General features: G+C 39.2%; 7 protein-coding genes across 9 annotated transcripts in view; 2 read left to right on the forward strand and 5 right to left on the reverse strand.

The window, feature by feature from the left end:
* Positions 1-5,881, reverse strand: part of LOC134215894 (uncharacterized) — a 14,242-nt gene extending 8,361 nt beyond the window's left edge. Inside the window, exon 1 of the mRNA XM_062694982.1 lies at positions 5,330-5,881. Coding sequence (XP_062550966.1) covers positions 5,330-5,399 — 70 coding nt within the window. The 5' untranslated portion in view covers positions 5,400-5,881. The remainder of the gene's footprint in view (positions 1-5,329) is intronic.
* Positions 5,882-34,024: 28,143 nt separating this feature from the next.
* LOC134211668 (uncharacterized) lies at positions 34,025-35,852 on the reverse strand. Its single transcript, XM_062688782.1, has 2 exons — positions 35,588-35,852; positions 34,025-35,514 (listed from the first exon to the last, which is right to left on the reverse strand). The coding sequence occupies exons 1-2, from the start codon at positions 35,670-35,672 to the stop codon at positions 34,610-34,612; spliced, it is 990 nt and encodes a 329-aa protein (XP_062544766.1). The 5' UTR covers positions 35,673-35,852; the 3' UTR covers positions 34,025-34,609.
* Positions 35,853-36,762: 910 nt separating this feature from the next.
* On the forward strand, positions 36,763-51,982 carry LOC134211669 (solute carrier family 25 member 35-like). Its single transcript, XM_062688783.1, has 3 exons — positions 36,763-37,012; positions 51,006-51,181; positions 51,233-51,982. The coding sequence occupies exons 1-3, from the start codon at positions 36,941-36,943 to the stop codon at positions 51,912-51,914; spliced, it is 930 nt and encodes a 309-aa protein (XP_062544767.1). The 5' UTR covers positions 36,763-36,940; the 3' UTR covers positions 51,915-51,982.
* On the reverse strand, positions 51,975-73,050 carry LOC134211667 (solute carrier family 2, facilitated glucose transporter member 1-like). 2 transcript variants are annotated; one of them, XM_062688780.1, is made up of 7 exons: positions 72,911-73,050; positions 72,736-72,840; positions 72,508-72,668; positions 54,015-54,543; positions 53,743-53,955; positions 52,285-52,387; positions 51,975-52,228 (listed from the first exon to the last, which is right to left on the reverse strand). In XM_062688780.1, exons 1-7 carry the CDS (start codon positions 72,926-72,928, stop codon positions 51,975-51,977), a joined length of 1,383 nt encoding a protein of 460 aa, XP_062544764.1. In that variant the 5' UTR covers positions 72,929-73,050. The 2 variants fall into 2 exon arrangements, with proteins under 2 accessions (XP_062544764.1, XP_062544763.1); XM_062688779.1 differs by having other exon boundaries at positions 54,015-54,609.
* LOC134211666 (solute carrier family 2, facilitated glucose transporter member 3-like) lies at positions 72,645-91,125 on the reverse strand. The gene is made up of 6 exons (XM_062688778.1): positions 90,977-91,125; positions 90,661-90,926; positions 89,972-90,608; positions 89,703-89,915; positions 89,392-89,494; positions 72,645-73,330 (listed from the first exon to the last, which is right to left on the reverse strand). The coding sequence occupies exons 1-6, from the start codon at positions 91,022-91,024 to the stop codon at positions 73,077-73,079; spliced, it is 1,521 nt and encodes a 506-aa protein (XP_062544762.1). The 5' UTR covers positions 91,025-91,125; the 3' UTR covers positions 72,645-73,076.
* A 137-nt stretch (positions 91,126-91,262) lies between these two features.
* On the reverse strand, positions 91,263-117,605 carry LOC134211670 (solute carrier family 2, facilitated glucose transporter member 3-like). Of its 2 annotated transcripts, XM_062688784.1 has the most exons (8): positions 117,464-117,605; positions 117,002-117,407; positions 106,289-106,393; positions 106,055-106,215; positions 105,360-105,993; positions 105,085-105,297; positions 91,772-91,874; positions 91,263-91,714 (listed from the first exon to the last, which is right to left on the reverse strand). In XM_062688784.1, the coding sequence occupies exons 2-8, from the start codon at positions 117,086-117,088 to the stop codon at positions 91,449-91,451; spliced, it is 1,569 nt and encodes a 522-aa protein (XP_062544768.1). In that variant the 5' UTR covers positions 117,089-117,407; positions 117,464-117,605; the 3' UTR covers positions 91,263-91,448. The 2 variants fall into 2 exon arrangements, with proteins under 2 accessions (XP_062544768.1, XP_062544769.1); XM_062688785.1 differs by lacking the exons at positions 117,002-117,407; positions 117,464-117,605 and adding an exon at positions 115,961-116,123.
* Positions 117,606-135,986: 18,381 nt separating this feature from the next.
* On the forward strand, positions 135,987-138,772 carry LOC134215896 (sugar transporter SWEET1). Its single transcript, XM_062694983.1, has 5 exons — positions 135,987-136,334; positions 136,400-136,477; positions 137,888-138,114; positions 138,172-138,347; positions 138,400-138,772. The coding sequence occupies exons 1-5, from the start codon at positions 136,249-136,251 to the stop codon at positions 138,529-138,531; spliced, it is 699 nt and encodes a 232-aa protein (XP_062550967.1). The 5' UTR covers positions 135,987-136,248; the 3' UTR covers positions 138,532-138,772.
* The last annotated feature ends 5,407 nt before the right edge of the window (positions 138,773-144,179 follow it).

The following is a 144,179-nucleotide window of genomic DNA, read 5'->3' on the forward strand; positions in this document are numbered from 1 at the left end:
CAAATGGACACAAGCGCAGCGAGCCTGCACCAGTTGCTTCCAAATGATATGGAAACTAATGAAATGTAATTCAAATCTGCTTAGGGGAAGAGGCCCCAGACAACCCCCGAGTCAAAATGACTTTCAGGTATTTACTTATATTTACCTTGTTTGAGATAGCATTAATAAAACTAGATGTGAAATTATGTAGGTTAGGCGAAAAAAGTGTCAAAATAATAGATAGGAATGTAGGAAAAACTGAAATTTTCCACATTTTGATGAAACATCTAACATTTCGGCGAGGCAAAACGCCGTAGTGGAACTATCCTACAATGTACTCGCGTCTCCACGCGCTCTCCATACCTGACTGCTGATGTGCCGACGCGTGGTACATTGTTCCCTAAGAGCTGCCGGCTGTAAGGCGTTTTGCCTCATGAGTTTTCCGGCAACGAAATATCACCACTTTTTTTAAATGTGAATATTATCAATATGATTGAGATTTTTCTAATTTTAATGTGTCATCAGCTAGCTATATTGTTTGACTGTTGCGTGAGGTAGAAAAACCATAGAAAATCGTTATAGCTAACGCATAAAGTGTTACGTAATAAGCTTTCATCGCACTGCCGAAACCGTGGTTTTCGATTATAGTATCGCAGGAACAACTTTACAACGTGTGGATCATGTTAAAGATCTAGGCGTCGTGTTGGATGACAGGCTAACTTTCAGACGCCATTTTTCAACTACGATCGACAAAGCGAATCGCCAGCTTGGTTTTATTTTTAAAATCTCAAATGAATTCCGCGATCCTTTATGCTACAAAGCCTTGTACTGCTCATTGGTACGCTCTCAACTCGAATTTGCTTCTGCTGTCTGGAATCCATATCAAGCTGTTTGGACTGCTCGGTTCGAAGCTGTGCAACGCAAGTTCGTACGATATGCCCTGCGCCATCTCCCATGGACGGACCCGCTGAATTTACCACCGTATGCTGATCGCTGTAGTCTGCTGGGGCTAGATGCTCTTGATAAGCGGAGAAACGTGGCGCAAGCCGTTTTCATCGCCAAACTTCTGTTATCCGAGTACGACGTGCCAGATTTGTTGGAAAAATTCCATTGTATGCACCCTCACGATCCCTTCGACCTCGAGATTTGCTCTTTGAAGAAAGGCATAACACTAATTATGCTGCCAATAGCTGCTTTGTCGCTATGATCCGCCATTTCAACGAGGTGTCGGACCAATTCGACTTCAACATCAGTTCATCCGCGTTTCGTCAACGGCTAAACAGATTTTTTATCAACTGACCTTTAGTTTTAAGTTTTCATGTAGACGACACAGTCAGATGAAATAAGCAAAATAAATAAATAAATAAATAAATAAATAAAAGCAGTCTATGCTTAGCTAGGGCATATTGCCCCTCCTTCCCCTAAATGGACTTATGTTGGTTTTTTCATGTCGAGCACATATAAGGATGTGTAACCTTTTTATTATGGGATTGATAAAATACTAAAGAAGGGCTATGAAACGTCATTGGTTAAGGTGGGGCGTATAGCCCTGGCACTTTTAAAAATCCATTTTTTTCACGAATTTTCAAAAAAAAACTTTATTACACGTTCTCTGTAATATTTTTTTTATATGACTACTCACTGGCAATACATTTGTGACACAAAGTTTGCATAAATTGCGTTGTTAAAAAGTTTTTATAAATATTGTCTTCGAGGGGGGGGGGGCATATTATACCGTCTTACCCTACTCCCCATTTCCTTTTGGCAGAATCAGGTCACCAGTTCCACACATTTTGAACAGAAAACAAATGTATGTATCATATAACACATTGTTAACAAAATGCGTCATACTCAATGTTTATAGTTGATGATAATAAACTAGCAAAAAAGCCGGCTTGGATACAATTGGATACCAGCTGATAAGAGCCGTTCCCTACGTGATAAATCCATTCCACTTGACCGTCTGGACCAAGCCTTCCGAGCAGTCTGCCTTTAACCGGTTAGCAGTTACACAATTTTACACCAAAGTGTATTTTCTTTTACATGAAAATGTATGCTTTTCAAATTGTGTAGAACGAAATTATTCTTATTAGCAGAGGAGTGTCTCCAGTTGTGGGCCACTATGAGTATGTTTTCACACTTGATAGATACGACGAATCTGAGCAATGTCAAACTTGTAGTTCGACAGCATATATAATCAGAGCCATTATCGAAGCGTGTACAAGTATGTATATGGTTTCTTGCCGCGAGCAAATAAAAAAATCGTTAAAATTAGTTTGGGTTTTTCAAAATTTTGTCATTTTTCAAGTGGGATAAATCCAACCAAAACATTGGAAATAGTTAAGTGACAAACTTTATCATTTAGTACATTAAGTGTACTTTGCGATGTGATATCAAATTCAGACATTTTTCTGGGTCTCAAATAACAACACGGTTCCTCAGTACGCTGTCACATTAAAGAGCGTCTCCTTAAAAAGTGCATTTATGACAAATGGGAGTATGCTTTCGCGAAAAAGCTATTCTCGGGCAATTGGAGGTTTAGTACAATTTCATTACAGTCAAACCTTCATGAGTCAATGTTCAATGACTCGATATCGCCTCATGGATGCAAATTATGCCATACTAAAAAATATTTTTTGGGTTGCTGTGATGGTCCCTTCAAACAGCTTTCCATGAATTTTTCATTCCACATCTGAATATTCCTATGAGTCGCTGGAGTTGATTCAAAAGTATTAGATTGCTATAGGGCACTGCACGGAAACATCTCTTTCTCTTTCGTTCCTCATAAATTTTGACGTTTACTGGCCTTGTTGTTTTCTAATTTCTTTGCAGCGAAAAAGAGACAAAACATCTCTTTCTCTTTCGTTCCTCATAAATTTTGACGTTTACTGGCCTTGTTGTTTTCTAATTTATTTGCAGCGAAAAAGCGACAAAGCAGTCCGTGCAGTGCCCTAAGAACGAAAGAGAAAGAGATTCTTCCGTGCAGTGCCCTATAGGGCACTGCACGGACTGCTTGTCTCTTTCTCGCTGCAAAGAAATTAGAAAACAACAAGGCCAGTAAACGTCAAAATTTATGAGGAACGAAAGAGCAAGAGATGTTTCCGTGCAGTGCCCTATTGTCGCTCCTGTTCACGTGACAAACATCTAGGTTACTTAGACCTGACAGCCAAAGTACCGGTACTACAAGTGTCAAACTCATGTTGGTGATGCAACCAAACATGCACTTCAATATGATGGATAAACTATGGCCAATTGAAGCTTGTTGAAGCATAATTTGACAAAATAATTAAAATGACTACAGCGCCACTAGCGTTCTAATACTTATGCTTTTACTGTCGCTGGTCCCTTCAATATCGACTCACGGAGGGTTGATTGTATTTTAAACCAATTAGCAAGTTATTAGTAATTAGGTTATCTGAAACAGCCGAATCCGAAGTTCACACTGTCCATCGTTGAGGTATAGCAGAAAGATAAGTGGTCCGAAGGGAATGCCCTGAGGACCCCTGATGTGGCTACGAAAATAGATCAATTTTAGAAAGCTGCCATTGAAGCCTAGGCGAGATAGTTTAGCTACTGCAAATTTATGGTTTATTTTATCAAAAACAGCTGGGAAGTCCGTGTAGACCGTGCCAGTTTGGATACCTTGCTTCATTCCCTGGATTATTTATTTATCTATTGTTCATCCTTGATTCCATACCACACAGACCAAAGTATCTTAATCCTATTTTTGAAGACTAGATTATTAACATTGAAATCAAACATGTCACATACATCATTAAACAATCTGCAGCAACCAGTCTTGTAAAATGTCATCTGCATGTCATTTGACTAATTTGTCCATAACTTTCTTCAGAAGCCAAATTTACTTCATAATTTTAGATGTACGCATAACGCTTGAGTAGTGCTATATTTTTGTCCAAGGGTACAGTGCTCTAAATATAACATTTGAAACTAGAGAGTGAAATCTCTACAAAATGTCACGTGTCATTTGACATAATGTCATTTGAATGACATTTTGCCTCCCACGCCCCAGAATACATATTTACAGCAATGTCTTGTTAGACAAAGTTGTAGCCACATTTAAGCGCTATAAGTTCGTCATACTTGATAGTTGATAGCTAACTACTGAAAAAAGTTCTGGGAAAATTATACAAACGAATGCAAATGACATTTTACAACACTGGCAGCAACTGTCAAGAGATTTGTTGTTACCGTAAGCAATGCGGTGTACTGGAGTTCATAGCATAGCAATTGGGGAATTGAGAAGCATTTTCGCCATACTATAAAGCATAAGTGGTATCCAGTTGTCACTTCCTCACAAGTAAATCTAGCCTCCATGAATGATATGAAGTAAGGTGATCGATTGATTTTGAAGCATCAACAAACCGCCATTACCGGACCTAAATAGCTTGATGCAGTCATGTGAGTCTTCCGTGATGATCTAATTAAAAATCAAATCAATCCTATCTACTTCATGCAGAAATGTAAACATCGCATCACATTTGATCATCATCTTTTTATAAGCATATTCCGTCAACGTATTTTCCAGAAGAAGACTTCCAGACCGAATGAAAACGTAAGTAGAAGCGGGTGGCACGAATCTTATTTCGTAAAGTTAAGACGAACAAAAACTAGCGTCTTCAAGAATTTTGAATACCATTCCGGGAATAGAATATCAAAAATTGAGCTGATTTTGGCATAACTCTCTAGATCGATTTTAGTGCGACCGCATTAGTTCTCTCGTTTCATCTTCCATTCAAAAATCTACATGTGTTCATATGAAATAGGGTTGAGGCAAGTATTTTTGTCTTTTCGTCATAGTCACGAAAACCATTAAAAAGGAAACATTTTTGCAAAACTCATCAGTACCCAATCATAAGTTCAGGAGACACGTTCTGTTATAGTGAAGTTTTAGCTAAGTTACTTTCGTAAATTTTAGTCCCTACTACGATGGACTGAAATACCTGCCGTATCCCTATGTGATTTTATAGCCTTTAGCATTATATTTTACGCATGCTGCACTGCAGATTTCATAAAAAATAGATATAGCTTGTGCCTTTCTTCTTTTTACGTGCTTCTGAAATAGATTTTCTTATCCAAAGATCTTTTTCGCAAGACTTTATTTTTTATATTAAGGATAAAATCCGAAGTTACTTACCTGATTTGTAAACAAAGATTCAAATGCCCATTTGAAAAATCTGATAGAAGATAGAAACTTAATTTTTTGCTACCTGTGCATGATATTGGTTTGCAGGGATGTGCTATCAGATTCATCTAATCCTAGTTTGAATCTCTGTTAAAAATCACATAAGTCTTGGAAACTTGATATTGATTTGTCATAAAATCTTACCCAATCGTATCAGCAACAGTACGATGATCAACCTGCGGTGGGCACCACAACGGTTTTGTCTGCCGTCCATCACTGATTATTCACCTGCCGACTGCCAGCCAAAACAGTTAGGACACCTTCCAAAGCAATGCGTTTCTACACTTCCTTATGACAAAAATCACTTCTGTCGTTATTAAACAGTACCACTTTTGCGATTTCATTAAAACTATTAGCAAAACCATTAGCATCGGATGAAATTCATCGTTTCGGAGTGAACAAAATTGCACAAATCGAACGTCGTCAAAATCTATCAACCACCTGATCCGATAATTTGCACAATCCAACAAACAACTGAGCCCCGGAGATGAACTAATATGGTGATAGTAATATGAATCGCCTTTATAATGAACAGAACGACGATCGGCGAGATGGGATATTGAATAGCAAGGCCAAAACACGTCCAATTCGCGAAACGACCGAATAGTAATAGACTGCAGTTGCTAGTGCCGGCTTTAGCACCTCTTCTCCGGACGACACAGCAACACTAGATAGGCAGTCCCACTCAGATAGCTCGAGCTTCCAGCTCCTCACGACGACCACGAGAAACACCTAAACGCGTCCGATTGGCGCCAATTGTTTCTCGTATCTGGGCGTTAATTACTCTCTTATCCGATGCTGGGCAAGCGAGAGGAAAAGCATGTCGTATCATTTTTATTAAGATACCAACAATCTGCTGCGTAGAGCGGCTGTTTTTCTGTGATGTTGAACGTCACCAGTTCAGAATACAAAATATCGGTTAGGACCAACAGACAAATAAGGCTATACGGGTATTTGTTGTAGAAGTTAGCTTAATTTAAGTAATCGGAAAAATAGACAATGACGATAAAATACAAAGAAGAAAACAAGTAGAAACAGGTGGAAATTTAATTCAGCACGATCTAATTTTGCCTCCCTTGTCATACAGAAATCTTAAATATTGTGATTGACGCATTTCACGCCAAATCGAATTCGGGGGACGGCAGCACTCTCTCAGATTTCAAGGACACTTTCTGGACATGTAGACCCAAATAAGCCACTTTGCATACCTACCTATAACTATGACGGTCGTACACTCCGTGTTGTCCAGAGCAAAACCGAATGTAATGTTATAATCCAGGTCGCTCGTTCGTGGGCTGCCAGCCGCCTGTCTCCCTGAACGCCGCACAGAAGGACCAATCTTCAAAAAGACGGTCAAAAACCATTTTTTCAAAATGATCCAAATTGATAACTTGAGTCATGGGGTGTTAGTAGAATACTTGACGATGATGTTAACATAGTTTTGAGTCATTTTATTCGGGTGGATCTTACCTTTACAGTCAATACAAGTTGAGCATGTTGTCGATTTTTAATTCTGTTGAATCTTGTAACATTTATCTTACTGCTTCATTATGTTGGCCACGACGTATACATCACCCAAACCTATTATATTTGGCACCATCACAAAGTGTAGTCCAAAAACTAATAAAGCCACGCATATACGTTCGTAAATTATTTTTGATCGCGCAGAAAATACTCGGTCTTTATTATGTATAAAATTATTATTGTATTATCTCCTTGCTATATTCATTGTGAAATTCAAAAAGGTACCCATCGGTACCCATCAATGAAATTCACACTGTAGTTTCATTTTTTTGTCAGGAATCCAATCCTGCAGAAATTAGGTTCCGCCACCCTCCGCCCGCTCAGTTATTTCGGTTTTACTGACAGTGGTCATTTCGGTCTTGCCAATCAATTTTGATAAAAAGCAACGCACAATATGTTTTCTCTTCTCCTTCTACTTCTCATTTGTCGCAATACAATGGTGCGACATCAGCTGAAAATTGTCTAGGGGTCGTACACTTATTACGTAGACGTTATTTCTGGTTTTTTCAACCCTTCATGTAAGATTTCTTACATACAAATGATTTTTTTTTATTTATATGTAGGTAAAACGACAGATCCCCCTCCCCCATCAGGGCATACGTAATATGTGTACGGCCCCCTAGTACCATTTGTTCTTGTCTCACGCATACTTTAATTAAGAAAATTCCACGTGATGATGAGTTTTTACAGGCCCTTGCGCTCTGAGATTTTGAAAATATTGTTAAAGGAAGTAGGACAACTACCAAGTCATGTCATGTTTAGTCGCAATGCAGGGAGAGTATTTTATTTGGCCCCTACTTCTAATTTTCCATACTTACTCTGTAAAAAAATCATGAGTTTTTCACATGAACCGTAATATCAAGAAATGATTTGCGCCTCTACAGCTTTACTTTGTGTAGGAACGAATTAAAATCCATTCTATATGTTTACAATTTCTAATGATGGAATACATTTTTCTGTTAGCACTGCAGTGAGGCGACGACAGAAATTGGTAATTAAAGGAATACCTGTGAAAGTGCTCATAGAAATAGAACTCTACACTGGCGGCGCTAGCCATTGATATTTGATGAGGCACCACTTGGTGCAAGCACGTTGACTTTGAGAACGTTGGCGTGCTTGCGACGACTGGTGCCCCACCTCTCGCTCCGGTAGTGGAACCATCCATTCAATGAAATATCATAATATGTGGCCTGCTAGACCATTTTATTCACTTCTAACATTTTTGACCGTCTTTTTTGGAATTGGTCCCACTGTGCGCCGGGACGGCCACCCGTCACAGCTGCTTGTCGACCACGCGGCGACTGACCAAAGCACTATTGGTGCCATCAATGAAGTTGGATGATCCGTAGCAATCAAAAGACGACCATCACGCTTCCATAGTGAAAAAAAAAAACAAAATCGAAAAAAGTGCTGAAATCTTACTTTGACTAATATTTGCCAGATTTTAGGGGAGCATCAGGCTTATTCTTCAGGCCAATCCGGAAATGGCGTGTTCTAAGCTCGGTCCAGCTTAGAATGGGTATTTTATATCCACAGACAAACAAACGTAACAGCTAGAATCATTTCCTGAAAAATCTATCGCTCAGTTAATTCATCACCATGTTGGACGAAACGCGCACCTCTAGGTGTGAAACGAGTAATCCATTGAATTTAAAATGACAGTTGAGTGCAAGGACGATAGGAATTTCTTAAAGGGTTACGTCTGCTTGTTCGTGGTATATCCATTCTACTTGCTTAATGAGAATAGATACTAAGATGAGGAGTAGAACAAATGCAAGCGTATTAGTGGATGGTGCAAAACGTAAACAATAGATGATGATGTACTTTATTGCACGGCTTCTTATGGGAGCTCGTTCGAATGTAGTAGTGAAAGCTTTTTCGCTGTACATGGATTTCCTCACCTTAGTATCTATGCTCGTTGGTACTTGCCATTCATTTCAGTTATTATGTTTACATCTAAACACATAACACTGAATCAACAATTTGACGCCACAATACACGGTTCGAGGCCGCATCTCTCCATCCTCGAATGTGCCCCATGCTCGCCAAGTTGTTTTGTACCTGGTCAGCACACCTCGCTCGCTGCGCTCCACGCCGTCTCGTACCTGCCGGATCGGAAGCGAACACCATCTTTGCAGGATTGTTGTCCGGCATTCTTGCAACGTTCCCTGCCCATCGTTACCTTCCGGCTTTAGTTACCTTCTGGATATTGGATACTTCTAGAGCAGGGCGAGCTCGTGGTTCATTCTTCGGCACCACATTTCATCTTCTTGCACAACGCCAAAGATGGTCCTAAATACCCGGCTCTCGAATAGTCCGAGTGCTTGCAAGTCCTCCTCGAGCATGGTTCATGTTTTATGTCCGTAGAGGACTACCGGTCTTATCAGCGTCTTGTATATGGCACATTTGGTGCGGTGGTGAACCTTTTTTGACCGCAGTTTCTTCTGGAGCCCGTAGTAGGCCCGACTTTCACAGATGATGCGTCTTCGTATTTCACAACTAACATCAGCTGTTAGCAAGGATCTAAGGTAGACGGATTCCTCGACCACCTCAAAGGTTTCCTCGTCTAGCGCGGGCCCTGTCGCGCTCGGTTCCACCCGTAAGCATTTATTTTGTTATCGATGCATTCACCATCAGTCCAAACTTTTGTTGCTTCACGTTTCAGGCGGGTGTACAGTTCTGCCACCTTTGCAAATGTTCGGCCGACAATGTCCATGTCATCCGCGAAACAAATAAATTGACTGGATCTGTTGAAAATCGTACCCTAGCTGTTACACCCTGCTCTCCGCATGACACCTTCTAGCACAATGTTGAACAACAGGCACGAAACTCCATCACCTTGTCTTAGTCCCCGGCGTGTTTCGAACGAACTGGAGTGTTCGCCCAAAATCTTCACACAGTTTTGCACATCATCCACCGTTGCTTTGATCAGTCTGGTAAGCTTCCCAGGGAAGCTGTTCTCGTCCATAATTTTCCATAGCTCTATGCGGTCTATACTGTCGTATGCCGCCTTGAAATCAATGAAAAGATGGTGCGTTGAGACCTGGCATTCGCGGCATTTTTGAAGGATTTGCCATACAGTAAAGATCTGGTCCGTTGTCGAGCGGCCGTCAACGAAGCCGGCTTGATAACACGGCACGAACACTAATGGTGACAGACGTCGGAAGATGATCTGAGATATCACTTTATAGGCGGCATTAAGGATGGTGATCGCTTGAAAGTTCTCACACTCCAGTTTGTCCCCTTTCTTGTAGATGGGGCATATAACCCCTTCCTTCCACTCCTCCGGTAGCTGTTCGGTTTCCCAGTTTCTGAATATCAGTCTGTGCTTTATTGGTCTTTAGCTCTTGGATGGCATCGTTAACTTCCCTCAAGATCGGAAGTGGTTGGCTTCCATCGTGCGCTGAATTGATGTAGTTATTTCCTCCGCTGCCTTGACATTCACTGCCTGTACTCTCAGCGCCATTTAGATGTTCCTCGCAGTGCTGCTTCCACCTTCCGATCACCACACGTTCATCCGTCAAGATGCTCCCATCCATATCCCTGCACATTTCGGCTCGCAGCACGAAACCTTTGCGGGATGCGTTGAGCTTCTGATAGAACTTGCGTGTTTCTTGAGAACGGCATACATGTCCCATCTCCTTGTACTCCGCTTCTTCCAGGCGGCGTTTATTCTCCTGAGGTCTACAACGTTCCACGTTTTGCCGGGTACCTTGCTGCAGTGTGACCGCCCGCGCTTCGTTTTTCTCCTCCAGAATCTGTCTGCAGTCTTCGTCGAACCAATCGTTATGTCGACTTTGTCACACATACCCGACGTTGTTATCCGCTGCGTCGTTAATGGCTGCTTCAACTGTATTCCAGCAGTCCTCAAGAGGGGCCCCATCGGATTCATCCTTTTCCGGAAATGCTGCCTCGAGATACAGCGCGTGTGCAATGACGACTTCAGGTTGCTTCAGTCGCAGTAGGTCGTACCACGGCGGTCGTCGGCACCGAACATTGTTGATGACGGATAGTTTTGGGCGCAGTTTAACCATCACCAGCTAGTGGTCAGAGTCGATGTTAACGCCACAATATGTGCTGGCGTAGATAATGTCGGAGAAGTGCCGTCCATCAGTCAGAACGTGGTCTATTTGTGATTCTGTCTGCAGTGGTGATCTCCAGGTATACCGATACAAAGGGCTGTGTTGAAAGTAGGTGCCGCGAATGACCATAATCGAAATCAATTAGTCGTAGGCCGTTTTCGTTAGTCAGCCGGTGAGCACTGAACTTTCCAATAGTTGGTCTAAACCAACAAACCTCCTGCAGCGCTACGATGCCGAATACATGGTCCTTCAGCACATCGGCGAGAATGCGTGTGTTGATGATGAAGTTGAGAGATTTTCAATTCCACTTACCGAATTTCCAAGCATTAGTCCCTTTTCGTCACAGTGGTTTTCGCCGTTTGTTGCAGTCCGTACTCTCTTGTTAGTTATTCCTTGTGTAAGTTTTTTTATTGCTGGCTTGCAGGACCTGACACCAAACCCCCATAATTTCCGGAGGACCATTCCTTCTTACTTCCGGTGGACCATGGTGCACAGTTTCACTTGGAGTACCTCCTAACAAGGAGAACAGATGCTCAGTAAAATTTGCACCTACGACTATAGTTCCCAACGAGGTTGGTTACCCAATCTTCCCTTGGGTTACTCGTATCCCAGCCAGCGCCACGAGGAGGTAGGGATAGTAGTTGCTGGGTAAGATGTATAACTCCTTTGTACGGTTCCTTAGCTCCAAACGTGAGTTAAGAAACTCCCAGGGTCGTTTCATGCGATTTACTCAATCAGCTATAGAAAACTTTCCAGCAAAACAAACAGCATAATCATGAATGAATGACGAAAGAGGTTCATCCACCAGGGGTGAAACCAATTAGCATTACCAACTTCACCTTTTCGAACCTCGGAAATATTTCAGCAAGTGAGGGTTGGGAAATTCTACCTTTTTCCGGGAATTTACACCGAAACGAGAATGATATGCAACGAAATGAAGAAAACTTCAGCAAAATCAAATAGTGAAAACAGTGTTATGAACTAGAATACAATTTTGTACACATATAGAATTTATTCACCTTTTAGTGCCTAATTTGATTGCTAGTTCCGTGACCACGACTCCTAACCTACTTTCTCTACGACCTCTTCTGACCTATTTAGCATGCTATTTATCAAAAACAAAACCAGCGCGACTTACGGTTGTTGATGGGGTGTGGGCTGACTCACGATGATGGGGAACCACTGCATGGAACGGGATGGTAATTGTACTTGCTCGTCAGCGGTTTGCGGGTTGGCGAATCTGTTACGGTTCCTGTAATGTCCGGAAGACCTCCGGTTAGCGACGGGCCAATGGATGGTTCAACAATGGCGATCGTGTGATGGGTTCGACGATGTCTGTACTCAGATGATGGGGTCCACAAAGTCGGCGATCGAATAATGGGTCCACGATGTCGGTACTTGGACAATGGGTTTCACAATGGCGGCGATCAGACACTGGTGTTCTCTCGTCTTCTATTAGATTCCTCCGTGGTTGGTATCAACGTCCCGGATACGACACTTCGTGCGAATTGGATCCCTCTGCTGCGAATAACTCCAACGGAGAAATCACGGGGCTGGTTTCTGGCTCAGGGATATACGATACACCCGAATTGGGCTATCGGAAGTTGGAAAACCTGACGTTCGAAGAGCCTCCGGTTTAGCTTAAAGGACGGAAAAAAGGCCCACTAGGCCTATTTAGGCTGGCATTAATCACTTGGCATCATTATTTTTCCCCTATTGTCCCGTTATCAATTCAGTAGTAACCGTAAATTACCTTTTTTCCACAAATTTGTTCCACGATCCACGTGGAATCTATTCCGTTCACCTGCCACACAGCACCCTACATTTAACATATTAATTTTGAGGTTATATTTTATTAACACAAATAACATCTCTTTTTACTTTCTATTAACTTTTACTAACACTTGACTTCTTTTATTTATTATCCTCTAACTTTTAAGGACTAACTATTAACACTAAAAGATAAGAAAAAAATTACTTAAGTTTCCAACATATTAGAATTGTAAAATCACTAGCACTCGAATTTTAACGCGCCGCGCACTTCCAAGTTGCTTGAGATATTAAGCCAGAAAGAACGAAACAACTATTTTAGTATCGCTTGAAGGCATCCGATCCCTGATTTTCTAATCTGACAAGCCCTCTTTACACCAATCTCATAACTATGGGAATCACCTTAAGAAAATTCTCTGGCACTGTTGACCTTAAAGATTGCCTCAAAAATAAACTATTTTTTTTAATAAAAATAAACTATCTGTTCTCAAAACTAGATGGCAACACTTGCTCACCAGAAGCCAGGTGCGTATAGAGAAATTAGCCCATTTTTGTGCATTTGGTGAAGAAAATGCTATTTCATTGAAACCATCGGTTACAGATGCTAAGGACCGCGAGAAGGGGTCTATTTTATTCCTTCAGGTACGCGAAGTACCAATGGTACGCTTTGCCCAGCATTTGCTGTGCCTTACAAGGTAATTATTCATGCAATCAACGGGCATAGGAGAAATTGAAAAGCAGAATAAGTTCCACTAGTAATGTGAGATTATTACTGTTGAAGGATAGAATAAATGCTGCATAATTGTGACTGATAATCGTCATAAGAACTTGGCTGAAAGTCTGTATTTCCGAGCAATTTGTTTTAAAAGCCATTACCACCACCTAACGTGCTTGTTGTACGAATTAAAGTTTAGCACGACAATGTCAACAGAAGGCGCTAATGTGAGATGTCGAATACAAGGGTATACGATGCGCGCGCCCCTGGATGTGAAACTCAAGCAGTTGAATTTAAAACGACCGTTGAGCTCATGGTCGATGGAAATTTCCTCAGTGTTACGTCTGTTTATCTGTGTCAATATCTTCCACATAACGTACATATTCACATATGAGTTTTCACAACATTGTAAATTAATGCCCAAGTCGGGTGGTTTAATCCCCGGAATTAGGAAATTAACTTTGATTGAACTAACTTTACTATTTACTATTTACTAACTTTACTACTTGAAACGACGCATTCTACACCAATTTAGATAGTTAGACAGTTAAGCGCGTGTGTTGCACAAAATAATTTGAAAAATAGCTTGAGTTCAACTAACATTATCGTGAGCAATATTCATAAAATCATGCACGATTACTGGATCATATAAAACTATGGGTGAGCTGAAAAATAACGAAAGCTGTGCTCGTGATGTCTGCAATTCAAATTAGCTCGTTCAAATGGAATTTGCGTGGAGCCACTAATGAAGCTTAAGAAATTTAAAGAATTTGGTTCGCTGCGCAAAGCTGATCATGGGTACTTCGTCATTCATTAAACTGATCCAGCTTTTTCACATGGATTCGCTGATTTTTTTCAACAGAAAATCTATCACTAGTTGATTAAGCTTTGTGGAATCTGTAATGTGAATCATCAGTCTTGCACGAAAGACAATAACACCATTTCTGTAACACATGTTTCAATATACAATCTGAACTTTTTATCAACCTGCCCCCGCACTGCGCATCAAATGGCCACACTGAAGACGTAAATCTCATGTGATGCATAATGCGGAACCTAAACAGTAAAATGGCACGGACTTACTAATTTTCGTATATAATAACCAATTGATCCACCTTGTAGTGATAGTGATTTTCTAATTCTTCATCAATATTACGTTCATTAGATTTTGCTTTAAGGTAAAGGTTGAAGTACACAGTTTGTTGCTTTTTTCCGCTGACTTACGCACCGCGTTACGTTACTGCCACATAACTCAGCATAGGCCTTTTCACGAGACGTTTAAAATCAGCTGATTTTACCGTCATTTGACAGTTCTTCTATGAAAGTGACAGCTTCGGACTTGCGGACCTGTTCAGCGGTTGTAAACAAATGCAGTCTCGGCAGTGTCACATGAAAAGGCCTATTCATTAAGTATTCCCCTGCGCGAACGTACCTTCGAAGCCCATGAATACTGAGAGCGATGTTATCTTATTCTTCTTATTGGCATTACATCCCCACACTGGGACAGAGCCGCCTCGCAGCTTAGTGTTCATTAAGCACTTCCACAGTTATTAACTGCAAGGTTTCTAAGCCAAGTTATCATTTTTGCATTCGTATATCATGAGGCTAACACGATGATACTTTTATGCCCAGGGAAGTCGAGACAATTTCCAATCCGAAAATTGCCTAGACCGGCACCGGGAGTCGAACCCAGCCACCCTCAGCATATCTTGCTTTGTATACGCGCGTCTTACCGCACGGCTAAGCAGAGCCCCTGAGAGCGAGATTATATGCTGGAAGGGGTCACCGTGTTTACATCCAACGATTTGGTTTTGTTGACGTTGATGACTAAACCTGCAGAAAAGGAGTGCTCGGCAAGGTTGTTGATCTTACTCTGCATACCAGAGCACCGTTGAGCGAGGAGTGCAACGTCATCAGCCAATTCGAAGTTGTTTAGGTGCTCCATGGTTATAGGCTGCCATAACAGCCGTCGGATAGGTTCACTCACGGTCAAACGCACCCACCAGAATCTCGTCGATTACGATGAGGAACAGTAACGGTGATAGAATACATCCTTGCCTCACACCAGCTACCACCCGGATAGGGTCGGACAAGACCCCATTCTGTAACAATCTTTACGAGAAGGCCTCGTACCTCGTACGAAGGCCGATGATTTTCTCAGAAACCCACTTGCGTCTGGCCTGGCTGAAACTTGAAAACGTGGTTCAAAGTGCTCAAACCAGCGTTTCAGCTGGTCAGTTGGGTCGATTAATAACTGACCATTCGCGTCTTTAACAGGCATCGTATCTTTGCCTCACTTAAGCGTCGTGAGATATCGTAGAGAATGCGAATGTCCCCGGTTGCTGCGGCTCTCTGTCTTTCGACGGCCAGAGAGTCCTGTTCCTTCGACATGAGCGTTCCACCACATTCCACTTCCTTCTCCAGAGCCGAACATCGCTGACGAGCTAAGACTTTGGCTCCTCTGGTTTCTGATCGCTCTATCACGGCTTTAGCCTTTCTTCGCTCCTCTATTTTCCTCCAGGTCTCAACGGGGATCCTTGTTTTCTATGGGTGCGCAGTTCGCCCAGATTATTCTCGCTAGTGGCGATGTAGGCATTCTGGAAGGCGATTCATTATTGGTCTTCCACGCTGCCACCTTCTGAAGCACCGTTTTACCGTGGCATTTTCCAGTCGGCGTGTGTTAAACCGTCGTCCAACTCTCTCTTCCTGCCGACGATTCCGCACAATGCGCAGGCGTATTTCACCGATGAGGTGGTGATTATTAGATTGCTTTAATAGCCATACAAAATTGGCAGCTGTTCTAGTATGTGCGAAGTAAAAATTATCCTAGCGAAATAATGGAAAGGAATATTTATTCGCTAGGAAAAGTGGAAGCTCCTTTTAGTATACATTGCATACGTTATTAGCGTTACGAAATTTGCTCCTCAACTCCTCCAGGAACATAAGCGGAATCATTCCTATTGATCACTATCTATTTATTTGCATAGCACTTAAGAAGTCCATATCATCCAGTTGGGAAGATCGTAATTGCGTAACGCAAAAATTGTCCATTTTCAAAACTGCCCCTCTCGCCACTGAAAATGTTGAGTGTATTTACATCCCCCTCCTCTTCTCTAAGTTTTAAGTATGGACATTTCCTTAAGCCTAGTATGCTGTTTTCAATATGAATGTGCTTCAATGACTGAACCTGCTTTTACTTTACATTCATTCATTTATTTAGCTTACATCTAAACAGATAACACTGAATCAACAATTTGACGCCACAATACACGGTTCGAGGCCGCATCTCTCCATCCTCCGATACGCTCCACGCTCGCCAAGTCGTTTTGCACCTGGTCTGCCCATCTCGCTCGCTGCGCTCCACGCCGTCTCGCCGTGCCGGATCGGAAGCGAACACCATCTTTGCAGGGTTGCTGTCCGGCATTCTTGCAAACATGTCCTGTCCATCGTACCCTTCCGGCTTTAGCTACCTTCTGGATATTGGGTTCGCCGTAGAGTTGGGCGAGCTCATGGTTCATTCTTTGCCGCCACACACCGTCTTCTTGCACACCGCCAAAGATGGTCCTAAGCACCCGTCTCTCGAATACTCCGAGTGCTTGCAAGTCCTCCTCGAGCATTGTCCATGTTTCATGTCCGTAGAGGACAACCGATCTTATAAGCAACTTGTACATGACACATTTGGTGCGGTGGCGAATCTTTTTCGACCGCAGTTTCTTCTGGAGCCCGTAGTAGGCCCGACTTCCACAGATGATGCGCCTTCGTATTTCACGACTAACGTTGTTGTCAGCCGTTAGCAAGGATCCAAGGTAGACGAATTCCTCGACCACCTCGAAGGTATCCCCGTCTATCGTAACACTGCTTCCCAGGCGGGCCCTGTCGCGCTCGGTTCCGCCCACAAGCATGTACTTTGTCTTTGAAGCATTCACCACCAGTCCAACTTTTGTTGCTTCACGTTTCAGGCGGGTGTACAGTTCTGCCACCTTTGCAAATGTTCGGCCGACAATGTCCATGTCACCCGCGAAGCAAATTTACATAGCAGGCGTTATTTAATTTACTCTACTTCGTCCTGGGCGGCTGCTCGTATTTCGCAAACTCGAGACAGCAGCCCTAGCCTTCTTGATTCGTGCTTCTATGTCGATCTACATATGCCCGAAGCTTGATGGCTGCCAAGAATTGAACGTTTTCGTCCTTCTCCACTGCTTGCCCGGCTTCCGTAAAGTTGGATGGGTTGTTCGTGTTGATACAATGATTTTGTCATTATGAGACCCTCCGTAGAGGAGAGTTCAGCCTGGTCGTTCAGCTTACTCTGCATATCAGAACGCCGTACTTTTTTCCTTCCTATTCATATTCTTCCTTTTCTTTTTCTTTTTATTTTTCTTCTTCTATAATAGATTCACGTGCATTCTACTGAAGTTTGGTATACTTTTAAATAGGTGTTTTAAAACTTTTATTAATCAAAATTAGGATATAAAATGGTGTCTATAGGACCCAAAACGGAACGGAGTTGAATAACTTTTTCACTGGTGATCGTTTTGAAACTTTATGAAAATGAAAAATTATTTGAAATTCAAAAACGTATTTGCGAAACGTCTTGCCGTACAAGATACATACTCATGCAATGGCGGGCATAGAAAAGCTTTCAATTAATAACTGAGGAAATGCTAGTAGAATACTAAGTTAGAGAGCCGGTCAAGTTCCAGTTGAAATATAGAGCCATTGAAGAATAAAAAGAGCCTAGTGTTAATTAAGTACTTCCGCTGCAAGGTTTCCAAGCTGAGTTATCATTTTTGCATTCGTATATCACGATGATACTTTTATGCCAAGGGAAGTCGAGAAAGTTTCCAACCCGAATATTTTCTAGACCGGACCGGAATTGATCCCAGCCACCACCACGGTTCGCTTTGTAGCCACGCATTTTAGCTTCGTTCGTCGATAGTGCTTGGTGACAACATAACTTAAATTATCAACACTGTCCAGTTACGTGTTCCAGCTGTCTGCCTGAGACCATCATTAGCAGAAATAACCAGATGGACAGTGATTCTTGAAGCACTTGGAAATAGACGTTATGTTAATGGAGATTGCGTATTGAATTTCGATGAATGAACCACTATATGTTAAGTTTATGACTCCGTGTGGACGGAAACGCCTACCAACAGGAAGTACTTGCAGATAGAGATGAAAAAGGAACTTCGGAATAAAGAACGCGCACTTTCGATTAAAAGAGTAACAAACTTTATTTACGTCCGTATCGACCAAATTTAACTTGTGATGTGTTAAACACAAAATGTCTGCCGCTCCATTTGCGCGCGAGTTACAAGTTCATAGGAATTTACACATCTATGTGTTACAACTTACCCTACCAAGATAATAATAGAAAATGGTCATTGGTTATCTCCCACACTCCGAAGGCTATGATAGAAGCGTTGTAAAAAGTGCAGATCCACGGGAGTTTATGTACTGAAATTTAATGCCTGTTGAAGTCTGCATGTGCGTCACAGGGGAAAATGTGCAGTACTTAGCTACGTGTATTTGATATGCCACCACCCAGCAAACACAAGATCGTATATCATAGCAAATAAGTATACAAACTGGAGGCCATACAGGTACATTTTGCATGCAGTCAAATGTAGGCATGCGCCTATATCGCCTCCACCATGTATACTTATTCGCTAGCATATGCGACGCTCAGCTATGATTATTCATCATAAGTGCTAACCAAATAGGGGGAATGACGGCTTTGGCAGGTTTTGTTCTATTATTGTCAGGGGGGTTTTTGATGACTGATTATGCTCAAATTTGGCCTAAACATTCTTTGTATATCAAAGAATATTGCGGCCAAATTTCATAAAATTCGGTCGACAAAAACCCCCCTGTCAATAATAGAACAAAACCTGCCAAAGACGTCTTTTCCCCTACGTAGAAAAATATCGCTGGACCTGATATTCGACCACTTTTCACTGCCGTACGTTTTTTATGATGTCCACAAAGACATGTTCTTCTTGTGTGGAACGTTGGTCCTAGGTCTCTTGCCCCCCACATGGATCCGTAATAAGCAAGACGATGAAACAAAGAGGTTCCATAAAATTCATATGTTAGAGTTGGATGCATCGGACGTTGAACTTGTCACATCTGCTAATCCTGGAGCTGGGGCATATTGATGGACATAGTCAACGTTCCTTTCAAAAATTATTCTTGGGATTCACCGGAATCTATTCCCATATGACTGATTGTCAACCAGATTCTGATAAAGAGATTCTGTTCCTGCCAGTGAGATTTAACATGACAGTACGATAAGGTTTCATAAGCGAGGGACAGAAGTCCCTCAACAATATTCTGGGAACTAAATGAAAATATTGGAAAGATCAATCCAAGTATCTTGTTTACTTTCATTTCAAGAGTTAAGCTATTCTGAACAATTTGAATAGGTAATTTGAACAATCTGCGAACTGTTCACCAATATTTGTAAGAAGTACATGCTAACCCATTATCGTCTGTTGTCGTCCCAAAGCAATAATTTAAATACGTAAACATTTATGTCTCAAATCTCTGTCATAAAATGCTGACGGAATGCCAAAAATCACCCTTTTCGCCGCTACAATACCACAGTTCTATCAGCGATTAAGATCCTCATTTATGTCTCTCTTCATTGGGGATCATATTTTTAATTGACACTGGCGCAACTTTAGGTTGGAAATAAAACAATTGCCGATAGGAGAACCGAATTATGGACATGTGCCATTTTCTTCGGTATTTCAATGGTATCAACTGTCGCGTGGCATCAATGATAAGAAGATAATAAATGTCCCAGAAAGAAGTCGTCGAAATCTTTTCAATTGATGCAGTTGTAATGCTATTTTGATTGCATTTGTTTGTTTTCGAAAAGTCGCACGATAAAACGTCCATGAGAACGTCAATGTATTGCAGACAAACAGACATAACAGAGCATAACATTCGACTAATCGTGCTGCACTAATCTACTAATTGAGTATGAGTAGATACCTACATGGGTTAATAACTTCAGACAGAAAACATAATACTTTATTAGAGAATACTGTATATTTTATTTAATTTCGACTAAACGACCATTATGCCAACACAACTTTATTCCCAAGTGGGTACGATCGATCAGTACATCTGCCTATAACGTGAAACAACAAAAGTTAGACTAATGATGAATGCGTCAAAGTACATGCTAGTGGGGCCTTTCTTAGTCGTGCGTTAATATGCACGGTTACAAAGCAAGACCATATTGCAGGTAGCCGTGTTCGATTCCTGGTCCGGTCTTGGAAATTTTCGGCTAGGAAATTTTCGGGTTGGAACCAGAGATTGTGGTGGCCAAAGTTATATTGCTATACACAGTTCATACACTTGTTCTAGGAGAAGCTAACGAGGTTCGCTTAGATGAATTGGTCGAAACCAAATAAACCGACCTAAAGCAATGAGCTCACATGATAAGTATGACATTCTCTGATCGGTTTGCATGCGAGATTTGATACCAAACGCTTAATGCAAAGAATGTCACACAAAATTGTGTTGGGTGTATTGGTTACTTGATAAGGCCATTTAGCCGAATGCCGTTTGGACGAACAGTTGAAATAAAATTCCACAGAATGCGAGTAGTGAAAAGTGAGGGTTACATGAAGTGTACAGCGAGCCAATTATACAATTATGAGACAATTAAAATAAGATGTGAGAATTGAAAAGTGAAGAATGAGAAGTGGAGAATGAGAAGTGGCAACTGACAAGTGACAAGTGAGAAATGAGAAGTGGAATGCGAAAAGTGAGAAGTTAGCAGTGAGAAGTGACAAGTGACAAATGAGGAATGAAAAGTGAGCAGCGAGAAGTGAGAAGTGGGAAATGAGAAAAAAATAGTGAAAAGTAGAAAAGGCAGAACATACCTCTGCATACAAACAATAAAGAATAATCCATTAAAAATGAAAAACGATGCGTTAATGCATTTCGTAAAACGTTACCCAAAATCCATAGAATAGTTATGGAACCCCAATATAGAATAATTTTAAGATCCATTACAAAACTAAAATTTAGCAATCAATAGGAAAATATGTACCGTTAGACATGATCAAGAAAACCAATAACATTCCTTCTATTTCCATAAAATATGACAAATGATCCATTAATCGTTGAAAATGATCCATGAAAACCATATTTTAACCATAAAAATTTGAATTTGCGCAATGTTTATCGTGATGATGATCCATAATGATCCATAAAGTTGATCAGGGAACCAACAGATGTTTGCTTGGGAGGACTAGCACACATCTTCCATGTACAAGTACTGGTGATCTCATTTGTTAGGTCATACTGGCGCCTACCACGTCAGAATGCAAGTCAATGTAGGAAAATCCCCCAAATGATGATGCAATCACTCGCCCACTGCAAGCCGAATATACCTCTGCACTTGCCACGAGTTCATGCGGAATTTGTTGGAATTTTTGGGTTAGGTTCGAGAGGCAGAGGTCCGTCTTGGTTAACGAGCTGCCAATTTGATAGATAGAAGAAGGCAACTGATGGAATTTCTAATTGGATGTAGGAAACGAGCTCTATAGTTCATTTCCAATTCTAGCAGATTACTGTTAGAATACTCAAGTTGAAGGTATAGTAATGGAAACGGTATGGAAGTCCATTTCCAGTTCTAGCGATTGTTAGAACATGAGAAATATAGAGAAAGATACAAAGTAGGAGAAGGGAATGGACCTGGGATTGAACCCACGACCTCCTGCGTATGAGGCAGAAGCAGTAGCCAATGACTACCAAGCCCGCTCTGAGAAGTGAGAAGTAACAAATGAAAAGTGAAAAATAAGAAGTGGGAAATGAGAAGTGAGAAATAAGAAGTGAACAGTGAGAAGTGTTCACTTCAGAGTACTGAAAGCCGAGAAGTGAGAAAAGAGTAGTATTTAGTTAAGTAAGAAATAAGAAGCGAGAAGTTCTTTCGATCACATTGTTCCTTCGTTTTCTTTTCTTCCATCTACTTTTTCCCCTTCTTTCTTCCTTCTTCCTTTATTTTTGATCTCTTCCATCACCTTTCTTCCTTTTTCTTCTTGTTTCTTCCTTCTTCCTTCATCCTTCTTTCTTCTTCACCCCTCATCCGTCTTTTTTCCTTTTTCCTCTCCTTCTTCCGTCTTTCTACTTCCTTCTTCTTTCTTCTTCTTTCTTCCTTCTTCCATCTTCTTTCTGACTTCTTCCTTCATCTTTCTTCCCTCTTCGTTCTTTCTACTTCCTTCTTCCTCCGTGCTTTTTCCTTCTACCTTATTGTCTTTTTTATTCTTTCTTTCTACTTACTTCTTCCGTCTGGCTTCTCATTCTTGCTCTTTCCTTCTTGGTATTTCCTCCTACTTTCTGATCTATATCACACCACTCACTTCTAGCATCTTGCTCCAGACTTCCCAATTATCATCTCTCACTTCTTACCTCTTGATTCTGTTTCTTTCACTACTTCTCGCTTTCTCTGCCCCTGGCGGGACCCAAGATTGGCCCGCGAAGGTAATCTCTCTGATTACCTTCCTTCCTGGCGTTGAACTTAATTTTAAGATTAAAAAAAAACACCTAAATAAAGACAAAAAAATATTTCTCACTTTCAAATTTTCGCATCCTACTTGTTACCCTTCACTTCTCCCTTTTCATTTTCACTTCCCACTACTCACTTTTCACTTGTTACTGCACACATCTTTCTACTCAGTAGTTACTTTTATTTCTCAGAACTCACTTCTCACTACTCTGCACTCACTTTGAACATATCATCTCTTACTCGTTAGTTCTCACTTTTCACTATTCATTTTGAACATCTCACTTCTCACTTCACTTCACTTAATAAGGAACCAAATTTCAACTATTCGGCCAAATGACGTTCGGAAAAATGACCCTTTGGCCAAATTGCATTCAGCCGAACAGCATTCGGTCAAATGACCCTAAACCGGCGACTACAGATCTGGCTGATATAATGAGGCGTGCACACTCAGTTTTTATTTCTGCAGCTCGGCAAGAATCCGCACAGCCGTGCGCCAGCAAAATAAATAACTGATATTCCGGCAAAAATAGCGTTTGTTGGCTGATTTTCGGCAAATTATTTGCTGATTATCAGCAATGTTGACAGAAATCTCGGCAAAAATCATGTTTGCTGGGGCACGGCTGTGCAATTCTCGGTAAAAGTTCAACATTTTGCTGAGATCTCGGTAAAACAAATTAAGTGTGTAGAGCAAAGCAAACTAGGTGGATTAACTAGGTGCAAAATGACTTGTGAAATTGTCAAATTGTAGATTCAGTGTTAACAGATCTTCATTTTAAGTTTTATTATGTGTATTTCGATTCGACGTCTTATATTTTATTCGTTTTAATTCATCTTACCAACTTAACCCTTTTATAAGGCAGTGTCAACTCTATTGCCACTAACAAATTTTTTTCTTACTTATTAACAAGAGTTATACTTATTATTTCCCATCTATTGGCTATATTTGCTACCTAGTAACACCCCAGATGAATTTGAGCCATTAAAAAATTTAAATGCTACCTAATTTAAAAACAGTTTTTTTTACGGACAGTAAGTTTCGAGTGGAAGAAGGTTTTTGAGTTATAATTCGTGAAAAAAAAAAGACAAAGATATATTTTTTCCCATCGGTAATTATTTTGAATCCCGACCTCTCTTGAGTGTTTTTCTCATTACATTTCACAGTATACGAGAAAGGCAGCAACATCACAAGTAGGATCATCCTGCTTCTCTTTATTAGCGTAGCTGAACCAATTTTTTCCGATTTATATTTGACGCAAACACTACTGTTTTACTTCTAATTGTGGGCGGTTTCCAAAAGCGAAACATTCCACTCCTCTTATGAATTCTGCTATCTCGATCGTCATGGAACGTGGTGAATCGATTGTAGAACGGAATTCGAATGTAATCATTAGAGTGGCTCAAATGGGTATGGAAAAAACAAATGTATTTTTTTTTGGTTGGGCGCCCTCTAATGTCGTTTTATTATCGGTTAATGGAAAAATGTTTAAATTTTTGTTTCTGTCCCATCAGTAGTGCAAAAATTGCCAAATTGGCTGAACAATGCGGACTGATACAGAACGATGATATCAGTCAAACAATAACGCCGCAAACTGATAATCCACACAAGTCTGGCAGAGCACAGTTGCAGCCGCATGCGACGTGGATGACTGATGCCGAGCAACTGACATAGGAGAGGATAGACCAATATGTCCTCTTAAGCTTTTTCGGTGGTTTAACTTTTATAAGCCGAAATATCGAGGCAATTCAACGTACAAATACAAAATTTGCAAAAGCAGTTACATTTATTTATAAACATTTTTTGAATTTTTGGGCTACTTGGGCGTTTAAAATTTGTTTAAAAATTCCGAGTGATACGATGATAGAGTATCCATTTAACCAAAAGGAAGGCGTTTGACGTGTCGCTTAAATTGGTCCATTTATTTCCTACACAGAAGCACTTTACTGTATCATACTTTACTTTTCATGAAAGCTTAGTTCATAATCTTGCTAAAAACGTTTTTGTATAACACGAATGAGATTATTTTATTGAAAAAAAAACTGAATGTTTACATAACTGTAATTCGTACCATGGTTTAAACTACAGCTCCTAAATATAATTACTAATTTCGGCTTGAAATGTTGAGAAAACCAACAGAAACGAAGATTTGTTTAACTAATTATCATTTGAGTATTTAAGGATGATCGTGATAGCCAGCGCAGTTCGGGTTGTGTTCACGTTGCGAAGGTTTTGCACTTTGTTTACTGAGCGGATAGATCTCAGTTGATCAATATCCCATTTTTGCCTTTCTCGTATACTAAGTATACGGAAAGGCTATAGAACTGCTCCAAAACCGAACTTTTTATAGAAGGCTCGGAGACCCATAGTGTTATATACCAATCGACTCAGCTCGACGAATTGAGGTGATGTCTGTATGTGTATGTATGTGTGTGTGTGTGTGTGTGTACAAAAATGTGAGACACGTTTTTGGGCATTTAGCATCATCCGATTTGCTCGCAACAAGTTGCACTCGACGCGGAATACAGTCCCATTGGTTCCTATTTAAAATTAGATCGATCGAACTTTGCGTTTCGGAGTTATGGCCAAAAAACTGTTTCAACGTGCAAAAAAAAAGCAAAACGCTCTACTCTGGATTCGAACTCGTGACCTCTGAAACGGGAAGCGGTTACTACACCACTGTACCATCGATACACATAATATGTGAGAAGATACGTACAAATATAAATCATCGAATTGGGCATATATTCATTGCCTCTATAAGCAACAGAATTCATCCTGCTAGGGTATCTTTTCCTATACTGGAAGTATTAATGGATTGAGAAAGAAAATATTAATTTTTCTCGTTGGTTAGTAAAATATACAGTTTCAATACATTAACTTAGAACAAGATGCCGTGGTGAGTATAAGCCGTTTGGCAGCGCAGTATCATTACTTGACACTTTACCGGTCGCTACTAAACGCGTTGCTAAAACAGTAGCGCAGCTGACAGGTGATCAAATTTGGTAGCGCGATAAACAGCTCTGCTATTTGATGAACTATTAAACGTCACCGGTACGGAATGCAGCCACCAAAATGATAACCGAAAATAGCGACCGGTGCGAAAAAGAGTGACTAAACTAAAATGACAGAGAGTTCATTTATTGGAGATAAAAATAGATTCACTATGATGCGAGGAAATCAATGCAAAACTTTTTAGGATAGGATATCCGTTCATTAATTTAAAATCATCTTCTCTGCTAAACGTTAGACATAACTTTTCTCATGCCTTTTTGCTATCAAGCGCTAAGAAAAGCACAAATACCCTATATAACAGTCTGTAAATAATACTTATCTAGCAATTTCAAAAAGCATCGTGCTTTGTTCAACACGTTCAACGCTCTCCCGTATGCGCCTAAAAGAAGGAATGGCAATGTGCCGTCGCGCAGTGGTGGTCCCCCATACAAATGCTCGACTAAACCTACGATTGCGCTTAAAATTTAGCAACAGTAATTTTGTATCGCTGAATTCATTTTGAAATTTAAATAGTTATCCGACATATGCTATGCTATCCAAAGACTTCCGGAAGCCGTCTTAATTCTAACCTTGAAACAGTAAATTTCACGCTTTGGTGCAGCAAAGCGCAATTCGCCAACTAACCACTGTTAAGTAGACAAAATATATATTTCAATGGATGATATCAGTTCTTTCCGAATCTTTCCCGATAAAAAATTTAGTCAAATTTAATTTTCCCATACATATATGTTTAGGAGATACTTTACAGCATCAACTTGAGCCAAGTCACCAAAAATTAAATTTACCAACTACAATTAACAAATTAAGGAATTATCCTTGACTAAATGTGCAAAATTAAAATAATATCAGCTTCACGAAAGAACGATTTTTGTTTTAGGTTTTGTCTGGATTTCCGCCACTGTGGATCGGTCGGCTTAACCATCGTAGCATCAGCGGCAAGCCGTGCTTCTGTTCTATTTTTACGCATATGCATCGTTCTTTGTGGCGTTCAATCAGCATATGGGAGCGCAGCTGGTGTGCGGGAAGACGCGGGACGCATGCGCATTCGCTTCAGTCTCTTGCCGTCGGATGAATATTGCCGTATGAAGCATCACCAACACACATCGCATTGCGTGCGGCAATGTTCTATTTTTAGCTCAGCTGGTTTGAATGTTGATCTGAGCAAATGAGATTTGGGGAAACTGGTTCATGAGTATCACGGAAAAAAAGAATAATTTAGATGTCTGCGCGGAAATAACGCGCAGAGGGAAATCCCCGGTCTTAATTCCTTGGATATAGCGTCTGCTGCCCCATAAACTCGCAAGCTTCTAATTTTATTGAAAATTATGTCTTTTCTATTCAGTAAGGCATCTTTTCTTTGTGCATTGAAGCAATCGAATATAATTTTCCACTTATGTTTACTCTCTATTGAAACTCGGTGGGCAAGTTTGATTACTACCAAGGTAAATCAAAAGCTATTTTGTTTCTGCTAACAATCATCAAAGAAAACTGTTGAGTACATATCGATTCTCAATTTATGCATTTATGTTTAATTTCCTACCTCCTCCATCATCTGAAGTTCAGACCTGAATTCTTTCAAATATCCCAAATAATCCGATGGATTCAATTATAGAAATGTCATGAATATAAATATAAACAATACACAGCATTAGGTTCCATTGATTATTAGCATGGAAAATGTTAAATACAAAAATTCTGTTTGAATTTTCTAGTATTCAAAACTTTTCTTGCAATGCGTAATATTATACCACACTCCTAGAAAATATGAGTTTTGAAAAAAATAAGATGGCTAACAAGAGGACCGAACATAAATCCTCTGATTGAGAGCCTATCACGTTACCCCTGAACTATTTTTGTTTCTTGAGAGGGCAGTGTTCGAAGAACAAGAGGCTACGCGATTTGCAATAAATAACTATTTCACTGCATCAAGACATCGGCTGCTTGTGCATACGTGCGGTAACGCACCGGGTGCTGTGCTTTGGTTCGGTGGCATTTAATCGGACGTTGAAAAATATAAACCGTTTTGACTCAAGTCCCGAAAATGACTCATATTCCGAACACTAGCATTTAAATGGCTATATCAACCTTATTCGCGTGGTTCTTTCCATAGGATATTAATTTCGTTTGTAAAGCACTCGGATTATGTAGGAGAAACTGAGTTTTGGAAGGATTCGGAGAAAATTTTCTATTTTAGGAAGTCAGTAGAAAAAGTATCCAAACTTTTCTATAATTCAAGTATGTATTAGATCATTTAATAGTCTTAGCTCGATCATTGACAAACTACAATGACTCATTCCAGAGGTTAAATGTCAAAACGTGTTACAGCGGAGTTCTAGTGCGAATATTTTTCTACAGCTCTGCCTGATAGTTTGTTGTTTTGATTCAACTAATAATAGAGTTAAAGCACTAGTTACTAATACTAAATGATAACAAAATTTCGATCAGTCTGTATAATAAGTTACTGCAACTAGCGCTATAACTCTGTTATTAGTGCAATAGAAACAACAATTAGGCAGAGTTGTAAAAACCTTCGCTCTAGAAGTCCTCCACATACCTATCACGTTTGAAATTTAACCTCTGGAATGAGTTATTGACAAACTACTAAATTATCGAACCTATTACTGTACCGCTCATAAAAAAATCTACTCCTCCGCTCATTTTTGGTCGCAACGAAAAATACGCGCCAGATAGTCGCCTAAGAACAACATACCTCCAGAAAAAAGACTATTCGATATTTTTTTAATTTGGCCGCCACGTGGTACTTTCCGGCAGTAAATGCTTGGATAGCACGTGTTATTTGTACTGCGGAGAAATTTTTCACATCTTTGAGAGCCTTGGAAAATGATCACGAAAGTTGTCATTTTGTTGCAAGGCACAATACTAATGATCGAAAACATCCTTGCCACAATCCATAACAAATTACCCGAAGGCAAGCAACGATTTTCGATTTTCTGATAGTATATCAGGTATGTAATCATTACGATGTAAATTATTGCACAATATGAGCTCAAAAATGCTGATTTTGGTAACACTAGCTCTGTCACGCGTAATCTATCAGATTTTGTACTTGGATAGTTTACCTGTAGAGTGATCTGATAAATAGTTTTGGATCAGTTTAGAAATCAAAATAATCAATTTTAACCATACATTCATAATTACTGCGAAATGCTTTCCATCTAAAGAAAAGCAACAGCAATTTAAGAATTCTGACCAGATTTTTTTTTAAATCAGATCAAGTTCATAAATCTTGTTGAAAAGTGTTTGAATGATAATGACAAAAACGGAACTACTCATTAGCAAAAATTGACCTTTCCCGTCAAACTTTTTTTTTCGCTTAAGTATTTTTTAAATTTAAAACAAAAATCGAAAAAGTGCTGTTTTTTAATATTGGCCCGATTTTGAACGAACATCGAGTGATTTTTTTCAGGTCGGTTAACACGTGCACACGTTTTCGTTTTTTTTTATTTCGCTTTCATTTATTTATTTCTTCGTATTGAATTATAAAAATCTTCTCAGCCTGCTTCTTATCTAATATTTCTTATTCTATTCTTAAAACTAGTTTAGATACATTAAAATCAAAACAGCACTTGCACTATTAAACGACCGAAAACAGTTTTCCAGAGGGTTGTTAAAACCATATGACGTCCTGTGACGCTGAATCATGATAAGATCGCGTTCACGCAGATGCCGAGAAGGAGCGTAAAACGTAACGTTTTGCAATAAATATGGACACTGCACGACATTTTTTAAAATATGAAAAACAAACAGCCTTCGCAGATTAGTCCGACGAAGCGCAAGTGTCTCCAGGCCTATAAGTTTGCAGCGGCTGGTTTTTGTTTTCGATTTAATAGTTAGAGGCTTCAAAGAACCCATATTTTCCTTGGGAAAGTTGACCTTAAATAAGCCAAAGAATCGACTGAAACAATGAAACGAAATACAATTTTGACGGGATGGTCAACTGAATTTTTCTATATGAAGAATCATATTATTCAAAACAACAATTTCAGCTGGATTCTGGCTTCAAAACGGAATTTTCAGAAGAAGTGTGTGTATGTGCATGTGTGTGCGTGTGTGCAAAAAAAAATCTAACTCATTTGTCGAAATCTTATCCTGAACCGATTATTTAAACGGGGAATCCTGTCCCATTGTTTCACATTAAAAATCAGGTCGAACTGGGGAATGGGCTCAAAAGTTATGGCCAAAATACAAATTTTTATACTATGTCTGAAACTCGATTTGTGCAATTGCTCAACCTCATCACATTTTCAGGGCACTTAACCTCATCCGATTTGCTTGCAACAAATTGCATCCGGCAGCAATTATTACAATATGTATAAACAAATGTGAATTTTCAATTCAATCTATCTTTATGAAAATGTGAAAATGTGAAAAATAGGTCTTATTCACCAATTGTTATTTTAGACTTTTCATATATGTTTATCAACCATTTTGAACGAGCGAGAAAGGCATCATCACCGCTAGGTGGATTAATCTGGGTTTTTAATCAGTACCTTTGCTCAGAAGAATGAATGATGGGATAGTTTGGTATGCCTGGTCCCTGCAGATCCACCAGTAACCCTATTTGATTTGATAACGATAATCTCGAAAGAAAAATTATTTGTGTTCCACCCTGCCCTGTGTTCTTTCTAAAATTACGTAACGATAAACTTGGTGTTTCTGGACCCCCACCCTCCCTCTCGTAATACTTTTTGTATGGAAGGTTTATTTTTTGTATGGATCGTAACGCTCGGCTTGACCCCTTTCAGCGTTACGTAATTTGTGAAAGGCCCCCTTCGGTTCAGAAAGTGGTATGGACCAGGGGGAGAAGGCGGAGCAGTGAAGCCCTACCTCGACATGTGCGACATCTGGACTTGGTTCTAAAATGTAAACAAAATTCTCTACCGCCTTTTTGTTATGACGAGGCAATTTTTATGCACAATCAGGTTTTCGATATTTCATCAAAACCAATCACTCAATCATGCAGCAGTGTAACGATGTGGTATGCTTGAGATACCTGCTTAATTATACAAAGCGACTCAAGCAAGAATTTATTTGCAGAAACTAACCGAATATAAATATGTTTAAATATTATGTTGTTTAACGATTGCGCCCTAACCCTTTCGATGCAGAGTATATGAACTTTTTTCGCCAATGACAGGCGTACGGGGCCCTTGGTATGGACGCGTTCTGCCAGTTTGCCAGTGCATGAATAAAATTTAAAGCTTGTAAGGACAGGTAAGGATCGCTTGAAGGTGTGAAGTAATCAAATAGTTGGCGCGTCCGATTTTGTTGTTTTGTGCGATCAAAAAGAAAATCAATCAGTGCCAATTATATCGTGTTTCTGCTCAGTAAGCGGTCGAGTGAGCGATCGGGCGTGTTTGAGGTAGGACGCAGAACATTCGTGAAATCCGAGTTTGTGATTTCGTTTTTAGCGGTCGATGAAGTGTGTTCAATTGTGTTTTGTATAGTTCCATGCAACATAATGACAACTTTTGTGATCATTTTCCAAGGCTCTCATAGATGTGGAAAATTTATCCGCATTGCAAATATTTAGCACTTTCTATCAAAACATTCAATTTTGTCTGGAGGAATGTTTTTCATAGGCGACTATCTGGCGCTAATTTTTTGTTGCGATTCGGAGTATACCCAGGTTTTTTTACGCTGTTGGAATTCATTAATTTCTCGGTTAACCCGAACTTTCACATCTTTTTAAATACCTCCTGAATTTTCTTTGATTTTTTGTGAATTTTTTTTGTTGGGTTTAATTCACTGTTTCATTGACGCTGAGGGTCTTAAACGACTAAAACCAAACCGTGTAGAAAAACCTGGGTGAAGTTGATTTTTTTACATGACCCGAAACATTTGCAAGATCCGGGTTACTGATTCTCTCTCATGTTCTGAGTGTCCTCCGAAAATTTGAAAGCTGATTTTGATAAAAACTGATTTAGCATAATCCGTTACAAGTTTGCATGGAAATTAGTATGGGCGTAGGCGAAAAGAAAATCTACATAGCTAGGAGGTTTTAATAGAGGTTACGAATCTTTAGCATGGTCATGCTACAACTTCTGAGGGAATCACTGAAATGTGCAGTGCAACATAGTAGCCTGAATTTGTCTGTGCTATATTTCGCGCCAGGAGCAGCAGTGTTGCCTGTTGAGTAGTTACGCAATTGGCTCCAAAAAAACAATGAAATGAAATAAATTTGATTACTAATTATTGGAACCAGTGTTGTAAAATGTCATTTGCATTCGTTTGTATAATTTTCCCAGAACTTTTTTCAGAAGTTAGCTATTGATTCTTGATGTATGACGAACTTATAGCGCTTAAATGTGCCTACAACTTTGTCTAACAATACATTGCTGTAAATATGTAATCTGGGGCGTGGGAGGCAAAATGTCATTCAAATGACATTATGTCAAATGACACGTGACATTTTGGAGTGTTTTCACTCTCCAGCCTTAGATGTTATATTTAGAGCAATGTACCCTTGAACAAAAATATAGCCCTACTCAAGCTTCATGAGTACATCTAAAATTATGGTGGGAATTTTACTTCTGAATAACTTTCTAATTAACAAATTAGTCAAATGACATGCAGATGGCATTTTACAAGCCTGAGTGAAACGATTAGCTTAGGTTTCGGTTTTCATTGAGTGGAAGCTCTTGAGTATATAGTTTAGCTATGTAGGTTTGTTTTCGCCTACGCTTAATGGTGAAGCGCTATTATCAGTAAGGGTATGCGATAACACACTTTTTCCCAACGAAACGAAACGAAATTTAAGATGTCTATACTGACTCGGATCGGAACGAAACGAAATAAGGATTTCTTTCGAGACTCGAAACGATACGAAATCAAGGTTCATTTAATTCGAAATTTTTCGAAACGAAATTTAAATTTTTTTCCGCGGATTGTTTTTTAAATTGGATTTACATTATGTACGCAATTCTGATTTCACTTTTTCAAAGTCAAATAACTGTTTTGCGTCCAAAAGAGTTACAATACTTGACCAAAAGAGTTACAATACTTCGGAGTTTCCAATTCATGACCAATAATGATGCTGTTCACGTGCTTATAGTCAATTTAGGATTAAGAGAGGAACATTAGTTAAACACTCATTGTTATTAGAGACCGAGGAATGCTCTGCATCTCCGTGAGCGCTACGGGAAAGGAATCGTTGATTAGTTTAGAAGGTGATTCGTGTGAAACCCCTTGGTAAGCGACAAAATATTTGTTGTAAACGAAGTTATTTTGAAAACAAGAAGACGAAAACTGTGTTTCAAATCAATTCAACGCAAGATCAATGTGCTTCGTTTAATAATCTTCTACAACACGATCGATTCCGCACTAAATAATTTTGTGGTCTTCGATGCCGACATAAGTTTTATCACTTCACGTTCTCCCACACTAACTGATGTGATCAGCATCAACACGATCGATTGCACACTGGTTAAACAAATTTCTGCTAAGCGAGGTAGATTTTTTTTCACTTCACGTTCTCCCGGACTAGCTGCCGTCCCATGACCAGAAATCAGATTTCGCCATGCTCAAATTCCGCGGAATTTCGTTTCGAACCACCTGAAATGAAATTTTTCGAAATACCGCATATGCTTAGTTATCAGTACAAAAAATTCTCATAATAATGCAAACTTTAAACGCCAAAAATACAGAAAACGAAAACAAGACCTCCGAAATATTCTACCGCTTGTCGATGGAGGTTGTTAATGCATCGCAATAATTTCCATCTGTAAAAATTGCAATGCATGTTTGAATGAGGACTACCATTAGCTTACCAAATACTTTGATTAATATTTGCATCGTGCATCACTCTATTTCATTGCTTAATTTTTATTGAACTCTATGCCCATAATGCAAGAAAAGGAAGTCGCCATTGCAAAAGCACATACAAAAATAGACATAGTAGAATAGACGTTGGACGAAACCGAGGGTTCAGTTGATATTATCGATCCACCGTTGATCGTAGAAAATTACAGTATTTCGGTAGAAATAATGACAGCTCACCCATAAACACTGGTATGTTACAATGTCAGCATAAGCTAAATTAGCGAAACATTTGTGATTTATTCAATCAGCGCAAAATTCGGTTAAATAATTTACCGAACTCTGATACTCTGGTTAATTGTGTAAGTTGAATGAACGAACATATTATGGGTGGGGGATTTTTTCGGATATACGATGAGGACTTCGTGGCATGTATATGGTAAACTTTGCCAATTGCAAATGCATTTATTTCAACATAAAATATCATTATGTACAGTCATAAGTAGTTGAGACTTGAATCAGCTTTCATATTCTCCCAATGTCACAGAAAACCACATTTTTCCATCAGTCGACAGTTTAGCTACTATATTATTTGGATTTGACTTGAGGAAAATTACAACAAAATAATAAATAACTACATTCAAATAATCGGCCACCGTGTGCTTATTTCAGTTAGTTGGCTTTTGTAATACTCATGTATACTTTAATGTATCGATTCTATCTGTGTATTTGTGCACATAGATCTAAATGTTAAATCGTTCGAGATCTTAAAACTAGTATAAAAAGTTTGCTATCAAATGCACGAGATTACCGATCAAATATATTGCATACTATACATTTTGTTCGTTATTATTGAACGTGGCCTTAATCTAACCAATTTACAATTATAAAAAGATTTTGCGACAGCCCCTCTACTGGCGATTTTTATCACATAACTTAAACAAGATTATTACAAGCCAATCGGTACCACAAAGCTTCATTCTGACAATCTTCATCCGTTAGCTACCTTAACTAATAATCAATTAGTCCTGCCGGAAGGACTTGTCGGGAACAATGATTCGTAAGTTGGTGGTAGATCCTTATCATCGTTAGGAGGTGCCGAAGGTTGCAGTTCGTTGGCGGAAGACTGAAGCTCAACTTGCATTTGCTCAGCTGCTACTACTCTCGCGTTTTGATCGGTACGTGCCGTGCCGGCACTGTTGCTATTACAATTCCCTATACAATTGCGGTATTTATAGAGGCACCAGAGGCAACCTCCAAACACAACCATAGTGGCAAAGAGGGATATTATTGCACTTAGAAATACATTTGAAGGATTTACGATCTGAACCTGTTGCGACTCTTTGAAGCAACTTTTTTCGTCTTCACACTCAGGGCAGTTCACATATCCGTCTCCAAAGAAGTCTTTCGAAATGCAGGAATCGTAGTCATCTTCTTCGCATTGAGCAAGCGATGCATCCAAGTAGTTGCAGGACCGTTTAACAGTAGCAATTAACTGCACTTCAAGCGTATCATTCAGTGTTGGCAGTGCCAGTGTTGTGTCCAAGTTTATCGTTACCCGGATTTTCCCGTGATCGTCGGAAAACACTTTCAGCTCGTCATCATCGTCGTCGTCATCCAGTGCATCGCAGAATGTGTACTTCTTGTCGTTACTTTTCTTGACCACAATGCTGTCTATACAATGGCCACGGCTATTTTTCCTTAGTTTCGCAGTGCTGATGGTCAAATACAAACCCATCTTCGGAGGGGCTTGCACATAAAATTTGCATTCGGCAAACCGTTTAAAAGATGAAGAATTCCACGTTTGTCTGAAGATGGCTCCCATCTCCGGATTGCTGAGAGTTATAGGATCCCAGTTAATTATGAAGTTATCGAGCAAAGGTATTCGTCGGGTTTTGCAGATACCTTCCGGAACCATTTCGTCTAGAATCAAATTACAAATAATACGCAACTGAGATGAATCATGCAAATTACAACTTCTAAAGACTGCACTTACAGATACGATATGGAGAACTGATTGAGCCTTGAATTCCATAGAAAACCTGCACAATTAGTAATGTTTTAAAGCTTATCACTTGCATTATAGATTTACTGTCTGGAGATGTTTAAATTATAATCAAAATGTTATCAGCAAATTTTCATTATGGAAATATTATTTGTGTGGTATTCACTATTTTCTCACTGTGAAACTTTTTTGTTCTCACGAATGTCAAACTCAAAATAAAACCCAAATGACAAACAACTGAAGCGCTCAGTCAAACTTCAATCTGAAAGTAAGTGTCATTCGAATTACCTACCGCGATGACATTCAACGCACGGAAAGAGAAAACAATAATTTGGCGCTGTACCAAAACTACCCAGAATAATTCATATCCATCATCATAGCGGTGAGGGTCGACCGCGCTCTTTATCCATGAATAAGAGCATGAGTGCGAGGAATCTTTTTTGGCCATTTTTTATCGATATTCAATAGTTATCGAAGCGCTATCCTCATTTTATACCATGCCAAAATGGCGACTGGCCTTAGAAACCTTGTAGTTAATAATAACTGTTGAAGTCTCTAATAGTTTACTGAAACCCGAAGCCAAAACAAAGCTTCTCATATGATTGTTTACCCGCATAATGAAAAACGACATACCATGCAGTCAAAAATACATATGCGTTATAAGATATATTGTCCATTTATAGTTAACTACTATTAGTGAGACCATCGCTACAATAACACTTATTCTTTTCAATTATAACATATGCGGTCTACGTATGGCCCATGATTATGCGGAATATGAATTATAATCCGGTTAGATCCTGATTACAATTCTCATTGATCAGTAACAATGCCACGATACGTTAACGACGTTCGGGTGTTAATCACTATCCATTAAGTCATACCCTGCTCGGAAAAACATAAATCTTGAATTTCCAGATACACAAATGTCTAAAAATTGTTCTTATCATTTACATATCAATCCATTTTTTCAACGATCTTTTAAAAACAATACGAAAATATTCAGGATAAATTAATTCCTTTCATGAGCATGCTTGATAAACCATCTATCAAAAAAAAGTTGAAATCCTCAGCGACTCGCTCGGTCTTGTACTTTTAAATCTACTGAATTCGCTCTTCAATCCGATTCGGTGGACTCTCCCAGAAACGGGTAGATGAGTTTGTTTTTGTTCCATTCCCTTTGCAGCACTGTTCGTCGCAGTACGAGCAGTGTAGTTGTATCCCAGTAGCTTCGACAACGAAACGAACCAAATGATATAACATCAGACTTTAGATTGTGTATAATCTTAATTTTATATTTTTTAAGGTTTGTTTCATAGGTTTAATTCATTAATTGTTTTCGAAATGGATGGGACGGATTTTCTACTTGGAGGTGTCGCATCGATGGGAGCTACGCTGTTCACAAATCCTTTGGAGGTAGGTAAAGCGACGATCTCGACTCTGCCCGTAGGGCAGGCAACAGACCATGAGACATTTCGAAACGGCAGTAACATGCGGCGTGAATGATCATATCAACAAGTAATACACAACTCTTGTTATTTCACAATATGGTACTTGAGTGTAATCAGGAAGGAAACCATCAAAATGTATTCAGTTTGATGAACAATTTGAAATTTTTCAGACGTAAATACTGTTAATACTTGAAACATATTAAATAAACTGCAGTTGACTCTCTGTATCTCGATGTTTGCATTTCGATATATTTTATTTTATTTTATTTAGGAGCAGGGAAAAGGTCTCTTGAGTTGAGTTTTATAAACTCTTACTCAAGAGAGCGCAAAACCTCCTCATCTTTTCTACCAACAGAATAATACATTCCTAATGACAGAATTACCTTATATCTAAATACACCGAAATATACTTATCAAAATATAATAATCAACCACGAGACAGTAAACACAAAACATTTTTCTTGATAGTATCCCTAGACAAAATAAAATCAAAGACATTGAAACACTTATTAAAAATTCGACACATGCTCAATAAAGGAGAGTTAAAGCCAAAGTTAGTTCTTGTAGCCGGTATGCGCAGAAATTCATTATTCCTTAATATTCTTCGTCGAATGTTGATGTTGATCTGGCTCAGTAACCCCGCACAGTCTATTTGGCTAGTCAGAAGATCAGAAACAAACATTGCTATAGATACGTTCCTGCGCACTCCAAGGAGATCCAGCTTGATTAACTAGCACCGAGGGCGGCAGATTGTCTGCAACAATCGGCAATAATCGCAAGCAAGGATGCTAACGATCATTCAGTAATTTGCGTTCGATCATTTAGTAGTTTGTCAATAACACACTCCAGAAGCTGAATTTCATATGTTGTATGGTGGACTTCTAGTGCGAAGGTTTCTCTACAACTCTGCCTAATGGTTCGTTGTTTGAATTCCACTAGTCATGGCTATAGTTTCAGTAACTTAGACTAAATGATAACAAAATTCCAATCATTTAGTTTAAGTTTCTGCAACTAGCGCTCTAACTCCGTTATTAGTTGAATTCTAATAACGAACCATTAGGCAAAGTTGAAGAAAAACCTTCGCACTAGAAGTCCACCATACAACATATTTTGAAATTCAACTTCTGGAATGTGTTATTGACAAACTACTAAATGATCGAACGCAAATTACTAAATGATCGTTAACATCCTTGATCGCAAGGCATACCTTACAATTTTTCTCTGCACAGCTTCGATCCTCATACAACCATTCTGGTAAAATGGAGACCATACTACCGACCCATATTCGAGTATTGATAGACATTCGAGTATTGAGTAAACATCTTTGAATGGCTTTGCAATTAGACCTGTGCGCCGCCGCGCCGCACCGCCGCCGCCGGTGGTTTTACTCACGCCGCCGCCGCCGGCGATTTTGGGCCGGCGCGCCGCCGATCATAATTTTGCCACGCCGATGACTAATCGCAATAAAAAAATAAATTAACTTGAGTCGAGTCGAGTAAAATAAGAGACACTGAAGATGGCCTTACAGGGACGAAATACGTATTTGTAAGACAATACAACGTGGTGGAATTGATTGGAATAGTACCAAACTCGTGTCATGATTGTTTTTGTTAGTTAGTTGTTAGAATGTTGTTGAGGTGGAACTCGTCAGAATTCAATTTCAAATCTACCTCAAGTGATGGTGCCTCTAAGACAGTGTTTTTTTTTCTTCCTACACAATGGAGGGGGAATCTGCTCAACAAACATCCTGGGTTGACCAGGAAGTGCGGGGTTAGGGGCCACCTCCAATGAGGGAGGCAGGACTGCATCCCCGACCAGCTAAACCGTTTCCATTGCCGCCAAGCCCATCGTCCCTTCGGTACAACCAGAAAGTAATGCTTCAAAGGGGGCCAGTGCATGACGCACCCTCGAGGTTAGCTGCGTGTCCTTGCAGCATCGAACATCGTGACTCGCTTTTTTAGAAGAACACCATGGTATCGTGCCAGCGCATTGCCGGCTTTCCAGGTGGCCTTACCACGCCCTATGTCCTCGGAAGGTGGGCAGGGTCGACTTCGCGCCTGCTTCCCTCTGCACGACTGGTATCAAGAATGATGCCGCGTGCACCCCAAATTGACCTTTCTGCGATAGGGCCTATTCGCCAGCACACAGAGGGACTTGCCGACGCGAGGCCTACGCCTGCCCCAGCCTTGACGAGGACCCCTTTCCGTCCTCGGGCTCGGAACCCCCCCGGTTGACCGACGCCGCGAAAGCGACGATACCATGTTGTTCTTCGCGCGGCCACTTGTTCGATAAAAGGATCGAGTTCGACCACAGAGCATGACCACCGGTATGACCCATGAAGCCGACTCCGATCCCTTGGACCACCTCTTATTTGCGCCTGAACTAGCCATCCTTGAGTCCACGCGCCACCTTCTGTGTAGCTCCGAGACGATTTGGGCGATAGCCGATAAAACGGCGTTCCAGCCAACTTCGTCTTTACACATCCTCCGAACTAGGTTGTCCAGACCACATGTGGCAAGCATGTGGTCACGCATTGCGCGAAAACGTGAGCACACGAACAACACGTGTTCCGCCGTTTCCTCTAAACCTGCGCACACCAAACACTCGGGCGAAGCCGAGCAAGCCAGCTGCTTTACCTGCACTTTGATTTTGCAGCACGCTTAAACGCCGGGCACATCGAACCCCCCATGGGGTGCTTGCTGTTCACAGCTTTGCTGGACAGTGTGGTGACAAACATTGGATAATTAATTGGTTGGTCGTATAGTTGTGAATTTGAATTAGACTGTATCTAGTAGATTTAATCTACTAATGGCCAATTTCTTCACCTCCGCTTAACTCTTCAGCGGTGCTTACCCATACGCTTAAACAAGGTTTAAGGCCTAAGCGGAGGTGAAGAAATCGACCCTAAGTAGAATAATACAAAAAATGTTGAAATGGACTTTGGAATTCATCTATGACAAAGCCTCATTCAGTCGGGCACCTAAATCTGTAGGCAGTGTTGTCTTATACTCTGTGCAAAAAAAATCTGCTCTTCGATTTTACTCCATCCAAACGATTTTACAATCTTAACTAAGTAAGTGCAACTAATAGAAGGCTATTTGAATTTTCTAAATGTCCATCGTTTAGATGGAGTAAAATCAAAGAGCAGAATTTCTTGCACAGAGTGTAAGACAACACTGCCTGTAGGTGACTCGCAAATTATGTTTGTTGTGGCACATAAGCTTTTGTGAAGGTTTGAATACATCCTCAAAGCGCCAAAACCACTTGGTATATTTCCTAGTACATTCCTCCAGATATTCCTCCGAAAAGTTATGATAAAAAACTTTAGAAAATTACTTTATGTATTCTTCCAGAAATGTGTTACAAAATTTCTCCGAAAATTCTTTCAAAAATTCCATTACGGATTTCTCCAGAAAATCCTTCACGAATTTCTTCAGGAAATTCCTTATGGAATGCATACAAAAAATTATTCATTAATTTCTACGAAATTGTTGTTAAGAATTCCTTAGAAGAATCGTTAAGGAATTCCTTCGGAAGTTTCTTTAGCGATTCCTCCGGATATTTCTTAATAAATTTCTCAAGAAATTCCATTTGGAGTTTCTTCAAAAACTGTTTAGTAACTCTTAAATTTTTTAAAGGAATACCTCCTCATGAATTTCTTCACGGTTAGATGACTTTACCCATTAATGGGTACTATGTTATTGTTGATATTATTCCCACCGTGAAAAATTCACCCATTTTCTTGAAAAAGCGCCACTACCCTTTAAAATGGGTAGTGGCGCTTTTTCAAGAAAATGGGTGAATTTTTCACGGTGGGAATAATATCAACAATAACATAGTACCCATTAATGGGTAAAGTCATCTAACCGTGTTCGGTAATTATTCTATGAATTCCTCAAATAAATTAATTTATAAAGGGATTTCTTCCTAATTTTCCTAAGAAATTTCTTCAGAACTTCTTCCAGCAATTCCTTTAAAATATTCTCCTAAAATTCTTCCAGAACTTCCTGCAGGAATTCCATCGAAAATGCCTTCATGGGTTCTTTACGAAATTCTTTCAGTAATATCTTCAGATTTTTTCAGTGTTAGTTTTTTAATTTATTTGTTTTATTTTTTCAAAAATTCAATTAGCAACCGAAAACTGTTTCATTATCTAATTAATTTTCAATGGATATCCTGATAGAAACTTATAAAGAAATCCCTGATGCAATATCCAAAGGAATTATTGGTGGAGTTTTTTAAGATTATTCAAGCAAATTTGTTTGAGGAGCTCTCAAATGAATTTTTGGAGAAGGTTTTGAAGAAATTCCTGGAGGGTTTTGTGCAGGAATTTCTAAATGTATTTCTGAAGGCATTTTTAAAAGAGAGCCTGAATGAATTTTCGAAAATAATTCCCGTTTGAACTTCTTTAAGAGATTTTGAAAGTATTTCTAAACAACTTCCCACAAACAACGTAGGCCAAATTTTCACATTTTCAAACCCACCACCCCTTCCATCCTAGTAGACTTTTCCAAATCACCTCCCCACCCCTTGAAGTCTACGTAGACTTTTCAAATTTGACAAAAGGTCATACGTGATTGGAAAAAGTTGAAATCAACCACGTTTTCAGCAATTCAGATATACAAATCCATTGTAAACACTACAGTAAACTTCAAATTTTTAAACCTAACAAAATCAAACTGAACAAAATCCAACTCAATATCAAAAAAATTCAAAACGAAATCAAATTAAATTCTCTGTCCATAGCTCCTGAAACAAAATCTCGAAGCCTATTAACTTAATTTCTGTTGGATTTGATTCCTCCTAGAGGTGTGCGCCACCGCCACCGGCACTTGCATATGCTTAAAATCTGTCACGCATCTGAATTATAATTCTTCATGCCGGTTCAAATTTGTAGAAAACCCAAGAATTTTCAGAATTTCGAAAAATTTCGAGTTGAAATTCCGAGAACATCAAGTCTACATTCCAAAAAGTTTGTCGTTGAAATTCCGTAGAAATTCCCGAAAATTCCATTCCGTTGAAATCTCAAGAATTTTTTATAAATTCCAAAAGTTTTCCTGTTAAAATGTCGAGTAATTTTCCGTGAAAATTTTGAATTATTTCCCGTTGAAACCATGCTAAAGGTTTCCTACGATATTTTGACATTTCTCTTGCAAAGTAGGAGCGATTTCCTGAAGAAATAAAAAAAAAATCCTATGGACATTCCAAAGAGTTTTCCAGATAACTTTCGGTGGAAATTATAAAGGATTTCAGTTGAATTTGTGGTGAATTTATCGTGAAAAATAGAATAAATTTTCATGAAAATTACAAATTCTGAAGAAATTCGCACGGACATTTCGGAGAGTTCCCCTTACAAGCTCCAAAGAATGTCGTTTGGAAATCCCTGCTGACTATCCAATGAATTTTAGTAGAATCTACAATGTAATCAATGTAATCCAAGTGGAAATTTTGAAATTTTTTCGAAATTTTGTAGAATATTTTGGAGAATGCTCAACACAGAAGAATTTGCTGTTGAAATCATGATATTTTTAAGCCGTAGTTCAGACTATTACTTCAGTGAAATCCATAAGAGATTCGAAAGATTATTTCGGTAAAATCTTGCAAAAAAACGGAAAAATCGAAAAAAAATCAAACAAGTGAACTTCGCACGAGGCTGCTGTATGAAGTTTTCCGAAAAAAAAAAAATAGAAAAATTCTACGTAGACTTTTCGTATACCCCTGCCCCCCTTCGTAGACTGACGTAGACTTTTTTGAACCCCCTCTCCCTCAAGAGTCTACGTGGTTTATGGACAACCCCTAAAAGAATTTCTGAGGGAATATTTGAAGGAATTTCCGAAAGAATTCTCAAAGGAATTTATGAAGAAATTTCTCATACAATTTCAGTGGAAATGCCTACTGGTATTTTTGAAGTAATTCCTAGATTTCTCCAGGATTTTTTTTTTGTAATTCTTAAAAATAATCCTATGGAGATTCGTCCAGGAATTCCATCGGATATTACCTCAAGGAGTTCTACAAAAACTCCTCCGAAAACGAATTCCAGAAAGTCTTTCGAAAATTCTCTCAGCTATATACTGAAATTTCTCTCAGGAATTAGTTCGGAAAAAGTTCCTTCAGAAATTTGCTTAAGAAAACCTTGGGAGAATCGTTAAGGTGTTTTCCCGAAAATTCTTCAAGAAATTCTTCTAAGAACTCTTTTGGAATTCCTTGAAAAGTTCTAGGACGAAATTTCCTCAAGAATTCCTGAACAAGTTCCTGCAGTAATATTCGTAGAATTCCCTGAAGGTTTTTTTTTTCAAAGTCACTCCTGAAGAATCTTCTGACAGTCTTGGATATCTCCGAAAATTTCTTTGGACATTCCGTCAACACTTCGTTCAGAAATTCGGATATACCTTCTGAAAATCCTTCTTTTTGAAATATCTACAGAGAATGTTTTAGGAGTTTCTTAGGAAATTGTTTCAAAATTCCAAAAAAAATCTCTAAAAACTCCTTCAGAAATTTATTAACGGATTCCTTCACAAATTTCTGTCAGCTTCGGAATTTTGCTTTGGAATTTTTTTTGAAAATAAATTTGATATTCCTTCGGAGTTCCTTGACAATCATTGTTCCTGAAATTCCCATAGGAATTCTTCCAAAACTACTTTAAGCAATTTAATATAGAATTTCTCAGGGTAATCCTTTAAAAAATCCTCCAGAAAATTCTTTTGTAACTTCATGAAACTACCTACAGACGCTGACAAAACTAGCTCTGTACACATCGTTGATTCGTCCAGTCGTCCTGTACGGCCATGAAATTCTCAAAGTGTTTGAGTTGAAAATACTGTGCTCAATACTTGGCAGCGTGGTGGAAAATGGTAAATGGAGCAGTCGAATGAATGAACCACGAGTTAAACCAAGTATACCAAAATGCAGACATAGGCAGGTTGATAAAATAAGGCAGATTACAGTAGGTTGGACATGTAGTGCGTATGCAGGAAGAGAGACCAGCAAAAGAACTTGCAGAGAACCTGGAACATGTCGTCGGCTCTGGGGTGTGCAATCGAGGAAGATGCGGAAGCAGCCGCTGATGCATTTTGGAAATACTGTTAGGAATTCCTTCGAAATGTCTGTGGGGATTTGCTCAAAATTTTCTTAAAAGGTTCCTACTACACTTTCCAACACTACTTCAGGGATTTTCTCGGAAAGTCCTTTAGAAAATTCTCTTAGGAATTCCATCAGAAAATAGTTCATTCTTTAATAAATTTCCGAATGAATATATTTTATCTTTTACTAAAGGAATTTCCCAAAGAGAACCTGAATGGATTATTCTTTCTAAAATAGAAAAATTCTGCAGACATTGTCATAGGATTTTACGAAGGAATTCCTAATGAAATTTACTGAGAAATGCCTGTAAGAATAAAAAAAAATAGTTTCCTCCAGAAATTCTTTCAGATTTCAGGAAAATAGTAGATTTTTTCGGAAACTTAGTTATTTTGAGATCAAAACGACTGAAGTGCATCTAAATCCTAAATTTGAAATAACTTTTGAAAAAAGTTATTACCAATTTGCTCTATGACACCGAAATCTAATTCTTCACTTAGGGGTCACGAAAAAGTAAAGCAGGATTTATTGTTAAAATTTGATTAATCAAAATCAAAGAGTAACAAAATAGTGGTAATTCAAATAACATTTTGAAATCAGGTATTGATTAGTATCGCCGGCAATTGACTATTTTGAATGTGCTGTTTGATGATCGGCAAACGCAGAATATTGCAATTTTAATCCACTGTAGTCGGTTTTTATACGGCCGATTCCTACCGTGTGAATCAATCCAAAAATCTGCGGTAAAATTGATTTTTCAGCCATTGATTTTTTCATCCACGCCGGTTCACGCCGCCGCCGCCGCCGCCGATAAAAGTCAACGGCGCGCCGCCGTGACGCCGCCGCCGCCGGGGTAAAAGTGACCACCACGCCGCCGCCGCCGATGATATGACCGGCGCACAGGTCTATTTGCAATACGGAAGATGAAACCGAGATTGACCGAAGCTTTAGAGGTCGCTTATGAAATATGATCTTTGAATGTGAGCTTTGAATCCAGCATGGTTCCCAGATCTTTTACCACCGTTTCTCTTTTCGGTTATGCTCCATGCAGAAAGTAATTGTGAAATATCGGACTACGACTACGTGCAAATGTTACCACTTGTGTGGCCCTGAATGGCCGAAACGAAGTTATGACGGCGACTCTCCGTGGATGCGTGGGCACGCCGCGGAGGTCTGACTCGAAGAGGCAAAATCTTGGCTTGCTGCTCGCCGATTGACACGCTGATGTATGAATCTATTATAACACGCTGAAGGCATTTTACTCAAATCCCACATTTCCCTTCTTCTCTTATTAAAAACGCAAAAAAAAAATCTTCTAGCATAGGATGTAATGCTTGTTTTTTCTCCTGGGTTATTTAAATGAGACGAAAGTGAACATCGGTTGCAATTGAGCAACCGGTTAACCCTATTGAAAACTGCACATAAAAATAAACTTGACTCAACATCATGGTTTTAATACCAGAACAATGATTCAGAGTGTTGGGCCCTCCTTAGCCGTGCGGTAAGACGCGCGACTACAAAGCAAGACCATGCTGAGGGTGGCTGGGTTCGATTCCCGGTGTCGGTCTAGGCAATTTTCGGTTTGAAAATTGTCTCGACTTCCCTGGGCAATGTTAGCCTCATGATATACGAATGCAAAAATGGAAATCTGGCTTAGAAACCTCGCGGTTAATAACTGTGAAAGTGCTTAATGAACACTAAGCTGCGAGGCGGCTCTGTCCCAGTGTGGGGATGTAATGCCAATAAGAAGAAGAAGAAGAAGATGATTCAGAGTGTGGGTTCCCAAACTGTGGGCGCAAAGATAAAACGTGATCCATACTTTCGTTGGATGATTAGAGAACAACAAATTTACGAAGCCTTGTTTGTCAAACACAATGACAATTTCTTCCAAAAAACAGTCCAAATCTTACCCAAATGCAATCCTAAACTAAGTGGTGTTGAACTTCATTACTAAATCTTATTAGTCTATTTAGTCTTATTAGTCTTATTAGAACTAAATCTAATTTAAATCCAAACTCGATCCAAATCCAATTCAAACACAATCCAAATCCAATCCAAATCTTATCCAAATCCAATCCAAATCCAATCCAATCCAATCCAAATCCAATCCAAATCCAATCCAAATCTAATCCAAATCCAAATCCAATCCAAATCCAAATCAAATCCAGTTCAAATCCAATCCAAATTCAATCCAAATCCAAACCAAATCCAATTAAAATCCAATCCAAATCTTATCCAAATCCAATCCATATCCAATCCAATCCAAATCCAATCCAAATCTAATTTAAATCCAAACTCGATCCAAATCCAATTCCAAATATCTCCAATTCCAATAATCCAAATTCAATCTAAATCAAATCCAATGCTAATGCAATCCAAATCTAATTTAAATCCAAACTCGATCCAAATCCAATTCAAACACAATCCAAATCCAATCCAAATCTTATCCAAATCCAATCCAAATCCAATCCAATCCAAACCAATCCAAACCAATCAAACCAATCCAAACCAATCCAAATCTAATCCAAATCTAATCCAAATCCAAACCCAATCCAAACCAAATCCAAACCAGTTCAAATCCAATCCAAACCAAACCAAATCCAATCCAAATCCAATCCAAATCCAATACAATTCCAATCCAAATCCAATCCAAATCCAATCCAAATCCAATCCAAATCCAATCCAAATCCAATCCAAATCCAAATCCAATCCAAATCCAATCCAAATCCAATCCAAATCCAGTTCAAATCCAATCCAAATTCAAACCAAATCCAATTAAAATCCAATCCAAATCTTACCCAAATCCAATCCATATCCAATCCAATCCAAATCCAATCCAAATCCCATTCAAATCCAATCCAAATCCAATCCAAATCCAATCCAAACCTTCTTTTAATTTTCGAATATCTTCAGGAGTTTGCAAAAGAATTTCTGGAATCAGTAATTTACGGAGGATTCTCCTACAGAAGGAATCCGAAGGAATTCTCGGAGGAATGTCCAAAGAATTTCTTAAAGAAATTTAGAAATGTCAAAAATTTTAGCGTTCGTAAATTTCTGAAATTTTGTCCTGAAATTTTGAAAGGAATTCATAGAAAACGTGTCGAAGAGAAATTGAGAAATTCCAAGAGAAGAAAATTTCCTACGGAGTAATTGAAGGAATTCGTGTTGGAACTTATGCAAATATTCCTAAAGGAATTCCTGGAGATTTTCTGAAAACATTTGTAAAGGAATTCGTGGAGAAAGTTTCGAAGAAATTCCATAGCAAAGCTTTCAATTAATAACTGAGGAAATGCTAATAGAATACTAAATTGAAAAGCCGGCCAAGTTCCAATTGGAATGTAGAGCCATAGAAGAAGAAGAAGAAGAAGAAAAAGAAGAAGAAGAAGAATAATAAGAAGAAGAAGATATCCAAGGAAATTCCTGAGATAATTTCCGAAGGAATTTCTGGATTCATTTGCCAAAGATTTTCTGAATGAATTACTGGAGGAATTTCCGAAGGTGTGCATGAAGGAATTACTGGATGCCTTATCGAATTCCTGCAGGTATTTCCTGAAGAATTAATTAGGGTATCTACGAAGGAATCTCTGCAGGATTCTCCGAAAGAATTTCTATTTAGATTTATGTAGTAACACCTTAATGCATTTTCAAAGATATTTCTGGATAACTTTCAGATAGAAGCCTCGAAATCAATTCCCAAGGGAATTCTTGAGAATGTCCCAGGAATTATGATGATGGAAAGACTACCATCTCGATAGTTTGGTTTTTTATTTTCTTGGTATCCAATCTTTATTCCAGTGTTAAAACAGAGTTTTGCTTTACTACTATTCTGGACATTCCTATTTTAACTCTGAAATTAAGGCCGCATGCCAGATAAAGGCCGCATCCCATGGGAAACTGTCAAAACGCACGCAAACGAATTCATTGTGCTTGAGCCATAAGGCCCAGGGATTGAATCCTAAAGAGAAAGAGCAAGTCTCTCATCAGAAAAATATATTAAGCTCGTTTAGTGGAATGTATTAAACCGTCTAAGACGAATTAAGTACTGTCCAAAGTCTCTCATACCGCTAGAAACTTTTTTCGCAAGCTGTCATGATAGAGAACTGATTCGGGATGCTATACCCCATGATAAATTTCTTTTCGAAAGCTCCAAATGCGGGGAGCACTGGCTCTGAAGATGCATTTTAACTTGTTCTACAAATCTGTGCAGTGTTAACCAACACGAAAGGAGCGAAAACAAAGCGAGAATCCCCATTTTTCTGTGAGGGCTGCCTATCCTATTTTGTTTTTTTCGCACTTGTCTTCTTCTTCTTCTTATTGGCATTACATCCCCACACTGGGACAGAGCCGCCTCACAGCTTAGTGTTCATTAAGCACTTCAACAGTTATTAACTGCGAGGTTTCTAAACCAAATTACCATTTTTGCATTAGTATATCATGAGGCTAACACGATGATACTTTTAAGCCCAGGGAAGTCGAGACAATTTCCAATCCGAAAATTGTCTAGACCGGCACCGGGAATCGAACCCAGCCACCCTCAGCATGGCTTGCTTTGTAACCGCGCGTCTTACCGCACGGCTAAGGAGGGCCCACATACTTGTATCGCACTTGTATACAAGTTTGATAAATTTGTTATCATGGCTTGTTATGATTCGGAACAGTTTTTGCCTCTCTTTTATCGTTGTTCGTTATCTATTGAGAGCGATTTCTGCAAGCCCTGATAAGGCCCTTTACTTAGTGCTCTTAATGCATTTCCGCAGTTGTAAAATTGATAGTTTTCGATATCAACTAAATATGTTTGAAATTGAGTATTACTTGCTGCATATTGATACTCTGATGCCCATAAAAAACGAATTTTTTATCCTGAGAAATCCCCCTGACTGGACTGGGAATCAAACCTGTCACCTCAAGTTTGGTAATGCCGCACCTTTGCAGATCAGACTATTAACTATCAGACTATCAGACTATATTTGTACTTACTTGATACTTGATACTTGATGGGCTACACTGCCCCTATTCGCATAAGAGTCCCATGTCAGTTTTCTTCAACTTGAGAAATATGCCGTTGAATTTTTCAAACTTGTTTTATATGGAGAAATACAAAATGGCATAATATTCTTTATCTGTATACATTGCTGTGGAACTATTAAATGGACCATAATTATATTTATTTTATGTGCAAAAGTCTATCAAAATCTGGAATGTGACTGTTATGCGAATAAATAGCAAGATGGGACAACACAAGTGGGTTTTGATTTTCAAATTTCTAGAACAAAACCTATTATTTTATCAGTTTTTCTTAAAGATGGGGTCATTTCAAACTTATTTCGGGCAGAAAATCAAAATCGTCAAAAATCGACATGGGACTCTTATGCGAATCGCGGCAGTACAGCTCTTCGATGAACTTACGCCGAATGGAGTATCCTTCTCCACTGGGCTCGATCCTGGGCCAATCGCTTCCAGTCGCCCTGAACATTGAGCGCCCTCAGGTCCTCTTCAACTGCAAAAAGCCATCGTGTACGCGGCCTTCCATGAAGCCTGCAGCCTCTTCCGGGTTCTCTACTAAATATTATCTTCGCTTGACGTTCTTCCGGCATACGAACAACGTGACCAGCCCACCGTAGTCTGCCGTGTTGTATAAGCTTAATAATATCCAGCCCTTTATACACCTGGTACAATTCGTGATTCATGCGACGCCGCCAGATACCGTTCTCCTGTTTACCGCCGAGTATTGTCCGCAACACCTTACGCTCAAACACTCCGAGAGCTCTCCGATCAGCCTCCTTTAACGTCCATGACTCATGGCCGTATAAAGCCACCGGAAGAATCAGAATAGCATACAGCGCGAGTTTTGTTTTCGTTTGCAGACTACGGAACTTAAGCTGGTTACGAAGTCCGTAATAAGCTATATTTGCAGCTGCAATACGCATTACCTCGCGGGTAACATCATTATCGCACGTCACTAATGTTCCAAGATACACAAATTCTTCTACCACTTCAAATTTTCCACCATCCAGCACCATTTCGCTACCACCACTAATGAACCCACGTTGATCGTATTGATCGTCCAATCCTCGCTGTCTCCCTCTTAAAAGTCACAAAAGCCTCTTCCACGGCACGGCGATCAATTCCGATAATATCGATATGGTCCGCAAATCCCAGGAGCATATGCGATTTTGTGATAATGGTACCGCTTCTTTGCATACCAGCTCTCCTAATCGCTCCCTCGAGCGCTATATTGAACAGTAGATTCGAGAGTGCATCACCCTGCTTTAATCCATCTAAAGTAACAAATGACGTCGATATTTCATCCGCAACCCTTACACTTGATTTCGATCCGTCCAACGTTATACGAATCAGCCGTATCAGTTTCGCCGGAAAACCATGTTCAAGCATAATTTGTCATAATTCATTCCGTTTCACTGAATCGTACGCCGCCTTGAAATCAATAAACAGATGATGTGTCTGCAAGTTGTACTCCCGGAATTTATCAAGGATTTGTCTCAGGGTAAACATTTGATCCGTCGTTGATCGGCCCTCACGAAAACCTGCTTGGTATTCGCCGACGAAGGACTCTTTATGCGGTCTCAATCTGTTGAACAGAATACGGGACATAATTTTGTACGCCGAATTAAGGAGGGTTATTCCTCGGTAATTGGCGCACTCCAGTCTGTGCCCTTTCTTAAAGAGAGGGCAAATGAGGCCGTCCAACCAGCTAGCAGGCATTTCCTCGTCTTCCCATATTTAAATATTTGTATCGGTCTTAATACTGAAAAATATGCAGACCTGCTAAAAAAGGCTTGTCGCGAATTGGCTAAATTTCGATGCACTCTCAGACACCAAATAAAATTATTGTTCTAAATAGAGAGTTTATTTTTTCGCAGGTGGTTAAGACACGCATGCAGCTCCAAGGGGAACTTGCCGCAAAAGGTACCTACGCCAAGCCATATAAAAGTATTTTGGATGCCTTCCTGACGATTGCCAAGAACGACGGATACTGGGCCCTCCAGAAAGGATTGGCACCATCCCTTTGCTTCCAGTTTGGGATCAATTCGGCCAGGTGAGTCACGGATGCGGAACGTTCCACTTCAATAACAAAGTTTCCCGCCAGGTTGGGGATCTACAACACGGCATTCGAGAATGGATACACGGTGGCTAAATCAGGAAAACAGTCCATTTGGAAATGTGCCTTTTGGGGCGGTATCGGTGGATTCATAGGATCGGCGTTGGCAAGTCCATTCTTCATGCTTCGAACGCACCTTCAATCGCAAGCCGTCGCACAAATAGCCGTTGGATATCAGCATAAGCATACGGGAATGTTGAGTGCCCTGAAGGAAATCTTCCAGCAACACGGAATCCGAGGCTTATACAGAGGAGTGTCCGTGACCATGCCGCGCGCAATGCTGGGAAGTGGCGGTCAATTGGCCGGCTATGGCTATACGAAGGATATGTTACTAAGGTACCCTCTGCATTCTCAGCAGTCGGATCGATTGGTTTCTTTTCTCTCTGGGATCGCCGGAGGAACTGTTATGGCTATCACGATGACTCCACCAGATGTGGTGGCCACTCGTTTGTACAATCAAGGGGTCGATGCAAAGGGAAAGGGTCTCTATTACAAAGGGGTGGTCGACTGCTTCTTCAAAATTCTCAAAACCGAAGGAGTGGCAGGGCTATACAAAGGCTTCTGGCCTCATTATATGAGGATTGGGCCACACTCAATGCTGGTGCTAGTATTTTTTGATGAATTAAAAGCTATTAGGAAGAGGTACTACCGAAGGAAAGAAACACTGTGATAATTGTTGCTTGTTTTTATTATTGTTACCGAGCAGTCTTTAAACGTCAATAAATCTCCACTAACGAATTTTAGATTTGAATCCTCTTGAAATGAGTTGTGATATATCACTGATATTGGAAGCACGTGTCTCCGGAAGATAAAAGTACACGAATATTGCTAATGCAAAGCAAACTATTGATGACGGAAGAAAAGCGAACGCTCCCCACAATTGTTGTACAATGGGAAACAGCATTACCATGATGAGATTCGCTGACCAGGAACCAAAAGATCCCAAAGAAAGCGCAGATGAACGCGGTCCTATATCGAACAGTTCTGCAACGTTAGAAATGTCTAAGGTTAAAAATATAAATATTAATTGTGGTTCTTACCAGCACCAATAAAAAATGGTATCTGCCCAATTCCAGCTTGATAGAACAATAAGAAAGCTACGATGGCTCCTACTGAAATCATTGCAAACCAATTTGCATAATCCTAAAAAGTGAGTAGAAAATGTAATGTTATAGTGGGTTCTCATCCTTCCGAAACATAGTCTGCCTTTCAAGTAATCTAATCTAATCTACACACTAATTTTATTTCGCTGGAATCCAGCAAAATTTTGCTGATTTTTTTTGTGCTGTTCATCCAGCAATTAATCCAGCAAAATAAATTGCTGTTCAACCAGCAAAATTAATTTTCATGCAAATGACAGTTCAAGTGCTGATGTTCAGCAATTGAAAAATCATGTTGCTGGTTAACCAGCAAAAGATAAACTTTAATTTTTAGCTGTATTTTCAGCAATTACCAGGATTACAAAAAGCGCAGAATTAAAGAAAAATATTTTTAAAAATTCGGTGCTTCGTGGTATTTCAAATAAATTAAGTATTCTATTACTACATGTTCTTTTTTATTATTTTAAATAATCATTCCGTAATTTTATTTTAAGAAACATTTTTCAGCAACGAAGCTTCTTACTGCTGGTCCACATTTTACAATATTAATCCGCCTGAAATAAAAAAAGAAAATAATGGTTTATTCATGCTAATCATAACCATTTTCTGCACCTAGATGAAAACTATTAAAGTTAAACATACTCACCAAGCATTTTCTAAATTCAAATATTTCACTGAACCGATGATTTAGAAACGTAACAATTTCCTTACTTGGCTTGAAAATCAACAACACGAGGAAATAAAAATTGTACAACTCATGAAATCGAGTGACATTTCCAATTGACATTTTGATAACTTTGCTGGTTTTCAGCAAACAATAGGTCTTGTTGAAACAAATTCTGAAATTCAGCAAACTAATAAACCGATTGCTGTAATACAGCAAAACATTGCTTTGCTGGTATGTTTTCAGCAAATCGTTTTGCTGGATGGCTGGAAGAAAATTTGGTGTGTAATCTTCTATGCCTATCATTTCATGTATTTCTTTTTTTTTGCGTCAAGCATAGTCTTAAACCAGAATCTAGTTTTTTTTTGCCGTAGTTGGCAAAATAACTGCGATCCGTCCCCAACCTTCTATCTATCTATATAATAAAAATGAAATGGTCTGTGTTCGTATCCGCATAAAACGGAAACGGCTGAATGGATGTTCTCCATTGCTTCAGCTTTTAAATTCGTTATACTTTCCGACGGGTTCATATGATATTTCTTCATGCGAATATCACAAGTTAGGTTGAGTACCTAAACCGTGAAAAACTAGATTTAAGATTCATATAGAGTTTCGCATGGGCAGTTCACAACGCGCATTTCGCCTACTATGCAGGACAACGTCTGCCGGGTCGACTAGTTGACTTTAAATTTGGATAATCGCTGGCAAATCACAAAAAACCCCAATAAACTTACCACGAAATAAATAGCTAATGTATTAATCAATAGAGTTATTCCACAGCCGATACAAGAAATTAGCATCATTGGCCTACGGTTGAAGCGATCCATCAGAAAAAGTCCACAACTGGATGCTGCCAGGTTGATGCACCCATAACCAATACTGATAAGCGTTGCATCGCTGGAACTTATCCCAATCCGTTCCAACGTCGAGACAGAGTACGAAAAGATCTGCGGTTTTATTTGAACAATAATTTTTCCAATATTACATTTTACTCTGAAATACCTACCGCATTAACGCCTGATAGTCCACACCCAGCATTCATAAAGAAAAGCAACGCCAAAGGCAGTCTGTATTTGCTGTCCACAAATACTTTCTTTAGAGAAAACGTGTCCGGTTTTTGGAGAGTTTGCTTTCCTAATCTAATCCGTTTCTCGAAGGTTTCATCTATACTATTGTTTCCAAATAATTTGCGAACCACTTTCAGCGCTTCTTCTGGTTGGTGTTTGATGCTGTACAGATATTCTGGACTCTCAGGCATCCAGCAGTAAAACACTAACCCAATCAGACCTAAGAATCCTCCAACGCCTAATCCATAGTGCCAAAGGCTTTCACTGCCCAGCAGTTGCTCCATAGTAACTATTTGTCCAAGCACAACACCTGCGGTCACTCCCACGGGAAGCAATACTCCCATAGCACCGCGTTGCTTCAGGGGAGAAACTTCCGCCAGATACATGGGAATGCTAGTTAGAGCCAGTCCCAAAGCTAGACCCACGGTTATGCGACCCATATAGAGTAGCTCTATTGACGACGCCATCCTGCAGAATAGGAAGCAGGGTACTGCTATAAGAAGGAGTAGGCAGGATATCAAGAACAATCGTTTCCTGTTGAAGAAAATAAAAGTACTTCTAGATTATAAGGAATGAAAGCAATCTCTTAATCTCAATCTCAATCATTAAATCATTCAAACGTTTAGAAGCGTGACCATTTTTTAACTATTGCACAATAGGACAGCCCTAGGAGGAGTGGCCACAACTACCAAAATGTCAATGTTCGATTTGTGCGTGTAAAATGTGATTCACTTATCTTCTCTAGCCTCCCCTTACCTGTCTGTGATGATGGTTTGCGTGGGAGTGCAATCAGATTGGAGAAATCGACGTTCCAATCCTTGTTTACAAAATCAGATACGTCCTTTTGAATAAGTACCCGAGATAATATATAAAACTACACTTGTCATAAGACGAGTTTATACAATCCCATTGAATTCCACCACTTAATTGTATCTTGACAGATACGTATTTCGACCTCAACAGTAAGGCCGTCTTCAGTGTCTTGTACTTGACTCGACTTACTTATATAAAACTAAGCTCGAAACTCGAAACTCGAATTGAATTCGATCTAGAAGGCTGCAAGCAAATTGACAATTTGATCGAAAAAAAAACAACCGGAGCGAGATATACCAACTGCTCCTAGAAATGTTTTTGCCTTTCTCGTATACTAAGTATACGGTAAAGGCTATATGATCGCTCCAAAAACAAACTTTTTATAGAAGGCCCGGAGACCCATAGTGTTATATACCAATCGACTCAGTTCGACGAATCGAGGTGATGTCTGTGTGTGTGTGTGTGTGTGTGTGTGTGTGTGTGTGTGTGTGTGTGTGTGTGTGTGTGTGTGTGTGTGTGTGTGTGTGTGTGTGTGTGTGTGTGTGTGTGTGTGTGTGTGTGTGTGCGCAAAACTACTCAAAAATGTCACTCATTTTCGGGCACTTATCCTCAACCGATTTGCTCGCAACAAGTTGCATTCGACGCAGAATCCTGTCCCATTGTTTCCTATTTGAAATTGGCCAGATCGAACTATGGGATCAGAAGTTATGGCCAAAATACAAATTCATACGAAAAAATCGCGTAAAAAATGTCACTCATTTTTCGGAAACTTATTCTCAACCGATTTGCTCGCAACAAGTTGCCTTCGATGCAAAATCCGGTCCCATTGTTTCCTATTTGAAATTGGTCAGATCGGACTATGGGATCAGAAGTTATGGCCAAAATACAAATTCATAGGAAAAAATCGCGTAAAAAATGTCACTCATTTTTCGGGAAATTATTCTCAACCGATTTGCTCGCAACAAGTTGCCTTCGATGCAAAATCCTGTCTTATTGTTTCCTATTTGAAATTGGCCAGATCGAACTATGGGATCAGATGTTATGGCCAAAATACAAATTCATACGAAAAAATCGCGTAAAAAATGTCACTCATTTTTCGGGCACTTATCCTCAACCGATTTGCTCGCAACAAGTTACATTCGACGCAAAATCCTGTCCCATTGTTTCCTATTTGAAATTGGCCAGATCGAACTATGGGATCAGAAGTTTTGGCCAAAATACAAATTCATACGAAAAAATCGCGTAAAAAATGTCACTCATTTTTCGGGCACTTATCCTCAACTGATTTGTTCGCAACAAGTTGCATTCGACGTAGAATCCTGTCCCATTATTTCCTATTGAAAATTGGCCATATCGGACTATGGGATCAGAAGTTATGGCCAAAATACAAATTCACACGAAAAAATCGCGTAAAAAATGTCAGTCATTTTTCGGGAAACTATTCTCAACCGATTTGCTCGCAACAAGTTGCATTCGACGCAAAATCCTGTCCCATTGTTTCCTATTTGAAATTGGTCAGATCGGACTATGGGATCAGAAGTTATGGCCAAAATACAAATTCATACGAAAAATCGCGTAAAAATGTCACTCCGTTTTTCGGGCACTTATCCTCAACCGATTTGCTCGCAATAAATTGCATTCGACGCAACAATTCCAATTGTTGTTTATTTGAATTTGGTCAGATCGGACTATGGGATCAGAAGTTATGGCCAAAATACAAATTGATACGAAAAAATCGCGTAAAAATGTCACTCATTTTTCGGGCACTTATCCCTAACCGATTTGCTCGCAACAAGTTGCATTCGACGCAGAATCCTGTCCCATTGTTTCCTATTTGAAATTGGTCAGATCGGACTATGGGATCAGAAGTTTTGGCCAAAATACAAATTCATACGAAAAAATCGCGTAAAAAATGTCACTCCTTTTTTCGGGCACTTATCCTCAACCGATTTGCTCGCAACAAGTTGCATTCGACGCAGAATCCTGTCCCATTGTTTCCTATTTGAAATTGGTCAGATCGGACTATGGGATCAGAAGTTATGGCCAAAATACAAATTCATATGAAAAAATCGCGTAAAAAATGTCACTCATTTTTCGGGAACTTATCCTCAACCGATTTGCTCGCAACAAGTTGCATTCGATGCGGAATCCTGTATCATTGTTTTCTATTGGAAATTGCCAGATCGAACTATGGGATCAAAAGTTATGGCCAAAATACAAATTGATACGAAAAAATCGCGTAAAAAATGTCACTCATTTTTCGGGCACTTAGCCTCAACCGATTTGCTCGCAACAAATTGCATTCGACGCAGAATCCTGTCCCATTATTTCCTATTTGAAATTGGCCAGATCGAACTATGGGATCGAAAGTAATGGCCAAAATTCAAATTCATACGAAAAAATCGCGTAAAAAATGTCACTCATTTTCCGGGCACTTATCCTCAATCGATTTACTCACAACAAGTTGCATTCGACGTAGAATCCTGTCCCGTTGTTTCCTATTGAAAATTGGCCGTATCGGACTATGGGATCGAAAATTATACCATTTTTGCCTTTCTCGTATACTAAGTATACGGTAAAGGCTATATGATCGCTCCAAAAACAAACTTTTTATAGAAGGCCCGGAGACCCATAGTGTTATATACCAATCGACTCAGTTCGACGAATCGAGGTGATGTCTGTGTGTGTGTGTGTGTGTGTGTGTGTGTGTGTGTGTATGTGTGTGTGTGTATGTGTGTGTGTGTGTGTGCGCAAAACTACTCAAAAAATGTCACTCATTTTTCGGGCACTTATCCTCAACCGATTTGCTCGCAACAAGTTGCATTCGACGCAGAATCCTGTCCCATTGTTTCCTATTTGAAATTGGCCAGATCGAACTATGGGATCAAAAGTTATGGCCAAAATACAAATTGATACGAAAAAATCGCGTAAAAAATGTCACTCATTTTTCGGGCACTTATCCTCAACCGATTTGCTCGCAACAAATTGCATTCGACGCAGAATCCTGTCCCATTATTTCCTATTTGAAATTGGCCAGATCGAACTATGGGATCGAAAGTAATGGCCAAAATACAAATTCATACGAAAAAATCGCGTAAAAAATGTCACTCATTTTTCGGAAACTTATTCTCAACCGATTTGCTCGCAACAAGTTGCATTCGATGCAGAATCCTGTCCCATTGTTTCCTATTTGAAATTGGCCAGATCGAACTATGGGATCAGAAGTTATGGCCAAAATACAAATTCATACGAAAAAATCGCGTAAAAAATATCACTCATTTTTCGGGCACTTATCCTCAACCGATTCGCTCGCAGCAAGTTACATTCGACGCAAAATCCTGTCCCATTGTTTCCTATTTGAAATTGGTCAGATCGAACCATGGGATCGAAAGTTATGGCCAAAATACAAATTCATACGAAAAATCGCGTAAAAATGTCACTCATTTTCCGGGCACTTATCCTCAACCGATTTTCTCACAACAAGTTGCATTCGATGCAGAATCCTGTCCATTATTTTCTATTGAAAATTGGCCATATCGGACAATGGGATCAGAAGTTTTGGCCAAAATACAAATTCATAGGAAAAAATCGCGTAAAAAATGTCACTCATTTTTCGGGAAATTATTCTCAACCGATTTGCTCGCAACAAGTTGCATTCGACGCAAAATCCTGTCCCATTGTTTCCTATTTGAAATTGGCCAGATCGAACTATGGGATCAGAAGTTTTGGCCAAAATACAAATTCATACGAAAAAATCGCGTAAAAAATGTCACTCCTTTTTCGGGCACTTATCCTCAACCGATTTGCTCGCAACAAGTTGCATTCGACGCAGAATCCTGTCCCATTGTTTCCTATTTGAAATTGGTCAGATCGGACTATGGGATCAGAAGTTATGGCCAAAATACAAATTCATATGAAAAAATCGCGTAAAAAATGTCACTCATTTTTCGGGAACTTATCCTCAATCGATTTGCTCGCAACAAGTTGCATTCGATGCAGAATCCTGTCCCATTGTTTCCTATTTGAAATTGGCCAGATCGAACTATGGGATCAAAAGTTATGGCCAAAATACAAATTGATACGAAAAAATCGCGTAAAAAATGTCACTCATTTTTCGGGCACTTAGCCTCAACCGATTTGCTCGCAACAAATTGCATTCGACGCAGAATCCTGTCCCATTATTTCCTATTTGAAATTGGCCAGATCGAACTATGGGATCGAAAGTAATGGCCAAAATTCAAATTCACACGATAAAATCGCGTAAAAAATGTCACTCATTTTCCGGGCACTTATCCTCAATCGATTTACTCACAACAAGTTGCATTCGACGTAGAATCCTGTCCCGTTGTTTCCTATTGAAAATTGGCCGTATCGGACTATGGGATCGAAAATTATACCATTTTTGCCTTTCTCGTATACTAAGTATACGGTAAAGGCTATATGATCGCTCCAAAAACAAACTTTTTATAGAAGGCCCGGAGACCCATAGTGTTATATACCAATCGACTCAGTTCGACGGATCGAGGTGATGTCTGTGTGTGTGTGTGTGTGTGTGTGTGTGTGTGTGTGTGTGTGTGTGTGTGTGTGTGTGTGTGCGCAAAACTACTCAAACAATGTCACTCAGTTTTCGGGCACTTATCCTCAACCGATTTGCTCGCAACAAGTTGCATTCGACGCAGAATCCTGTCCCATTGTTTCCTATTTGAAATTGGCCAGATCGAACTATGGGATCAGAAGTTATGGCCAAAATACAAATTCATACGAAAAAATCGCGTAAAAAATGTCACTCATTTTTCGGGCACTTATCCTCAACCGATTTGCTCGCAACAAGTTGCATTCGACGCAGAATCCTGTCCTATTGTTTCCTATTTGAAATTGGCCAGATCGAACTATGGGATCAGAATTTATGGCCAAAATACAAATTCGTACGAAAAAATCGCGTAAAAAATGTCACTCATTTTTCGGAAACTTATTCTCAACCGATTTGCTCGCAACAAGTTGCATTCGAAGCAGAATCCTGTCCCATTGTTTCCTATTTGAAATTGATCAGATCGGACTATGGGATCAGAAGTTATGGCCAAAATACAAATTCATAGGAAAAAATCGCGTAAAAAATGTCACTCATTTTTCGGGAAATTATTCTCAACCGATTTGCTCGCAACAAGTTGCCTTCGATGCAAAATCCTGTCTTATTGTTTCCTATTTGAAATTGGCCAGATCGAACTATGGGATCAGAAGTTATGGCCAAAATACAAATTCATACGAAAAAATCGCGTAAAAAATGTCACTCATTTTTCGGGCACTTATCCTCAACCGATTTGCTCGCAACAAGTTGCATTCGACGCAAAATCCTGTCCCATTGTTTCCTATTTGAAATTGGCCAGATCGAACTATGGAATCAGAAGTTTTGGCCAAAATACAAATTCATACGAAAAAATCGCGTAAAAAATGTCACTCATTTTCCGGGCACTTATCCTCAATCGATTTGCTCACAACAAGTTGCATTCGATGCAGAATCCTGTCCCATTATTTCCTATTGAAAATTGGCCATATCGAACTATGGGATCAGAAGTTATGGCCAAAATACAAATTCATAGGAAAAAATCGCGTAAAAAATGTCACTCATTTTTCGGGAAATTATTCTCAACCGATTTGCTCGCAACAAGTTGCATTCGACGCAAAATCCTGTCCCATTGTTTCCTATTTGAAATTGGCCAGATCAAACTATGGGATCAGAAGTTTTGGCCAAAATACAAATTCATACGAAAAAATCGCGTAAAAAATGTCACTCCTTTTTTCGGGCACTTATCCTCAACCGATTTGCTCGCAACAAGTTGCATTCGACGCAGAATCCTGTCCCATTGTTTCCTATTTGAAATTGGTCAGATCGGACTATGGGATCAGAAGTTATGGCCAAAATACAAATTCATATGAAAAAATCGCGTAAAAAATGTCACTCATTTTTCGGGCACTTAGCCTCAACCGATTTGCTCGCAACAAATTGCATTCGACGCAGAATCCTGTCCCATTATTTCCTATTTGAAATTGGCCAGATCGAACTATGGGATCGAAAGTAATGGCCAAAATTCAGATTCATCCGTCAAAATCGCGAGAAAAATGTCACTCATTTTCCGGGCACTTATCCTCAACCGATTTGCTCACAACAAGTTGCATTCGACGTAGAATCCTGTCCCGTTGTTTCCTATTGAAAATTGGCCGTATCGGACTATGGGATCGAAAATTATACCATTTTTGCCTTTCTCGTATACTAAGTATACGGTAAAGGCTATATGATCGCTCCAAATCAAACTTTTTATAGAAGGCCCGGAGACCCATAGTGTTATATACCAATCGACTCAGTTCGACGAATTGAGGTGATGTCTGTGTGTGTGTGTGTGTGTGTGTGTGTGTGTGTGTGTGTGTGTGTGTGTGTGTGTGTGTGTGTGTGTGTGTGTGTGTGTGTGTGTGTGTGTGTGTGTGTGTGTGTGTGTGTGTGTGTGTGTGTGTGTGTGTGTGTGTGTGTGTGTGTGTGTGAGATCGGAAGTTATGGCCAAAATACAAATTCATACGAAAAAATCGCGTAAAAAATGTCACTCATTTTTCGGGCACTTAACTTCAACCGATTTCCTCGCAACAAGTTGCATTGGACGCAGAATCCTGTCCCATTGTTTCCTATTTGAAATTGGCCAGATCGGACCATGGGATCAAAAGTTATGGCTATAATACCAATTCATACGAAAAAATCACGTAAAAAATGTCACTCATTTTTCGGGCATTTATCTTCAACCGATTTGCTTGCAACAAGTTGCATTCGACGCAGAATTCTGTCCCATTGTTTCCTATTTGAAATTGGCCAGATCGGACTATGGGATCGAAAGTTATGGCCAAAATACAAATTCATACGAAAAAATCGCGTAAAAAATGTCACTCATTTTTCGGGCACTTATCTTCAACCGATTTACTCGCAACAAGTTGCATTCGACGCAGAATCCTGTCCCATTATTTCCTATTTGAAATTGGCCAGATCGAACTATGGGATCAAAAGTTATGGTCAAAATACAAATTCATACAAAAAAATCGCGTAAAAAATGTCACTCATTTTTCGGGCATTTATCTTCAACCGATTTGCTCGCAAAAAGTTGCATTCGACGCAGAATCCGGCAGCCCTTACTTTGCACCGTTCAATGTGGGAAAGCGATCCATAAAAAAATGAAAAACGATCCATAAATAACATCTGAATGTTCCATAAAACGCTACCATAAATCCATAAAATAGTTCGAGAGAATCCATAAAGAATATTTTTAAGATCTATAACACTTTGAAAAATGATCCATAAAAACTATACATTGATCCATGAAATTTCAAATTTGCGCAATTTATATCCTGATGATGATCCATAATTTCAGCCATATGATCCATAATTTTGGTCAAATGATCCATAATTTTGATAATGTGATCCATAATACTTGGAAAGAAGGCCAATGAAACTATATGAATTGATCCACACATTTTATAAAATCTATGGATCATTTATCAAAATTTATGGATCATATCACCAAAACTATGGATCATTTGAACAAAGTTATGGATCAAATGGCCAGAATTATGGATCATATGACTAAAATTATGGATCATCATCACGATAAAAAAATGCGCAAATTTGAAGTTTTATGGATCATTTTCCAAAGATTTATGGATCATTTGTCACATGTTCATTTTTCACATGTTCAAATAGCAAGAATTGTATTGTTTGTTTTGACCATGTTAATGGAACATATTTCCCAATTAATTGCTAAATTTTAGATTACACACAAAAAAAAATCGTTGGTAAAATTAAAAGAAACGTTGTTAAAATTAAGAAAAACAGTTAGTGATTTTCAGTAGAAAGTTAGAGATTGTTAAAACTACAATTGCAAAAATGTCACTTGCCTAAGCACTTTGACAAGAGCCGGCCTTTCAAAGTAACATTTTTCTCTTAAAACTAAGTGTGTATTTTACTTTTTAAAATAACATTTTCCTTTTGAAATTAAATGTTTATTTTACATTAAAATCAACAGTCATACTTTCAGAACAATAAGTGTTGTGCAATTTCAATTTCAATCAAAACAATTAAAATAAATTCCTTCATATTTATGAAAATATATTTATTGTTTCTTTCGTGTGTTTTGAACAGAACCGGGTCTTATGCTGGCATTCTTTTGCGCTATAATTACGGTGCTGTATTACTGTTCATCTCGTAGTCCGTTTCGTTGCGACGGTAATGCCACTGTTGTCCCGCATGTTGGTCACGCATAACATGTTCCACAGGTGTCGCGGTGTCAGCTTGGACCCTTTCGTTTCCCCGGTCGTACTCGTTGTGATAACAGAAGCTCCACATATCAAACGGCGGACGCAGCATCAAATCGCCCTTTTTGGTAAGCACTTAGATCGGAGACGGTCCCTCGACGAAGATCACCTTCCGCGGTGTCGTACTCACTTGTCACTCCACTCGGTTCTTTTTACGGCAAACATTCAGCAAATTTTGTCTTTTTCTTCACACGAGACCCAGACTTTGCTTTCCTGGGGTTCGTCCGTTTTGGAGGTTGGTGACGAATCATTGATCTGAAAATTATAATATTATAATAATTAGCATTTCTATATAATGAATAAATTACAAACTACTAACCAGCTGCACACTCTGTAGCCCAACCGACGACGGAATCGCTCACTGGAATGCTGTCTGAGGAAACTTCGTCCAGTGCTGTACAACGGTGGTAAGCGGCATTCGATGACTCCCTGTTAACCAGTTCGTAGAACTTGCTTTATGGTAGGACTTTTCAGGCGCTCAAGGTCCAGGATCCAAAGCAAATGTGACCATTTAAATATTATTCCCCGAAAAACAAGCGCACTTATAAACTTTTCAGCTATTTTTTGCAACTGCCTGACAGATTAGTCGTAAGTTGCCTGATACATTTTCTTCCTGCCAGCGTTGCCAAAAATGTGAAATGTTAAAGTTTGATTGAATATTTTATAAATTTCGTTTTAACTATTTTCACTGTTAAAATAAAACTTTCAAACTGGAGAAAAACTTTCAAATCAATCAATTTATCAATCGAAAGAAATGTTTTAGCTCTTGAAAACACAAAGTTTTCCTTATTGTCAAAATAAGATTAGAAAATGTTGGAATCCCAACTTTTTTTTTCTCTGTGTAGTTATGGATTGAAAAATTATTCTTTATGGAATCTCATTAACTATTTTATGGATTTAGGGTAGCATTTTAAGGAACATTCAGATATTATTTATGGATCGTTCTCCAGTTTTTTAAGGATCCGTCTTTATCGTTTATATGCAAAAGCATGTTTTGCCGCAGAATCCTGTCCCATTGTTTCCTATTTGACATTGGCCAGATCGGACTATGGGATCGAAAGGTATGGCCAAAATACAAATTCATACGAAAAAATCACGTAAAAAATGTCACTCATTAATCTGGGTTTTTTATGGAAAAATCGCTAAAAAAAATGTCACTCATTTTCCAGGCACTTTTCCTCAATCGATTTGCTCGCATTAAATTGCATTCGAGGCAGAATATCTCATATTTTCTTATTGGAAATTGGCCAGATCGGACTATGGGCTTTGAAGTTATGGTCAAATTACTATTTATTATGAAAAAGAGTTCAAAAAAGCCTAGCTCACTTTTTTGGCACTAAGACCTCATGTATTCCCCAAGCAACACAAGTTCAACAAATCTGGTTGCAGTAACCATATTGTGACTGAATCCGGTCATATATAAGTTACTGTGATTGATGTGCAATATGTGTGCTTCTCAGGTCGCTCGCAACAGATTGCATTCGACGCAGAATCTTGTCCCATTGTTTCCTATAGAAACTTGGCCGGATCGTACAATCGGGTCAAAAGTTAAGGCGAAATATACTAATTTTAAAACTACAAAATAAAAAGAAATATATACAATACAGAAAAAAAAACAGTCTACGTCGGTTGACGCAATAAATAAATAAATAAATTTAGATTTTTCCAAACCTTTTGAACGAACGAGAAAGGCACCATCACCGCTAGGTGGATTAATCTGGGTTTTTTTTACGTTTTTTGGGAAAACGAGCAGCTTTGCCATATTTTCATCTCAAAAGTTACCTATATTTATATCGTTAAAAAGCTCTTAAACAGATCTATGCAAAAGGCTTGATAATATAATAATAGCTCCATCCAAAATTAAACTTTAGTAGTTTTGTAAAAGCATATTTCATGCAATATTTAACGAACAAGTACCAAATTTTGCCCAAATTCACCATTTTGTGAGATACATGAATTTGAAAAACTGCCCATTTTTGCCTTTACTCGTATACTACACCCAACCGGTGTACTATGGGGAAAAGGGTGGCCATTAATCGGAAAATTTACTATCTCCAATTTGTCTAATTTATATATCATATGAAAGTATATAGGTACCCTAGATAAGAGAAAAAATTTCGCGGGGTGACATTTTTTGAAGTGTTAACGATTACCCTTAAAGGCTTAAAAAGGTTCTTAAATATTTCTGCCCATAAAATATGTTGCATAGAAACAGTTTTCATTGAAAAATATTTTTGGCCGCCCATTTGTATAAGAATTCCCCATAGTGCGGTGGTTGTTAGATTTTCTAAAAATTCGGTATAAGAATCTACCAAAACCTGAATAATAACTGAGCATATGCGAAATTGCTAGATTCCTATACAACTATTGTATAAGACTTTAACAATTTTGTAAGCTTTTCTAATATTTTTTGTATAAGAATCTAACAACTTCGCATATGCCCAGTTCTTATACAGGTGTTGGTAGATTCTTATACAGAATTGCTAGAAAATGTAAAAACCGTCGGTTGGGTGAATTATACGTGAAAACTAAATGATCGTTCTAAAAACATTAAAAAAAAAAACCAAACACCCATAGTGTTATATATCAATCAACTCAGTTCGATGAATTGAGGTGATGTCTGTGTTTACGTGTGTGAATGTCTGTATGTGTGTGAGCGAAAATGATCCTAATTCTATTTTAGGCAGTTATTCTAAACCGATTTACTCGCAACAAGTTTCATTCGTCAAAGAATATAGTTCCATTGTTCCCTATTAAAAATGGACTGGATCGGACTATGGGCTCAAAGTAATGTCCATAATACAACATTACCGCTAGGGGGACGAGGACGAGGAAAAAGCAGCAACTCCAATGGACGAGACAGCGCCGTTATTGTTTAATCGCGGTAGGGTCGAAAGACCGATCTCTTCCAAAGAAGACCTCCCGCAGAAATGCTTCTGATACTTCCTCAGAATAATTTATTCATATAATATATAATGTTTTCGGCTCCGTAAAGTTTTTTTATTATAGAATTGAGCCTTGAGTAACAATTGAGTAATTCATATCTGTGATGGTAATCAGATCGTTTTTGTTTTTTGCAAATCTGATTAAATTGTTATTATATCATTCAATTAATTATCTTAAAGATAAATCGTCTAGCTCAAACCTTTGTAAAAGTATGTGACGGGACCATCATCATCATCACCCCTACCAGAGACATTTTTTAGAAGGAAACATTTTTGTTGGTTCCTCTCAAATAGATAATTTCCGAGAACCAAGAGTTTAACTAGTAACATTGAAATTGCTAAAATTCTAAAATTCTAAAATTCTAAAATTCTAAAATTCTAAAATTCTAAAATTCTAAAATTCTAAAATTCTAAAATTCTAAAATTCTAAAATTCTAAAATTCTAAAATTCTAAATATCTAAATCTTAAGTTTAAAATTCTAAAATTCTAAAATTCTAAAATTCTAAAATTCTAAAATTCTAAAATTCTAAAATTCTAAAATTCTAAAATTCTAAAATTCTAAAATTCTAAAATTCTAAAATTCTAAAATTCTAAAATTCTAAAATTCTAAAATTCTAAAATTCTAAAATTCTAAAATTCTAAAATTCTAAAATTCTAAAATTCTAAAATTCTAAAATTTAAAAATTCTAAAATTCTAAAATTCTAAAATTCTAAAATTCTAAAATTCTAAAATTCAAAAATTAAAAATTCTAAAATTCTAAAATTCTAAAATTCTAAAATTCTAAAATTCTAAAATTCTAAAATTCTAAAATTCTAAAATTTTAAAATTCTAAAATTCTAAAATTCTAAAATTCTAAAATTCTAAAATTCTAAAATTCTAAAATTTAAAATTTAAAATTCTAAAATTCTAAAATTTAAAATTCTAAAATTTAAAATTCTAAAATTCTAAAATTCTAAAATTTAAAATTCTAAAATTCTAAAATTCTAAAATTCTAAAATTCTAAAATTTAAAATTTAAAATTCTAAAATTCTAAAATTCTAAAATTCTAAAATTTAAAATTCTAAAATTCTAAAATTCTAAAATTCTAAAATTTAAAATTTAAATTTAAAATTCTAAAATTTAAAATTTAAAATTTAAAATTTAAAATTCTAAAATTCTAAAATTCTAAAATTTAAAATTTAAAATTCTAAAATTTAAAATTCTAAAATTCTAAAATTCTAAAATTTAAAATTCTAAAATTCTAAAATTTAAAATTTAAAATTCTAAATTTAAAATTCTAAAATTTAAAATTCTAAAATTTAAAATTCTAAAATTCTAAAATTCTAAAATTCTAAAATTCTAAAATTCTAAAATTTAAAATTCTAAAATTCTAAAATTCTAAAATTCTAAAATTCTAAAATTCTAAAATTCTAAAATTCTAAAATTTAAAATTCTAAAATTTAAAATTCTAAAATTTAAAATTTAAAATTCTAAAATTCTAAAATTCTAAAATTCTAAAATTTAAAATTCTAAAATTCTAAAATTCTAAAATTCTAAAATTTAAAATTTAAAATTCTAAAATTCTAAAATTTAAAATTCTAAAATTCTAAAATTCTAAAATTTAAAATTCTAAAATTCTAAAATTCTAAAATTCTAAAATTTAAAATTTAAAATTCTAAAATTTAAAATTCTAAAATTTAAAATTCTAAAATTCTAAAATTTAAAATTCTAAAATTTAAAATTCTAAAATTTAAAATTTAAAATTTAAAATTCTAAAATTCTAAAATTTAAAATTCTAAAATTCTAAAATTCTAAAATTCTAAAATTCTAAAATTCTAAAATTCTAAAATTCTAAAATTCTAAAATTTAAAATTTAAAATTCTAAAATTTAAAATTTAAAAATTCTAAATTCTAAAATTCTAAAATTCTAAAATTCTAAAATTCTAAAATTCTAAAATTTAAAATTCTAAAATTTAAAATTCTAAAATTCTAAAATTCTAAAATTCTAAAATTTAAAATTCTAAAATTCTAAAATTCTAAAATTCTAAAATTCTAAAATTCTAAAATTTAAAATTCTAAATTCTAAAATTCTAAAATTCTAAAATTCTAAAATTCTAAAATTTAAAATTTAAAATTCTAAAATTCTAAAATTTAAAATTCTAAAATTTAAAATTTAAAATTTAAAATTCTAAAATTCTAAAATTCTAAAATTTAAAATTTAAAATTTAAAATTCTAAAATTCTAAAATTCTAAAATTTAAAATTTAAAATTCTAAAATTTAAAATTTAAAATTCTAAAATTTAAAATTCTAAAATTCTAAAATTCTAAAATTCTAAAATTTAAAATTCTAAAATTTAAAATTTAAAATTCTAAAATTTAAAATTCTAAAATTCTAAAATTTAAAATTCTAAAATTTAAAATTCTAAAATTTAAAATTTAAAATTCTAAAATTCTAAAATTCTAAAATTCTAAAATTTAAAATTTAAAATTCTAAAATTCTAAAATTCTAAAATTTAAAATTTAAAATTCTAAAATTCTAAAATTTAAAATTCTAAAATTCTAAAATTCTAAAATTCTAAAATTAAAAATTTTAAATTAAAAATTCTAAAATTCTAAAATTCTAAAATTCTAAAATTCTAAAATTCTAAAATTCTAAAATTCTAAAATTCTAAAATTCTAAAATTCTAAAATTCTAAAATTCTAAAATTCTAAAATTCTAAAATTCTAAAATTCTAAAATTCTAAAATTCTAAAATTTAAAAATTCTAAAATTCTAAAATTCTAAAATTTAAAAATTCTAAAATTCTAAAATTCTAAAATTCTAAAATTCTAAAATTCTAAAATTCTAAAATTCTAAAATTCTAAAATTCTAAAATCTTAAAATTCTAAAATTCTAAAATTCTAAAATTCTAAAATTCTAAAATTCTAAAATTCTAAAATTCTAAAATTCTAAAATTCTAAAATTCTAAAATTCTAAAATTCTAAAATTCTAAAATTCTAAAATTCTAAAATTCTAAAATTCTAAAATTCTAAAATTCTAAAATTCTAAAATCCTGAAATCCGTAAATCATATAATCATATAATACAAAATCCTCATATCTTGAAATCCTAAAATCCTAAAGTTCTTTAATTTAAAAATCCTAAAACTCTTAAATCATAAAAACTTTAATAAGGAATCATTTCCAAAATCCTAAAATCCTAAAATCCGTTACGTGACAGTAGAAACAAATCATGAACGTAAGTTTCATATTGTTTATTCAAACTTTCTAGCTTTAGGGCGATTTAATTTTTAAAACAAATATCAACAATGAGTGCACTATTGCTCGACGGTACAGCAGCAGTGCCTTTCTCTTTGTTCTCTCCGAGGCAGCCAAGTTGGTTGCGACGAGACGGACGCAATGAGAAAACAGAACAGTGCAATAAAAATCCTATTCACCTAAATGCTGATTTCATATTAGAAATTTGGAGACAGCACTCGTCGATAGAAAATCCTTCCGCACGCGATGGCATATGAGCAAATCAAACCACCTTCCTTTTGCCAGTGGAGATATATCAGCTTCCACACTGATATTCTTCCCTCCCCCTTCATACGGGAGCTTGGCAGAAGGAAGGTCGTGTGATATGTGCCATCACAAATATTGCCCTCCGCTCGCTTTCAAACCGACTTCTATAAAAACATTCTTTATGCCTGCCGTATCCTAACGGAACTATCAATTCTATACTTTCGCCTCTAATTCTATCATGAACATGTGCGTCTAAGTTTGGAAGACGATATTAGCATTTCCATATCATTAACAATGAGTGTTTTCCTTCACATACGTACATACAATCAAATTTGAATTTAAAAAAATGGATCATAAATTTTGCACATCATGACGTTTTGACGTGAACTAGGTAAAAGGTTAAATAGTTTTGAAAAACTCCTTTTTGTAGTATCTGACGTGATGAAAACTCTGAAAGTGTCATCTGGAGACGACACTTCTCGCTTAACTTTTCAAAAGGACCTAAGTAACATTTTTTTCATGATTTAATTTGAAAAGCGCAATCAACAGAACAACATGAAATCTATTGATTGGAGTGTTCAAATTAATTCATGAAAAAAATGTTACTTAGGTCCTTTTGAAAAGTTAAGCGAGACTTTATGTTCGGATTTGTCCATTTGACATTTGCGGATGTTTGGAAGCTAGCGTGTGAATTGAGCTTTTCACAGGTTTATGATCAATGTGCTTTTAAATGATTATTTTGCATGTAAAATAACCCAGATTAATCCACCTAGCGGGAATGATGACTTTCTCGTGCATCATACAATATATTTTAAAAAAATCACATTTGAAAGGTCAAAAAAACCTTTAGGGGTCTAGAACACTTTTTTTCTTGTTTTTTGAATTAGTTAATATGCATACATACACACAAACAGACATCACCTCAGTTCGTCGAGCCGACTCGATCGGTATATAACACTATGGGTCTCCGGGCCTTCTATCAAAAGTTCTTTTCTGGAGTAATCCTAAAGCCTTTCGGCATGACTTTGTTTCACGAGAAAGGGAGAATCTGAGCCCATATAAAAGAAAATGGATCAATTTTTGCGAAGTAAAGTACACTGGGGGGAGTGAAAAAAGGGGGTAAGAGTAAAAACCGACTCGAAAAATTGGAATTGTACATACTTTACAGGTTTTACCACATCATAACATTGTGCAAGAATATACTTCGATGCTCACACCAATACTATGTTTAAATTCGTATAATACATACACTAACGCGGTTAACGCTTGAACTGTCATTTTAGGTTTCGCGAAAAGTTGATTTTTGCATTCATAAAATCAATTCTTATTTGCACCAATTATTCCTTTTTCCAGTAAATTTACATCACAGGTGACCATTATAATACAATTAAACTAATCTCATTCAATTTAAAGTAATTTGTACTATGAAAGGAAATAATTAAAAGATTTTACACTTACCCCAGGTATCAAACACTGCGGGGGAAGTGGATAATGTTAAGACCACGCAATTGTTTTCTTCCCTCCATGGTTTATTTCGATAGCTGTGAATCTTAATATGTTCCTTCTTTGTTATCATTGTGATTTCTGTAGTGATTGGGCTAATATACATAAGAAAACGAAGGGCCCTCCTTAGCCGTGCGGTAAGACGCGCAGCTACAAAGCAAGACCATGCTGAGGGTGGCTGGGTTCGATTCCCGGTGCCGGTCTAGGCAATTTTCGGATTGGAAATTGTCTCGACTTCCCTGGGCATAAAAGTATCATCGTGCTAGCCTCATGATATACGAATGCAAAATGGTAACCTGGCTTAGAAACCTCGCAGTTAATAACTGTGGAAGTGCTTAATGAACACTAAGCTGCGAGGCGGCTCTGTCCCAGTGTGGGGATGTAATGCCAATATGAAGAAGAAGAAGAACATAAGAAAACGCCTGATCCACCTATCGGTATTCATGCCTTTCACATGTTTTACACATGAAAAAAAATATAAGGCAGATAAAAATAGCACTGATAGGTAAATATATTCCATAATTCACATTCATTTCACCGTTGATTGCATTTTTTTTTTGCGAACAAATTGGTTATGGGCAAGTGCTTAAAAATAGGTGATAATTTTGTACGTGTTTTGCGCACATACACAACACGCACACACAAACATAATTTAAAATAATTCGTTATACTAAGTTGATTAGTTTATAGCCCATTTTTCCTATAAAAAGTTCATCTTTAGGGCGAACATATAGATTTTACTTACACTTATTGTTCGAGGAGGCATTTTGATTGAATGCATTTAGATCATTTAAACTGATTTTACACTAATTCAAACATGCACTATCGATTTTTCCTTTCCCACTTCCCCCAGTGTACCTTATCAAAAACAATTTACTTGATAAGAAGAGGGCTAAAACCTGTGAAAACAATATTGTTAATACTCAATGATGAACTGAATATCAAATTGAATAATCACTTAAATAAAGTAAAAAAGCAAAACACTGCAACTTTTATTTGTTTTTGCTTCTTTTTTCATATTGGTGCCATTTAAAAAGCGAGATGTTTTCTGACTGTAATTATTTAAGGTTCTGATCAATTTCACCTGATTTAAATCTTGATGAAAGGACTTAGCCAGAGCAGCTTTAGCAGTGCGCTTTATGTCTGCAGAAAAGAACTTCATTTGAAAGTTGGCATTCAAATCACGGTGGATGGTGTCGATGATCACTTTGGTATCGAAAACAGGAATATGCTTAGGAGATTTAAGATATTTAAGAAATATGTAGAAGCTACCAGTGGTGAAGTACAGATCGAAGCCTACAACTCCCATAGGTTGGTTCCAAAAAGCAAACACTGTACTCACCTGCCAAGCTTTGTCGATATGCTTCCACCGGAAAAACAGCCAATCATTCCCATCAGTACGGATGCAGTAACAACCGATGCCCAAAGTATTTCCATTTCATCTGGTGTTAGGGTTGTATTAAAACGCGTTGATAGCACTTCGTCACACCACCGTTGGATATGCTGCATTTATTTATTTCAATAATATTTTTCTTACAATAATGATTTTCTGTTTATAAATCTGAATCACCTTAGCTGGAGCATTTATTACGCTAACTTGCATTCCCAGTGGAAGGGCTATACCAAAACAAATTACAAATCCAAACATCAATAGGTTTGGTGTCCATCCTGCGTCCTGAAGATATGTCTCTTTATTTCTCGTGTTGCAAACTTGTTTGCTTATTTTAGTTTTGACTGTTACGTACCGGCAGCTGGAAATCCATTTCAAGAATGACTATGACAAAAAAATATCTCGCTACTGACTACAATGAATCTCGAGTGGGTCTGTCTATTGAGGGGACTGAATAAACTCTTAAATATTTGTACAGCAAAGTGTCGTTGCACGGAATCCACAACTATTTCATTTGTTATCTACACTACTTTGGATTTGAATCCTTTTGCAACTAACGCCACTATATCAGAAACGTCGCGACCTCGTGTTTCTGGCAAATACAGCAGAACCAGAACGGTTAGCAGCACGCAAGTGATTGAACAAGGCATGAAAGCGAAGGCACCCCACGCACTGGATAGAAGCGGGAAGAGCATCCCGACTAGAAAGTTGCATCCCCACGACGACAGGCTTCCCAGGGCCATGGCCGATGGACGAGAGCTGAGCTCGAACAGTTCTGAAAATGTAAGAAGCAAATTCGGCATGTCATCAAAGCACCTGTACTGCCTATCAGTTTACATTTGATGAGTTGGACATTTCATTGATATCAGAAGTTGGGGTACTCCAATTGAATGTGATGATAAAAAAGTGACACAAAAAGAGTATTCACTAACAGCGTTACGCAAAAAATGGTAATTGAAACCCACATTGGGTTTTACCTGTCTCGTACAATGAAGCTGTACCTGTTCAAGGGTTATCAATTCACTCTATAAACAATTGTACGTTCGATGACTCCTACCACAGATTTTTATACACAGTTGTTATGTCTAGCGTAGGACAACGCATACTTTCAGCAATCATATTTTAGAGGCATTACAAACAATCCACAAGACTGCACAAAGGTACTCTCCAGCATAATAATCCTCCTAAATTTTTAGCTGATTTGGATGGAATTTGAGTGAGCACGCGCGGTTTGAAGTTTGTATGAAAATTACTATGAAAACATTAACTTTCATGAAAAACTGTTCAAAGAAATCCCTGAGGTTTTACTTTAAGGATTTCTTGGGTGCCCATGAACATTTAACATATGTCGTAAACACATTATATTATATGTACCACAAAGGGCATGCTCCACATTATAAAGTTACCGATAGATCTGTGGTTATACGCGTGCAGTACATCAGGCCTAACTTCAGAGGTTTTTTTTTGTGCGAAATGGCATTCCTTTCTATGCAGCAAAAGGGCTTCTTCCAGATTTAAAACAGGCCGACTGATCTCTAGTGAAGCATGTTGATATTTATACCCAACTTCAGAGATTTCTTAGGTGATCATGAACATATGTCTTGAATGTACTTTATTCTATGTACCATGAAAGACTTGATTCACATTTGAAACTGATTGATTGAGCTCTGACTCGCGTAAAATAAAACAAAAATAGGGAAACTATTACGATCTCCATATCACTTTACATATATCCATCTCATCGCTAAACAAAGAAATACGGCACCAAATTCGTCGCTTCTTTTTGTCAACATGCCTGCTCACTGCTGATAAACAAACCCAATTCCTTTCCATTGCTTTGTTTTTGATGGGATGGAAATAGGAGCTATGAGATGAAGTGGCGAAACGTTCCACTAAATCTTGTAAAAACAAAATTTAGTGAATGCATTTTCGTATATACCAAATAATTAGATAGATTGTGGTATGTTCTTTTACAGAACAGCTAAAAAAATGACACTCATTTAATGGATGAATTTTTCTTTCAAGTATGAAACTCCCAACAGTCGAATGCAACTTGTTGTAAGCAAATTGGTCAAATATAAATGCCAAAAAAATGAGACACGAACATACATACATACACAGGCAGATATCCCCTTAGTTCATCGTGCTGAGCTAATTGGTATATAACATCATGAGTCTCTGGGCCTTCTATGAAAAGTCTGTTTTTGAAGCGAACTTTCGAGTCTTTCAATACAATGAAAGTACGATAATGACAAAACGTACTAAGTAATAGTGTTGAACATAATACAATTCATGTGTGCTCGCGACAAGGCAAATCCTTTTTCACCACATGTTGGTGTATTCCAATCACAATGATATGCAAAGGCTAAAATCATCTTCCAAATTTAGATGTACATTTTCATGATATAATTAGAGGAAAGGATACGTTAAATTGTTCAAAATAATAGCAGTTTTTATTTTCAAAACACTGGCCAGCTTAAATGTCATACTCCACTAATTGTTTTATTTCTATAATCTTAGACGTTGGTCCGATTCGCGATTTAAAATCAAACTAAAAACTGACTGATCAAAAATCATCATTAATACTATTACTATTACGAAAATTGCTACCCAGCAATACCAATAAAACATCTAACAAAAATTATTCGATATCTGTCAAAAGTCATCTTGCTCTGCAAGCAGTTATTTGGAAATAATTGAACTGTCACCTTTAAGTTGAATATAGTTTTGATTCGCCAATCGGCCAAGGCCTTGGGGTCTGTCTCATATCGTGACTGCAACTCAATTTAAACTTAAAAGTGATAGTTCGAAAATTTTCAAAAAACCTTGCAGGCAAACTTACTTTTGACAGATATCGAATAATTTTTGATAGATGTTTTATTGGTATTGCTAGGTAGCAATTTTCGTATTAGTACTAAGTAATAGCATTAATAGTAATTTTCGGTCTTTCACTTGTAAGTACATACACTATTTACGGCCAAACACTATTTACGCATGCATTTTTTCTGGGGTTTTCGACTCCCCTCCCCATGTGGGATTTTTTTTTATTTTCATACACATTATTTTTGATTTATATGAAGCGTAAGGAAATGGCACACCAACATCCCTCATAATAAAACCTAAATGTTGACCTTATGGCAAAAAGCGGCGTTTGTCCGAACAAAATTTATTGTGGAAAGTGCGAAGTGATAAATGATAATTTAAAAATGAGAAGTACAAAAAAGAACTGAGAAGTAAGAATCATTTGGTAAAATGAAAATGTCGGCTAAATAACATATTCTTACACACGACAGTTCCAGCCAAACGACATTTTCAGCCGTATGACTTGTTCGGCCAAACAACATTTGGACTGTGGATCCGTTCTGCATAACGACATATTCGGCCAAATGGCCCTTTCTGCCAAATAACCTATTCGGGCAAACGACATTTTTGCAAAATTACAAATTTTCAAGAAAATTGTTTGGAATTTTTAATGAATTTTTTTGCAGGAATGAGAAATTCTTTAGATTATTTACAGGAGATTGTTCCAAATTTCTACGAGAAACTGTTTAGAATTTCCACGAGAAATCCTTCGAAATTTTCAATGAGTATTCTTCGGAGATTTTCATGGAATTTTTTGTATTTCTATTGGAAATTCTTCAGCATTTTGAAGCATGCTTTTGGGTTTCATGCAGGGAATTATTTGTAATGTCCATAAGAAATTATTCGGATATTAATCGATTGGCCGGAAACGACACCTGACCGAACTGGTAATTTTGTCAAAATGGTCGATTGGACGAATGGATCATATGGTTGAAATGTCTTTGACCGTACGGCTGGTATGGCCAAAGCTGCCGACTGTTTTGGTCAAACGAAATTTTCGGTCAAATGACCTATTCGGCTAAACGACTTTTTCGATCAAATGATCAATTCAGCTAAATGATACTTTTGACCGGATGCTCTTTTCGGCCAAATAACACATTTGGCCAAAAAGTCCTTTCCGTCGTTTGGCCGAAACTCATTCGGTGGAAAGCAATTTGATCAAACGTCACTTGACCGAATAACATGTTTGGCCGAAATAGTTATTAGGCTATTAATAAATTGACCGAAACGTCATTCGACAAAGGCGACATAGAGCTGGAACTAGTAATTTGGCCGAATAGACGTTTTCCCTAACAGCAGTTCATTTAGCCATTAGATGAAATGGACATTTCGCTGAAATGGACGTTTGGCCGAAATGGTCGTTTGGCCGAACAGGTCAGTTGGTCGAAAAATCCGTTTGGCCAAAATGAACGTTAGGCAGAAATGGCAATTTCGCTTAGCACAGTTTAGCTTGATTGTCTATACACTTCGCAGTTGCTGGTCGTAATTGACCGCGAAACAACGAATATGCACAGCTCATCAATTGTATAGCCTTCTTGGGATTAGAAAAATATCCTCACTGTACTTGCTTTGGAGTTTCATTAAATCAAAACCTACAACGATGCCGGTCCCGTTCTCACAGTCAATTTAGGATTGGGAGAGAAAACTTAGTTCGACACACATTACTTCAAGAGGCTGCATCTTCATGAGCGCATGAGCGTCAAGAGAAAGGGATAGTTGGATAGGTAAGAAGGTAACCTATAGAAAGTCGCCACCACTTAATATGGACATTTATTTACGATTTTTTGAAAAACTTAAATGTAAATATGTACATTATGTGGAATATTTTGATTTGAAAAATGTATTGGAGGCAACCACTTTCCCTCGATGGGACTCGAACCCATGACCCTCGGTGCGCTGGATTAGTGCTTTTCACCAACTAAGCTACGAATGACCTCCGCCGGCCTTCGCAATTTAACGGCTACTGAATGAGCCCAAGATTCCCAAATTGGACGCACATAGTCGAAGCACTTATAATCCATTTCACAAACCAACACTTCCTCATGTGTGTAGTACACATTCATATTGAGTGAGCGTGAGTATTTATAATGTCTGGTGGCTACACACATTCTTCATCAGCAAATACACTGACCAAGTAGAGGTTGTGTGTGCTATTGTCAATCGGTCGTCAAACTCAGACCCGACCGCATTGCGTAAGTAGGAGCACGCAACTTTTATGGTTTTTATGCGATTCGGGAAATAACTACCACTGGTGACCCTTCTAAAGAAGGTGGCGCTTAAGTCCCCAGTTGTGATTCACCCGACACGTGGTAAAGCCAGTAATAAGACCCCGGAACCAGGACGAAGGTTTCATTTGGCGCCCAACGTGGGGCCCTGAGAATTTATTAGGCTATTTTTGATTATTTTGGAATTACTAAATTTAAATTAAATTGCATATTTTTTTTAATTTGAGCGTGAAGTGTGAGTGAAATTTGTTGGTAAAAATGACCAAGTTTACTGCTAACCTCTATTGAATGGATATCTCGCATTTAGAACAATGTGAATTGGAATATGAATTGATTCTACAAGGATTATTGGTTTCGGAAATCAGACAAGAAAATGAGCGCCGTTTGAGGTACGCTTTGAGAAACGATGAAAAAGAAAATCGCGATTATCTATCATGACGAGGCATTTCTTGAAGAATGTGCGTTTATTGAAAATCGGTTAAGGGAAATCGAGGAGTTCATCATGCTTCAGGCTTACCCAGTTTTCAAGTCCAGAATGTATCATTATTATCTCAGGTTTAGGAGATGTCAAGTTCAAACTCCTAATGAAGAAGAAAACCGGTTCGTTTTAGTAGACATCATAAAGGAAATGCTGTTAAAATACTTCAATGAGTTGATCGATAATAAGGACGAATTATACATGGCAATGGAGTCACATAGTTTTCACGTAGGTAGACAAGGAAGTGGAGCAGGCAAGATCAGATGATCTGGTGGTGTTGAATTCACCGGTAGTTGAAGATGAGAATCCTATATACAGACCGACTAGTGTTCCTAGTAATGCTGAATCAAATTTATCACGTGGACAACAAAATAACGCCCTTTCCTCAAGTGATTACTCTCCAATTGGACATGCAAATACAATAACTAAACAGAATATGATTCATCATCATAACTTTGCAAAACCGGACTTAACCCTGCTTGCCCTCAAGGACCTACTGGTTCAACTCCAAATTCGTTTTTACCAAGCTCGTGTTACACGAACATTCTTCGTTGTGCCAGGAAACCTACACCCTACTTCCTTTATTTATTTATTACCAGATTAAGGCAGGAGTGGCCTGTGCTGCACATAAAAGTCTTCTCCATTCAGCTCGGTCCATGGCTGCACTTCGCCAACCACGCAGTCTGCTACGTGCCCGGCCCACCGCAGTCTTCCGATTTTCGCGTTATGAACGATGGATGGTTCTCCCAACAGCTTATGCAACTCGTGGTTCATTCGCCTCCTCCACGTACCGTCCGCCATCTGCACCCCACCATACACAGATAAAAATATGTTGTGATTTTAAATATATTTTCATGCACATATTTGGAGCATGTAAATAAACGTAACATTCAATCGATCCCACTATTTTTTTCAAAGAAAATAAATTTAAACGGTGCTTGCTTGTAAAATTCAATCAAATTTAATTTAATCGAATGTTGATTCGTTTGTTGGGATAAGCTGCAATTTTACACGTCGTTGTATTTTCAAAATGATTTGCTGTGTAGATGGTACACAACACTTTCCTTTCGAAAACTCTCAGTGCACGTTGGTCCTCCACGAGCATCGTCCAGGTCTTGTGTCCGTAGAGAACTACCGATCCAATAAGCGTTTTGTAGATAGTCAGTTTGGTACGGCGGTGAACTCTATTCGATCGGAGCGTCTTGCGGAGTCCAAAGTACGTACGATTTTCAGCCACTATGCGTCTCTGAATTTCTCTGCTGGTATCGTTATCGGCGGCCACCAGTGAGCCCAAGTACACAAATTCTTCAACCACCTCGATTTCGTTACCACCGATAGAAACTCGTGGTGGGTGGCTTACATCGACCTCTCTTGGGCCTCTTTCTATCATGTAATTCGTCTTCGACGTGTTGATGACTAGTCCAATCGCTTTTCAGTCTGATATAGGCTTCCTCCATACTCTCAAAGTTACGTGCCAGATGTTAGTGGTGTTAGTCGGCGGCATAAAATTTGGGAGAGTACCTTGTAGGCAGCGTTCAGCAATATGATTGCGCGGTAGTTGCTACAATCCAGCTTATCGCCCTTTTTTAGATGGGACACACGACACCTTCCATCCCCTCCTGCGGCAGAACCTCATCCTCCCAAATCTTGGTAATCACCCAGTGCAGCGCTCTAGCCAAAGCCTCACCAGTCACCACCGTGTTTAAACAGCTCTCCTTGTGTTGACCAACTAGGGGCTTTGTTGTTTTTCAGCCGGCCGATCTCCGCCTGGATTTCCTGGAGATTCGGAGCCGGAAGTCGCATGTCCTGCGCGCGTGCTCCTAGGTTCATCACCATACCGCCACTGTTGTCTGCCATATCGCCATTCAGGTGCTCTTCGTAGTGTAGCGTAGTCTTTTTTTCAGTTGGGTGGGAATCTGCATCCAGACACCGGTGGGCTACTGGCGAACGGGGTTTAGCTATTGTCGACCCGCTAAAACCACCCTGTTCACAGACCCTGAGTCTCCCCGGAACAGTCTTTTCGGCATTACTTCTGGGAGGGGTCCGTGCTACTAAGCACGCCCACATACTGGCTACCCACTAGCTTCAAATCACAACTACCCGAGTAGACGAAAATAGCTCATTAATATCAAATGTTGATAAGATAGCAAAATGAGATATTGACATGATTGATATAAGAGATAAAAGATCAGACGACAATATCAATATTTTGCACTAAAATATCATGAGGAGATCAAGTTATGCTATTTGTAAGAAGTGATCAATATCATGTGCCATTAGTTTGTTCTTATTCATGGCATATATTGATATTTAAATGATATTTCGGTGCAAATTTTTGATATTGTTGCTTGTTCTTTTATCTCTTATATCAATCAAGTCCATATCATGTTTTGTTATTCTGTTCATTGCTTCTGCCCGGGTAGCTACCCACTAGTTCCTCTACCTCATAACTAGCTACCCACTAGTTCCACTACTACTTAACTAACTACCCGCTGGTACCTCACCCTCGAGACTAGCTACCCACTAGTCGGCGCTATCCGACTGCTGTTCGGCGCGCTAATTGCGCTGCAAGATGCTGGCAATCTGAGTGGTAGCGGCCGAGACCGCGTTCCACTTTTCAACCTCTTGACACATCCTCTGGATAAGATTATCCGGAGTAGTGTCCCTCCCGCACACCTCAAGCATTCCGCTTCTAACATCGACGAAACGAGGACATACGAATAGTACGTGCTCGGCAGTTTCGTCGACCCCTGGGCAGTCCGGGCAGACGGAGAGTCCATATGCCCAAACCTATGTAGGTACCACCTAAAGCAGCCATGCCCTGACAGGAACAGTGTCAGATGGAAGTAAACTTCCCATGCTCTCCTATTAACCCATCTTGATACGCTAGGTATCAGCCGATGGGTCCACCTACCCTTAGAAGAGTTATCCCTGTCCCGTTGCCACTTGATAGTCGAAGTGACTCTAATGGCTTTACGGGCTTCTCTGGTTCCGCGCATGTCGAAACTCTCCTCGTCTTCCCGTATGACTAGTCCAATGGGTAACATACACGCAATCACACAAGCGGCATCCCGTGATACCGTGCGGTAGACACTTATCACTCTGAGACACGCTAGCCTGTGAACACTCTCCAGCTTCTGCAGGTTGCGTTCGACGCTAAGCGCCGAGGCCCAAGCTGGACTGCCGTATCTAAGGATAGATACTGCAACCCCAGCTAATAACCTGCGTCTACTGGAGCGCACTCCCGAGCTATTGGACATCATCCTGGATAATACCGCAATAGCTGTCGAAGCTCTCCTGCAGGCGTAATCTACGTGACTGCCGAAGTTCATCTATCGTCGATCAGCACCCCGAGGAGCTTCACCTCCCGCTTGGAAATGATCTCACAGTCGCCCACGCGAACCACTGCCTCCTGTACCGACTTACGATTGTTAACAACAACCAACTCTGTTTTGTGATCAGCTAGCCCCAGCTGCCTTGAGCTCATCCATTCCTCTATACTACACCCAGGTTTTTTTTACACGGTTGGAATTCATTAATTTCTCGGTAAACCTGAACTTTCACAGCTTTTTAAATACCCCCTGAATTTTCTTTGATTTTTTGTGAATTTTTTCGTGGGGTTAACCCATTGCTTCATTGACGTTGAAGGTCTTAAACGACCAAAACCAAACCGTGTAAAAAAAAACCTGGGTGTATAGCGATCGCGTGGGCCGCCGTAACCCGGGTAGAAGAAAACATCAAAATAATATCAAATTTTACTATTAATATATGAATGACTAAATAGCACAATCTGCTATTAGTTTGTTTGATATAGTTGCTAAAATAGCAAAAATAATAACAGACATTGCTCTAGCAAATAACTCATAAATAACTCATTTTGCTATTATAATAACAAACCAATAGCAAAATATTTAAAGAAAAGAAAATATCAAAATCAGTTATTATTGATATGTTAAAAATGCAAATGATAAATGAATAACAAACTTTGCTATGATTGTAAAATTTGTTCTTTATTTGTTGTTCTGCTCCTTTTTACAATAGCATATAAATAACTAATTTTACTATTATAACATAATTTGTTGTTGGGATACTATTTTATGTTATTTATAAATAACATAGGAATAACTAAATCTGATATCATAGCAAAATTTGTTATTATTATGTTATTTGTTTGTTATTAACCTCTACCCGGGAAGTTCCACCTCCTCAATCGACTCTCCGTAAACCTCCAGTGTTATGTCGTCGGCGAAGCCAACGATCTTAACACCTGGAGGGAACTTCAGCCTTAAAACACTATCGTACATAGTGTTCCATAGCACCGAGCCCAGGATAGATCCCTGAGGGACTCCTGCGGTAATAGAAGCACTACCCTCCCCTTCATCGGTCTCGTATAAGAGTACGCGATTCTGGAAATAGCTTTCCAAAATGTTGTACAGGCCCACCGGAATGCCCAACCGGAGTAACGAGAGCGCGATGGCATCCCAGCTTGCGCTGTTGAATGCGTTCTTGACGTCGAGTTTCACTATCGCACAGAATCGAGTTCCCCTCCACTTGCGTTGTATCGCTTCTTCCGCAGTTTTCACAACCGAGTTGATAGCATCCACCGTGGACCTACCCTTACGAAACCCAAACTGATTGCTTGACAGGCCGTTCGTACCTTCGGTGTACGGGGTAAGCCTGTTGAGGACAATCATCTCAAGCAACTTCCCTGTGGTGTCCAGTAGGCAGATTGGTCTGTACGCCGATGGGTCACCTGGTCGTTTCCCGGGCTTCGGCAACAGCACCAGCTTCTGTCTCTTCCACTTATCGGGGAAACTGCGGCATCTCTGCATGGCTGTCCTGAACATGTCCGGGTTAGCCATGATCGCTGCCTTCAGAGCGAGGTTTGGAACTCCGTCAGGCCCCGGAGCTTTGTTCGTGTCAAGGGTTCGGGCCACCGCAAGCAACTCTTCGTTCGTCACCGCTGCCACTTCATCCACTTCAGCACTCGCGTTCTGCGGTGCTGGGGTGGCCAAGGGCTTGTGGCATGGGACGGGAAGAGAACCTCAATAATGCGATTCAACCTTTCCGACCCTCCAGTTCAGTCCCCAGTCTAGGCCGGGGCTACAGAACGTAACGTCAATGAACGACTCCACCCCATTCCTACGGAACGTGCTGGTTGAGCCGTCATTGGCTAACACGACCTCCAACTTTGCTAGAGACTCTAACAAAGCTTGACCTCTCTGATTGGTGCAGCGGCTTCCCCACTCCACCGCCCAAGCATTGAAGTCCCCCACTATGACAACGGCTTCCGACCTACAAGGTCGGACGATAGCCTATCGACCATCCGGGTGAATTGCTCTATTGGCCACCCTTGGGTTTAGTAGCCTGGGCCGCACCGTTGCCCTTCCCTCGTGGTTTCGCCTGATTGGGTGCCCTCTCTCGACGATCGGGCGCCCTATCGGACTCGACCGTACCGCTGTCCGTAACAGTAAGGCGCCGCTTAACGTTACCGGACCGACCCTCTGACTGCTGCCGGGCGCGTTTGGAGCGCGCCGCAGTCCCTCCCTCGCCGACACTCGGGGTGGTACCAATCACCTCTTGCGTCGAGACCTTCCCTCCAAGGAAGGAGAAGGGTTCTGCCGGAGTACGTGTCTCCCCCTTCTCGCTTCCAACCTCCCTCCTGGTGAGCGTGCCATGTTCGCGTTTTACCGCTTGAACCGACTGTCGAAGTACCAGAAGTTTCTGTTTCAGATCCTTGCTGATATTGTTTCGACCGCTCGTGAACTCGATGATCTCATCGAGCTGCTTGGCGACTAACCGGATACCGGTTAGAGGCTCGCCTGGTGTGTTGACTGCCTGAGCATCGCTCTGGCTGTCAACCCCTCCCGCTGGGGTAGTGCTAGTCCCGTGCAAACTAGCTACTGCCTCAACACCATTCTCCTCCCTAGTGGGAGGAGACCTCGCTAGACCCCTACTTGCCAAGGGGTCCTACCTCTGGATTTGGAGTACTTGACATAGCTCATGGGTCCCCCTTGCAGCTGCCATCGAATCCTACTGAAGTAGTCGCCTCTATGATCTCATGGTTGTCTATGCTTGCGAGCAAGCAGGGAGGCCATGCGTGGGTTGACACTTTCGTGTTCAGAGCCAGATCGGCGTTAGTCAGGGAGTTCATCTGAGCCTACTTCTGTCTGGTCACCAACCAGACAGCAGAATTGGACAGCGTGCCACAAGGCCCGCCACGGTTTTATGGGACGGAAGGTAGTCTTGCCCAGTGTTGGTAAAATCACTCATAAATCTCAATCAACGAGCGCTCCCCTGCGAACGAAATCGTCTGCGATTTTAAAGGAATGCATCACGCTTGAATTTTTCATGCCAAAACGCATCATTTTACTCATTTGCCAAAAAATCATTTTGGTTTAAAAACGCATTTGAAATCAATTTGGGTGCAATTTATTGCTTATACATAAAAGAGTGTCTAATATTTTATGCGACAAACGTCAATTCATTGTTTTTAACGAAGGAGAACAAAAGAAAACCAACGATGATTCAAATGGATGATTCAACTCATCCATGAGTTTTTATATGCTGAGTTGGGTGCGTTTCAACTCACGCTTGATTTGAATCATCCATGAGTTTTGAGATTCTGAGTTTTTACCAACACTGGTCTTGCCATTAGCCCACCCGCCGTTTCGAGTCGGTTTCCCACGGCTCTACTAAGGGAGTAGAATGACTCGGCTCTCAGCCCTCGCAATACACAATAAAACAATATACAAAACACACAACCTTTATCGCGCCTGCCAGAACCGTAATTGAGACTTAACTGGCAGTCTAAGTCTCAATGCGCTACCGCGCTCCCTCGTGTGTAGTTCATTTAGCCGCCTAGCCCTTCAACTACCGTTGATACGCTATCGTTTCCAGCGAGCACCGCGCGGAGGCGAACTACGCTGCTCACCGCTGCGCATAGTCTAGGGCTAGTCTACTGCAACGAGGTAGTGGTCGGATTCAATATCCGCACTGCGGTAAGTGCGTACGTTCGTGATGTCGGAGAAGAATTTACCGTCGATTAGAACGTGGTCGATTTGGATTTCCGTTACTTGATTAGGTGATTTCCATGTGGCCTTGTGGATATTCTTGCGGGGGAAGAAAGGTGCTTCGGACTACCATTCCGCGGGAGACTGCAAAGTTATGCATCGTTGGCCGTTGTCGTTCGATACGGTCCGATGACCGGTCTTGTAACGCGGTGTGGATTTTTTGGAATAATTTTATTGGATTTGCTTAAAGCTTCAGACGTTTTTATCTTTTTAAGCAAAATCATTTGTAAATATATTATGAAATTAAGTTATTATTTTTAATTAATAAATAGCTTTGACGTTTTTATCCTTTTAAGTAAAATATCATTGAAATGAGTTGAAACTTAATTATTAGTAATAAATTATTTTTTGCTTTATTTTTTGTTGTTGTAATTATTAGATTATTTGAATTTAATTAGCTTTGGACGTTTTTCTCTTTTTAAGCAAAATAATGCTTGAATTCGTCAAGTCGGCTTGACGATTCACCGTCCAAAGCGAGACCATAATATTATTAGTATTTGCCCGACTATTTGACTGTCTCGGGTGAGGAAATATTTCGAGCGGTTTGCGTCTCGGCTAAGCAAAGTGGTATACTGTTTCAGTGAGTGCAGTAATGGCTCCTGAAACTAGATAGCTCTTTTTCAACCATTTGCTCGATCCTGGGAAGGCGCCAAATTGATATCGCCATTTGAATCTATGTACATAACCAGCAATTGTCCTTCAAGGTTTCTTGAAGGTAGAAATCCTCGTTCATCTTCACTCGCACTAGAGGAAGAGAAGGATCGCGGTTTCCAAGTTCCGAACAATTTAAGTTTTCTACAAAGTGAAACGTGTTCCTTCAAAGTTTGCAGAAGGTAATAATTGAGAACAGTGGAGTAAAGTGAAGTGCTTGAAACAAAATCTTTGGTGTCTTCCAGATAGCTGCTTATTTCGGTCAATGCGTCTGACACTTTCGCGTTTCTCTCCATTTGTCGGAGTAGATATTGAGACAGAAAAAGGTAATTTTGAATTATGACTTTAATTTTGCACACGACTAACGTTCGCCATTCGCGTTGGACTTCCAGCGCGTAGGCGCTTTTTTTGTACGGGCTGGAATTTTGTGACGACCAGCGGAGTCGAATTGGGGTTCCATCCATTTTTCTGAGGATCGCGGTGCGACCAAAATTGAGCTTGGGTGTCCGCTAATGCCCGCCTTTCGGGGTAGTTAAACGGAGGGAGTGCAGTTCGTGAGATAGTCGAGCGAAATTCACCCGACAGTCGCCAAAACTGTCGATAAGACCACCATTACGTTACACCCCTGGTGGTCAGGTGTCGAAAGCACGGTTCCCGTACGTCGCCAATTATCGTACGCAGAACCGAACCCGAACCGAGAGTTAGTAGCTTTCTTTTAGTCCTCTCCCAGTGAATCGGAATGGTACGTGAAGCCAGGTCGTAAGGGAAAGTGGGCTACTAGTTCGAGGGAACGGTTATTCCGGACGCTCTCGGGAAGTTAAAATCGGAAGCTTTCCGTCCAGCCGCCACTCCCTCCGCACCTTTAGTTCGGCCATTTTCACCCAAGCTCACGCCGCCATCGTGTGGAGCATCGAACGCCCACTGGCAAGTCGCCGGTACTACGACGCCATCGCGACAACTGCGTCGCCAGCAACGCCGGAAGAACCTTCGTCTTCGGCACACCGCCGGAAGAACCTCCGTCTTCGGCACACCGCCGGAAAACCTTCGTCTTCGGCGTCCCGCCGGAAAACATCGTCTTCGGCACTCTGCCGGAAAGCCCTCCGTCTTCGGCACCCGCCAGAACCCGTCATCGCTACCAAAAATCCTGCGCAGGTACGTGGAAACTTGTATAATCATGGCCATGAATTAGTTTCCCCCTAGCTAGTACAAAACCCCGTCCAACCCGAATGAAGTCGTATGAATAAATTTGTTGAATTTGAAGCTCTGAGAGTCAATTGATTTTGTTTCGGCAGTTCCGTGAGAACCTGCTGTTCTCTTTTACGTTTCCGTTAATTCGTTGGTAGATTGCATCTCAGACTTCGATTCCTCTTTTGATTTGACGTTTATTGTTGAGCGAGCTTAAGTGATTACAAGGGTAATCAGGGTAATTTTGAAAATTCAGCCAGCAACCGTTCGAGGATTTCCCCTGAGGAATTGTCTCAAAAATAGTCGGGCAAGTCAACAGACTGGTGGTCTCTCGTACGCGAGAGTGGCGCTAAAGCCACCAAAGTTTAAATAATTCCCTCAGACGATTTGCGAACGGTTACAGTCTATACATTTCCTCCCTTCCTACCTGTGCGTTCATGCCGCCGATGACGATTTTGACGTCCCGCAGTGGGCATCCATCGTATGTCTGCTCCAGCTGTGCATAGAACGCTTCTTTCTCGTTGTCGGTCTCCCTTCGTGTGGGCAGTGCACGTTGATGATGCTATAGTTGAAGAAACGGCCTTTTATCCTCAGCTTGCACATCCTTGCGTTGATTGGCTGCCACCCAATCACGCGTTGGCGCATCTTTCCCAGCACTATGAACCGGTTCCCAGCTTGTTGGTGATGCCACAGCTTTGGTAGAAGGTAGCCGCTCGATGCCCGCTTTTCCACACTTTCTACCCTGTCCATCAGATTTCCTGCAACGCTACGACTTCGAAGTTGCGGGGATGTAATTCATCGTAGATTATCCTGTCGTAACCTGCGAAGCCTGGCGACTTGCAGTTCCATGTTCCAAGCTTCCAATCGTGATCCTTTATTCGTCGCCTAGGTCGTTGCCGATTGTATCGAGTCGTATTATCTTCTATGTCGTTCGTAATGGTTGTTTTTAAAGACGGCTTATTGGGCCTGCGCAAACCTCCTGTCTCGTCGGAGAGCCGTGTCAGGGCTGTTTAGCGTCCCACCTAACACCAGGACTTGGGCTTGTGCGCTTTGAGCGGCCCACGGTCGCTTTGGCGAAGCCTACTTGCGGATTCATGTAGCTTTTTATAGAGGTTTAACAAGGCCCACTGTCAAACCCCACCACATCCTAGGCAGGCGCCACAACTCGCAGGTGGCCTGGGGAGGGATCGTCAAGCCCTTGGACATAGTCCCTGCTGCCCGGACACCTACTTCCTATGACTAGTCAAACATGGTGTTCAATCGTTCTGCACCCAACCCGTCGGACAGACAATTGGCCACCCAACATGCAACAGTCTAGTATACTGCGGGTCATGGGTTTGAGTCTCATTAAAGGAAAATAGTTACCTTCAATACATTTTTCAAATCAACATTTTCCGCATAAAATACATATTCACATCGGAATTTTCCAAAGCCTTTTAAAGAACTGAACTGTTTTACTTTTTACAGCACAAAACAGAACTAAAGACTCAAATCCGCGACTATCGCGAAGCACGTTCAAGCGCGAACTCTCCACGAATAACTCTTAGAAGTTTTTACGGAAAACTCTCTGGAATTTTCACGAGAAAATTCTTCCAAATTTCTACATGGACGAATACATCTTAATTATAAAACACGTTAAGCTGAAATTCATCTAACCGAATTCCATTTTGCCGAAATATCCGTTTGCTAGGAGCTAGGGAGCTAGGAGGTGAAAGCTTTATTGCAACTCCTATGGTCCATTTCATATTCGTGTACAATAAGCCCCGCATAATTACACCCACATATCATAATGATATCTGAAGTGCATTCACACTTCCTAAATCAAAATTTAATCTGTTTGTTTCTGGCACGTATTTAGTGATAAAAAAGCATTATTTTCAATTCACAGTTTTAAAATAAAGGCTTTCCATTTTTTCCACATCATCCTTGTGCATTTCCATTACATTGAACGAGTTATTGCCCTTGCCAACCATTTTTGTTCAAATGCCACTTGAACGAATAATATGTTAAGCCGAAAGTCATCTAGCCAAATTCCATTTCGCCGTTTTGAACGATCCGACGAAACGGTGACTAGGCTATTTGACGAAAGCGACATATGTCTGAAATGGACATACAGCCGAACTGGTAATTTGCCCTAACAGATAATCTAGCCGAAAATGCCGTACGCAATAAATTTTATTTTACACCTAAAATTGAGGCACCCAACATCATCTCTGTACAGATTTTTTCATCTATGATCCATTTGATTTGTTGGAGGTGTATGTCTCGCCTATTGGAAGTTCAACGGTTCAACCATTGATGATTCATTGAAATTCTAATAATAACCAAAGTATTCGCATTTTGTTATGTACATTAAATTTACCTGAACCGATAAAGAACGGAATCGGACCCAATCCAAACTGGAAGAATACGATGTACAAAAGCAGGGCAGCGATGCAAGCGTAGTTAAACCAAGGAACAACATCCTGCAATAAATCATAGAAGGTCAGTCTATTCAACTATTCGCATTAAAATGAAAACGTTTCATAAATTACATAACGCAAAAATTGGTCATTTTAAAACCATTTTGCTCCTATTCTCGGTATGGATCGTATGGATCGTCACACTTTGTGCAAACCCCTTCTCCCCTCTAAGCGTTATGTAATTTATGGACGTTCCCTGATTAAAACTTACAATCAGATAAATCAGCATTGCAACGGAAAACATGAATAGTCCACTGAACGCGCACGAAATTATGGAGAGTATTCGTCGATTACAGCGTGCCATTAAATAAGGGCTTAAAGAACAAACAAACAAATTTAACATTCCTACCCCCAGATTGGCAAACTTGGCACTCTCTGAACTCAATCCAACAGACTCAAAAATGGACACGGAATAATAGAATACCTGCAAAATGATGACTGGAATAAGATACTGGTCGAACCAAATCAGTACTAGCTTACCGCGTTGATTCCAGATAATTGTTGACCACCTTGAAGAGCGCATACTAATATGAGCGGTAATCTAAGCGTTGGATCGGTTATGACTGACCACATCGATCGTGTTACAGGGCTGGTGTCGGTTAGTTTGAAGTCCTGCTCGGAGTTGCTCGACATGCTTACGGTTGCCGTATTTTCTCTCTGAAGCGTTACGTAGTCATCCCCAATTGAGCTTTCTCCGAATAAACGACGAATTGCTATTAAAGTACCTTTCGCGTCGTCTTTGATACTGTATAAGTACTTAGGGCTTTCCGGAAGCAAAGTGTAAGGAACGTAACAGAAAAGATTCAGAATCGCAAAACTACTAACTGCGTAGTGCCAATTTTCGTTTGTTCCTAGAACTTGCTCAAGACTCACAATTTGCGACACGAGGACTCCAATCGTTAGTCCTAAAGCACACAGAGTGCTTATGGTACCACGTAACTTTGTTGGAGATACTTCAGCAAGGTACATCGGCAGAACACTGGTGGTAAGACCAGCTGACAGACCAGCTAAGACCCTGCCGAGCAACAGCAATTCAACAGATTTGAGTTGACGACAGAATACGAAACAAAACCCTCCTAGTGTGAGCAGAATTCCACAAAAAAGGTAGGATTGTTTCCTGAAATTCAAATAATTCAATAAATGTCATCCTTAAATGGTTCTATATTTACCTCCCATATTTGTCAGCAATCACTGCACCGCCCAAAGACCCAACAACTCCACCGATCAAGAAAATAGATACTACTATCGAGAAGAACGTGTTCAGCCCGACCGAAGACAACTCAATTCCATAGCGCTCGAAGATAGTCTCATTACTCCATGTCTTAATATAGCCCGAAGGAGCGTTAATAACTCCTATGTTGAAGCCCACGGGAATCGAAACCCCCAAGGTACTGGTTGCAGCTAACAGGACCAGACATGAGGTCCATCCAGAATCCTGTCAAAGTGACTGCAATAATAGGGTTTGGAACTTTCGCCATTACTTACCGGGAGAGTGAGATCCATTTCGACTGAACTACAAACTTCAATTGACATGCAAATGCAATCAAGATACGGATAGTGGGCTTTCAAGAGCTTGCGATATCTGCGGCAGACGGTTTACATTCGCATACATGAAAGATTAGTTGCCAATTAATGGCAAGCTGCAAGCGAATCCTCACAATGCGACCGAAGGGGAGTGCCAGAAGGCACACTAAAAGGCTTAGCAGGTTATAAATCTGTTGTGACTTCTGGTATTACGGTCGTGCGTCAGGGAAGGAATAAAACACGTGAGTTGGTTCCACAGTGGCATGCATTAGTTTATTCAGTAAATTCGCTTTGTGGTTGTGAATGCTCGCTCGGCGTGAATCAGTGCAGCTTTCAGCGTTTTAAAATTGAGCATAAACTGGTAGAAAAAGTTTCGTTTTGTCTTCAAAAGCGTAAGTAAGGAGTAATAAAGTACTACGATCTATGTCTATGTCTATGTCCAAGGCACCAATGGTTTCGATCGGAAGCCGTTTGAAACGAGAGGAACAATGGACGAAATGTGGCGCCCTCTGGTTTCTGGTAAGTAGAACTTAAGTAACAACGTTAACAGCACACAGGTAACGGTGAAGGGTAGGAAGACGAACGCTCCCCAAGCACTCTGTAGCGCGGTGAATAGCATGGCCACGAGGAAGTTGCATCCCCACGATGCGATACTTCCCATCGCCATAGCCGCTGGACGGGGGCCCACTTCGAACAGCTCTGCAAGAATGGGAAATTATTATTTTCCAGAAAGAGGACCGACCATGCAGAACTTACCTGATCCGATAAAGTACGGTATGGGTCCAAGTCCGATTTGGTAGAAAAGAATATACAGCAGTATGGCGATTATGCTTGCGTATGAAAACCAGCCAACATGATTCTGGAAAAGATATTTGCTTTAGATTATTACACATTTATGAAAAAGTAGGTATCAGTGTGGAAACTATTTCAGGTTTCAGTACAATAATATCTCCCTTACTTTTCTATTATTTAATGCTAATTCAGGCTACTCTGATCAGTTTTCGCATACTTATTTTAATGTTTTAACCCAAATCCTTTCTCACTCGACGGTCCCTTCAGTACATCCAAACAGCATTTCTTAAATTTTCCTATAATTCTGTGTAAAAATCTGTATATTACACCCAGTTTGATAAGATTTTTTTGAGTTTTTAGTGGAATGTCTTCACTTGTCATAAGACAAGTTTCTACTTATCCCATTTTCACCACGGAAAGTGGTGGAAATAAGTCCAGTTCCTGTACAGATTTTGGTAGTTTCTCATACCGAATTGTAAGAAAACCTAACGTCCACCATATCAAATGAGGAAGAGTTCAGAGTTAATGACAAACCGAAAAATCCAGAAGAAAGATGTCAATGATGATCATTACGGATTTTACCTAGTGTGGGGTTTGAGTATATTACCATCAGCGTGTGATTATACATTAACACCTCAACGTGTCGATCAGTGCGCAGCAAGCCATGACTCGGCCTCTTCTGGTCAGACCTCTGTGTGGTCCCAAATGGCCTGAGTGAACTGTTAAGACAGCAGCTCTCCGTGGGTGCGTGTGCTCGCCACGGAGTCCTGACCAGAAGAGGCCGAGTCATGGCTTGCTGCGCACTGATCGACACGCTGAGGTGTTAATGTATAATCACACGCTGATGGTAACTTACTCAAACCCCACATTTCCCTTCTTCTCTCATTAAAAAAGGGAAAAAATCCTCTAGCATAGAACGCATTGATTTTTTTTGACGTAGAGCTACGTCTGATTTTTTATATTGGGGTACACTTTACGATTGTAAAAACTCGAAAAACGTCATGAAAATATGATAGACTTTAATCGTTAATATCTTAGCCGTTTGCGATGGATTTTCAATTTTCTTAGACCGTTTGATTAAGGAAGAGTCAACGCTTCATACCCGATATACACTGAAGTCGTTTTTACGCGATTTTTTTTACACGATTCGTTTTTTTTTATGCTATTTACTTTCACTTGAATTTCGGGATTTACGCAGTTTTTTACGTTGTTTTAATTTACGCGGCTTATATCCTCCGCGTGAAAACCGACTCTAGTATTACAATATTTACATGCATGATTATTTACTTTAAAAAACTTGCTAACAGTTTAGCAATCGGTTCCGGCGAATCGGTCAATCTCGTAAGTGCATCGCAAGCTTCTTCTTCCATAGAACTACATTCCAACTGAAACTTGGCCTGCTTTTCAATTTAACAATCTATTAGCATTTCTTTAGCTATTAATTGAAAGCTTTCTATGCCTGCCTTTGCATCTTTGCCATCTTGTGTCGCAAAGTCAATGGATACACTATGTCGAGAATGTTTCCCATCCGAAAACATCCTAGATCGGATCAAGAATCGACCTCGCCATCTCTGGATTTTGCGCCTTTGTTCGCAAGGCTAACTTGAAACCTCAAGCCAGCATAGGCGTCAAGTTATTACAACTTAGAGGGCTTTTTAGCTGATGCAGTTCATTTCTGCTAAGTTACACGTGCGTTTTCTCTCGAAAGCTTGGGAGCGTTTGACGACAGCTTCTCGCTTACGTCTATTGATGCCAGTTCTGGTAAACTTTTGTGGTGATCTACCACTACATTGTCTCAAAGCATCTACCCGTCAAGGTAGATCAGGACAATGAAAACCAGGCAGCTCATCAATAGGTAAATAATTATGAATATTTACCTCTCGATAGTTACCTGATCATGTATATATATAGTATGTAAGTAGATAATAAAATTAAAGTTAAGGTAGAACCAAAGGCGTTTGGTAACTCTCCCAGATATCACATTCCCAGAAGACGACGGCTCACTTCACTTTCTTCGGCTCGTTTTTGATGATTCCTAGGTAACTGCCGGAGTAAACGCAAAGTCCGACGCAACTCACTTGAAGGCATAATAAATTATTATAATTGTTATCAATAAACTGTCAAACTTATTTGTCGCGTCGTGTTGCATCGCGTCAACTCTGACTTCCTCCATAGGATGACCTGACCATTAAACGCCGTTTACGATGGGCTTTTCTGTAATGAGGCACCGAGCTTTAAGACTGACTTAGTGCTTAGTCTCTGTTTCAGTTTGCGTCGGTTGCAGCGGTACTCTATCAGCCAGGGCTATGATCAACGTCATCTTCGCGCACCACAACCCAATTTAGATGCACCTTTGATTTTTTAAGTTATTTACGCGAGAACTGATTCGGGAGGCTATACCCCATGATTTTTTTTTAGAAAGCTTTTTATGCGGGGAGCACTGGCTCTGTTGATGCATTTCAACTTGTTCTACACAGCTGTGCAGTAACCAACGCGAAATGAGCGAAAACAAAGCGAGAATCATCATTTTTCTGTGTGGGCTGCCTATCCGATTTTGTTTTTTCGCACTTATATACAAGTTTGATAAATTTGTTATTATGGCTTGTAATGATTCGGAACAGTTTTTGCCTCTCTTTTATCATTGTTCGTTATCTATTGAGAGCGATTTCTGTAAACCCGACTTTTGTCCTTATTTTGTCCCACAAATCTATCACAGTCATTAGATTTGGATCTATGTAGTAAATGAAAAACCATAAAATTTGAGATTTTTTCAAATACAATGAAATCCAAGCAAGGCTGACCAATCCAATTCCAATAAAAATCCAAGCCACATTCAATCCAATTCCAATCAACATCCAATCCTAATCCAATCTAAATCCAATCCAAATCCAATCCAAATCCAATCAAAATCTAATCCAAATCCGATTCACATCCATTCCAAATCCAATTCAATCAAAATCCTATCTAAATCCTCAATTGCAATCAAATGCAATCCTAATTCAAATCCAATCTAAATCCAATTCAAATCCATTCCAATCAAGTCCAACTCCAACCAAAATCTAATCCAAATCCTATCTAAATCAGTTCGAATTTCAAATAATTTACAATCCATTCAAAGTAATTTAATGGTGGGATATGAAGCAATTCATAATGGTTTTTACAATCTAACGGGAGCTCATTTTTATCCAACTTCTAAAAGCCAATGTAGGAGGGTCGCAAGCAATATGCGATTCTGCTAGGTGGGTCGCATGTACAAATAGTTTGGGAACATTTGGCCTAGGATATGATATTCATCTAAAATTTCGCAGAGATATCATACTTAAATGAGATAGCATAAGTATATTCCTAAATATTAGACTTATGTTAACCAGTACTATTAGCCAATAACTCCAAACTTATGACTTTGTGAATGATGGCAACGTTTTTGAGCTTCGTGAACGTTCAATATCTCATCCAACGGGTAATTCCGCTAAGACTTCTAAGTCAGTAAATTCCAATATAAACTTCAAGATAATATATTAAGCCTTCCAAACAACTTTGTAGCATACGATAGATCTCCATATCTCTCCGATTTCGTTAGAACTAGCTCAACTACACTACACTCATGTACACTAAAGTCGCCAAGTTGCACATTTCAAACAAAATCAATGTTCTATGACCCACCTTGGGATTTTCTAGATTTTCAACCCTTTTCTCGGCAGTCTCCTAGACGCGCCTTGTGGTATTGCAAACCACAAACCATTTTCCAGCGATCTCCCGCGCTTTGTGATTTTCCAAACCACAATCCATTTTCCAGCGGTCTTCCAGACGCGCTTTGTGATTTTCCAAACCACAATCCATTTTCCAGCGGTCTTCCAGACGCGCTTTGTGATTTTCCGAACCACAATCCATTTTCCAGCGGTCTTCCAGACGCGCTTTGTGATTTTCCAAACCACAATCCATTTTCCAGCGGTCTTCCAGACGCGCTTTGTGATTTTCCAAACCACAATCCATTTTCCAGCGGTCTTCTAGACGCGCTTTGTGATTTTCCAAACCACAATCCATTTTCCAGCGGTCTTCCAGACGCGCTTTGTGATTTTCCAAATCACAATCCATTTTCCAGCGGTCTTCCAGACGCGCTTTGTAATTTTCCAAACCACAATCCATTTTTCAGCGGTCTTCCAGACGCGCTTTATGATTTTTCGAACCACAATCCATTTTCCAGCGGTCTTCCAGACGCGCTTTGTAATTTTTCAAACCACAATCCATTTTTCAGCGGTCTTCCAGACGCGCTTTGTGATTTTCCAAACCACAATCCATTTTCCAGCGGACTTCCAGACGCGCTTTGTGATTTTCCAAACCACAATCCATTTTTCAGCGGTCTTCCAGACACGCTTTGTGATTTTCTAAACCACAATCCATTTTCCAGCGGTCTTCCAGACGCGCTTTGTGATTTTCCGAACCACAATCCATTTTCCAGCGGTCGTCCTGACGCGCTTTGTGATTTTCCAAACCACAATCCATTTTCCAGCGTTCTTCCAGACGCGCTTTGTGATTTTCCAAACCACAACCCATTTTCCAGCGGTTTTCAGACGCGATTTGTGATTTTCCAAACCACAACCCATTTGTCAGCGCTCGTCCAGACGCGCTTTGTGATTTTCCAAACCACAATCCATTTTCCAGCGGTCTTCCAGACGCGCTTTGTGATTTTCCAAACCACAATCCATTTTCCAGCGGTCTTCCAGACGCGCTTTGTAATTTTCCAAACCACAATCCATTTTTCAGCGGTCTTCCAGACGCGCTTTGTGATTTTCCGAACCACAATCCATTTTCCAGCAGACGCGTTTTGAAATTTTCCAAACCACAATCCATTTTTCAGCGGTCTTCCAGGCGCGCTTTGTGATTTTCCAAACTACAATCAATTATCCAGCGGTCTTCCAGACGCGCTTTGTGATTTTCCAAACCACAATCCATTTTCCAGCGGTCTTCCAGACACGCTTTGTGATTTTCCAAACCACAATCCATTTTCCAGCGGTCTTCCAGACGCGCTTTGTGATTTTCCAAACCACAATTCATTTTCCAGCGGTCTTCCAGACGCGCTTTGTGATTTTCCAAACCACAATCCATTTTCAGCTGTCGTCCAGATGCGCTTTGTGATTTTCCAAACCACAATCTATTTTCCAGCGGCCTTTCAGATGTGCTCTATGATTTTCCAAACCACAATCCATTTTTCAGCGGTCTTCCAGACACGCTTTGTGATTTTCCAAACCACAATCCATTTTCCAGCGGTCTTCCAGACGCGCTTTGTGATTTTACAAACCACAATCCATTTTCCAGTGGTCTTCCAAACGCGCCTTGTGATTTTCAAAACCACAATTTATTTTCCTGCGGTCTTCCAAATGCGTTTTGTGATTTTCCAAGCCAGAATTCATTTTCCAGCGGTCTTCCAGACGCGCTTTGTGATTTTCCAAACCACAATCCATTTTTCAGCGGTCTTCCAGACACGCTTTGTGATTTTCCGAACCACAATCCATTTTCCAGCGGACTTCCAGACGCGCTTTGTGATTTTACAAACCACAATCCATTTTCCAGCGGTCTTCCAGACACGCTTTGTGATTTTACAAACCACAATCCATTTTCCAGCATTCTTCCAGACGTGCTTTGTGATTTTCCAAACCACAATCCATTTTGCAGCGCTCTTCCAGACGTGCTTTGTAGCAATACAAACCCATTGCCTTGTGTTTTTTAATCATCAAATATTTTAACACATTAGCAAATTGAATTCAACTCACCTTTTGAAATAAGCGTCAGGATCCAACAAATAACCTGGCAGGATCGCCAAAATGTGTGGCCCCAAATGGCCGGAGCGAACTGTTATGACAGTAGCTCTCCGTGGGTGCGTGTGCACGCCACGGAGACCTTACCAGAAGAGGCCGAGTCATGGCTTGCTGCGCACTGATCGACACGCTGAGGTGTTAATGTATAATCACATGCTGATGGTAACTTACTCAAACCCCACAACCTCCATGGCGTGCATACGCACCCACGGAGAGCTGCTGTCATAACAATTCGCTCTGGCCATTTGGGGCTACACATTTCGGCGATCCTGCCTAGAGATTTGTTGGATCCTGACGCTGATTTCAAAAGGTGAGTTGAATTCAATTGGTAATGTGCTAATTTGTTAAAATATCTGATGATTAAAAAAAACACAAGGCAATGGGTTTGTATTGCTACAAAGCGCGTCTGGAAGAACGCTGCAAAATGGATTGTAGTTTGGAAAATCACAAAGCGTGTCGGGAAGACCGCTGGGAAATGGATTGTGGTTTGGAAAATCACAAAGCGCGTCTGGAAGACCGCTGGAAAATGGATTGTGGATTGAAAAATCACAAAGCATGGGAGACCGCTGGTTTGTGGTTAGCAATACAACAAGGCGTGTCTGGGAGACTGCCGAGAAAAAAAGTTGACAAAATAAATTTGGTTGAAATGTATAACTTAGCGACTTTAGTGTACGTTAGGGTGTCCCAAAAAAATCGATGTTCGAAAAGTCATGGTGCTCAACCTTAAAATGAAAGATATACCTGTCTGGCTAATTTTTGTAGAACAAACCGAATTTCTAAAAATCGTTTAGAGGTCGCGCCAGATCGATTTTGAAAAATGAGCTTTTTAGGTCAAAATCAAATATTGGGCCCTTTCACATTTTTTTTCATGGTCACCCATTCGTTTTATATTTTTTATTTTCTGTGGATCTTTGCCCATATTCTCCATGAATTTGTTCTTAGTATTATACGTGTTTACAGTCTGAAGCGCTTTATAAACATCGAAAAAAGCACATCTTTTTGACTAATTTTTGCAGTTATTTCATCATCACACAAACAATATTTTTTCTCGTTGCGAAAAACCTACATACTACAAAGAGCTGTTTATAAGAAGTGTTTTCAGAAAAAAAATATCCAAGAAATGTTGTTCTGGGGCTGAGATATTGCAGTTTTAGTAAATAGTCAAAAAGTGTACAAATTCGGTACTTTTTCTTTACATGTTATAATTTCATCAAAATTGCACCAATATTTTATTATAAATTAAAAACAATTCAAAAGCGAATAAATGGGAATATTTTCTATGTAACATAGCTTTTATTTCCGATGGAGTTGGTTACCTGAATTACAGGATTTGGTTGGAGTATATGGATGGAGACAGTTATAAAATTATATCATATTCAACTATTAATATGTAGCAATATACAAGTAATCAGGTTTACTATGATCTCTTTCTAAGTTTTGGTTCAATCATAGGCTGCTTTTCACGGTATACAAAAACAAGGCAGGCTCAGCACGTATGTAAACATTCAGTTTGAACGTAAACATCTGTAGTCACTACTATCTTCGCACAAGCTGAACTGAAACGATGCTCTACGGTCTCAGCATGCTTACTTTTGTAAGATAAAATATGCGTCTCACTTGAAGTGTCATTTTTCCATTTTTACTTTACGTTTATTCCGTTTTTACTTTTCCAATATCTCAAGTGAACTCATGGAAAAGCTGTCGAACTGGTACGACGAAAAAAAAATGTTTGACTGTCATATGACATATCAAAAGCATCACGGTATACAGACAACAAGGTAGGCTTGTAAGAAAAGTGACACGTCAAGAGTGACGCATATTTTAATGCCACATGATAGAGTACAAAAGTAAGCATGCTGAGACCGTAGAGCATCGTCTCAGTTCAGCTTGTGCGAAAATAGTAGTGACAACACATGTTTACATTCAAACTGAATGTTTACATACGTGCTGAGCCTGCCTTGTTTTTTGTATACCGTGAAAAGCATCCTATGATTGCATGAGCATGAGCATGAGCAGGATAACCGTACAATTCGTAGTTGCTACTCCGTGATTGACTAGAACTTGCGAAATTGCACAGGGAACCAATTGAATGGAGCTTGGGTTTAGCTATCATTCTCAATGTGCAAATTTCGGAAATTCAATGCATTTTACTGAGTCAATAACGGCGCCGGCCACGTCCTTACGGTCATCAAGGGAAGGAAGGATTATTAGTTCAACTCTCGTTGCTACTAGAGACCGAGTATACCTCTGCATCTCCACGATAGTCTTAGGATAGGATATTGTGTTAGTATGAAGGGATATATTATCTGGATTCACTTTGGTAAGTGATGCGATCTATGGGATAGGAATATATGAATGAGAATTAGAAGTACTAGAGTAATGAGAAAGTATTAAAGTGAATTCTAATGGGATTCATTTGGATTGGATTGGATTCTGATACCACGCACACGTCTACCATACCATCGCTCCCCGCACATCAACCTCCCTCATTCTTACTTGTATGAGGCCTGCACGATGAGCGTAGCGACGGTATATAACATTCGTATGCGGGTACAAATGAATACCAATCTATTTTAACATTTTATTTACTGCTATTAAGTAACAGGCAGCTTTTTATAGCAATTCTATAATTAGAATCATACTTGCTAGCAATGAGAATTTGATTTGCAAAGAGATTGAGTTATATGATTAACGAAATTATTTTATAGGAAGTTGGAAAGGGCCAGGGATCAAATCCCTAATCTCCTGCTTATGAGGCAGAAGCAGTGACACAAGGCCACCAAGCACCTTACCGTGAAAAGCATCCTATGATTGAATCAAAACTAATAAAGAGATCATACTAAACCTGATTATGTGTATATTGTTACATATTAACTTCTGAATGTGATATCATTTTATAACTGGCTCCATCCATATACTCCGGCCAAATTCTGTAATTCAGGTAACCAACTCCATCGGAAACAAAAGCTATGTTACCTAGAAAATATTCCCATTTATTTGCTTTTGAATTGTTTTTAATTCAAATTAAAATATTGGTGCAACTTGATGAAATTATAATATGTAAGAAAAAAAAGCACCGAATTTGTACACTTTTTGACTATTTACTAAAACTGCAATATCTCAGCCCCAGAACAACATTTCTTGGATATTTTTTATGAAAATACTCCTTATAAATAGCTCTTCGTAGTATGTAAGTTTTTCTGAACTAGAAAAATATTTTTGTGTGAGGATGAAATAACTTCAAAAATTAGTCAAAAATGTGCTTTTTTCGATGTTTAAAAGGTTCTTCTGACTGTAAACACGTATAATACTAAAAACTAACTCATCGAGAATATGGGCAAAGATCCACAGAAAAATAAAAAAATATAAAACGAATGGGTGACCCTGAAAAAAAAATGTGAAAGGACCCAATATTTGATTTTTGACCTAAAAAAGCTCATTTTTCAAAAATCGATCTGGCGCGACCTCTAAACGATTTTTTAGAAATTCGGTTTGTTCTACAAAAATTATCCAGACAGGTATATCTTTCATTTCAGGGTTGAGCACCATGACTTTTCGAACGTCGATTTTTTTTGGGACACCCTAGTGTACATGAGACTACCAGTTAAACTAGTTCTATCGGAATCTGAGAGATATGGAGATCTATCGTATGCTGTTTGGAAGGCTTAATATATTATCTTGAAGTTTATATTGGTATTTACTGACTTAGTAGTCGTAGCGGAATTACCCATTGGATGAGATATCCAACATTCACGAAGCTCACAAAACGTTGCCAGCATTAACAAAGTCATAAGTTTGGAGTTATTGGCTAATAGTGCTGGTTAACATTAGTCTAAAATTTAGGTATATACTTATGCTATCTTATTTAAGTATGATATTTCTGCGAAATTTTAGATAAATATCATATCCTAGGCCAGATGTTCCCAAACTACTTGTACATGCGACCCACCTAGCAGAATCGCATATTGCTTGCAACCCTCCCACATTGACTTTTGGAATTTGAATAAATAGAAAAAATAAGTTCGCGTTGAATTGAACAAACCATTATGAATTTCTTCATATCCCATCATTATATTACTTTGAATGGATTGGAAATGATTTGGAATTCGAACGGATTTGGATTAGATTTTGGTTGGATTTGATTGGAATGGATTTGAATTGGATATGGATTGAATTTGAACTAGATTTTGGTTAGTTTTGGATTGAATTTGGACTGGATTTGGATTGGATTTGATTTGGATTAAAATTGCATTTGAATGGATTTGGATTTGGAACGGATTTAGATTGGATTTGGATTAGATTCTAATTGGAGTGGATTTGGAATGTATTTGGAATGGATGTGGAACACATATGGATTGAATGTGGAATGGATTTAGATTGGATTAGGATTGGATGTTGATTGGAATTGTATTGAATGTGGCTTGGATTTTTATTGGAATTCGTTTGTACTTGGATTGTACTTGAATTGTTTGGATTTCATTGTATTTGACAAAATCTCAAAATTTATTGTTCTCCATTCACTACATAGATCCGAATCTAATGGCTGTGATAGATTTGAGGGACAAAATAGGGACAAAAGAACGAATCAAGATTCGTTTTTTGCCACCCATCATTGGTCAGCCCACGACCTCCCTGAGAGTCGTGGCCCACAGTTTGGGAACACATTTCTAAGCGGTTGTTAGCATGTTCAACAACGATATGTTGAAGGTCAGCTTGCTGGTATTACTAAATATTAAGCTGATAATTGGATATGATGGACGGTATAAGATATTTAGATTATTGCTACAATATAAAATGTTTTTGTTAGATCAATTACCAATTTAGTTTAAAATTTAAATGATACAACCTATTGACTTGCATTTCGTTGTTCTGCGATTGAAAACCACGATGATCAGACAAATTTATTTTGGAGTTCAGTTTTCAAAGGAAATCATCTTTCTCAAAAGGTTTCTCAAAGGCAATATGTTCATCTTCGTCTCGCGCAAATAACTTTCAAAAAAATCAATGCGTTCTATGCTAGAGGATTTTTTTTGCCTTTTTTGATGAGAGAAGAAGGGAAATGTGGGGTTTGAGTATATTACCATCAGCGAGTGATTATACATTAACACCTCAGCGCGTCAATCAGTGCGCAGCAAGCCATGACTCGGCCTCTCGGCACACGCACCCACGGAGAGCTGCTGTCATAACAATTCGCTCCGGCCATTTGGGGCCACACACCTTGTTTCTTAAATTAATTAACAAATTCAGACTGGTTTAAAATTGTGTTTGTCCATGACCCTCCTACTTCCAATGACGACTCCGACGTCAGAATTGAATTTTAATGACCCAACTTTTATGTATTTTGAAGTGCCTTCAAACAACCGACAGACTCACTCTGAAGTTGGATTTTTCTTGACCCAAATAGGTCTGATGGCGATTTCGGTCACCATCAACCCCACTTCAAAGCTGGGTTTTCCTTGATTTGGCTAGGACTTATAGCGATTCCGACCATCGACCAACTCACATCAGAGCTAGAATTTATTGCCCCAACCAAGTTCGGTACCTGCCTTAAAACGAGTTTGGTACTAATCCATTTGATTCCACCACGTTGTAATCTTTACAGATACGTATATCGACCTCAACTGTATGGCCATCTTCAGTGTCTCGTACTTGACTCGATTTCCACTAAAAGAGCCTAATTAATTTTGCAAGCTCTGTAGTTTGGTCAAGGATTGATTTTTATTTATCTTGGTATTGACGATTCCGGCAATCAACCAACCCACTCCGAAATAGGGGTTTCCTTGATTTGACTAAGTCTGAAATCAATTCTAACCGCCTACCATTTCACTTGAGAATTGGATTTTAATTACCACACTAGGCTCAATGTAGTGGTTTAGATTACCGACAGGCAGATCCAGGGATTTTTTTTAAATTGGATTGATCCGAATAGCTCTGATAGTGCATAGCTATCATGTCATGTCATGCTTTTTAAACTTTATTTCTAGGTGATGTACTTTATGTACGGCACCAAATAACTTTCAGCCCAGTTCTAGAAAAAATATCACAAAATTCTAATGGAGTTTTTCTACACTCTTCAAACATAGCTTTTCAGGAACCACGATTCTGCGCTGAATATTGAAGCATCTTCGAGCCAGAGTGTTCCCCAATACCAAAAAAAAAAACATCTATGTATTTCTTATTTTATGTGATGTTTCTTTAGCAGAGAGCTCGCTTTATTAATTCTTTTCTTTTGAAATAACATAGGGCCAGGGGGGGGAATGTTGGCATTGGATGAAATGTTGGTTCATCTTGCAAATAAATGAGTAATTCAGCGGCAATACATTGTTTTGTAGAGAAATATTTATCACCGCTGCTTTGGAAAAGTGTATCGAGCACATTTTAGTTTTATTGCGCAAGATTCCTGAATTTTTCAACTGACAAACGCAATAAACTTGCGTGAAAAATTACTTTGACATGGATTTTTAGCAGCCATGTTTTATCGACTTAAGCAAGAAGGCTGCCTATCAAAGGAGTTTTCCGAATGAACTTACCTATTTTCGCACATTAGATGAACTGATAATAATCACACTATGTTAGCCAACAAATTTATTTCACTGTTTCCATTAGTATAGCGACACGATTAACTAAAACTTTTTTTGAGCACCCGTTGCCGAATAGTGGCTTACGATATTCATTCATAGCAGCATCGAATTCCCACTACCTCCACTAAGGGTACAGTTACCCTAACAGTGCCCGCCCTGCCCCTGGCAGACAGTTTACAAATACCGTAAAATCAGTGTATGAATTAAATGAACATCATATTTTCTTTAAGTTTAGACCTCAGATTTATCAGCATTCAGCACAAATCCATTAAACAGAAATTTTCTCATATAATGTTCCGACGAATAATGCATTGCTTATTCTATTCAATGAACTTTAAAGATTATTTCATGCGGATAGTTTTTAGCCAAATTCTATCATCAAATCATTTTTTCAACGTAAGTAAAATTGAATGTGAACCAAACTGTAACCAATCTTCATCTTTCGTATGTTCGAAATCAACAACCATTTGTCCCAAATGGGCTGAAAAAAGCATCAACCTAAAGAACTCATATTGAGAAAATTTGCCAAAATGTTGTCCATTTCGCTGGACACTTTTGGTAGCTTAAATATGAGATTGTGGACAATTATCTGTGCTTTTAGCTATTTGGTGTAGTGAAAAAGTAAGCAAGTCCCCCCATGGCATCATTTTGGATAGAACCTCAATATATGCAGATGTACAACAATATATTTGCTCAACCGAAGCATAATAGGCTAAGTTTTGAGTCATATACCCTATGAGGTTCGTCAACTAGAAAATGAAATAGTTCCCCGTTATAGTGTCTAATAGTAAAAATAACTGGCGATTGTCGTTTTTTCAACATAGAAAATTTCAGAGTGCCTTGAATAAGACCTTTGCATCATGTATTTCAAAATACTTACAATGAAGTAGACCACAAATGTCAATGCGAACAGGAAAAACGCACACATGGAACAGGATAAGAGAGCCAAAAATCTTCGATTAAACTTTTCCATCAATACAGGTGTAAAGAAGGCCACAAATAAATTCAGGCAACCAGCGCCAAGATTTGCAAACTTTGCATCCGTTGAACTTAGTCCCACTGACTCAAAAATGGACACGGAGTAGAAAAACACCTAAAAAAGTAGAGGAATCTGTTAAGAAAATAAAAAGGATGTTGAATGCGTAGGCCACAAACCGCATTGATTCCGGACAGCTGCTGTCCTCCTTGTAAGGCACACACAAGTATTAATGGCAGTGTCAATGTGGGATCTGTTAGGACGGACCACAGAGATCTTTGTTTCGGCTTTCTTCGTTGTGTCTCCTCGTCATCATTTATGTTATTCAGGGTGTCTTCCCCTCGAATAGATTCTATTTGTTGCCTAACATAGCCATCTTTCACATTCGTGCCTCCTAATCTCTTAATTTCATTTATTGCTTCGTCCCTTTTCTGCTTTATCACGAACAGGTATTTGGGACTTTCCGGAAGCCAATGATATGGGACGAAAAATATTATAACGAGTAAAACGTAGAAGCTAAGCGCAAACTGCCACAGTTCGTCGGTACCGAATATTTCCTCCAAACTTATTATTTGCCCCACTACCACGCCTCCAGTCACTCCCATGGAACAAAACACACCAAGAGCCCCTCGCAGCTCAACTGGTGCCAACTCACTTAAGTACATTGGCACTGTACTCGTCGTAAGTCCAGCGGCTAATCCAACCAGAACTCGCCCCAGCAGCAGCAATTCGACAGATTCGACCGCTCTACAGAACTGGAAACAAATTGCGCCCCACACCAGAAGTATTCCGCAAGTGAGGTATGACCGTTTTCTGCAAAGAAGGGTGAAGTCGAAATTATTTCCATTCACGATTGCCAAATTTTATATTTTACCGTCCAAGTCTGTCAGCCAGCCACGCACCACCCAGCGAACCTATGACCCCACCAATTAGGAAAATTGACACCACCGCAGACCAGAACGTGTCCAACGCTGCCTCGCTGAGAACAGTGCCATAGGTGTCGAATATCGTCTGGTTGCACCACTCTTTGATGAACTGCGGACGGAATTTGCGAATGGTCATTTATCGGGCGAAAAAAAAAAGGCTTTGCGAATCCGAATTAGCTTACATTAGCTGGTGCGTTGGTCACTCCGATATTGTAGCCGGTAGGTATTGCTGCTCCAAAGGTGGTGGATATGCCCGCCGTCAATAACCAGAAGGTCCATCGTGGTTCCTGGAATGTAAAGATGATTCTCGTATAAATTCCAATGTTATATTTGCTATGACAAATGTTTACTGCCTTTTGACCAGGAGCTTTGAAAGAACAAGGCATAGAAAACCATCTCATAAGTTGATCTACTAGGCAAATCTCATCAGTTATCTTTCTGCTCAGTAAACAAAGTAAAATGCTCGACATTTTTTCACAGCCTTCACAACCTTTGCAACATGAACAAAACCAAATCAAATCATAATATATTTTCATAGTGCTCTTCGATAAGCGAAAATATCTTTGCGCAAGCAAAGACAATATCATTTTCCCAGTAGTAGTTACAATACAGCTTGCTTTCAATCAGTTTGTGTAAGTGATTGGTTATGGTATGGTGGGTGCTCTAAATATTTTAAAGTTGTTTTGGGTTCGAATCCCGTCGCGGCCCTAATTTTTTGTTAATATTATTATACAAATTATCCAGAGAATTGGCGAGATTATGAAATGAGAGAGACGAGTGTAAAATTAAATTATCTGGCGTCGTTCTATCCGGAGAAAAATATTGAGTGCTTACTCAAAGAAGAACATGAAAAAATCGCACACCGCTATTTGGTTCAATCCTGGGCAGGGCTTGCAGAAATCGCTCTCAATAGATAACGAACAACGATAAAAGAGAGGCAAAAACTGTTCCGAATCATAACAAGCCTTGATATCAAATTTATCAAACTTGTATACACGTGCAAAAAAACAGATCCGATTCAGCCCCCACAGAAAAATTGCGATTCTCGCTTTGTTTTTTCTCTTTTCGTGTTGGTTACTGCACAGATGTGTAGAACAAGTTGAAATGCATCATCAGAGCCAGTGCTCCCCGCATTTGGAGCATTCTAAAAGATATTTATCATGGGGTATAGCATCCCGAATCAGTTTTCTATCATGACAGCTTGCGAAAAAAGTTTTTCGCGGTATGCTACATATCGTATATGTATACAGAGATGATAAGTGAGAGACTTGCTCTTTCTCTTTAGGATTCAATCCCTGATCCTGGGATTTTTTTCATAGGGAAAACTGAACCCACGGGGCAAAACAACCCTTTGGTATTTTTGAGTACATTTTCGGCAGGTTTTACAGAGTATTTACTACAGCGCACGTAGTTCGAATCTAGCAGTAAACATTCTTAAAAATATTCCTGGAACATCGCCAAAAATGCCAAAAGGTCGTTTTGCCCCGGGGTTGTATATTACACCAGTTACCCCTATGAGTAAGATTTCCGAAGCCTGATTGTAATATTAAGTTCATCGTTGCATGTGCTCAGATGTTATTGTAATGCCCAACATCCGTCATCTTTCCCTGCTTCACATAGCAAGACGGACAGCATGCAGAAGCCCTCAAAAGTGTTTGGCATTGAGTTGAGAGACCATAATGGCCGCCTGGGACACGCCCAATCTACGACTCCTCCATCTTACGTACGTCCGTGCCAAGCGGGATTCCGGGGATTGTAATTTGCCACTTCTTCCAAGTATCCGTGACCATCAGTAAAAGCCCCCTGGAATGCGCCACATTTTCTGAGTTCCTGTATGTAATCTACTCGTTCACTTTGGCCTGACAAAAGTTGTGATTTGACCCTAACTGGTAAATCGGTCGATCCAAAGCATACAAATAACGTCTCAGCAAGTTAGAAATGTTAATTGTCAGTACGAGTTCCTTTGTTTGAGCACTTTTCAATGTACACTAGAGTGATTCACAAAACTGCCTCATGTTCCGAGTGTCCCCGGAAATAGTTAGTATTGAGAATTTAAATTTTCCATCATACTGACTGTAGCCAGACTTGTCAAAAACTCCTCGCCGAGTGGAAGATGTATCAGAGTCAAAGTGTTATTGAAGAGAAGATGTGACCATTAAAACTCACAACACCGAGCATCAGCAAATCAGAGCTTGAGCGTCACAAAACCGGAGTGAGTCTGTCTATGAATCTTTCTCTAATGGTGCGTCACTCACTCTCATTCATGCTGAAGACGGCACTAAGATTTTTGTGATAAATGAATGGTTCCGGGAAGTGCTATTTCGCAAGATCTCACAGTCGCAAATGTTTTTGCTTGTCACTTCCTTGCTCTGTTTGTTTGTTTGTTTAAGCATCTGCTTCCACTCGTTCATGAGGATGCGAACGAAGCATTTTACCTCAGATAATTTCCCTCAGCTCAAGCCAGTTTGAGCAGTTTTGAAAGTTTCTTAAAACGCTTTCTGTTTTCTCCACACACATACTCGTTCGTCAATCAAAATATTCATTATTTGGCCAATCGCAGCGCGTGCATCGATTTTTTTGAGTTTGACGTTCACTCAATGCCGCCACCTAGTTCGTGATTTGCTCAACTAAATGATATCAACAGATGTCGTTAGTGTTTGTACGACGATGAGTTCGATGAGTGAGTGAGAATGTTCAATGTGTGCATAGATTAACATCATCGTCTAATTAGTGGAATTAAGATGTGGTTTTCGTTGAGTGAAATTATTTTATATTTCGTAAGATGCAAATTACAATTGCTTCAGTGTTGCAGCGCAAGAGAGGAGCTTCGATCAAACATTATAGTGAAAATTGGAAAAAAAATCTTCGCCCAATCGTATTCACTTCCACCATTGAGAACTGACGATAAACGAAGAACACAAGTATGCTTCTATTTTCAACATTTTGCTTCCTGATTCATTATTCACTTCTAGTCGCCTGTTGTTGAAGTTGAAGTTGAAGAATCGGTGAAGCTGTCAACCGCAAATTCTCAACGTCGATAAATCCCATGGATAAGTTCGGATTCGTGGAGCTGTCTGTCAAAAGAAGTTGTTTTTTATGAGAATTGAGCGATCAGAGGGGTGCAAGTGACGTTGGTCTAAATTGAGTTGATAACACCAACAAATTCTTTGGTTCTCGAGCTTTGCGACAAATTGATATATGTAGTTTGAACGATGTTAATAAAAAAAGTGAAAATTCACAGAAAATTTGTATTTTTTTTCTTCCATACAATTTGAATGAAGCGAAAAAATATTGGAAAATTTTGCGCGAATTTATCTCAAAACCAACTTTTTTGTCACTTACACCCCTTTGAGTTGTACCCCTCAACTGTTATTTGGTTCTACCAAACTGCTCCTAGCTACGAGGAAGCCTCAAACCCCTCAAACACATTCATCGTTCGCCAGCGACCATCAGCCGTCTCTGTCCTGCATTTGAGTTGAAAGACAGGGTCTTGCGAAATCATCTTGCAGGCAGCATGGTGATATTTCTTTCCCATAATCGATTATAGTTTTCAGTTGAACTACACCAACCCGAGCCAAGTCACAAGCTCTAAGGAAGCTCATATTTAGCCTAACGCTGTCGAGCCCCTTTTGCTAGCGTCCAGCAGCTATTCCGGCTCTACACTTTGGAAGGTAGACGGGGTATTTCAAACTCCTATTACTGGCAAGTAGGATCAATCAACCCCCGCCTCTCTTCCTGATATTATCCCGATTTTCAGATCAATTCGAACGTCAATATTTACATTATATATTTATGTTGGTGGAATGAATGACCTAGCCTAGTGGAAGATTTTCGGCCAGCGACGATAGGAGGTGGTATCATTATCGCTGAAGGTTCCAGACTGACTCCAGACCGATCTCGATACTTGGAGTTTATCGACACGCACTATCGATTAGTCTTCTTTGTGTATCGCAGTGTGTAGTGAAATAATTGTTTTGGGCGATTCGAAACTGGTGGGCATCGCATGGAATCTAACTTACACTCCATTTATTTCCAAAGTACCCGCTCCTTTGCTCAAGACCGTCTTCTACGGGTCTTCTCTAGTAATTGCATTTGAGAACGACGACGACGCGAGTTCGTTGGTACCACAACCGCTGTGTCACACGTTTTTTGCAAGGCAGATAACTGCAGTAATGTCGAAGTGTTGTCTAACTTGGATTGTATGTTCTAGGGCAGCCTGTTCTTGCTATGCTAACCGATGTTATGGCGTAATGGACCTTTTGGTTCTTCGAGATAATCGGCTACCCTTATTCAGTCTCACCATGAGGTTGAATAAAGGTGGGATCAAGGATGTTATCGATCATTTAGTAATCTGCGTTCGATCACTTAGTAGTTTGTCAATAACTCGTTCCAGAGGCTAAATTTCAATATGTGTTGTATGGTGGACTTCTAGTGCAAAGGTTTATCTACAACTCTGCCTAACAGTTCGTTGTATGATTTTCACAAATAACGGCGTTAGAGCTCCAGTAGCAGTAAGTTATACTAAATGATTGAAATTTTGTTATCATTTAGTACAAGTTACTGGTACTAGCACTATAGCTCCGTTATAAGTTAGATTCAAACATCGACCTGTTATGCAGAGTTGTGGAAAAACCTTCGCACTAGAAGTCCACCATACAACACATTTTGAAATTTAGCCTGTGGAATGAGTTATTGACAAACTACTAAGTGATCGAACACAGATTACTAAATGATCGATAACATCCTTGGGTGGGATTATTAGTATGTTTTCATTTGGATTTAAACAAATTGTCACCTACATGGATCTGCATTATGCGTTTTACATAGTGTACTCTGTGTTTCGCCTTTGACGTTCTTGATACGATACCGATTTGGTTTCTTCGTTGCTGTTCATAATACCGCTGAAATTGTGAAGTATATTTTTTTAATTTGCAATTCAATCTTTGACATCTTTTTTTTTTCTTCCTAAGCAATGGAGGGAGAATCTGCTCAACAGACATCCTGGGTTGTCCAGGAAGTGCGGGGTTAGGGACCACAACAGCAAACGAGGGAGGCAGGACTACATCCCCGACCCGCTAAACCGTTTCTATTGCCGCCAAGCCCATAGTCCCTTCGGTACTACCAGAAAGTAATGCTACAAAGGGGGGCCAATGCACAACGCACCCTCGAGATTAGCTGCGTGTTCTTGCAGCACCAAACATCGTGACTCGCTTTTTTAGAAGAACACCATCGTGCCAGCGCATTTCCGGCTTTCCAGGTGGCCTTACCACGCCCTATGCCCTCGGAAGGTGGGAAGGGTCGACTTCGCGCCTGCTTCCCTCTGCACGACTGGTATCAAGAATGATGATGCCGCGTGCACCCCAAATTGACCTCTCTGCAATAGGGTCTATTGGCCAACACACAGAAGGACTTGCCGACGCCTGCCCCAGCCTTGACTAGGACCCCTTTCCGTCCTCGGGCTCGGAACCCTCCCGGTTGACCGACGCCGCGAAAACGACGATACCATGTGGTTCTTCGCGCGGCCACTTGTTCGATTAAAAGATCGAGTTTGACCACAGGGCATGACCACCGGTATGACCCATGAAGCTGCCTCCGATCCCTTGGACCACCTCTTATTTGCGCCTGAACTAGCCATCCTTGAGTCCACGCGCCAACTACTGTGTAGCTCCGAGACGATTTGGACGATAGCCGATAAAACAGCGTTCCAGTCAACTTCATCTTTACACATCCTCCAAACTAGGTTGTCCGGGGTAGTGTCCAGACCACATGTGGCAAGCATGTGGTCACGCATTGCGCGAAAACGTGGGCACACGAACAACACGTGTTCCGCCGTTTCCTCTAAACCTGCGCACACCAAACACTCGGGCGAGGCCGAGCAAGCCAACTGCGTTACCTGCACTGTGATTTTGCAGCACGCTTAAACGCCGGGCACTTCGAACTCCCCATGTTCACAGCTTTGCTGGAACAAATCAAACAATTGGGTGGGTTCGTGCAGCATTGTGCCTTATGTCCTTCCAATCCGCAGCGTCGACAGAGCTTGCTTCTGTCAGGGCCTTTGCAGTCCCATTGTTTGTGCCCCGGTTCCAGGCACTTGAAGCAAACTTCGAGTTGCTCATATATGCCCACAGGGCACACCGACCATCCCACCTTGACGCTCCCTAACTTGACTACCTTGGAGGCATCCGCTGCAGATAGCCGAACCAATGCTACCTGTGTCCCTCCCGGAGCTTTCCGTAACCGAACGGCTGCGGAGGGTGTCTCCACTTCACACTGTCGCCACAGTGCCGTGACGAGCTCTTCGACTTCGGTGATCTCGTCCAGGTCTTTAACCCTTAGATTCACCTTCGTCGTGAGTGCCCTCATCTTGACCGTCTCGCCTAGGACTTCCTCCGCCAACTTCTTGTAGGCGGCGCCCTTTAGCGAGACGCCCCGCTTCAGCTCGAGGATCATTTCGCCCGTCCGGGTACGTCTTATTCGACGTACTTCGGCGCCGAGTTCACCGAGCTTGATGTCACTCCTCACCGTCTTTGCTGGCACGAATCCTTGGGCCTCAGTCTGGGTAGACCTCGACTCAACCGATTTCACGGGTTTACACTTGGCCGTCCCGACCAAGTGTAGTCTCCAGCTTGCCGTCCAACACTTTCAACAATGACTTTCAAAGTTTCAGCAAGCTCCTCTTGAGGTCCTTACTGATATTATGCTTCGATGACGCAAAGTCAATGATGGCGTCCAGCTGTTCCGTCGCCACCTCGAAGGCCATAAGCCCATCGCGTTTGCGGTTCATCACCTTCACAAGCCATGGACCGTCTATAACCTCTACCAGCGTAGCCTGGGAGATGGTTAAGTGACCCACGCTAGCGCTGCGCACCGAGCTGCCGACTATTGCTTCTGGCCTCCTAGGCGGAGACTTGAGCAACCCACCTGTTGCGAAGGGGCTGTTGCCTACACTACTACCACTAATTGAAGAATTGACTTGTTTTTCCATCTTGGTCCCACGAGTTGCTTGGGAAAAGAGGTCCACCGTGCCCAGGTACCCCACAGGCTCCGTTAAAGGCCTAGCTCATTATTTCACCCCCCTGGCCATGCATCCCCACCGGTCACTAAACGACTTGGGATTAGGGGTTAGGGACGATGTCCCCTTTGGTCGCACCCACTCACTCTAGCTGATGTTATAAGGACAACAGTGCCCAGGCTGCACTACCAGCTCAGTACAAAACCCTTAGCTGGCGGTCGATTATCATCGGAAGACCCGTGTGGAAGCGTGAGATTGGAACTTGTGAGGACCAGAGCTGTGTAGGTCGCTCCTTCCCAGATGTCAAGTCACCATTTCGCAGCCCAACAAGTGCACTATATAAACAACAAAGCCATTTGTAACTTCATCGTACCTTATATGGAACGTGCAGAGACCGTCAAAAATAAAATACTGGCTTCAATGTGCTTTCAGTGCAATTTTCTTAGAGACGAACAGCTATTTGAAATATGTTGGCGTGCTGCTTGGGTATACAGGGGTTAGACGAAAAGGTTGAGATAGGTAAAAATAAGTCGAAATTCAAATCAGCATAACTTTGCCTATAATAATCCGATTTTGATGAAACCAGGACCATCAGAAGCGGCCTTCTAGGAGGGGCCGGTTTTGACACCATCTGGAACCATGCATATATGGGTGTCAAAATTCATGTTTTCCCAAGATGATGAATATAGGATCTTTATTAGAGATATATTTTGAGGACTGTAAGACTCTTTGGCCAATTTGTAACAGGTTCCGGAAGTTCTGCGAAAGTGACATTTGTTCAGGGAATATGGCCAATCCCGTATCGTTTTCACGGAAATGGCCATATCTCTGCGTATACCTAACGGATTTTCGATCTGCAGCCAGCATTGGCCAGCATATTAGTTCTAGTTTCTGGGGAAAGCATAAAACATGATGGCAGTAAACGTCATATGAAATGACAAGCAGCAGAAAAAATGCATTTTTAACATACCCTCGGAAAATCCGGAACACCCCCGGTGACCAAGGACCCATCAGAGGGTTCGTATAGGGCCCGTATACTAGAAGAGTTTCCGCGTCCGCTGGGCCCAGTTTGATCAAAATCGGATCATTCTACGCCAAGGTATGCTGATTTGAATTTTGACAAATTTTTGCCTATCTCAACCTTTTTGTCTAACCCCTGTATGAGCCAGTATAAAGCATGTTTGCACTGTCACTGCGTTATAGTCGCACGTACGGATTTTTAAATGCTTACGGTTACCTGAAACATTTACTGCTGTGACTGTAGATTACACATCCAATCTTGAAGCGACGAAAAAAGCTAGAGTGGTGGTTGTAGATCGCAAGCTCTGAACTTAAAGACCATCTTGTCATGTCTCTTGGTATTCACGAATATGTTATGAACATATTTGAATACATATCCAAGCTTCGAATTACGCAAAAAGCTAGACTCGTGGTTGTAGATCGCAAGTTCTGGACTCGTGGACGCTTTGGATGACCCAGGATATCCCAAAACCATCTGACTATATCTCTTGATCTTTATGAATATGTTATGGATATGGTTGTATACATGTCCAAGCTTGAAATTACGAAAAAAGCTCACATGGTAACTGTAGATCATAAGTTCTGGACTCAAGGACTGTTTGGATGATCCAGTACATCCCGAAAAACTATTTTCAAACTTGTTTTGTCATTTCTCCATAATTAATCACGGAAACAAATGGAACATATCAAATTTACTGGGTAATTTCTTCTTCTTCTTCTTCTTATTGGCATTACATCCCCACACTGGGACAGAGCCGCCTCGCAGCTTAGTGTTCATTAAGAACTTCCACAGTTATTAACTGCGAGGTTTCTAAGCCAAGTTACCATTTTTGCATTCGTATATCATGAGGCTAACACAATGATTTTAGGAAAATGCCGTATGTATATTCCTTCACTTGGTTATTATGTTAATAAATATGATTTCACACAAGAAGTTCAAATAATAAAACAAAACAGATTAATCCACCGATCGTTGGTGATGCCTTTCTCGCGCATTTAAAAAAAGTGAACACATTATAGAAGTCAAAATAGGTCATTGCGCGCGGCAAACATAACCTCACAATTTTGACGGGTACTGGTCCTGTTGTCTACGTTTCGGACTTAGAACTTTTTTGATCCAAATTAAATCTGCATATTTCACTATATTGAAGACGTTCCGTTCATTCCGCATTCAAATATAGACGTGACGTGACGTCACTGCGCAATGGAGTATAGCACTTTTGGAGGATAGATTTCACTATTCCCATCAATTCATATCTATTTGCAGCCATTTCAAGAATGCATTGCAGCAATTTCCGAAAATAAAATTATTCTGAAAAAAAATATACGAGAAACGTAATAACTGACAACGTATTAAAAAGCCGACAAAAGTGTTTGATTCAATTTGATTCTACAGAGTGGCGGAAAGCTGTTTTCAAAGCGTTTAATTAGAATGATGCCGTTTAAAATATTCCAGTAGTGTTGTATGCCAGTTACTCCGTGGTGGGTGAGGTCATAAAATTAAAACGAATGATGGCGACTCTGGCGGGACCAGCGAAGGTTTGCAATAACAATATGGAGCAATCGTGAGAAACATATCAAAACATAAATTTGCCTTCAAATGTAGCTTTTGGATGACCCATTGTACGACACTCCTTAACTTATCACAGAAATCCCACACCACGCATGCAACAATTATCAAGCTTATTGATATCAACCACTTTATGATTACACTATTGTTCAGATTCTGTAACAATCTTGCAGGGGTCGAGCGTAAAATTGATTTGATGGACTGCATCTTCCAGTTATCACAATTCGATTTAAATACATTTACCGAACGTACTTCCTTACTATCAGCTTTCTTCATGATCGGTGAAATACGGTACAGTGATATTGCCCTTGATACGCGTCTCGAATAAACAGCTTCTGAAGTAGTAGATTTAAGTCCACTCCATACTCCGCGGTACGCACCCGTTCAAGTCCGATTACCAGCAATTACTGACGCCGCTAGAGCCAATCGAACCTGGTCGTGTGTGGCAGCTAATCAGCCAATGCAACGCTTCGGACAAGATATGAGTCGAGCTGCCCAATGAGCAATTAAGAAACAATTTCTCAGCTATTCTTCAGCAGCAGAAAGCCGAAAGTGTACATAATTAGTGGCTTGTGTTCACGGGTCAGTAAATCGCTTATCACGTCAGTTGACTATCGAACTTAAGAAAAACACAATTTTTTGAAGCACTGAATTAGCATTTTTGGTCGTAAATATGCTGATGGTGACTACGTTATCACAGTCACAATAATTAAGTGTCGATAATTGGATCTTATTTATTGAATCAATGCCACTGAAGCTGAACGCACGTGCGTACTTTTTATTCATGATTTCCATTTCTTTTTGTTCGAGAATGTTCGGCAAGTCACTCAAAGTGCTTTGAATCAAACCAAACAAAAGAACTGCATTAATTAATTAATTATTTAATAAATTAATAAATTAATTAATTTCAGAATTTCCTAGATGGCATTAATTCTTGAACTATCGATTCAATGATCATGCGACAGTTCATACAAATTCGAATGCAAAATATTGCTTTTGCTAACCCATTTCGAATGGGTGGGTCCATTTTCATTCATTTTCGAGATACACAACAAGCACCCTATTTGCAATGCCGGTTTACAAACAAGTAATGCATTTCTTGTAGCAGGATACAAACGAGTTCCACTGGTTGCTTTGTTTTGCGTTATGCACTTTATCTATATTAAGCTGCAGTTCTGAACTATTTCTGCTCATGGCCTAGCACCTTAGAAATGATTTACTCACAGCTTTCACGCTTGAAGGGCAGCCACATACGTTGGTATTGCTTCCCGAAAACTAGCAGTTGCTGCTTACCGTTCTTGGTTGTTGTGTGCTGACAATTTCTGCATTTGCTTCCGGCGCATAGAGTATTATCGACTCTGATTGATCGTTGTTATCCATGTCCTAAAGCGATTCCGAGGAGCGTGTCTCGAACTATTAGTACGGGGCTGTACACCAGTTTTCGTTGTTTCTTCTTCAACTTTGCGCTGCTCGTTTATTCTTCATATCACTCTCTCATCGTCGTCGCGTTCATTAACGAAAAATTATCCGTATCGTAATGATAGCTTTGAACTTTGCATAACACTTTTAATGACAGGGAATCTAAACCGTGCCAAGTAATGGGATGTCACAAGAATCTCACCCGAGTGTTGAGGTGTTGGAGTAAGTGCTGCTCAGCGTTGATAACATCTAATCCCGACTTTATCTAGTGCGATGCATGCTGATAGCAAAATTTTGATCAAAGAATTGGGTTTAAATGAAAACAAATTCGGCTACCTGGATATTTGCAAAACATGCCACTTTCACGACTGACAGGAGATCTATCGAGATCCAAATATGCCATCCGTGCCGGGTGGCATAGCAGACGTACCTACATGTGCGCTATGTGTGAATGAGCATATCGAGAGTGTGTACAGTACCAACATTAGTACTTCTCCATCACACTATTTTATGGCTCAACACACCCAAACGAATATGGCATTTCGTTGTTGCTTCAACAGGGCTGGTTCGTACTGCGAACTTATTATTTCATCTCAAACTACTCAAAAGTAAATGATTTTTATTAGCCCAGTCGTTGATCCAGATTATGTTCTCGAGCGAATTCAACGATATATGAAAATGCAGCTGTTTCAAACAAAGGGATACACACTTGATAATCAATGGATTGAATTTTACAAGCTAGCGCAATTTGAATTCATTTCGATTTAAAAAAATAGTTCAATTGCATTTTGCGTTCATTTGCACGCGATAAAGTTTAAATTTAAAAATGTAATTTATCTGTGTGCAATGGATAACTATCATCGTTCAACTTCTAATTTGTTACGCAAGCATTATGCCTTATGGGGTTTATGCTACCAAATGCGGTAACAACACACAAAAAAAGCGTTGTTGATTTCTCGAGCCAGCAAAAATACACCGTGATTTAAGTCACGGATCTGAGAACATCAATCACGTTTTCCAGAACGTTCCAGAAAACGTGACTGTTGTTCCCAAGACTGTGACTTAAAATACACCGTGATCTTGTTAGTTACTGGATTCCTAAGCGCTTGTTTGCGTGATGTGCTTTTTATATTGGTTTTGATAATCAAAAGTACTCAGTCTTCTACATTATCGTGGTGACTCATTTCTGACATGAATCTGAAATCCACACAATGACAATTTGAAACTTGCGATGGAATCTCTAACCTACCATTGTAAAATGTAACTTGCCATAAAACGATTAAGGGAAAAAATGCATAAGGCATTTATTAGAGGGCATAAGAAATTAACAAATATTTTCGAATGGATTTTTTTCCTATAAGACTTTTGCTTTACGTGTAGTTGCATGATGATTATTAAGATGTTTAATATTTATAGACTCCCACAGCAATCCACGGTTTGGTTTATGGTCAACCGCATCTACCAGAATCTTATCGGGCATGATGATACCAGTAATTTTAATATTTTAAATAATTTATCGGTGGAATTTTGAGAAAATAATGAGTTAAGATTTTTTAACTATGTTACATTTGCTCTTCTTCCAATAAATATTATTCATTATCGGCAGTTGTTTATTATCTCTATGTTTGATATATATTTGTATCAGAATTCAATAGCGTTTAATTCTATTAACACATTATTAAGTATTCAAATCTCCGTGAGTCGATATTGAAGGACCATCGACTGATGGAAATATCGAGATATGGATCATATGACCATTCCCGGGTAGAAGAAAATAGCAGAAAAATAACAAATTTTACCATTAATATATGTATAACAGAATAGCAAAATCTAATGTTAGTTTGAATGATACAGTTGCTAAAATAGCGGAAATAATAGCAGAAATTGTTCGAGCGAATAGCTGAAAAATAACTCATTTTACTTTTATAAGAGCAAACCTATAGCAAAATATTTGCAAAAAGAAAATATCTAAATCAGTTATTATCAGGGTTTGAATCCAATAGAGAAATACAAAGTTTCTCACTTATCGTCTCTGTATACATATACGATATGTAGCATACCCCGAGAGACTTTTTTCGCAAGCTGCCATGATAAAGAACTGATTCGGGAGGCTTCTTCTTCTTCTTCTTCTTATTGGCATTACATCCCCACACTGGGACAGAGCCGCCTCGCAGCTTAGTGTTCATTAAGCACTTCCACAGTTATTAACTGCGAGGTTTCTAAGCCAAGTTACCATTTTTGCATTCGTACATCATGAGGCTAACACGATGATACTTTTATGCCCAGGGAAGTCGAGACAATTTCCAATCCGAAAATTTCCTAGACCGGCACCGGGAATCGAACCCAGCCACCCTCAGCATGGTCTTGCTTTGTAGCCGCGCGTCTTACCGCACGACTAAGGAGGGCCCCTATCCGGGAGGCTATATCGCATGATAAATGTCTTTTAAAAAGCTCCAAGCGCGTGGAGCACTGGTTCTGATGATGCATTTTAACTTGTTCTACACAGCTGTGCGGTCCGTAACACAAAATGAGCCAAATATCAAAGCGAAAATCATCACTTCTGTGTGGGGCTGCCTATCCGATTGTGTTTTCTCGCACTTGTATACTGCCGTCATACGCATATACGTAAAAGGGCGAATGTCGCAAGAGAGAATTCTCTTCGTCGACTTCCCCTCTGTTAAATAAAAGTGACAAGCAAAGGGTTTCTTTGCAGTTTATCACTTCAGAATGCAAGTTTGCATTGTTTACTATCGTGCTGAGGTGATAAACCACTAAGAAATCCACTGCTTGTCACTTTTATTAAAAAGAGGGGAAGTCGGCGAAGAGAATCCTCTCCTGCGACATTCGCCCTTATTCCAGATAGAGCTTGAAATTTGTTATCATGGCTTGTTATAATTCGGAACAGTTTTTCCATTTCTTTTACCGTTGTTCGTTATCTATTGAGAGCTTTTTCTGCAAACCCTGGTTAAAAATGCAAATGATAAATTAATAACAAATTTCCTCTCGATTTTCGAGTCGAAAAAAAAAATAGACGCTTTCAGAATGATTAACTTCATCGAATCGAATATCTGTGTGGCCCAATTTCGCCGAACGAGCTATCCGTTGGTGTGATCGCTGGTGTGCTGTCTTATTGAGCGTGTCACTCCGTTCGTTGCCCGACGAGGAAGGAGGCAAAGTCATGGCTTGCTATTCACTAGCCAATGTTGGCAACCGAACCGTTATACGAATGATATTTGCATATCTGTCATCAATGCACGCTGGAAGTGGATTATCCATTTTCTAATATATGTCACCCTCACATTCCCCTTCTTCTCTCACCAAAAAGAGAAAAAAAAAACCATTGACTTGGGGTTTTCAGAAACAACTATTTACATCTCATTTTTTTAATTGCAGCCAAATCTAATTTTACAATCCAATATCCGTACTCAATTACGTACTCATTTTAAAATACATACTAATTCAAATTTGAATCGTTGCGTTCTGCTGGTCCACCTTTTACACGACCAATCCTCCTCTCTTCTACACAACCTTTACCATCGAAAGCTGCAACAATCCGATACTCTTCGAGAGCACCTTCGACAACACAAGCAGAAACCGCTGAGAAAAGCAAATCATTTATTCCGAAAACAAATCATGTTCAATCGGGTACCTTCGACATAACAAGTGAAAACCGATAAGAATACGAATCATTTGCTTCGGCACTACTCCAGAGTTCTTTCGACATTTCGATTAAGTCAAAGTCTTTCGTTCAGCTCGATTAAGTCAAACCGATGAGAAAACAAATCACTTATCATGTCACAAGCCAAAACTGATGGGCAAGTCATTCAATCCGGCGCTCTACAACAGCAGCTTGACATCACATATCGAAACCGATGAGACATCAAATCATTTATACTGGCGCTTGACTTTTTAAGTCAAAACAGTTGAGAAACAACACATCTTTCAATCTACCACTTTCCCAGAGCGCCTTCGACATCACAAACCAAAACCGATGAGCGAATCATTCAATCCGACGCTTTTCCAGAGCGTCTTCGACATCCTCAGTCGACACCGATGAGCAAATTATTTAATCCGACGCTCTTCCAGAGCGTCTTTGACATCCCAAGTCAAAACCGATGAGCAAATCATTCAATCTGAAGCTCTTCCAGAGAGTCTTCGACATTAAAAGTCGAAGCCGATGACCAAATCATTTAATCCGACGCTCTTCCAGAGCGTCTTCGACATCACAAGTCGAAACCGATGACCAAATCATTCAATCCGACGCTCTTCCAGAGAGTCTTCGACATGACAAGTCGAAACCGATGACCAAATCATTTAATCCGACGCTCTTCAAGAGCGTCTTCGACATCACAAGTCGAAACCGGTGACCAAATCATTCAATCCGACGCTCTTCCAGAGCGTCTTTGACATCAAAAGTCGAAACCGATGACCAAATCATTCAATCCGTCGCTCTTCCAGAGAGTCTTCGACATTGAAAGTCGAAACCGATGACCAAATCATTTAATCCGACGCTCTTCCAGAGCGTCTTCGACATCACAAGTCGAAACCGATGACCAAATCATTCAATCCGACGCTCTTCCAGAGAGTCTTCGACATTACAAGTCGAAACCGATGACCAAATCATTCAATCCGACGCTCTTCCAGAGCGTCTTCGACATCACAAGTCGAAACCGATGACCAAATCATTTAATCCAACGCTCTTCCAGAGCGTCTTCGACATTACAAGTTGAAACCGATGACCAAAACATTTGATCCGACGCTCTTCCAGAGCGTCTTCGACATCACAAGTCGAAACCGATGAGAAAACCATTCAATCCAACGCTCTTCCAGAGCGTCTTCGACAGTAGTAGTCGAAACCGATGGGAAAACATCATTTATTTCGGCGCTTTTCCCTCACACTCGACATCACAATGAAACCTAACAAAAGATATAAAAGCCAAAAAGCTTTTGGTGTGCTCTACAAGTCTTGTGAACATTGCGATTCGTTCCATTCACGTATTGACCATGTTAAAGTGATTTTAACTTTTTTAGTGCGTAAAAACAATGTTACCTCTAAAAGTTGTTGGCGCGTAACTAGGTGGTGGCCAATCCAGTGAGCAACCATAGCCACACTCCAGAAGCACTGATAAGGACGCCCAAAGGGGAAGTTGTTCCCAGCTTGTGTGTTGCCGCGACTCTAGTAGATGTTGCACCGATGTCGAATTCGTGATCCTTCAGTACATCGGCAAGTATGCGTGTGCTCCCGAAGAAGTTGAGAGAATTTGCAGTTCCACAAAACAAGCTTCCAATCGCTAGTCCCTTTTCGTTGCCGTGGTTTGCGCTGATTTGCTCCGATCTATATTTTTTGTTGATTGCTCGTTGCGTGGCCTGCAGTGCCTAACATCAACTCCTTAAATTTTTGGAGGACCATTCCGCCTAAGTGGGCCATGGCACACAGCCTTTTAAAACCCCTCTCCAGCACTTGGACGATGATCATCCGTGCCTAATAAGGGGAACAGCTATGGGTTGAGATTGGGCAAGTACGCTTGTAACTACTGTCGACGTCCATACGTCTATGCAGTGGACATCCGCACGTCCCTAAGTAGCTCTCTAAGCTTGAGATACTCAGGGTTCGCCATCTACCTGCTTGAGGACTCAACGATACAAAAGACGAAGAAGGGTGCACAAAACAATATAATATCGACGCAATTGCATGCCTAGCCAAAAGGAAAGCGAGTGATTAAGGAATAGATATAGATACATTTTATTTATTTATTTTTTTTTTTCATTTTTTGTGTTAGTGGTTAGGGTTAGTAAATGTTGTGGCCAATCGATGCGTTGGGGCCCTTTAGCGGACATGCTGGCTGACGGTGACATACCTATTACCCGGGAGTATCAGCCACTGGATCTGGATATCCGCCTTAAGATTTGAAGGTGTACGACTTGCAGGGTACGGCCGACGGGGCCGTTTGATTGACACGTGTTGCTTGACTGGTCCTTGCTGGTTATGGTTTTTGGGACTCGACGACCAACAGGGTTCTTGATGCACGAGTTGCTTGCCTATCTGGAGATCTTGGCTAGGATGTCTGGGGCTCATCTCGTTTACGGCCGGCAGTGGTTCACCGGAGGGAACTGCTTGTTGTGCTTGAACGAGATACTTCTCCGGTTGATCGGCTGAGGTTATGATCACCGCGGGTCCACCGTCGGGAGGGTTCTGAAACTTTGGCCGAGATATTTGCATCGCAGCGGATCTCTTCCGATCCTCGAAGGATATTAGTGGGAATTGAACCCCCCGCTCCACTAGAAAACGATTTGCTGATAGATTTGCATCGCACACATGGGATTTGGTGGCAGGGAAGCCTTCTGGCCTCTGGTGGATTTGCTTCGCACACATTCGATTGGGTGGCAGGGATGCCTTCTGGCCTCTTTAGCTCACTGGCGGTCTGGAATTCTTCACGGGTGGCACTTACGGAGTAAAGCTCCCAGATTATACTTTATACGCTTTAACGGCGGGCAACTGATGTAGAGGTTATCGAGCAACTAATTCCCGCGTGGCCACAATGCGCTTTCCATCGTCCAACTTCAAGGTTTGTCCTCGATCACTTCTTAACTCGCACTCTCGAACAACCGAACCTCTTCCAGTTTTCGCTCTTGTCCTTCTCTTGTCTTTTCTGTTCCCTTACGCCCGCGAGCATAGGGTTGCCATATAGTGAGGTTCGCTCCCGAGCGAATCGTGGAAAAAGGGGGGGGGGGGTTGTTATTTCTTACACAGTGAAAGTAGACTGAGCACATTGTATTACTATCTAGGCTACTTAAGGTACAGCATGCGAAGTCTCACAGCAAATTGGGTCAGGCAAATGTATCGATAAGAATTGTTATCCTATACGGTAACACGCTTCGAGCGGCACACGGTCGCACTGATAGGGCCTACTTGCAGATACACGCAGCTTTTTCACTCCACCACCAACATTGCTGGAAGTTTTTTCCCGCTGCCGAAGCCGGCGAGTCATGCTGAACCATAGGGCTAAATAAGTAAATAAGCACAATCACAGAACGCCAAAGTGATTTTGTTTGACCTGTTCACTGCATTTCCTCAGTTTTTCATTGAAAGCTTTTCTATACCCGTCATTGCATGATTATGTATATTGTGTGACAAGTACAATGGATACACTATGTCCAGGATGTCGAGAAAGTTTCCAACCCGAAAACATCCTAAGTCGTAACGAGAATCGAACTCGTCATCTCTGGATTAGCAATCCTACGCCTTTGCTCGCAAGGCTAGCTGGAGACCCCACGTGACATTTGATAACTGATAAGAAATTAAAATAAGATGAGTGAACTTTGACATCAAGGTACTCTTTATCATGTCATTAAGCTTGTAATCTGGATAGGCTACTACTACCTACTACATGTCTTTTCCCATAAAAACCAGCCACTGTTTGTGATTCATTGAAGCATTTTTAAAGAAGTTTATCATAGAATATACCCCCGGAATCAGTCCATTATCGTTTCTTGTGAAAAACGTGTTTTACCATATGCTACATATCATGAGTGTATACAGAGATAACGAGTGTTAGATTTTTTCGTTTCTCTCTGGATCCAATCCCTGAGTTCAACCTCATCCGATTATAATAACCGGCGATCACGTGTCTCATATTACATTTATGTGACACACAAATGATATTGAAAGTATTTTGTCGCATCGCATTTGAGCGGAATGTGTATACCAGCAGGAATAATATACAAACCCTCATTATCTTTAATGGTAGTAAACCTGCAGCAAATTATGGAGTAGCATGTAAGCTCGATGTGATTGACGTAAAGTTCAAGATATTCTTATTGGTTTGCCCGCTCTAATACGATATAATATAATACGATATAATATTATTTAATGTCGTCTGAAAAGTTATTCGTTCAGGTGCATTAACACGAAACACGACATTTCGCCAACATGTCTCACCATCACAAAGACACGGTTCGTGAATGCAAACAATCCCATTTGATTTTGCCGTGACAGCTGCTCGCGGTTGCAAACAAACTGATTGAAAGTGCGAGTGAAATATGAGTGTAGACGCTCACAGAAAGCCTAATGGTACAGGGTGTCGAACGCAGGGGGAGAAGGTGTAACTATGTGGTTACAAAAATATTTTAAATCAAGATTAAAAATACGCGGGCGAGATTTGAATTCAAAAATTAAAATGTTTTAAATACCCCTTGGTCAAAAGGGCGAGTATAGCGCCATGGCGCTAAAAAATGTTACTATGGACACACTAACGATTGAACAACCAATCAGAAACTGACGCGTCGTGTTGGAGTATATGATATGCGGATCAATAGATAAAGATCCATCTTAAAATGATAAGTGTCCATAGTCCAGTTTAGGCAGTGCTACTGAGAGGAGTGATGAAATTGGAAACAAAGGAAGATAAAGATTGCTAAAAGTTTTAGAACCTAACTATTGTGAACGGCTGGTGCATTACAACAAGCGTTTAGTTAACGTGAGTCCCATGAAATCCTTTCTTATAAAACAATAATTATAACGATTGTTAAAAACAGTTATGGGAAATCCTATCGCTACGACTTGATTGACCACGCCGTGTGCCGTGCGAAGGGCACAAATTAGATCAGGTAATTAGCTAGACAAGTATTAAAGAATGAAAAGGCTAATAGTAATTTTGTTTGAAGGAAATCCTTCAAACGAAGGTGTTAGGTTGGGTCAACCGTTATTCCGGACCCGGTAATTACCAATTCATCACGTGGACGCTATTATCCCTCTCGACTGAACCGTGAAAGTGACAAAAAGACACCAGGCCCGGTTCCCGCCGGTTTGATTAGGATTCGTTGTTGTCAGTCTAATGCTAGACAGTATTCGTCAGTCAAAGGCGACATTGGCCTAGGAAAGGTGAAGACCAGTAGATAATTTTGAATCCAGGTCCGAAGGCTTAGACCCCTCGTTCCTGACCGGCCAAGTGAAATTCCCGTATTCCTGCAACATCGAGTTCTTCCAGTGCAACATACGAGCATCGTACCGGTACGCATCGAGCATCGCCGACGATCGTCGAGTCAACTCGCTACTTGCAGCATATCGGCACTTCTAGTATACCATTATTGTCCAATAAGAATATGAAAGTGCAGTAGTAGAGTGATCCAGAATAAAGAGTAGTGTGAAGCATACATTCAGGCGAGTGTCGAAGAAGCATTGACCAGGGCTGGCTAGGGACTTATCAGTATTATTTTTTTAGTTGTTTCGAATAGATCGATTATTTGAATTGGAATTAGTTTTTCGGTTTCGGTTGAGTTGGTTGACCGTTGTGAGTTGGAAGTAAACCACCCTCGAGTCTCACCGGGCATTTAAAGCATCGCGGCTTCGTGGCAGCCTCGCTGCCTGGCGCGTAAACGAAGTTCGTTTGAAAACTTCCGCGCACGTTTCATTGGCGCCCAACCAACGGGTTTTGGCCGAATTTGTATATATTTTTTGAATTACGTTTACATTAGTTTAAGTGCAAATACGAAATTGGATTGAATTTTTTTTAGTTAAGTAAAGTTTTTTTTTTGAGATATTAAGGTTGACAATTTGGATTTATTTTTTTATACCTATTTTGCTTAGCTACATAATTATCTTAATATTTACATAGTTTATTGAATTGGCTCAACTTAATAATATAGACAAAATTGAATTCATAGGTTTAAAAAAAAAAGTACACGAAGGAATTTGGAATTATGGCAAATCAAACAGTTAGCAACACAAGCTTTTTGTGGATAGATCCCAAGCATCTTACTCCAGATGAACTAGAATATGAATTAAAAATTCGTTGCCTTGACTTCCCAGGTATGCCACCGGAGGAACAGCAACAAGTTTTTTTTACGGAACAATGTAAAGAAGCACAAGTTCCAAGAGTATTAACACCAAGAAAAACACTACTAGAAGAAGTCGGCCTGATTGAAATCAAATTAATGATGATAAGACACGAATTGGAAGTAAAAGTAGAACCGAAATTATTTTCGAGATTGAAGCACCTTTATCTAAGGATGCAAAGAACATCAGCACTAGATACATACCAGATGCAAATGAAGAGAGACATACTTGAAGAAATCGAAACATTGATAGAAATATTCGGGAGTGAAAGGGATGCGATTCGAAAAGAAAACGCTAGGCGTACGGGTAGGAATAGTGGCGTAGAAAGAAGTGTTTTAGGAACAGCTACAGGCGCGTATAGAAAAAGTAGACTACCAGTACGAAGAATAACAGAGTATGAGTTTCCGCCCTCAGGGCAGGTTCACAGATCAACAGAGGTTAATTTGGAACCAGCGAGTCAAATAACGAATCCTCATGAAGGATCAAGCAGGCCACAACGCTATAGCGTACCGGAGGACAATCTACCTGCACCGATTCAACCACGACAAAGCGTAATGCCACAGGAAGAACGATCACGTGAACAAACAAGACGGCAACTGGAGGAAGCCGATCGAGCTAATTCGAGAGAATCAATGCTGATAGTGTTTGAAAATGAAGCAACAGAAGCAGCCCACTCTTCGACAAGAGTAGTTCAGGATAATCCGAGGCCACAAGAGGACTTGCATCCACGGGGAATAGAGCAAATCGTGGAAGAAGTTTTGGCGAATAAACTAGAGTCAGTTATGGATCGCATGCTTCAAAAGTTACAGGAAACTCACCTGGGCAATCAGGATAGGCAGGGAGATCGTCAAAATAATCTGTTGAGCCAAGCTCCGGATTTCTCGGCGAGAATCAGAAATGAAATGACGGGCAGAAACTCCGTGGCGTCTCACGCTTCATACGATAATAGTGGCAGGCGAGATCGTCAGTTCGATCTGGTAAATAGTCCGATAGATCAACAACAGAGGCGAGATCGTCAGTTCGATTTGGTAGATACTCCAATACTTCAACAACAGAGGCAGGACACTCAAGCCAATGTTAATATTCCAGGTAGATTCAATCATGTAGGTTGGGGTAACGTGAACCAGAATCAATGGAATAGAGAAATCTTACGAGAACCACGCCAGTCTAAGGTACCGGTAGAGAAATGGCCTGTTCGATATGGGGGTGACTCCAGAGGACCATCAGTTGAGGAATTCCTAAAAAGAGTAGAAACATTAGCGAATAATAATAAAACGTCAGAAGTAGAATTGCTAGGACAGATTAATTTTTTGCTCAGACCAGAATCACCAGCCGAAGTGTGGTATTATACATACAGTGCCAAATTTTCGTCTTGGAAAATTTTCAAGTACATGTTAAAATTAAGATTTGGAATGCCGAACACAGATCGCGTAACGGAAAAACAGATTCGCGAACGGAAGCAATTGGCTCAAGAGACTTTTATTGCATTTGTCGCGGAGATCGAACGTTTAGCTCAAAAATTAACAAAACCCCTAGAAGAGAGATACAAGCTAAATATTATTTTAGAAAACATGAGAGATTGTTATCGACCACATCTCGCGTTTATAGATTTGGATCACATTAACTTAGATGCTTTAACCAGCCTTTGTTTTGATCTCGATAAAGCATTCTACCAGACATACACCACGAAAATGCGAACGTTTAATGTTCACAATCTAGATGAAGGGCAATCTCAAATTGATGCAGAGGAATCAGAAGAGGAAGTAAACTTAGTCTCTTCTCACAAACCAAAAGTAAATAGACAAGATCGAGTATCCAATACTCGATCAGAGGAAACAGATAGACCAAATCAAGAAAATAACGTGTTATGTTGGAACTGCAGGCAGTTTGGCCATTTTTGGCGGAATTGTACAAAGCCAAAGCAAATGTTTTGCCATGTATGTGGAGAAATTAACGTAATGATTTCGACATGTCCAAATAATCACCGTTTCGAAAATGCACAAAAAAACTACTAGGGAGAAAGGTCGATGGGAGTGACCAATCCAATAAAATCAGTAAATCTCCTATAAAATTGGTAGAAGACATTCACAGAACGCAACAAGTGATAGAAATAAAAATAAGAACGAACAAATGCCCGCACATTAAGGTAGAAGTTTTAGGAAACCCTATAGAGGCGTTATTAGATTCAGGGGCCGCAATCAGCATAATTAGTGACCCCAAAATAATATCAAGACATAACTTCAAAGTAAATCCTACCGATCTGAGAATTAGAACTGCTGATGAAACAGAACATCATGGAATTGGAATGCTCCACATTCCATACACGTTTAATGGAAAAACAAAAGTAATTCCAACATTGTACGTACCTCAGATTACCAAACAACTGATCCTAGGAATCGATTTCTGGGATCAATTTGGAATCAAACCGGCGATTTCAAATAATTCAGAATGGAGACCATTGCACATTAATGCCTTAAACATGGATCAGATAGAATTAAATACTGTTAATGACTATTTTGCAGAAAGCTGTGAAGAAATTAATTTAATTCTAGAACCGACAGGGGAAAAATTGATGGATAGAGAGAACATAGAAGATGAATCGTTGGAAATACCTTCAGTAGAAAAACCAAATGATGAAGCCATTAACGATATACAAACCGAGCATGAGTTAAATGACATTCAAAAAGACAGACTAAAACAAATTTTAGAAATTTTCAAAACAAACGGAAAGCTGGGACGAACGAATTTAGTACAACATAGAATAGAACTGATAGAAGGAGCCATTCCAAAAAAGCCCCCAAAATATAGGAGATCTCCGGCAATGCAAAATGAGATACAAAAAGAGATAGACAGAATGATCGAATTGGACGTGATTGAAGAATCGTCGTCTGACTGGTGTAACCCGCTACTACCAGTGCGTAAACCTTCAGGAGAGTGGAGAGTTTGTTTAGACTGCCGTAATATTAACAGTATAACTAAAAATGAGGCATACCCTCTACCGGATATGCAAGACATTCTATCTAAAATAGAGAAGGCATCTTACTTTTCAGTGATCGATTTGTCGAAAGCCTATTGGCAAATTCCGCTAGAGGAACAAAGCAGAGATTTTACGTCATTCAGATCGGGGAGAAAATTATACAGGTTTAAGGTGATGCCCTTTGGTTTAAAAGGTGCTCCAACGACACAAACGAAGCTAATGCATAAGGCAATAGGTTTCGATTTAGAACCGGCAGTATTCATATACATGGACGACATAATTATTTTAACTAACTCATTACAAGAACACTTCAGATTACTTGAAATAATCGCGCAGAGAATCAAAAAAGCAGGACTCACTATAAGTCTAGACAAGTCGAAGATATGTCAAAAAAAGGTCCAATATCTAGGTTACGTAATTTCAGAGGAGGGGCTCTCTATAGACAGTAGAAAACTAGAGCCGATATTGAGTTACCCGATTCCAAAAACAATGAGGGAAATTCGTAGTTTAATAGGAATGATAGGATTCTTCAAACAATTTATTCCTAACTATAGTGAGGTTCTATCGCCCATCACTGATCTTTTAAAGAAAAATACTAAATTACAATGGACTAAGGAAGCAGAATTAGCTTTGAGAAAATTGAAGAGTGTACTCACTTCGCCGCCAATACTAGCACATCCAGATTTCAAAAAACCATTCATCATAGAATCGGATGCGTCAGCGCATGCAGTCGGGGCCGTTCTTATGCAAATTCAAGACGGCATTAAGCGACCAATTGCATTCTATTCGAAGAAATTATCAGCTACTCAGCAAAAGTATTCAGCCACAGAACGAGAATGCCTAGGGGTAATTCTGGCCATCGAGCGATTCCGACACTATATTGAAGGAACAGTGTTCAAGGTTATAACGGATGCGCAATCTCTAAAATGGCTCAATCAAGTCTCCGTAGAAGGAAACTCAGCACGGTTGGTCCGCTGGGCAATCAAACTTCAGCAATATGATTTTGAGCTAGAATATAGAAAGGGAGGTTTGAACATGGTAGCAGATGCTTTGTCAAGGGTTTATGCGGTAGATATATTAGCTAAAGATGTGGAATATGAAAAACTGATCAAAGATATCAAAAACGACCCTCGAAAGTTTGAGGACTTCCGAGTTGTGCGGGATAAGGTCTACAAGTACATAGCCGAAGGAAGGCAAGCTGACCCACGATTCATATGGAAATATTATCCACCAAGTTCAGAGAGAATCGCAATTTTAGAAGCCGAACATAATTTGGCACATCTAGGGACTCAGAAGACTCTTCGAAAAATTCAAGAAAAATACTATTGGCCCAGAATGAGTACGGAAATAAAAAGATATTGTGCAGCATGTGATATATGTAAAATGTCGAAGCATCCTAACACAAACCAAACCCCGGTCATGGGGAAACAGAAAATCGCGGATATGCCGTGGCAAATCATCTCGGCTGATTATGTAGGCCCATTTCCGAGATCCAAACAGGGAAATACGATGCTGCTTGTAATCACAGATCTTTTTTCAAAATTCGTTGTGATTCAACCGATGAGAGAGGCAAAGACTACAACACTCATTAACTTTATAGAAAATATGATCTTTTTACAATTTGGTGTTCCAGAGATACTCATTTCGGACAATGGTCCCCAATTTAAGTCGACACTATTTGCCTCAGTTCTAAAAAAGTATAAAGTAAATCATTGGCGCAACGCGAACTACCACCCTGCTAACAACCCAACAGAGCGTGTTAACAGGGTGATAAATTCTGCGATAAGAGCATATCTAAAAGAAGATCATACGGATTGGGACACTAATATTCATAAAATAGCAATGGCAATTCGAACAGCTTTTCATGAATCGACAGAATTCACGCCCTATTTTGTCAATTATGGCAGGAATTATATAAGCATGGGGGACGAATACCAACGTATAAGGGACAATGAAGAAGGACTAAGCTATGAACCAAAAATTAAAAATGAAGAGCTGAAAATCATTGTTACAAAAGTAAAAGAAAACTTAAAAAAAGCTTACCATCGGTATGAAAAGTACTACAATCTACGTGCAAATAAAAAACTTCCAGACTTTGAGGTAGGAGAACTAGTTTATAAGAAAAATCACTTCCAATCTAATAAATTTAAGAAATTTAATGCAAAATTAGCAAAAACATATTCAGTAGCAAAAGTAGTGGCCAAAATAGGATCAAACTGCTACGAATTAGAAGATGATAAAGGAGTAAGGCTAGGAGTATTCAAAAGAGCTGACCTAATGAAAAAAACATGAAGCAACAATTTAACAAGCTATGTAGTGAGATAAAATCTCACAAACCACAGAAACACAAACAAAATACGCAATGCGGAAATTAGATACTAGCTGATTAAAATGCAATATTCATTCACGCTCTAGAGTCAAATATGCCCTGTTTAAGACGTTCCTGGAGTCCATAGCGGATAACGAAGGGTCAGTACCTTGGAAAGCAGTGGGAGTCTGGAAGAGCCCAGACGATGATCAGGCATCGACTCGAGAAAGAATCATGCTATTTCAATCAAACAGTAATTGATGGCAATTTTATCCAAATCTTTCAAAATGTAAATATACTAATTTGAAAAACATTATCAAACAATCTATGAGAAAAAATTAGTTAAAAAGCTATGTATAAAACAACGTCTAGGACATCAAAACACTATAAGCAACTCGGTTTGCCGTTTTTAAAAAGCACTTATCAGAACATTTCTTCTAGTAGTTTAAAAACAGTAGATTTCCATGTCGAACAAATTCCAATAAGAAACATTAGGTTTATGTTGTAGCATATAGTCGATTCTTCTTGTTAATTCGACTGTTATTGCAAGAACAGAGAAAACTTCTAATTTTGCGGAGCAAAGAAGAAGAAGAAGACTGAGTGTCGGAAACTTCAAATGACATGCACTGTGCGAAAAGTGTTGATATTCCTTGATATCAAGAATATACGAGAAGTCCAAAATGTTTCAAAATCGCATAAATACGTTCCGAAATGCCTTTAAAGTACCATAAAACTTATTTAAAATATATAGCGGCATGTAACACTCGTTTAAAGTTACATATTTTCTTTGATTTCAATAATCAACATTCACACCGAAAAAATCAAACAACATTATTTTCCGTGCATCAAGTGATTTGACGTTTGCGGAACCACTTTCCGACGGTCGACCGTCGGACCCTCGTTCGAATTTTTCTATCTTCTCGCAATATTCACAAAGTAACACAAAAACACAATACAAATCTTACAGAGCTCTCCCAGTGAAAGCTTCTGTACAGAGCAGTATTTCGCAATAATTCCAACACCTGCAACATAATAGTAAGTTATCCGGCATACAGCATACAGGTACTCATTCAATGAATCAGCCAACATAATTCCAAATTCACTTTACAGCGTTAAATTAAACATTTTTAAAGAAGTAGATTCCACAACAGCATTCCACAGTTTTCATACTCGAACCAATCTAAAGAATGACAGCAACATAAGCAAACGTCACTTCAATCGAAGTTTATCGATTATGCTTTCGCCGATATAGTAGAGCGTTTAAGGGTCATCGCAATTAACGGGTCATTTAGATTATCGCGTCTTATCCCTAGTCGAGGGGAAAGTAATTTTATTCCGTGTACACGGGATGTATATTTTGTTTAACAAAAAAAATGTTTTTGTAATTTGTCGAGTAAATCTTGACGTAATGGTTCTCATAAAAGAACATATTTCGCATGAGTAGTCTGGTATAAGATACATACCGTATAATAGGAAATTAAGATAATTATGCTTGCTCGGTAAAGGTGACCTAACAGCGACATCAAAATCCATAAATCAAACTTGATAGCTCAAATAGATGTGAATAATGACCGAATTTACAAGATAGAATCCAGTTAAGTCTTAGAAAAATATTTTCTTAGATAAGTATCTAAGAAAATATTTTTCTTCGTATGCGTTTAGGGTAATGTAACTATGTGGTTACAAAAATATTTTAAATCAAGATTAAAAATACGCGGGCGAGATTTGAATTCAAAAATTAAAAATGTTTTAACCCTCAAATGCGCAATGTTGTTTTAGAACAACAAACCGAAAATACGTTTAATGTTAATAATTTGAATGGTACTTACGCTAAAAATACTTTCGACGATTTCTAAAAAAATCGCCTTGCGCCTTTAAGGGTTAAATACCCCTTGGTCAAAAAGGGCGAGTATAGCGCCAGGCGCTAAAAAAATGTTACTATGGACACACTAACGATTGAACAACCAATCAGAAACTGACGCGTCGTGTTGGAGTATATGATATGCGGATCAATAGATAAAGATCCATCTTAAAATGATAAGTGTCCATAGTCCAGTTTAGGCAGTGCTACTGAGAGGAGTGATGAAATTGGAAACAAAGGAAGATAAAGATTGCTAAAAGTTTTAGAACCTAACTATTGTGAACGGCTGGTGCATTACAACAAGCGTTTAGTTAACGTGAGTCCCATGAAATCCTTTCTTATAAAACAATAATTATAACGATTGTTAAAAACAGTTATGGGAAATCCTATCGCTACGACTTGATTGACCACGCCGTGTGCCGTGCGAAGGGCACAAATTAGATCAGGTAATTAGCTAGACAAGTATTAAAGAATGAAAAGGCTAATAGTAATTTTGTTTGAAGGAAATCCTTCAAACGAAGGTGTTAGGTTGGGTCAACCGTTATTCCGGACCCGGGTAAATACCAATTCATCACGTGGACGCTATTATCCTCTCGACTGAACCGTGAAAGTGACAAAAGACACCAGGCCCGGTTCCCGCCGGTTTGATTAGGATTCGTTGTTGTCAGTCTAATGCTAGACAGTATTCGTCAGTCAAAGGCGACATTGGCCTAGGAAAGGTGAAGACCAGTAGATAATTTTGAATCCAGGTCCGAAGGCTTAGACCCCTCGTTCCTGACCGGCCAAGTGAAATTCCCGTATTCCTGCAACATCGAGTTCTTCCAGTGCAACATACGAGCATCGTACCGGTACGCATCGAGCATCGCCGACGATCGTCGATTCAACTCGCTACTTGCAGCATATCGGCACTTCTAGTATACCATTATTGTCCAATAAGAATATGAAAGTGCAGTAGTAGAGTGATCCAGAATAAAGAGTAGTGTGAAGCATACATTCAGGCGAGTGTCGAAGAAGCATTGACCAGGGCTGGCATTCGAATAGATCGATTATTTGAATTGGAATTAGTTTTTCGGTTTCGGTTGAGTTGGTTGACCGTTGTGAGTTGGAAGTAAACCACCCTCGAGTCTCACCGGGCATTTAAAGCATCGCGGCTTCGTGGCAGCCTCGCTGCCTGGCGCGTAAACGAAGTTCGTTTGAAAACTTCCGCGCACGTTTCAAAGGTGGAGCACTGAATCCCTACCCCAACATGTGCGACATCTGGATTTGGTTCTAAACTGTAAACAACAGTGTTAATTCTCTACCACCTTTTTGTAATGGCGAGGCAATTTTTATGCACACTTTTGTTTTAGATATTTTATCAAAATTAAACACTCAATCATGCAGCAATATAACGATGTGGTATGCTTGAGATACCTGCTTGATTAAAGGGACTCGAAAAAGAATTTATTTGCAGTAACTAACCGAATATAAAAATGTTCACATTAACGATTGCGCCCTAACACCGGTTCTAAGCTTCGATGCAGAGTACACGAGCTTTGTTCGCCAGTGACAGGCGTATGAGGCCCTTGGTCGAACGTCAGAACTGAATAGAAACGGTAATGAGATAAAGATGTCGCTTTTTTTCATCTTGCATATCTTTTATCTCTTTACAGATTATATTAATGGATTATTTTATTATATTGGATAATAACAAAGCATGAGTATTGATTACTTATTCATTGTTAAGGTGTGATCTTAGCAGTTAAATAAAATAGATTAAAAAAATCAAAGTTCTACAAATTTATGATTTAACGAAGATATGTTGGTAGAGTAATAAACATTCTATACATTTCACTCACACGTATGCACTCCGCTGCAAACAGATGCACGTCTGACATTTTTATTTTCCGCTACGAACACCATCTTACCTACCCAGAGAAGTCTATACCAACAGCTGTGATTGTAAACACAGTCTGTACATCCATCGCATCGCAGTCTGCTTGGATAGTAACATATCAAACGCGATTATAAAAAAAATTGCCCACGTACAAGGCCTACTGGACTGCAATTTCCGCTGACTGATTGCTGGTTGAAAATTAGAAATAATTCCTTTCCAATTCACCTGGATGTACCCACCTGCAATCAAACAGTACCGACCAACATGGCACTGTTTGACGATCTCTCGTTCAAAGATATATTGGCATCGTCGGCCACTATCTCGACCGTATTGCAGTTCCTAACAGGATCGTAAGATGTGTTTATGTTATCAGCAGTCGGCATAAATGTCTCACCTTCTTATCAATGTGTTTCAGCGTGATATGCCACCGATATATTAGGAAGAAATCCACCGGGGAGACGTCCGCTTTTCCATTTGTGTCTGGATTCCTATCGTGAGTATCGTATTGCTCTATTTTTACATATCATTGACTAAATAGAGCAATGAAAGTATTGTGCACATTTAACCCTTAAAGGCGCAAGGCGTTTTTTTTAGAAATCGTCGGAAATATTTTTAGCGTAAATAACTATTGAAATTATTAACATTAAACGTATTTTCGGTTTGTTGTTTTAAAACAACATTGCGCATTTAAGGGGTTAAGCTAAGATTCGTACGTTTTGTAACATTCATACTTCGTCATATAAAATTCGATATTCATGTTTACATTTTGCAATTTATTATATTTTGGAAACATATAATTACGATTAAAAGCAGTTTATAATGAGTAGCAACATAAGCAGTTCTAATAACAAAACAGTGATAGGGTGGGTGTACCAATTGTCGCCATACATAAGAACAACTATTTTTAAAAAAATAAGTAAAAGGCATGTGGGTGGACTTTATATATCAAGCGAAAGGTTTTACTTCCTGCTCCTTAGAACAGCTGTGAAAACCACAATAAAATTTGTTATTATCCTCAAAATTGATTAATCCATAATAGGAACGCATGCACCAGTTGTGGCACTATTCTTAATTTTGGTTCCTTATTTGGCAAATCCCATTGTTTTCTTATGGGACTGGCCAAATTGGGACCACTAGTGCGACAACTGGTGCAAAGGACGTCAAAAATTAAGCAAAATCAATTTTTACAATTATGCTTTGCTTGTTTTGGAGGAAATCAAAGGTGTTATCGTGTCATATGAATATGTTTTATCGATATGAACTTGGTTTGCGGTGATTTGATTGGCCATTTGGCATATAAAGCACTAGTGCGACAACTGGTGCTATAGCCACAACTGGTACATCTAGCCTATAACTGCTCTTGCTACAGAGTTAATTTCCAAGCCATGCATGAGTATACATTAGGCAAAGTATCTGAAATTTCAAGAATGTTTATTCTCACAGTTGGCCCTCTGCTAATTTTCAGTTTCATACTTGCAGTTGTCGCTCGCTTGTGGTGTACAGTACAGACTAAAAAACACTTCAAATCAAAAACGACCGCAGGTTTTCCGAAATAGAAAAAAAACTTCTGGCAATTCCCACAGATTTTCAAAACTACTCAAGTAACATTTTAAGTTTTATATAACGCACTTGAAGTCCATAATTTACTCTACAAGAGTGTAATAAAACCAAAATGTTAATAGAGCAAGCTTCTGTTTATTTCTTTATTGACTGTTCTACTCCAATGTATTTAAAAGAAAATGTTCTGAGAGCAACACGCTGCATATTTAAATTATGTATTTCGCTCGGTAAGAAAAGGCACCAAATACATTTTGTCATGTACTCAACATATGGTACATTCGATTATTAAAACTTGATGTTTTTTTTTAATATTTATCAATGATGTTTTTTCATGTTTTTGCAGGTGCTCGCTTTGGTTAAAATATGGATTACTAACCGAAGAACATACAGTAATTTTTGTAAACACCATAGGCTCGGCCTTGTTTTTAGCATACGTAATAATTTACTTTACATTTTCTGTAAACAAACAAACAGTTGTTCGACAATTTCTGGTTGTTTGTGTCTTCATATTGGCTTGTAACGTTTATACAAAATACGAAACAAATTTGGATGTTTCCCTTCGAACTATTGGTGAGTCATATAATTCTCATATTTGGTTATTTTTCTAAAGAATTTAACTATTTGCAGGAGTTGTTTGCTGTTGCGTTGGAGTATTGTTCTTCGCATCACCACTATCAGTATTAGCGCAAGTGATACGAACCAAAAACACCGAAAGCTTACCATTTCCTATTATTGTTGCATCGTTTTTCGTTTCCCTTCAATGGTTCATCTATGGAATGCTCATAGAGGACAGCTTTATCCAAGTAATTAATGCAGATTATGCTCTCGATGAGTACTGAAATGTTGCCTTTACAGATTCCGAATCTTCTGGGATGCATGCTGTCATCGGTTCAACTTTTGCTGTACGCAATTTATCCGAATCGAAAGTTGTACGCTGATGGTGGACCATCGTACCAACCGTTACGGTCAGATGCCAACATTCTTTGAAAAGGGTTAGCAAAGCTTACCTTGAACTGAGGAGACATGCGGACCATGTGATTGCTCCAACACTATTTTGTTGAATGTTTCTTCCGTGATCAGTACAATGTGGAAATTAAGTTATTCTTAATATTAAAACACGAAGCAAATCGACTACTTGTTACTAATTTGTACCAACATAAAATGCTGTAATTTATACTTTTAAGATTTTGCAATTGACGAGAAACATTAAATAATTAAAAAGAATAAAGGTTTTGTTTCAATTCAAACATAATCATTCGAATGCCTTATAAAACTTTTTTTTTCTGCGAAATAAAAATATGATGTAAGTTTCAAGTCTTGCAACAAGGTTTGACAGGTTACAACAGGATAATCTAGGATGAATTACATTCCAGCAACTTCAAACTTCCTGGCACTGCAGGAAATTTGATACACAGGACAGAAGTGTATAAAAGCGGGTCTCGAATGACTATAATAGTCTTATACCTTCTACCAAAATTGGAACTGAATGCATACCTCGGAATGGTAGGTCGGCACTCTATTCCTGCTAGTATATCCGTAAGGCCACTACATCAACATCAACACGTCGAAGAGAAAGTACATGATAGAAGGAGGCTCAAGAAAGGACAACGTTAGTCATCCACCAGGAGTTTGTATCGGTGGTGACGAAATCGACGAGTTTGAAGAATTCGTGGGCTTGGGCTTACTGGTGATCTCAAAAAAAGATACCATGGCTGTATCGCGGCAGGAATCCTACTTTAAATTGCCGCTGTACCTGAATATCTACAAAACGCTCATTAGACCGGTAGTCTTTTACGGACACGAGACCTGAATAATGCTCGTGAGAGTTATCGAGAGGAAGGTTGTTCGAAAATCAGACAACTGCGGTGGTACGTAGGCAGAATGTTGAACAATAATCCGGCGAAAGAGGTTCTCGATAGCGACCCAAAAGGCAAGGTGTGCAGCTAGCAAGATGGATCGATCAGGTGAAAGACGATTTGCGGATTTGCTGCGTGATTTTCGACGTGCATCCATGGACTGAACGGAGACGACTTTATATTCAGTATTTTGCGCTCGACTGAGTTCCGGTCTAATGAGTTCCAAAGAATTCCTTTTTGACATTCAAGAGGTAGAAAATATTTACATATTTTAGATCAATGTAAGCCCTTTGTTCATTGAAAAACATAGGCACGCACCAAGATTATAAACAAACGTCAAATATATTTCTAAACAATTCGTTTCCTCGGTTACATTTTTCTAAAAATGTATCTGCTTTAATTTTGTTTTATTTTGCGAGCCAATAACCGAACCATTGTGAAAGTGAAATTACTTCGAAAAAGCGAAAGTACCGTTTTCAGTATTATCCTGGAAGAGGTTTTCACACGAGAGATGTGTGTCATATAGAAAGCTGTGTTCATCTAAAAATAGCGTAAAACCTTCATAAAGACCAATTTCAATTTTATTCCTTTTAACACGAGGGATCGGTGTGTACAAATGAAATACGCATCCCCAGAATCCGCGGAAAAAATATTTATATTTGAACCTAATTACATGTAGGGAGCATTATGCTAGAGATCATGCTGTTTTAATATCATAAAATAGTATTTTAAGAAACTTCAGATATGAATTCGGAGTCCTCTTTCTTCAACAGTTTACCCCCTTATGAATCAGAAACAAACATTAGAAACAAGTAGGGGAACTGCTCCTGGAATGGCTCCGATATGCATCCCATCAATGCAATGGAAAGCAATTTGATTTTATATGATTTTTTTCCAGCATGTTGACAAAAAGAAGCGACGAAATTAGTGCTGCATTTCTTTGCTTCGAGATGAATATATGTTCAGTGAGATGGAGATCGGAACAGTTCCCCTATGTGGGGTAGGGTTGGGCTAGCTGATTGTGAAACTTGATCAAAATATGTGTATTATAATTTTCCTCAATCTCTATATATAAAAATGAGTTTGCATTTTTTTAGGCAATATAACTCACGACCGGGTTGACCATTTTGCAAGATTTTCTCGCCAATTGATTCGTTTTGGGCTCTGCTGTCTTTATATGAATGAAAAGATGAAAAATTTCATCGGGAAATGTGAAAAATTATCAAATTGCAAAGAACTAGCCGACACTAAAGGACGAGATGCAAGATAAGACATAACACTCATTAAAAATACCTTTTCATTGACCAGTTTTAGGCCCAAAAGCGATCGACAAGAATGTAATTTTAACGTCTTAGGTTCAATTTTCACCTCCGCTTATCTCTTAAGCAGTGCTTAAACATGGTTTAGAGATTAAGCGGGGTATTTTCATAGAAGAAATCGGGCCTTAGACAATATTTTAGATGCAGTACCGCAGTAAAATAACATAGATGTTATATATTAAGTTTTTTTTTGATACAGTAATATACCGATCTTATCACCCCCTGGCGAATTTTGGGGTAATAAAATAGTGTGTAGTAAAAGTGACTAAATAGAAAAAAAATCTTTTCGGTTTATCAATTTGTTTCACAAATATGAATTAGTTTATGCATTGGAAAAGCGAAATACGTGAAGAGGACCCGTAATTTCTAGTCAAAAAGACTTACAATATTATTGACAGGTAGTCAGTAATGTTGCATAATAAACCAACGGCGGTGAAAGTTATTTAATAAAAATCTTTGTTGTTTGCGGTTATTAACTAAAATAAAAAGAATGACTTAAATTTTCAAAAAATGCTGGGGTGACATCAGTCGAAAACGTGATAAAATCGGGACGTTATAGCCTATTCAGATTGGGCTATTTATGACTTTGTTAAGTGAGAGGGTATCCAATTATTACGAGGTGTTCAGACTGCAGCAAGATAATATATCTTGACGTTTCCATTTTCCTCATTTGCACGCTAATACAGGGTTGAATTCAAGGAGAGTTTTAAAATTTAATTTGCGAAATCAAGCACTTGTGTGGCGACAATTGAACATTTTTTCTGAACAAAGTTTCTACGAAAAAAATATTAAAAAATATGAAAAGGAATTTTCGAAGAATATTTGAAACTCTCATTAAGGATAATGAGCGAAGCTACATTCATTAGTTGGGTGCGCCGTTCTTCGGGGAATCAGACTATTCCTCAATTTATTTTTAAATTTAAAAAGTATTTTGATTCTGTACTATGATCGAACGGAGATTTGATAGAAAAATTTAGATACTTTTGGGAATTCTCACAAATAAATAAAAAATGGACGATTGGATCAATTTTCAAGAAATATTATCGAGCTAAAATGTATTTCCACCAGTATCTCCATGTATGAAGGGCAACTCAGCAATTTAATTTTTTTTCAAAAATGGAAACTGAACCATTGCGTTCTACTCGACAATCAATGATACAGCTTCTAACAAAATCGAATCGTGTGAATGTGATATAATTTAAACTGGATTTTGGATGAATTAATGCATTACCAATCCATGTTTTATTTAAGGTTATTCTACTTTATATATACATCCCATTCAAATCGTACAGTTGTCCCACGTGAAAAATGTTGAAATCCAAAGTATATTAAGTCATTCAAGGAGCAGAATTAAAACAATTTATGAAATCATGTTTATTCATCAAATATATTCGTTTTACAACCATTCCTACGTTTTAAATTGTCTTCCGCATTGGCCCTTGAACTTTGAAAATTTATTCGATTTGTTCTATTAAATCTAGGTTTAAGTTAAATACTTCATGTTAATTCTAGAGAGCATCTGTTTTTTAAGCAATTCATGTTGAATAAGTGGAGAATAAATAATTATCATCATTATGTTTCATCATATAAAATGCTTTCCACAAAACCATCACAATCCGAGTTATTATTCAGCGCTCAGAAGATTTCCATCGAACATGCATTCGACCCTGCTGCGACAGAAAGAGCATGACTGTCAACTTCTGAAACGAAATGAAAACAGAGAGAATTTTCTCTCTGGCAAAGAGAGCGTGACGCTTGTCAGTTTTGTTTTGTTGAATTTCTCCCTGCATTCCAGTTAGAACGAAAGCTCTCTCGTAATAATTGTTCGTAATAAATTATTTATGACTCTTTTTAGCGGGTATCTTTTGACAGCGCAAAATGTATGGAATATTACGTAAATAATGACATCATAAAGCGTATTTACCCTGAAACGCCAATTATTATGTCATTAATGGCGTAATCTGAATAGGCTATTATGAAATCTGGTCGAAAATCAGAAAGGTTATATACACGACCGCCCGAAGTAAACTACGTTTTCACTTCCTTTAACCATTTTCAGTGTATTTAAAAGATTTTTCAGTCATGTATTCAGATTTTTTTTTGCAACACCTCCAGTTTTTGAGAAAAACGGGTTTTAATTTACAAAATTACGTATTTTCATGGAAATTTAGTTTGTCTGTACTGTAAAGCTGGGTTTCGGTTTCTAACTTTGAGAATGAGGTTTGAATTATATTGAAGAAATCATTCATAATTTAAATAAGTAGTTGAATTTTATTTTACCCGTTCATTTGTTGTGAAAACGGAATTAAATTGAATGAAAATACGTACTTTCATAGAAATTTGGTTCCTCTGCTCAGCAAAGCAGTATATCGGCTCCGCACTTTGATAATAAAGTTTGAATATCTTAGAATAGGCCTAGAATATTATGGTTTGTTGGATTTTTAGTACGTACACTTGTTGTGAAAAGCGGAATTGAATTAACAAAAGCACGCATTTTCATAGAAATGGTTTATTTTGGTTATACTCTACAAAGCTCTATCGGATTTTCAATTTGAGAATAACATTTGAATTTCATAGAAAAGACCAGACCTCCAGAATGCATGTGGATTGTTGGATTTTATATGGCACGTACATTAATTGTGAAAAACGGAATTAAATTCACAAAAGTATGTATTTTCAATGATACTTGGTTTCCCTGTTTGTCAAAGCTGAATTTCGGCTTATCACTTTAATCCCAAAGTTTGCATTTCATAGAATGGGCCTTGTAGAATGCATATGGGTTATTGAAATTCATTTTGCACAACTCTTGTGAATTTTTCAAGTCCCATCCTATGATATTCCGAATTTCTTTGAAAATAAGCACTTTTGTGAATTTAATTCCTGGAGGAACTTCCGGAGGAATTCCTGGAGGAACTTCCGGAGGAATTCCTGGAGGAACTTCCGGAAGAATTCCTGGAGGAACTTCCGGAGGAATTCCTGGAGGAACTTCCGGAGGAATTCCTGGAGGAACTTCCGGAGGAATTCCTGGAGGAACTTCCGGAGGAATTCCTGGAGGAACTTCCGGAGGAATTCCTGGAGGAACTTCCGGAGGAATTCCTGGAGGAACTTCCGGAGGAATTCCTGGAGGAACTTCCGGAGGAATTCCTGGAGGAACTTCCGGAGGAATTCCTGGAGGAACTTCGGAGGAATTCCTGGAGGAACTTCCGGAGGAATTCCTGGAGGAACTTCCGGAGGAATTCCTGGAGGAACTTCCGGAGGAATTCCTGGAGGAACTTCCGGAGGAATTCCTGGAGGAACTTCCGGAGGAATTCCTGGAGGAACTTCCGGAGGAATTCCTGGAGGAACTTTCGGAGGAATTCCTGGAGGAACTTCCGGAGGAATTCCTGGAGGAACTTCCGGAGGAATTCCTGGAGGAACTTCCGGAGGAATTCCTGGAGGAACTTCCGGAGGAATTCCTGGA

Source organism: Armigeres subalbatus, chromosome 2 (genome assembly GCF_024139115.2).
Source record: "Armigeres subalbatus isolate Guangzhou_Male chromosome 2, GZ_Asu_2, whole genome shotgun sequence".
NCBI classification, from domain to species: Eukaryota; Metazoa; Arthropoda; class Insecta; order Diptera; family Culicidae; genus Armigeres; species Armigeres subalbatus.

What these genes read in the sequence shown, in the direction of transcription:
- LOC134215896 (XM_062694983.1), top strand. Translation starts at nt 136,249, where the DNA reads ATGGCACTGTTTGACGATCTCTCGTTCAAAGATATATTGGCATCGTCG. An exon ending in TGTTTCCCTTCGAACTATTG is followed by an intron (nt 138,115 to 138,171) that starts GTGAGTCATATA and finishes AACTATTTGCAG; the next exon opens with GAGTTGTTTGCTGTTGCGTT. An exon ending in TAGAGGACAGCTTTATCCAA is followed by an intron (nt 138,348 to 138,399) that starts GTAATTAATGCA and finishes TTGCCTTTACAG; the next exon opens with ATTCCGAATCTTCTGGGATG.
- LOC134211668 (XM_062688782.1), bottom strand. Translation starts at nt 35,672, where the DNA reads ATGCAAGTGATAAGCTTTAAAACATTACTAATTGTGCAGGTTTTCTAT. An exon ending in CAGTTCTCCATATCGTATCT is followed by an intron (nt 35,515 to 35,587) that starts GTAAGTGCAGTC and finishes ATTTGATTCTAG; the next exon opens with ACGAAATGGTTCCGGAAGGT.
- LOC134211670 (XM_062688784.1), bottom strand. Translation starts at nt 117,088, where the DNA reads ATGGATAACAACGATCAATCAGAGTCGATAATACTCTATGCGCCGGAA. An exon ending in TGACCAACGCACCAGCTAAT is followed by an intron (nt 106,216 to 106,288) that starts GTAAGCTAATTC and finishes TTCCGTCCGCAG; the next exon opens with TTCATCAAAGAGTGGTGCAA. An exon ending in AGCTGTCCGGAATCAATGCG is followed by an intron (nt 105,298 to 105,359) that starts GTTTGTGGCCTA and finishes CTACTTTTTTAG; the next exon opens with GTGTTTTTCTACTCCGTGTC.
- LOC134211669 (XM_062688783.1), top strand. Translation starts at nt 36,941, where the DNA reads ATGGATGGGACGGATTTTCTACTTGGAGGTGTCGCATCGATGGGAGCT. An exon ending in TGTTCACAAATCCTTTGGAG is followed by an intron (nt 37,013 to 51,005) that starts GTAGGTAAAGCG and finishes ATTTTTTCGCAG; the next exon opens with GTGGTTAAGACACGCATGCA. An exon ending in TTTGGGATCAATTCGGCCAG is followed by an intron (nt 51,182 to 51,232) that starts GTGAGTCACGGA and finishes GTTTCCCGCCAG; the next exon opens with GTTGGGGATCTACAACACGG.
- LOC134211667 (XM_062688779.1), bottom strand. An exon ending in ATATCGACAAAGCTTGGCAG is followed by an intron (nt 54,610 to 72,507) that starts GTGAGTACAGTG and finishes TTTCTTCAACAG; the next exon opens with GAAACGATTGTTCTTGATAT. An exon ending in ACCATTTTTTATTGGTGCTG is followed by an intron (nt 52,229 to 52,284) that starts GTAAGAACCACA and finishes CTAACGTTGCAG; the next exon opens with AACTGTTCGATATAGGACCG.
- LOC134211666 (XM_062688778.1), bottom strand. Translation starts at nt 91,024, where the DNA reads ATGTCAATTGAAGTTTGTAGTTCAGTCGAAATGGATCTCACTCTCCCG. An exon ending in AAATGGATCTCACTCTCCCG is followed by an intron (nt 90,927 to 90,976) that starts GTAAGTAATGGC and finishes TCACTTTGACAG; the next exon opens with GATTCTGGATGGACCTCATG. An exon ending in CAATGCTGATTTATCTGATT is followed by an intron (nt 89,495 to 89,702) that starts GTAAGTTTTAAT and finishes GATTTATTGCAG; the next exon opens with GATGTTGTTCCTTGGTTTAA.